The sequence below is a fragment of the Heteronotia binoei genome, chromosome 10 (genome assembly GCF_032191835.1).
Source record: "Heteronotia binoei isolate CCM8104 ecotype False Entrance Well chromosome 10, APGP_CSIRO_Hbin_v1, whole genome shotgun sequence".
Classification (NCBI taxonomy): Eukaryota; Metazoa; Chordata; class Lepidosauria; order Squamata; family Gekkonidae; genus Heteronotia; species Heteronotia binoei.
The window spans coordinates 47,999,031-48,143,209 of record NC_083232.1 but is presented as its reverse complement, the minus strand read 5'-3'; the positions used below and the strand labels follow the sequence as shown (position 1 = coordinate 48,143,209).

At 43.1% G+C, this 144,179-nt stretch overlaps 2 protein-coding genes across 3 annotated transcripts; both read right to left on the bottom strand.

Moving 5' to 3' along the window:
* Window positions 1-35,730: 35,730 nt before the first annotated feature.
* Window positions 35,731-38,473, bottom strand: ARL4A (ADP ribosylation factor like GTPase 4A). Its single transcript, XM_060248581.1, has one exon. It carries the CDS (start codon window positions 38,171-38,173, stop codon window positions 37,571-37,573), a length of 603 nt encoding a protein of 200 aa, XP_060104564.1. The 5' UTR covers window positions 38,174-38,473; the 3' UTR covers window positions 35,731-37,570.
* A 12,713-nt stretch (window positions 38,474-51,186) lies between these two features.
* On the bottom strand, window positions 51,187-139,640 carry SCIN (scinderin). Of its 2 annotated transcripts, none has more exons than XM_060248579.1 (16): window positions 139,378-139,640; window positions 126,269-126,423; window positions 124,599-124,760; window positions 104,167-104,316; window positions 77,722-77,814; window positions 73,657-73,789; window positions 72,806-72,894; window positions 71,780-71,995; window positions 70,499-70,620; window positions 69,973-70,063; window positions 66,341-66,514; window positions 65,418-65,595; window positions 65,032-65,153; window positions 56,278-56,355; window positions 55,054-55,114; window positions 51,187-51,517 (listed from the first exon to the last, which is right to left on the bottom strand). In XM_060248579.1, the coding sequence occupies exons 1-16, from the start codon at window positions 139,568-139,570 to the stop codon at window positions 51,384-51,386; spliced, it is 2,151 nt and encodes a 716-aa protein (XP_060104562.1). In that variant the 5' UTR covers window positions 139,571-139,640; the 3' UTR covers window positions 51,187-51,383. The 2 variants fall into 2 exon arrangements, with proteins under 2 accessions (XP_060104562.1, XP_060104563.1); XM_060248580.1 differs by having other exon boundaries at window positions 66,341-66,511.
* Between the last annotated feature and the right edge of the window lie 4,539 nt (window positions 139,641-144,179).

Sequence of the window (144,179 nt, the reverse complement as noted above, 5' to 3'; positions counted from 1 at the left end):
GACTCGAGAACAATGTGCAGTAGGATCCAAATCCCTGCTGCCCTGCTCCAATCACGGGCCCCCTGCTGGTTTGAATGGTCCAATAGGATGCTAGCGCGGGAACCTGAAATGTATATATGGTTGGCCCTGTTGGCCTAATAGTCAGTCTTTGAGTGCAGCCCTATATGATGCTGTATTGAATAAAGAGCTACAGTGGCAGTTAAACAAAACGAGATAGCAAGCTAAACATGTGGCAAGTGGAAGAAGCAGAAGTGTTCTGCCTTAGTCTCATAGATTTTTAAAGGCACAGTGGCTCCTTCAACTAACTATAGGCAACCCAGGCTTCTGTGTGGCCATGGCCCTTATCAATGGCATTCAGCAATTTCAGATACTACCACTGCAGATGGAGTCTTCCAGTTAGAGTTTTCAGAGTTCTGCATAAATTCCATCACTTCATTAAGTAGCATCTTGCTATAATTTATTAGACACCAAAACAATGCATCATTCACTCCACCTCAAAAAATGGAGCTGTATAAGAGCCAGAAATGAATCCTTCCTAGCACAATACAGGCACGTGACATCCACAGGCTCCAAAAAAATTGCTGCACCTCCTCCTATGAGCAATTTAGCGAATTCCTGATGGCAATGCAATTACTACAGCTATACTCCTTGTACAGCATAACTCTTTGGTAAAAGCACAGAAAAGTAGCTTTTATAGAATTTGGGGTCTGTGTAAATATTTGTGGCTGCACATGTGCACCTGTGTACACACACACACATACACAAAGCTCCTTTCCTCAATCTACACTCACAACAACCCCATAAGGTGGGTTAAGGTGCTAGAAGGTGAATGGTCCAAGGTCACCAAGTGAGTTGCACAGTAGAACGGGGAGCTGAAGCCAGGGTTTCCCAGATCTCAGTCCAACATTTTCCCCAGTGTTACAATGGCATCCAGCTGGGGTTTCATTGGGAGAGTCAAACAGCCTTGATTACAATATTGGGACCTATGTGTGGCTAGTGTGGGTGTTAGCTAAGTGCTGGAATAGCTAGACCTTTGCACTAAACTTTCTTTGGTTAATTACTGGGAGTTCCTGATTGATGGTCTGAGGGCTAGGTAAGGGAGAGGCTTGGTTTCTCCTTGAAGCTGATATTGTTTTCGGTAAGCATACTGAGATGAACGTGGGGTGGTGCCCAGTCCTGTCCTCTGCTGCTCTCAGCCTTTGCCTTGGAGATGACCTGAAACCACATTTCCTAAGCCACATGTGATTTGCACAGAGGAGCTGTACTCAGAATCAAGGTAGTATTAGAAAGAGAAAGCATTCCTCCCAACCATTCAAACTGAGGCTTGGTGACAACAATCTCTAGTTTGGGGCAGTAATTTGATTAGCTCATATTTGGATATATTACAAATTGAGAATCATTTAAAATGTTTGATCACTTTTGTCTGAAAAAAAATCTCTCTCAGATGCATAAAAGAAACAGGTCTAAACACTGTGTTCCAAATTGGGCCCTGGAGTGTGGAACAAAACATCCAGACTGTGGGATCTTGGGGTGGAGTGGGTGACAATTCCACAGACTTAAGGAAAATGAGACCATATTCAGTAATCCCAGTAGCCATATGGGGGGTCACCAGCTGTCACAAAGCAGGAAGAGCCTTCTACTGGCTGTCACCACTCTGGGAAGGGTCTGTATGGGAGGGCCCAGAACACTCACCCAACCCCAGTACCTTCCCTATTAGCAAGTACCTTTTAACTAGGGTTGCCAATCCCCAGGTGGGGGCAGGGGATCCCCCGGTTTGGAGGCCCTCCCCCTGCTTCAGGGTCATCAGAAAGTGGGGGGAGGGGAGGCAAATGTCTGCTGGGAACTCTATTATTCCCTATGGAGATTTATTCCCATAGAAAATCATGGAGAATTGATCGGTGGCTCCACCCCCAAAGTCCCCAGATATTTCTTGAATTGAATTTGGCAACCCTACTTTTAACCATGACTGAAGAGACGTGAGGACCCAGGCAGTTTAACAACAAGTTTATTATAAGTGCTCTAGAACAGGAAGTGAATAGTAAAACATTTAGTGCAATAGTGAATAAAGAAACTGTAAAGGTTGGTGCAAGGAAATAAAAGCCCTGATGCATCTAACTAGACATTCCCTTTCTGTTATTCCAAATGGACTCCCCCCTCCTTGGTGTGGAAACTCTCTGGCTGCAGCCTTTCCAGAGGGAACCACCCTGCCTATGGCTTGGCCAATTTATGCTTTCCTCCTAGATCCCATCTCTCTGGGAAAGTTTTCCCTCCAAAACGGCTTTCACGCAATCAGAGGGACAGAAGGGATCATGGGAGATGTAGGCCTTGTAGCTACTCCTACACAGGCTTCTCCAGAGCCTGTAGGCCTTACTAGGCCCTAGGGCTGCCAAGCCCCTGGTCCGGGCGGGGGTTCCCCCACCCAGGAGGTTCCCAATCCGCCAGCTCACATTGGGCCAGTGGGGGGAACCTCCCCCTACATCACTGGCATGATGACGTCACCCAGAAGTAACGTCATTGCGCCAGCATGCAGCAGCCGATCTAGGCATTTCCAGGAATAGGTACCATAGAGTCTCCCCTCCCAAATGGCTGAAGCTTCTGGGGAAATGATAGAGTTTTCCCAGAAGCGCCTAGAGCGGCTGCACACAACATTGCCAGCATGATGATGTCACTTCCGGGTGATGTCATTGCGTCATGCGCATGTGAAAGTCTCTCATTCCGGCACTGAGGGGACTTGGCAACCCCGAGAATCATGACACCAGCCAACCACAACAATATTGCTGAGCCTTCCAAGCCTTGGTTTCTGCCAGACAAATCTAAGGTAGGAATGAAAAAGGTAAAGGGAAGGAAGGAAGCAGGGAATAGGAGAAGATAAACTGCAGCTGGAGGAAGCACAGAAAAGATACCTGGTAGATGGGTAGGCTTGCCTGTCCCCAGGTCTGGCGGTGGATCCCCAAGTTTTTCAGGTTCCTCCTTGCTGCTAGCCAGGTGGCCAGGAGGGAAGTCTCGCCCCAACAACCACAATGTGCCTTTAGATCTCAGGCAGGTTCAGAAGCTTGCAGCTGCTTCTGTTTTGGAAGAGGTGTATATCCCTTTAAATCTCAGAAAGACTGTTGATGCAGGGATGGGAGGCAAACAGGAAGAGCCTCCTGCATGACAGAGAAGAAACCAGAGAGCCCAATCCCTCTGTTTGTTTTGCATTCCTTTCAGAAGCTGTGTAGTAAAAGGGATAGTAAAGAGTTAACTGGAACCTGAGTATGGGATAGAAGAAAAACTAGACCTCTCTCTCTGTAAATTGGTTGAAATACAGCAGATTGTTACATGCAGCAACTCTGGTGAGTAAAGCTATCTATCTACCATTGCACCAGGGAGATCATAAAAGTGTGGGCATGCAAACTGCTTAGTTTGGCTGCTTTGTGAGTGTGTGTGAGTTCACTTTTATTTTAGTGGAAGTGCAGTTGTTGTGGAACCATCTGAATGCAAAAAAGAGAAGGCAACGAAGATTGTATTCAGAGGAACTGCACTGCTGTATTTTTGTTTGTTTTAGGGAATGGGAAAGTCTCCTGGCTCCACCCGCAAAGTCCCCAGATATTTCCTGATTTTTCTGCTGTGTTTTCCACTGGAAGTTGTTCTAGAGGAGCTGTTATTTCCAAATTCTGTATCAATCAAAGCAATCCAATTAAAAGATGCAGGAAACCAACTGATCCTTAGAGATCTAGGAAAATTGTGTCCACAACTCTGGGAGCAAAAAGATCAATCAGCCCACACTTTACAATGGGAAAGATGGTGAGAGGAAGGAAGGGCTGGATACTGAACTAGAAGGAAAGCCAGGCATCTTTACACGATTTTGTTGTTTGATTTCCTTCTATAGTCTCAGCTAGTTGAGTAGTCCTGAGGGGTTACTTGTACTGTAGTTTAAAAGGCTCTGGGTTAGGCTGTTTTGCAAGAAAGGTGCATGTTCTCTGCAAGTGCTCTGATTATGGTATAATTACACTATGGAATTGCAACTTCAGTATTCCAAGATCTTTTTGGTATTCTTGAAAGTATATGCACACACACAGACAGTGCAGCTTGTAACGGGCAAAGCAATATGGTTGATTTGATCACATCGAGAAACTAATGGGCACACAAACTGACAGAGAACAGGCATTGAAATGGCTGGTATTTCAGGACTTTGGCCATAGCTTCCTTTTAGCATAACAAATTGAAGCAAGCTGTCCAAACATTCCCAATTGCCTCTTAGTTGTCTTGGTCTTCTATTGTCCTGGTTGCATATTGATTGGTACAGCCTCCTAGCTGTGCACATTCCACCACCACCCTGAAAAAGACTTCTTCCCTATGAGAATTTTTCCTCTGATGAAACACAGTATGTCCCCATGTTTCTGGGGATCTTTCACAAAATACCATGCTCTTTCCAAGGACAATTTGTGGGGCTTCCTAGCAGTGTTCCCTCTAAGCTGAGTTAGTGTGAGCTAGCTCACAGATTTTTAGCCTCCAGCTCACATTTTTGTCTTAGCTCAGGAAAAATGGTCCCAGAGCAATCCAATTTATGCAGTAGCTCACAACTTTTATAGCAGTAGCTCACAAAGTAGAATTTTTGCTCACAAGACTGCAGCTTAGAGGGAACATTGCTTCTTAGAACTTTCCTTTTCAAACTTTGTTTGCTCTGATTTTAAAGTAGAGAAGGCATGGCAAATGCAGACAGAGCCTTTATGTAAAAGATCTGACTTCAACCAAACTGTGAAGAGAGTGGAGTCATTAATGGTGTCATTAAGCTCTGGTATCCCCTTCTTTAGCCCTTTAACTTTTCTCCCCCTGAGCCACAGCTCAGCTGTGTGTTGCAGCTCAACTGTTTGCTGGGGTGTTGCACTGCCATCCTACTTGCTGTTTCCCAGCAGTAGTGACTTTTCTTCTCCCTGTATGAAACTTCCCCACATTACTAACATGGGATATTTTGCATTCAAGTAGTTGATTAATAAAGCAGCCATTCTCCTTCAGAAGTATAGATCTTTAAAATTCATACACTATTAGTTATAGGGGATATAAATCTTTCTTGTCTTCTGTTAAAGCAACAAAGGCAGAGACACATTTGGGGTTAAACATTCAGAAGAAGCTAATAGCTGTCAGACATGATACAGGTCATGAAGTCATTCACCTCTCTGGCTCCCAGTTGTCTATACAATTTCTTCTTCACCTTCATGTACTTCAAGAAAGCTGTGATGCAAGATTCATAAAAGAGCACTATATATACCATGTGTGTGTGTGTGTGTATATATATATGTGTGTATATATATATGCCCTTTCAACAATAATTGAAGTCATTGCTTGTCCTGTGGAAAACATAACCACCAGTAATAGCAAATCTGTATAAGTTGATTGATGAACGTGTTAAATTCTCATTAAAGAAGTATTAATGAGGAGCTGGTTTTAAAATAGTGATGACTTCCATGGCAGCGAAATGCTATTACAGTCACATTAGATAGTCTGACTAGCACAGTCTGAGGGTGAACCACTGGAGTGGGCAACTAGCAGGGCAAGAATATTTGTCAGATATTTTTCCCCTCATGAGACTCATGACTCTAAATGTTAACATTTGTTAACAAGAAACATTAATCAGTCATTAAAAATAAGGGTAAAAACCTTACACTGCTGGCAGGGGCTACCTGTCCAGAGGCAGAGCAGATGGCAGATGCATTTTCATTCAATACCCATCACTGCCATTGACCAGATCCAAGCTGAGCAGCCCTTCTAAGGCCACCAGTCTGGGTTTGGTTTGCTTTTGAGCCTTTTTGACATCTGTTTGCCCCTGATGGAAATATCTTTGCCACCTGTAACTGTGAACCATGAAGCTGGAATTGGAATCCATAGACCAGTTGCTTCTTTGTACATATTAAATGTTCTTTTTTAAAATCATAGCTGGTTGGGGTGGTGGTTTGTAAAAATATGGCATCCAGCAGGGCACATGAACTAGTAGAGTGTTTTAATGCAGTCCTCTACCCCTACCGTACATCCATCCAGTCCATTTTCTCTTCCACTTCCACATTTCCCTTGATGCCAGTGCCAAGATCCCAGTGTGATGCCAGAGATATCTCCTCTTTCCCCAATTGATTAGGGAAGCAGAAGAGCAGTGGAGTGTGCTAAACTCCCAGAAGCTGCAACCTTCTCTAATTCAACTGTGCCCTTCAGAACCTAACATAAAGTGAGTATGGTCAAGCCAGTTGGATTGATGGGCTTTCCACGGGTCTATTAGCCTAGGTATTTCCCCAGTGTACCTGATGCTAAGCACCAGGAATGTATCAGCTTCCTAATATACAAAGGATGCTTGTTGTTATGATGGGGAGCAGAATCAAGCAGATCTGGGACTTCTTGTTTTTAGAAGCATATCATCATTCCATTTACAGACTCTTGTTTGCCCTGGGCTATTCAATTCAAGTGCCCCTGATAAACAAGAAGGGAAACTAAATTACATTCTTTTCAGGGGGAAAAAACCTGTTGTTTTACTTTAAATTATATAATGTCATGGTGTATGAACATTTTTCCTTCTTACACAACAGATAGACAGGATTTAAACCACAGAAAGAAAAGCTGGTAGGCAAGATTTTGAAAAAAAACAACTTTAATCGCTCTTTTAAAAAAATCACGGGCATATTGGCTGTCTTCAGAAAAATGTAGAGGATTAAGACAGGAGTTGGTAATAAACAGAGACATGTTGGTACATATTTCAGCTTATGTTGTCACTGGAGCCTGAAAGAGTAATGGCAAAATTCATTTAAGCCCTGAAACAATGAATCCTAACATAGAGACAGCAATTACCATGTTAAAGGTTACCTGTAAAAAACAAAACAAATGCTCTTCTGTGCTTTCCTGTTCTCTGTGGCATGCATGTGTGCATCTATATATAAAACAAGTATGAGAGGGTTTGGGATGAAATAGTCTAGAAACTGATCTTTCACTTAGCCTTTGGCACTTCATATTCAGACTGTGGATAGTTTAAAACAGGTGAAGAAGGAACACAAAGGCACTGGTGATACTGAAACAATGTAGCAAATTGAAAAATAAGGAACAGGGGAAGTATTAACAGTCTCCAACCTAATTTAAGAGAAGAAGATTATATTGGATTTATATCCTGTCCTATAGCCCCAATAACCATTTCCTTCCTCTGAATTTATTTTTCTTAGCTGTGGCACCAGAATCCAACACATTCAGCATTTTATCATTAACTAGGCACAAGGCCTGTTGTGAGGGAAAATACAACAGGCTCTAGAAAGAGACTCTGGGCAAGTGCCCCCCCCCCCCCGTTTGCTGCCTTTTCAGCCACCCAAGTGAAGGCATTCACTCTCCTCCCCTTGGTGTTTTCCAACCCCACCCCCAAATTCAACCCCCCTGGAACTACCACCCCCAACCACCTCTTCCTCTCAACTACCCCCACTCTCTTGGCACGCCACTACTCCTCTCACCCATGATATTCACTCACCCTCCACCCTTGCTGTCTTCCCCCCACCCCCAGCCCTTGGCCTTCACTCACCTCCCCACCCTTGCTATCCTCCCACCCACCCTACAGCTGAAACAGATGCCAGCTTCCCACTCCCCAGCGTGTGTGTGTGCGCGCCCCCCTTTCTGTGGTGGCTCAAAGCCCTGAAACAGGCCCAGAATGGAGAGAAGAAAGAATAAGTATGGGGGGGGGGTGCAGGGAAGTATGACAATGGTCACAGATGCTGAAGGTCAGCATTCCTTTTGTTTGCAGTGTCATATTCATATTCCTGTCATATTCATCCTTGTGGTATTTAGCATCAGCATGGGCTTATGGTGTGATCTGTATTTTGTGGCCTGGCATGGTTGTGTTATGGTATACCATAGAGTATGTGCCTGAAGGTATCTGTTTTCTGTAGAGGAACTGATCTGACTTCAGCTTTCCATCTCTTCCCTCCCTGCAGTCTCTATCTAGGAAAAATAGAGTCTTTCTCTGCAGTGGGGACTAAAGCAGCTTACATCATTCTCCTCTCCCCCTTTTGATCTGTGCAACAACCCCGTGAGGTAGGTTAGGCTGAAAGTCTATGACTGGTCCAAAATCTCCCAGTCAGTTTCCACAACAGGAACCTGGGCCTGGCAGACCCTGCTCTGAAGCAGTAACTGGTACGTCACAATGCCTGTCATAGAGGGGCTACTACTGAACAGTTGCACTCAGCCAGGCCTATGGTAGCTAACTGCTTGGTGGAGTCTGAAGGTCTCCTGTTATCACAACTGAACTCTGGACAACAGAGCTCTCTCCCTCTGGAGAAAATAACTGCTTTGGAGGATGGCATTCTATTTACCTGAGGCTTCTCCCTTTACTGACAGACGCAACCTTGGTTGCGTAGCAACAGCCTCTGGCTAGCAGCTTCCCAGTGGGCCAATCCTCATCTGTCCTGGGGCAAGACTGAGGGGAGGAGGGGCAGGAAAGTGTCAGCTGCTATGGCCTTTGAGGATATGTTCCTGGAGGGGCCAGGCCTTGCCACCTAGTCGCATTACAGTGGCAGTGGCTCCTCCCTGGCTATTTTGGTGGCCTTCAGAGGCTGCATGTGCTAGGAGGCCATCTGTGTGGGCTGTTGATGGGGCAGCAGAGGTCTGTTGCCAGCGGCAGTTGCAACACCTTTTGTGAGGCCACAGTAGAGTAGCAGCCCTTTCTGAGGCTAGTTGACAGAGAGAAGCATTGGAAATGTGTCCTTTGGCAGTTTGTTCAACATTCCCGGCCTGCAGTAAGAGGGGGCAGGAGAGTCAGCCGATGGGAGGTTAGAGACACTGACTGAGCAGTGATGGGCCAGTGGTTTATAGAGTGCGTGGAATGTACCCCTAAGCCAATGAGAGAGCTCCATTTGGCCACCACAACAGAGCTTTTATATATAAAGGATAGTCAGCTCCAGCTAGTTTTTCTATTTGATTTTACCTATTTTTCCTGTGCATGATTTCCAGCACAGCTTTTTTGGGGAAGTGGCTAAAGGCGACCATTTCTCTTTTACATCAGAGAAAAGCTGATTTGATATAACCCAATAGGTTCATTTAAATATTCACACCCCACTTTCCCTCTGTAACTTAAGGCAGTGTAGTCGTTTGTACAAAATGTTTTTGGTGTAAGCTTGCGTGTAAGGTGTTTAATAACACGATGGTCCCAAACCAAACTAGGGTCCTCTATGGTTGGGAAATGAGTTCCCTTGCTAATGATGTCTGTCTCAGTCAAAGTCAGGTTGAGGGAACTAATATACTACATGTTACCATCTGTAATGCTCAGTTTGACCTTGAGTGCTTTAGAAAGACTTCCAGGATTTCAGCATCTGCCCAATCCTCATCATCATACATTTTTTGATATTCACTTAGGTATCCCTCTATCGAGTCCCTGAATAGTTCTCAGAAACATTGGCATTGTGTGGGGTTGCCACTTCTTTTACAAATATTGAAGATCTTCCCATTATATCTTTCATGTGACTTTCAGTCTGTGCCATAGGTCCTTCCAAGCTTATCAGGATTCCTTAATAGAAAAGTCTTCCCACAGAGGGACTGTTACGAAGCACAGGCTCCTCTGATGTGGGGCAATAATGATTACAAGCCTCCCCCAGAATCCTTAGCAGCAAGTAGGGTTCCATAGTTGATACTAAGAGGCTCAGCAGTAGACAAGACAACATGGAAACAGTTGTCTGAGAAGTGAAAGTTAGAAATCTACTTCCCTGTAGGGCATAGGTTTAAAACTCACAGTCCAAGTCCTTAAGCAAAACCCTCCGAAGCTGAGTGCTCTGCCTGTTTCACACTTTTGCAAAAGGGAGACAGACAACACTGGACTCTTACTGACAGTTTAAACTTTATCTGGTCCAAATCCAGTGTATTGTATTGTGATATTCCTCAGAGAAAAATCACTTTTGAAATATGATTTGAATGGTTTTCAACTTTTGTAAATTGGATCTAGAGACTTAAGAACCATAGTCAGGAGAGGGCAGTGATGCAGGAGGTGGCATCAAGCATGGCCTGTGTCTGCCATTGCCTGCCATGCCAGCACCGCTGCTTCTCAGGGGCTGCCTTTAGAGCTCATCTTAGAGTGGACCTTGCCCAGGCAGCATGGGAGGAGATGGCAAGTATCACATACTCCTATCATCATGCCATGGCCCTGTGCTCCTGCTGCCCATGCCCATGGTATTTTGCAAGCTGCACCTGTGCTACCCCAGCTAGCTCTAGGGCTAAAAGCTTTCCTTCACCAGAGGCTAGACACAGCCACTTCCATAGCTATCTCGAGTATGCATCACTTGAAGGCAGTCCTGTTTTGCTAAATTCGTTATCATTGTGATCCTTCAGCCCACACAATTGGTATCTCTGCTCCTGGAATGCCTGTATGTTTTTACTTGGAGAACCAACCAAACTGAAAAGGAAAAGAGTCATAAAGGGGGAGGGGGGATTCTTCTGTTTAAGAGAACATGAACTTGATAATAACTCCATACTGGATTATCATAACTACAGCATTGCAGAAAGTATACTGCATAATTAAATGAGATTAAAGAGATTGGCTGTTCCTTTCCTGTGACAGACACTAGAGCTTCTCTCTTTTTATGGAAAAAGGAACCTGAATGGCCATCAGAGTTTATACTAGAAAGGATTAAATTCTAAATGGAAAATATAGGTGCACACAGTATGGCATGGCCTTACCATTATTACTACATAAACTACAGAAATGCATAGGGTGTTCTGTGGTTTTCTGTTTAGATTTTGCAGAAGTCCTTCCTCTTCCCTTCTCTTCACTGTTTAGTGAGAAAAGCGCCAAACAATAATATAAACACTTATTTGACTGCCAAGATTTCTATGTGATTTTTCTTGCCTCTTTTCCTGGGACTGTGAATACGCCACAGATCTGTGATCACACAAGAATGACAATTTGTGCTGAATACAAAACTAAAGCTGATATTTCCAGGTCTCCATTTTTATTTTTAAATCAAGTTTCTAGACCCCACAACTGTTAAAAGAGACTCAAAAGTATATATCTATTTCACTTTAGGCAATTCACTCAAATGGCCATACAACACTGCAAGGGAGAATCAGAAAATAATTTGCCTCTGAAGAGTCCTCCTTCTTCAAAAATCTAAAGACTGGTTGCTGGTGTAAACAAGTTTAGAACAGGGATGTCGAACTCATCTGTTATGTGGGACGGATCTGACATAATGGGACTTTGTAGGGCTGAGCCACGGATGTCATAAAATGTAATGCTTGGTAGTGGAGATATCCTATAGATATAAAAGCCAAGCTGTACTGGTGACAACTCAACTACCCTCCCTTTGACTGAGTTGTGTGTCACTCAATCCCTCCAGCCCCAAGACAGACGACTGGACCGCTGGGGAAGCGGCATTTTCTCTCAGTGGCTGTTGCTAGGCAATCATACTATTCTGAGCTTGGTTCTATCAGTAAAAGGCAGGGGGAGGAGATCCTTTCCAGTCCTATTTTGGCCTTTGAGGGAGAACTCATTGAGGCTAGTCCTGACAGGGTTGCCAGCTCCAGGAAGCCAGAGTTTGGGGAGGGGAGAGGCCTCAGCTGAATATAATGACATAGAGTATACCCTCCAAAGCATTTTTTCCCAAGGGAGAGAGATCAGTTGTCTGGAGTTCAACTGTGATACCAGGAGATCTTCAGGATTCACCTGGAGGCTGGCCACCCTAGGCCTGGCAGCACTCTCTGGGTGACTTGATGCTACCTGACTCGCATGACTTAACTACGCCTGGCTGCTTGCTACTCTTCAGGAGCAGCCCCCCCCCTTGAAAACCAGTCTGACATAGCAGTTAGCATTTCAGAGCAAGGTCTGCCAGACCCAGGTTCTTGCTCTGGGTGACTTTGGACCAGTCACAGACTTCAACCTAACCTACCTCATAGGATTGTTGTGCAGGTCAAAAGGGGAAAGGAGAATGATGTAAACTGCTTTGGTCCTCATTGCAAAAAAAGACTGTACTTTTCCTAGGTAAAAGCTGCAGGGAGGGGGGATGAGATGGAAAGCTGAAGTCAGAGGGGCAGATACAGGTAGATGGATGGTTGGCTGGGAAGGAGATAGGATTGCCAACTCCAGGTTGGGAAATTCCTGAAGATATGAGGGGTGGAGCCTGGAGAGGGAGGGGTTTGAGTGGGATCTTGGGTACAATGTCATAAACTCCACCCTCCAAACCAGCCATTTCCTCCTGGGAAACCATTGTTGCCAATCTCCAGGTGATGACTGGAGATCATTCAGAATTACAACTGCTCTCCAGATGACAGAGATCACTTCCTCATAGAGAAAATGGTGGACTCTGTGTCATTATACCCTGCTGAGGTTGCCTTCCTCCTGCTTTGATCCCCACTGTGGAGGAAAAACTACTTTTCCTAGATAGAGGCTGCAGGGAGTGGGGAGGAGATGGAAAGCTGAAGTCAGATCACTTCCCCTATAGAAAATGGCTGCCCTGAAGCAAATACTCTATGGTATACCATAACACAACCATGCCAGGCCGCAAAATACAGATCACACCACAAGCCCACACTGATGCTAAAAGCTGCAAGGCCAAATACAATAGGAAAAGGTGGCAACAATGCCCTGCAGATGAAAAGAACACTGTGCTTCAGTATCCACATGACTTTCGTCATGGTATGACGCCACAGCAAACTGATGTTGAGTTGCCAAAGCTGGGGCATTGCCCACAGCCTCCTCCTAGAGCCCTCTGTATTTATTCCCACCAACAGGCCTTATTCTTTGTAAACTTTATAAAGGATGCAGACAAACACAATTAAAGATTTTTTTTAAACTTAAAATACAAACACACTTAAAACTCTTGTGATATTTCCTTTAAAATAGAAATGTGGGGGAATAGTGTGATTTGACAATGCAATTTTTAAAAATAAAACAAAAAACACAAGGCTCACAGCAGAAACTAAAACTATAAAATGCTCTGAGCCCAGGAAAACATGAAATGGCTCGGCATTGCAAGTTCCTCTCCTCCCCCCATCCCAGGGTCTACTCAAATTAGCAATGGCTTTCTAGTGTCCCCCTTTGGCTGTGGGTTAGAGTACTCAGTAGGCACAAGTTCCCAGGTCCATTCAGCAGAGACAAACCGGCTCAAAGCATCAAGGCTTTATTTGCAAGACCACTCCAGCAAGCAACAGCTTCAAATGACCATACAAATGCTGGAAAGTGAAATGAACTCCACTCCATTGAAATACATTGCAGCACAAAGTTGTAAGGAAAACACAAAATGGATTTTCCATTAAGGTCTCTGGGCCCAAACAGACTACTCCCAGAGTAGTCTATCTGGGTGCCAAAAGCTTAATGAAAAATCCATTCCACATTTTCTTTGAAGCTTTGCAAGTCCAGAACAGCTTCCTGTTGAAGCCAGCAAAGACAAGGCAGAAGGAGCCAGGAACTTCAGCATTGGAGCTGCAAAAGGTGAGGACAGGACAGGGAGAGGGAGAGAAAAGAGCTGTGGGCCTGATTAAAGCCCTGGGTGGGCTGGGTTTGGCATGTGGGATGCACTTTTGACTTCTCTGGTTTAGAACATAAAAACCAATGGATGGCAAGTGATTACGGCTGCCAGCACTGCCTTGGTAAATGCCAGATTTTGAGGACAGTGTCTGGGAAGGGTGGAATTTAGGAAGGATATAACATCAGTTATGGACAACACCCAAGAAATTTCTCCTAATTTCTGTTGTAGAGACTATAGACAGATGGGTAAATTCCTTAGAACATCATTTTCCAGCAATGTTTTCTTCCATGCCTCAATTTTCTTAGGGCAGGTGATGGGAATGGGGTTTACCTGCTGTGAGTAGGCAAATTACAAGTCTAAAAGTGATACCCAACAAAGCAGTGTTACCATTTCTGCATTTTGAAACAATTCTCACAGCAATATGGATGGCTCTTGTCCAAATAGCATATGCCTCATTGGCATCTTCTTATTACTATAGCCTTGACAGATGGGAATTTTATATGACAGGGACCACCGTTTTCCAGGCAGGAGTCCGCATACCCCAGGGGCCAAACCACCACCTTGTCATGAATACAAAGTCACCACTGACCAAATTTCTTCCCTCCCTCTAAACTTTAAATAAATAAGATGTGTGATGTAACTTAAAAGTGCTTTTAGCGTTCCCTTGCCCCTGTGAGAGTGAAATAAGAGTAAGCACAAGCTAAGCAACATCATGTCAAACATCTTATTTAGCTTTTAATATCTAGGGAATAATGGAAAAGATGTAGGTCATGCATCCATAACAAATGCATAGTTTGGGTTTTACCAGTACCTTGGTTGCCATCGTTTGCTTGTGAGGGTGATGAGAACTTAAGTACAGAAAGTACAAATACTTCATAAAATCTCTTCCTCTATATGAACAAAGGCTGGAGAGTAGGAGAGTAGTTCTGCATGGTTACAGAGAACATCCCCCCCACACTGAATATATTAAAAATGAACCGGGGCAACTCAGTCATCAAACTGTCACATTTTACTTACCTCTGCCACCAGGTCTACCCCATATAACATTGGCACAAATGTGCAACAAACCAATGAGCTCATCAAAGTACCAGGTCTCATCCATTCACAACATGCCGTATAATCAGAATCTGTCAGATAGGAAATTGATAGTTCCTCTTAACTCTTGTTCTCAAACTCTGCCCACTGCCCACAACATTTTAATCTGTTCCCCAAGGAACGGATATGTTGCATAACAGAACACATTGCTCATGAACAGGCAAGATTTTGGCCAGATAATCTGAATTGTGATGCATTTCTCCAGAAGCAGATACAAAGATAATGCTGATGAGAGGAATGTTCCTCTCTGATAAAATGTAGTTTTAAAAGACTCCATAATTTTAATGAAACAACATTTTTAGTTATACACTTTTAAAAAAAACTACAGGCTTTTAAAAAAAAATTTAAAGAGAGACTGACATCGGCTGAATGTTGTATGACTTTGAGCCAATATAAACTATGGTTCTTTGATACAGAGAAATGTCTGTTTGATGGAATTTTGAACCCCATACAAAGCATATTTCATGTAGGGTTCTCAGTGTTAAATATTTCTTAAACTTGTTTACACAAATGTATCAGGACAGACAGATAACTAGCTAATCATCACTAAATTTATACATAGCAAAGCTTCAAGGACAAGACCTGAGAATCCTAGTGCAATATCATTCAACGTGTTGTTGACAGAGAAAGAGAGCTAGCGTGCACACCAGTGTGGTATATTAGCGTGTTAACTAGGATCTGGGACACCCAAGTTTGAATCCCCACTCTGCCATGGAAGTTAGCTAGTGACATCCCACTCCAAATTTAAAAAGTGTGTGTGTGTTTTAAACTGTAGCTGAAGAATGAATACACTGGAGGAAAAAGAATGGTCTGTAAGGCAGGCACATAATCTGAAGTCAAGCTTAAAGGCATACTGCTCAAAAAATATGCAGTAAGATGTGGGTGCCTACTAAGCCCTAATTGGTACAAACCCACCCATTCAGCATAACCGACCTCGTAGGGTTACAGTGAGGATAATATGGAAGAGAGGAAAATAAAGTAAGTTACTTTGGATCCCCACTGCGGAGTTATGTTAACAAACATTACCATTCTGCTGGGAAGCATTTGTTTTTCTTCTGGCCCATTTTCCAGATCAAAAATGCCCCCCAATCTGCTTTAAACCCTCATAAGAAGAAAAAAAACAGATGAGTACATACAAGTACCCATCTTTATTCCCTACACCACAGCAGCTAGGGTGGCCAGACCGTCCCGGTCTCCCGGGACTTTCCCGGTTCTGGCCCCCAATTCCCGGCTCCCGGGCTGGGTATACCGGGACCATTAAGAGGTCCCGGTTTAGCCAGCCAGAGAGCCGGGGGCCGCGCGCCCGGGCGGGGAAGGCGGCGAGTGAGGGAGGGAGCGACCCTGCGCGTGCGCAGATCGCTCTGCGCACGCGCAGGGACGCTCCCTCCCTCCCTCGCCGCTTTCCCCGCCCGCGCACAGGGCCCGGCGGTGGCGGCGGAGGCCTGGAGGGCGTCGGAAAGGCCCGCGGGGGTCGCTGGAGGCCCTCCAGCGACCCCCGCGGGCCTTCCCGAGGCTTCCCGGGCCTCGCAACCCCCACCCCCCGTCCTCCTCCGCCCGGGAGGGCGTCGGAAAGGCCCGCGGGGGTCGCTGGAGGCCCTCCAGCGACCCCCGCGGGCCTTTCCGACGCTTCCCCGGGGCTCTCAACCCCCACCCCCCGTCCTCCTCCCCCGGGAGGGCGTCGGAAAGGCCCGCGGGGGTCGCTGGAGGGCCTCCAGCGACCCCCGCGGGCCTTTCCGACGCTTCCCCGGGGCTCTCAACCCCCACCCCCTGTCCTCCTCCCCCGGGAGGGCGTCGGAAAGGCCCGCGGGGGTCGCTGGAGGCCCTCCAGCGACCCCCGCGGGCCTTTCCGACGCTTCCCCGGGGCTCTCAACCCCCACCCCCCGGCCTCCTCCCCCGGGAGGGCGTCGGAAAGGCCCGCGGGGGTCGCTGGAGGGCCTCCAGCGACCCCCGCGGGCCTTTCCGACGCTTCCCCGGGGCTCTCAACCCCCACCCCCCGGCCTCCTCCGCCCGGGAGGGCGTCGGAAAGGCCCGCGGGGGTCGCTGGAGGGCCTCCAGCGACCCCCGCGGGCCTTTCCGACGCTTCCCCGGGGCTCTCAACCCCCACCCCCCGTCCTCCTCCCCCGGGAGGGCGTCGGAAAGGCCCGCGGGGGTCGCTGGAGGGCCTCCAGCGACCCCCGCGGGCCTTTCCGACGCTTCCCCGGGGCTCTCAACCCCCACCCCCCGTCCTCCTCCCCCGGGAGGGCGTCGGAAAGGCCCGCGGGGGTCGCTGGAGGGCCTCCAGCGACCCCCGCGGGCCTTTCCGACGCTTCCCCGGGGCTCTCAACCCCCACCCCCCGTCCTCCTCCCCCGGGAGGGCGTCGGAAAGGCCCGCGGGGGTCGCTGGAGGGCCTCCAGCGACCCCCGCGGGCCTTTCCGACGCTTCCCCGGGGCTCTCAACCCCCACCCCCCGTCCTCCTCCCCCGGGAGGGCGTCGGAAAGGCCCGCGGGGGTCGCTGGAGGCCCTCCAGCGACCCCCGCGGGCCTTTCCGACGCTTCCCCGGCCTCTACCACCCCCCCGTGCTGGCGGAGGCCCGGGAGGGCATCGGAAAGGCCTCTCCGCCGCCGCCGGACTCGCCGCCGCTGCCGCCGCCGCTGGACTCGCCGCCGCCGTAGGTAAGGGGGCCGAAAGCGGGGGGGGCTGGCGGTTGGGGGTTTGCCTTCCTTCCTTTCTTCCCTCCCTCCTTCCTTCCTTTCTTCCTTCCTTCCCTCCTTCCTTCCTTCCTTCCTTCCTTCCCTCCTTCCTTTCTTTCTTCCCTTCTTCCCTCCCTCCCTTTCTCCCTCCCTCCCTCCCTCCCTCCCTCCCTTCCTTCCTTCCTTCCTTCCTTCCTTCCTTCCTTCCTTCCTTCCTTCCTTCCTTCCTTCCTTCCTTCCTTCCTTATGTTCTTATGTGACACAGAGTGTTGGACTGGATGGGCCACTGGCCTGATCCAACAGGGCTTCTCTTATGTTCTTATGTGACGCAGAGTGTTGGACTGGATGGGCCACTGGCCTGATCCAACAGGGCTTCTCTTATGTTCTTAAGTGTGACACAGAGTGTTGGACTGGATGGGCCACTGGCCTGATCCAACAGGGCTTCTCTTATGTTCTTAAGTGTGACGCAGAGTGTTGGACTGGATGGGCCACTGGCCTGATCCAACAGGGCTTCTCTTATGTTCTTAAGTGTGACACAGAGTGTTGGACTGGATGGGCCACTGGCCTGATCCAACAGGGCTTCTCTTATGTTCTTATGTGACGCAGAGTGTTGGACTGGATGGGCCACTGGCCTGATCCAACAGGGCTTCTCTTATGTGACAATACTGACTTTGGTGGACCCAAGCACTGATTCAGTGTAAGGGAGCTTTGTGTTTGTGTCTTCTAGTGCAATTTTGTTCTCAGATCCTGTATTTACTTCATCAGTATATGGGATAAGGCACTTTCTCAACTGTGCTGCATAATGCAGCCTATTTATTTTGTCCTGTTGGCTCTGTTGGCTCTATCTGCGCCACCTTCATCACTTTCGGGGTGTGGATCCCCCAGTGGAGTGGTCTCCCGACTCCCTCCGCCGGCTGTTTCTGATAGCCCTGCGCCCCCTCTTTCATTTGATATGTGTCCCGTGCGGGTGCCACCCTCCCGCCGGGAGATGCCGCAAAATGAGCCCCCTTGAGGCTTATGGCGGCAGGGCTCGGGGGAAGCGAGCTAGACTGCTGTTCTTTTGAGGGGTTATAGAGTGTTTCGAGCCCGTCCCTGTGGCATCGGTCCCATCATTGTGGGGCCCAGGGGGCCGGCGCAGCGGCACGCTGAAGCAGCCTGTCGGTCACTTCCAGGTTCCTGTCCTGCATCTTGACTGGTGTTATTAGTGACAGGCTGCTTCGGCGTGCCGCTGCGCCGGCCCCCTGGGTCCCACAACGATGGGACCGATGCCACAGGGACGGGCTCGAAACACTCTATAACCCCTCAAAAGAACAGCAGTCTAGCTCGCTTCCCCCGAGCCCTGCCGCCATAAGCCTCAAGGGGGCTCATTTTGCGGCATCTCCCGGCGGGAGGGTGGCACCCGCACGGGACACATATCAAATGAAAGAGGGGGCGCAGGGCTATCAGAAACAGTCAGCGGAGGGAGTCGGGAGACCACCCCACTGGGGGATCCACACCCCGAAAGTGATGAAGGTGGCGCAGATAGAGCCAACAGAGCCAACAGGACAAAATAAATAGGCTGCATTATGCAGCACAGTTGAGAAAGTGCCTTATCCCATATGCTGATGAAGTATATACAGGATTTGAGAACAAAATTGTTTCCGGCGGTGATATTTGGGGGATTTTTGGGGACGTCACAGGAAGTGCTGTGAAGTCACTTCCTGTTTCCGGCAGGTGACGCGGGGGAAATGATGTCACAGGAAGTGATGCCACTTCCTGTTTCCGGTGGTGGCATGACGTCACCGGAAGTGACGTCACCGGAAGTGACGTCACTTCCTGTTTCCGGCGGCACCACCACCCCCCAGTGTCCCTGGCTGGCCTTCAGACATTATGGTCACCCTAACAGCAGCTCATGACAATCATGTGAAGTAGGTTGAATATTATTAAGAAAGCTAGGTCAAGCCAGGGAAATAAACTGAGATAGACTGCTCCCACCATTACAGTCCCAGTCTGCACTCTTTCTCAACCACACTAAACATGACAGAATATCGTGAACCGGCTTTTTACCTATCATTAGGCAGAACTGCAGTGAAGTATTTTTGGATACATAAATCTTAGCAACAGGCCAGCGTCATGACTCAAAAAAAAAAAAATTGCTTCCCAGCTGTGAAAACTAATGAGGTGTTACTCCTCAGTAATCAAACCAGTGACCTTCTATTATGAGAATTCTGCTTTTTTGAAGACAATTTTTAAAGCCAAACAATCTTTCTCAGATTTACTTTATCATACCAACTGTCCCCTGAATATACTGTGCGAGCACTTCCCTCAAAAGATTATCATCTCATCCCATGTTTTTTCTAGAATAGACCTGGCACATTTACTTGTCTTGATATACATCGATCACAGTAGTAATAATCACATTATTCATAATTTCTCTCCACAGAAACAACCCTAATTAGAGCAATATTTTGGAAAAGCCATTACATGCAATGCTACTGTGGGAAACTCCAGCATTTTCTACAGGAGATACATCAGATGTAGACAGGGTGGCCAGACTATGGCTCAGGAGCCACACGCGGCTCTTTCACACATATTGCATGGCTCTCAAAGCCCCCACAACCCCATCAGCCAGTTTGGAGAATGCATTTCTCTCTTTAAATCACTTCACCAAGCCAAGGCAGCCAACTGTTTGGAGAATGCATTTAAAGTTGCTTGCTTTCCACCTCTCCCTCCCTCATCTGTTTGCCTGCCTGCCTTCTGTCTTGCAGCTCTCAAACATCTGATGTTTATGTTTAAGCAAGTTTGGCCACTCCTGGATGTAGATGTACATACAAATGTATCATTAAACACATGTACACATGTATTTAAGATAATTGTGTTTTAAAAGATGTTTAAAGCTATTTGTCTCACAGCATGCTCTGAAAACAAAGGAAGGGTCCTTTTTGGCAAGCTGGTTAGTCCCTGGATGAGGGACACCTACAAGTTTACTGCTGTGGAAGATGTCTGCAACATCAACAGTTTCAACAGCAATCATATTTTCATCCTACCTTTCCATTTGAATTCTACCTAAAATCCCATGGGCAGAAGTGGAACTGGAATTCACCAATCAACACCTCCCCCTTTCTGGCAGACCTCCCCTCCCCTTCCATTATTCCTGGAGATAGGGTGGCCAGACCGTCCCGGTCTCCCGGGACATTCCCGGTTCTGGCCACCCAATCCCGGCTCCCGGGCTGCCTATACCGGGACCATTAAAGGTCCCGGTTTAGCCAGCCCCGGAGGCGGTGGGCCGCGGGCGCCGGCGGGGAAGGCGGCGAGTGAGGGAGGGAGCGTCCCTGCGCCTGCGCAGGGACCCTGCGCACACGCAGGGACGCTCCCTCCCTCACTCGCCGCCTTCCCCGCCCGCGCGCGGGGCCCGGCGGCGGTGGCGGAGGCCTCCCCGCGGCCTCCGCTGGTCCCTGGAGGCCCTCCAGAGTCTCTGGAGGGCCTCCAGGGACCAGCGGAGGCCGCGGGGACGCCGCGGAGCACCCGGCGCTGGTCCCGGAAGGCCTTCCAGAGCCTCTGGAAGGCCTTCCGGGGCCAGCGCCGGCCAGCGAAGGCCTCCCCGCGGCCTCCGCTGGTCCCTGGAGGCCCTCCAGAGTCTCTGGAGGGCCTCCAGGGACCAGCGGAGGCCGCAGGGACGCCGCGGAGCACCCGGTGCTGGTCCCGGAAGGCCTTCCAGAGCCTCTGGAAGGCCTTCCGGGGCCAGCGCCGGCCAGCGAAGGCCTCCCCGCGGCCTCCACAAAATGAGCCCCCTTGAGGCTTATGGCGGCAGGGCTCGGGGGAAGCGAGCTAGACTGCTGTTCTTTTGAGGGGTTATAGAGTGTTTCGAGCCCGTCCCTGTGGCATCGGTCCCATCGTTGTAGGGCCCAGGGGGCCGGCGCAGCGGCCTGCTGAAGCAGCCTGTCGGTCACTTCCGGGTTCCTGTCCTGCATCTCGACCTGTGTTATTAGTGACAGGCTGCTTCGGCGGGCCGCTGCGCCGGCCCCCTGGGTCCCACAACGATGGGACCGATGCCACAGGGACGGGCTCGAAACACTCTATAACCCCTCAAAAGAACAGCAGTCTAGCTCGCTTCCCCCGAGCCCTGCCGCCATAAGCCTCAAGGGGGCTCATTTTGCGGCATCTCCCGGCGGGAGGGGGGCACCCGCACGGGACACATATCAAATGAAAGAGGGGGCGCAGGGCTATCAGAAACAGCCGGCGGAGGGAGTCGGGAGACCACCCCACTGGGGGATCCACACCCCGAAAGTGATGAAGGTGGCGCAGATAGAGCCAACAGAGCAAACAGGACAAAATAAATAGGCTGCATTATGCAGCACAGTTGAGAAAGTGCCTTATCCCATATACTGATGAAGTATATACAGGATTTGAGAACAAAATTGTTTCCGGCGGTGATATTTGGGGGATTTTTGGGGACGTCACAGGAAGTGCTGTGAAGTCACTTCCTGTTTCCGGCAGTGGCATTTGGGGGAAATGATGTCATTTGGGGGAAGTGATGTCAGAGGAAGTGATGTCACTTCCCGTTTCCGGCAGGTGACGCGGGGGAAATGATGTCACAGGAAGTGGTGTCACTTCCTGCTTCCGGCGGTGGCATGACGTCACCGGAAGTGACGTCACTTCCTGTTTCCGGCGGCGCGCACACGCTTCGCGCGCGCACACCCCTACCTTCCCCCCCCCCCAGGTGTCCCTGGCTGGCCTTCAGACATTATGGTCACCCTACCTGGAGATCCCCCACAGAGTGACGCATTTAGGAGGATGGTATTTTTGGTTGCTGTAGAAAGGAGGCAAGTCATGCTTTGCGGATGAAAATCCTTCTGTCTGTGGTAATTTTACAACACTGTAAGTAGGTTAGTCTGAAAGATAAGTGAGTGACTCAAGGCCACCAAATGAGGAGAGGAGAGGAGGGGAGAGGAGAGAAGAGGGGGGGGAGGGGGGAGAGGAGAGAAGATAAGAGGGTGGTAGGTGTCGAAACATCATGTTTCTGTGAGGTATCCAGAAGTTCTAATTTAGAGTAAAATTCCCATTAACAAAAATAGAAGGCTCCCTTTTGTCTGCTACTTCGTGCAAATTCACCCAATTAGACTAGTAATGAGGACCAGAACTCCTTCCACTTAAAATATAAGGATGCAGTTTATTTACAAGACAGAATAAAACATAGAGGTGTACAGACAAACAAGAAACACAGAAACAAAAAAACCTTACTAACTATCCTAGCCAATACTTGCTACATCTAGCAGCTTCTCAAGGTTGCTTGCAGTTTCTCTCTCAGAAACTGCAAGTCAGGACAGTGGAAGCACTGAGGCAATTGCAGAAACTTCTCTGAAGAGTTCCAACCAGCTTTCTCCTCACAAGGTTTTCTGCAGAGCATCAAGCTTCTTACAGCCCTCTGGTTACCAGGTGGTTGCTTCGGTTGAGTTTAGCCAACTGCAATGCCCCAGACACAAGAGTATCTTCTGCAGGGGCAGTGCATGGGAGTAAGCAGGGTAGGCAACGCCTAGAGCACCACTCTACCAGGGTTGCTGCTGGGTGCCCCCTTACTCCCCCTTCCCATGTGGCATGATCTTGCCAGCCAGCAGGCAAGCCGAGAGCCCCAGGCGGCGCTACCGCACCGCCACTTTTCTTCACAGGGCAAATGTTGCCTGTGCTTGTCGGAGGCTTCCAAGGAAGCCTCCAAAGAGAGCCCCATTTTACTACTGCCTGCTGCTTTCAGGTTGAAAGAGGCTGGGCAGCAGCAGTCAGAGCTCATGAGTGCAATGGGAAAGTGCTGCCCGCCCAGTCACTTTCAAACTGAAAGCAGTGGGCAGCAGTAAAATGGGGCACTCTTTGGAGGCTTCTTTTGAAGCCTCTGACAAGCACAGACGTTTGCCCTGTGAAGAAAAGTGGCGGTGCGGTAGCACTTGTGTGTGCCGCCCTGGGCTCTCGGCTTGCCTGCTGGCTGGTTCGATGATGTCATCACTGGTGTGTGAAGAGCGCACAGGGGGGCATGCCTAGGGTGGCGGAACCCCTAGTGCCAGCACTGATCTTCTGCTTCTCTTCTTGAGTTTTGATATTTTACTAATCCAGTTATATCCTTGATTGGCTGTCAAAGTGCTAGAATTGTGCAAACAATCATTGGTACAAAACAACCAATTTAGCTGGGCCCATCTATATCTTCTGTCAAATACCTGTCAAACTAGATGGCCTCCTGTCAGTTAGAACTGACAGTTCACAAGTGTTTACTATTTTACAAGTCTTTACCATTAAGAACATGGTCTCTAGGCTTACGGCAACCCACACAGTTAGAACTTGGGTATTGTCATTTTCCAGGTAATGATGCAGACAAACACTTGTACACATGGTTGATGAAACACTCAATTTGATAGGAGGCTTCTGCAACTTGTGGATGGGGCACCATGGCAGTCTAGTCTGTCCTCCCAACCCAATCCTGTATCTATGACAAAGTCATAAAAAAACTAAGCAATGCCCAACTGGCATTACATCAAAGAAGCCTCTCTTGCTCCATAGTAAAGCCTCTTCAAAGAAACTTCCTTATTCTTTCATGTAATTCCGGAAGCAGTTGAGTATTTCCTGAATTGCCTGAAGTTAGGAGCCCACTGCTGGCTGCCTGCTTCATTCATTACATCATGTTTCCCACGCTCTGACCTTACTTCCCACGGAGCTGACTGAGATAAACAGCTGTTGCTTCAAATACTACTCTAATCTCTGCACTGCTGATGGTAAGTAATGATTTTGAAATTAAAGAAATTGCAAAGGTGGCTTTTTCCCAACTATTCACACAGGGGTAGGGTTCCCAAGTCTGACTCAAGAAATATCTGGAGATTTTAGGGGTGGAGCCAGAAGCAAGGTTGTGACAAGCACAATTGAACTCTGAAGGGAGTTCTGGCAATTTCATTTAAAGTGACTGTACATTGTTTAAATGCCCTCCTTCCATTTGAAACATCTCATAGAAATGGACTCCCTGGTCCAACTGTTTTGAAACTTGGTGTTTTGAGTAGTGGCACTGGATTCTATGCTGAACATCTACCTCAAAAAGCAGCCCTCCCAGAGCCCCAGATACCCATGGATCAATTCTCCATTATACCCTATTTTTATTTTAATATTATCCTTTGTTATCCTAATTTTCTGTGTGTATATCTTTTCAAGTTCGAGACTGCAGGGTTGCCAGTTTGTTGAAACTGAATCTACTTGAAAGAGAAGTGGATGAGTAAGACTGAGAAGTAGGACTTAACTGACCACAACGTTTTGCAAGCCAGAACTAATTGGTGAATTGAACTCAGACTGCCTGTTGCTTTTCCTGTTTACTGCTACATGCATATTTTATCTTCATTGGTTTTGTTGCATTGTTCTGTATGGGGAAGTAATGCATTGTATTCTATATTTCAACTGCTGTTACCTGCCCTGAGCCTACTTGCAGGAAGGGTGGGATAATAATTATAAAGAAATTTCAAAAATTCTCTGTGTATGCAAATGTTACTATGGTTGATTTTATAAAATAATTTTAGAATTTCAAGCTTCAAAGTGTCTTTTTTACAACATCTTTGTTTACCCTGTGTGCAATATGTCACTTCATCTTTTAGTCCACTTCTTGAAGGTAGATATCCAGGGGGACACTGAGTAATTTTTTTTCTGAAAAGGGGGCGCTAAGCCAAATAAGTTTGGGAACCTCTGGTTTAGACATATCTCCTATCAATACCACAGAACACTGCTCTTGTAAAACTCTTGTCTTTGTGTGCAACTGCAAAAGGTGTAGAGGCAAGAAGAGCGGAGGGAAATGGTCAAGCCTAATTAATGAAGTGAAATGTGGCCAAATGAATTTTTACAAGCTGACATGAGTTGGAATAGGACTGAACTCACCACACAGCTGATGTGGACAAATATACAGGTTCTCCAATTCTAAGACACTCAAGTTGACACTGCTAAAAGCCTCCAGGATAGCTAGAAGGAAACATAGCCCAACACCATTTTATTTAACAATAAACCAACGTGTTATTTTAAAAAGAACACTACTCCCAAGTTTTTTTGTTTGTCTACATTCCAATGGTAAGTGTTGAATTAAATGATCCCTTTTGACGAGAATCTAAAAGCATAAGGCCAACAGGCCAGGTATGTAATTCCAGGGCTTTTAAGCTATTATGGCTCTGAAACAGGAACACAACAGAAATGCTGACAACCATAATTTTGAGTCAAACTAATAGCACAGTCTTAAAGTTACATTCATAGAGTTGGAAGGAACCTCCAGGGTCATCTAGACCAACTCCCTATACAATGCAGGAAATTCACAAGTACCTCCCCCTACACAGACAGACACACATGGTGATGCCTGTTCCAAACCCAGAAGATGGCAAAAAGAAAAAACATCTCCATGATCTCTGGCAAAACTGGCCTGGAAAAAATTGCTGCCTGACCCCAAACAGCATTTCTCTGGTCATGTAAGAAGGGAGCATAAGAACTAAGCACTAATGCAACCTTTCCTGCCCTCCTTCTCATGATCTACCTAAGTCCACAGAATCAACATTGCTGTCAGATGGCCATCTAGCCTCTGTTCCAGGAGCTTTGCATGGTGTACAAGACCACAAATATGCTCTGCTTCAGTACTTCAACCCAGTGAGCTCTTTATAGGCACAGATGGTATAGGCCCATACTTTAACGAACACATGAAACTACCTCATACTGATCAGAGCACAAGTCCATCAAGGTCAATATAGTCTACTCAGCCTGGCAGTGGCTTTCCAGGGTCTAAGTTAAAGGTCTTTCACATCACCTACCACTGTATCCTTTTAATGAGAGATCCCAAAGATTGAACCCAGAACCTTCTGTCATAGTCCCTCCCCTAACAATGTCTATAAATTTTAAGTGTTACATGTAATGAAATTATGAACTATAAGCCTCCTAAAAAGCAGCAGTTCACTTTTATAAACAACTTGGCATACTGTTGGTGCCAAACAGGCATGTAGTCATAGTGCAATGCAGAGTTCCATCCTTGAATCCCAGTTTCTATACTGGAGTTAATGTCAATTCTTGGGCCTACTTAAGTCAATAATGTAGAAACATTTCAGATATGAGGTATTTCTGCAATACAAAGTGTTCTGTTGGTTTATTTTTAAACCTTCGGAGCAGGATCCTAGAAATTTAATTTTTTTCACTACATCTTCCTTTGGTGGAGCAAGACTCTCCCCAGGTCCTCCGTGAAAGACTTTCTGGGATGATCTTTCCCCAATGAATGAAACTGTGTCTGAAGGGATTCATGGGGTTCAGTCCTGTTTTTCTTTAGCTCTAGATGTTGTATGTTTTCGCTGTCTGGCATGGAGGGGGAGGGGAATAAATTTTATTTTTAAAAAACAATAAAGATGAAGTTTCGTAAGTATCCACACAATGCAAGAGACCCTGTTTATGAAATAGGATGCTCTGTTACCTTCAGAATATTTGTGCACAATAGATGTGATGCAATACAAAAGGGATACAGATATGCTAGCATGTATTCTGAATCCTCTTAGTATAGTCTCCTCATAGATCTTCTTTAATGTGTATAAATGAAGGTGTGGGGGAATACGAGAATTGAAGGGAATTATAGGTCTAGCAAGTTGTGGATGTGCCACTCTGAATTATATTTAAAGAAATTCTCCATGTTAAATTAGAAGGTAAAATAAATACTAGGCTGAACCAACCTTTGGAAGAGCAGCAGCACATAACTGGGAAAATGTGCTCACCATCCCTATAAGCTACAGTTCTGGCTGCAGGTTGCCAGCCTCCAGGTGGAGCCTGGAGATTTCCCACTTTTACAACTGATCTCCAGCTAGCAGAGATCAGCTCCCCTTGAGAAAATGGCTGCTTTGAAGGGTGGACTCTATGACATTGTACCACACTGTGGCCCCTCCCCTCCCCAAACCCCACCCTCTCTCAGATCCACCCCCAAAATCTCCAGGTATTTTCCAACCCAGATCTGGCAACTCTTTTCTGGCTGCCTACACAGCATTGATGGGGTAGGGGAGAGAATGATCTCTGAGCTAATATGGGGGGCAAGAATGACTGCTCCAACTACTTGGAAGAGGACTGGGAGGTTTTCAAAGACCATCAGGAATGTACATGCGTGCTGGCAGAATGCAAAACATAATTACTGTGAACAACACTGAAGGCAAAAAGCATTATGAAATTCATGCACAGCACCCTTTCCTCAATACTGAATAATCACAACTAGTTTTCTCACATTAAGGAAAACGAAGGGCAACTGAGTGCACTTGTCAGGGAGCCTCAGGTTTCACCACCTGTCTAAAAGTCTTCTGTGTTGTACTATGCACCTCTCTCCACCCCCATTACGGACACACTAAACTATATGGGCTTGTCTTTTAGCCAGCAAAATAACTATTTTATGTCACCTATCCTATAACATTGTATGGGTTCACAAAGCTAAAGTGCCAATATGACCCACTCAGCATGATAACAGACCTTGCCACTCTAAATCCCTTTGGTAAGAACATAAATGCTGAGCCAGCTTCTCCCCCCAGCCCAAGCACCTAATCTGTGAAAGGCTGTAGTGGTAATCTACTTGACAGAGCTGTTGTAAGTAGGAATAATACTCCGGGTAGATAACCTCTCTTTAGTCTGGTGCTTTCTAAGCTAGCACTGTGTGATTTCTATACCTTGCTGTGCCGCACAGGCTACAATAATGGAGCCCAGACCTAAGAGCTCTTTAACATCATAGTAATGCTGCAGAATTCCTCCTTGCCCAGCAAAACTCAGTCATATTGGTATCAAGAAACTATTCTTGGAAACACATTTTGAGGTTTCCAGACACAACATACCGCTTGTGAGTCTACAGCAAGACCATGTGCAGTTACATGGATTATCTGCCCCAGTTCCTGCCATTATAATGGGAAAGTAATCAGGATTTTTGTGAGAACTCAGCACCACACGAAGCCACCCTGAGGCTTCCCATGGTCCAACCATCATTCTGCATTATCATCTAGCAACAGCTACATCCTGTGCAGACAGCTTTGTTACCAAGCAGCTAAGTCAAAGGAAGACCTACGAAGCCTCAGATGTTAAAAAATACTTCCTATTCTTGCACTGGATACAAGACCCCTTCCCTCCTTTAACACACACACACACAAACCCTTATAACCTACATTTTGAAGTAAAAACACCCCTTGTCAGTATAATTATTAGCCTGTTGAAAATGGGATTTATTCATAATATTCTCTCCAGCTTGGCTCCACTCCCATTCAAAAAACTCAGTGATCCTTCCTCAGTCATCTGGTATCTAACAAAGGGAACTTTGACTCACAAAAAACTTATACCTGGAAAATCTTTCAGAGAAGTGGATGAATAAAGCCTGTCCCTGTCCTCCCAACTGCTGGTATTCCAAGGTCTCCCATCCTAGTACTTGCCAAAGTCAATCCTGTTTAGCTTCTGAGATCTAATGAGATTGGGCTTGCCTGGGCTATCCAGGGCAGGGCTACTTTGAAAATCTTGTTGGTCTCTAGGGTGCTACTGGACCCAAGTCTACCTGTTCCTCAGTAAAGGTGGCCTTACTGCAGGCAAGCACATGGGAGAAAGCAGCAGACACTTTCAGGGAACAGCAGCCACTTCATACAGGGAAGCATCATCCAGATGGACAGAGTCTTGGTGTACGTGTAATTCATGGCACTTGCATAAAAAGCATCTCAATGAGCTAGTGTGGTGCATTGGTTAGTCTGACCCAGGATCAAATGCCCACCCTGCCATTAACCTCACTGAATAACTTGGGTGAGTTGCTCTGTCTTGACCTAATCTACCTCAGAGAGCAGTTGTGAGGACAAAGGAGGAAGACAGACATGCACACAGCCCTAAGTGTAGACCATTATGCCCCCTGCCACACAAGAGGCTTTTGCTGTAGGGTCTTGGTGTCTGACGTATTCGGCAGAAATCAGACTTGTGGAAAGTGGATACTTTTCATTTCTTCCCTCCCCTGCGTTGATGAAGCTCTCCTGTTTTTTATGACAATCCATGAACTCCCAAATCAAGGATATTCTACTAGGCATATGCAGATGCTGGTGATCCTCTAAAGCTCAGTAAGTCTCCAGTCACTAATCTCCATCTGCAACAGCTAAACACAGAAAGGGATGAAGGAACAGAGATAATTGCAGGTCATAATACATGGTTAGGGACTGCATTCAGCCTAGTGCAACCTGGATGGTGATACACAGAGCATGCTGGGGGGGGGGGAGCTTCCAGTACAGCACTAAAGAAATGATACCTAAGGGACTGATTCTGCCTGTACAAGCCAGCCCATGAGCCAAGAATAGCTATCTGTTGCACTTGTTCTACATGTCTGCATTAACTAAGATGAGAGACTGGCCAGTATCAGAGACAGGACTTTCTCAGCTGCAGCCCCCAGGCTGTAGAATTACCTACTCAAAGGCTGTCCAGCCCTCTTCCCTCTTAAGTTGTCTGAAAATGCATTTTATCTTGGAGAGTGTTTGGTGTTTTATCCCTTGAGCACTTTTAATTTGTGGACATTAAAAGAAGCAATACATTTTTACTGCTGCTTTCATTCCTACTGTGTGTACTACTGCACTGTACTATGTGTTTTAAAATCTAATTTATAAATCTTAATCTTTTGTGAGCCACATTACATGCCATTTTGGCAGAAAGGTACAATATAAATTTTCATAATAAAGGCACCAGTCAATTTGCAATTTTTAATTGATCTGGTTCCTCTGCCTTTAAGAGCAGCCTGACAGACACACCAATAAGGAATGGAACCTTTTCCCACTGCTTTACCTGCCTGCCAGGAAAACCTTCTAATCAGAGCCAAATAGAGCCTAATTCATAAGAACATAAGAGAAGCCATGTTAGATCAGGCCAATGGCCCATCCAGTCCAACACTCTGTGTCACACAGTGGCAAAAAAATTTATATATATACCGGTATACACACAAACACACACTGTGGCTAATAGCCACTGATGGACCTCAGCTCCATATTTTTATCTAAACCCCTCTTGAAGGTGGCTATGGTTGTGGCCGCCACCACCTCCTGTGGTAGTGAATTCCACATGTTTGGGTGAAGAAGTACTTCCTTTTATCCATTTTAACCTGTCTGCTCAGCAATTTCATTGAATGCCCACGAGTTCTTGTATTGTGAGAAAGGGAGAAAAGTACTTATTTCTCTACTTTCTCCATCCCATGCATTATCTTGTAAACCTCTATCATGTCACCCCGCAGTCGATGTTTCTCCAAGCTAAAGAGTCCGAAGCGTTTCAACCTTTCTTCATAGGGAAAGTGTTCCAGCCCTTTAATCATTTTAGTTGCCCTTTTCTGGACTTTCTCCAATGCTATAGCCAATGCTACCAGAACTGCACACAGTACTCCAAATGAGACCGCACCATTGATTTATACAGGGGCATTATGATACTGGCTGATTTGTTTTCAATTCCCAGCATGGCGTTGAGCCTGGGAGGCTCAGGAGACGGCGAAATTGGGTTCATTGGAAAGGGCAAGCTTCACTCTATTAAACCTGATGGTCCAAATTTAATTTGGTGAGATAAAAATTCTCGATCTTTTTTACATGTCAGAGCCGAAGCAAATTCGTACTAGGTCTGGTTCGATGGAGAAAATGCAAGCCCAATTAGATGCAATGGAAGCCAGGATAATGAAGGGGGTGAAAGAAATGATAACTGCCTCTAAAAAAAAATAAAAGATATTGAGTACTCAAAAAAAGAATTAAAAAGAGATAGAAAATCTCAGAAATGAGACTGTAGTAATAACAAAAAAATTACAGGAGGTGGAAGAGAGAGTGAAAACACATGATTCCACCTTATTAAAATTACAAGAAAAGGTGATAATACATGGCTGCAAGTTGATGGAGACACAGATTCATCTGAGAGGTGTACCAGAAGATGAAGAATCTGATTTGAAATTCAGGACCCTTTCACACTAGGAGCAAAAGGGAAGAACCCAGCTGGTAGACCGCATGGTTGGGTGCATGACAAAATATGCATAGCAAAAAGAGAATCAACATACTGGACTTCTTTCATTTTGCGACTTTATTTATTGGATTTATATCCCACCCTCCCTGCTGAAGTAGGCTCAGGGCGGCTATATACGAACACAGCTACACCTCAAAAAGTAGGCATGAAGACCACTTGCAACAGCAATATTACTTTTTGTTTAAAATGCATACCTTCTACCACTGTGATGCAATTAGTCAAGTGAAGTGGACAGCTGCATTCCATAGGGACCTAAAGCTATTTTAGTAGAGCATCATGTGAACAGCAACTTAGAAATGTGTGTTGGGCTTGTACTAAGAGCAAAAACACCAAACCATTTTTGTGCAATACTTTTGGAGATACCTTTCCTGCATGTGAGAAGAGAACCCTGCCCTGCCAGACAAAGTTAACATTTGACACAGTCATGTGACGAGATGGTGTGAAAATGCCAGGAGAGGAGGTGATTTGCAGCTGGGTTTCCTAGGGCTAACATTGGTGGTGCTCATCTGATATTAGCAACAGCAAGATATTTTTAGAAAGCAGCCCTATTGTATGCAAGCCTAAAATTCTCTATCTTCCCATTGCTTTTCAGATAAGCTAGTTATGAAGGAACAGGATTCTTGCTGGCAAGCTTGCCTAGAAGAGAAGTTACAAAGGTTCCCTCCTGAACAGTCCTAATATAGAGCTACTTTTTGCTTCAAACACAGAGGAAAAGTCTGGTAAATAAACACCATTTTAACTACTTAATGTTATAGAAAAATGTTAACACTGAGATGGGAGTGCTTATGACAAAAAACAAAGAATGAAGAGTTTGAATAAGTTTGAAGAGCTTATGTGCACTAATGTGATAGGGAAAATGTGCACTAATACCACAATGTGATAGGTCAGGTACTAGCAAAAAAGGCATCTTGTATAAGATGCTGATATTATCAAAAAGTCATACTTGATGGCAATAACTTTTTGTTAAGTGGGGTGACATAGCAGAAACAGCAGGATGAATTGCCACTGTGCGTCTGAGAGGTCATGGTGGTAGTTGTCTAAATGGGGTGCAAGGTGTGTATTATACAATTCATAATGTTGTGGTCAGAAATAAGACCAGGTGGAGGATGAACAAAGCCTGGGTACATTATAATACTTACATACCTTGCAGCAAAATATGTTCACTCATAAATTATTTTCCCTTCATGGTGGTCTCTTAACTTTCTTAGAAAATACAGATTCTAAAATACAAATTTGGCAGTTAGTACAGGTTTTTTTTTAAATTTCTTTTTCTGTTTCCTTTCCTGGTGCGGACTTTTCTCCCTAAAAATACAATTCTTAGTATTAACTTGCATTGTTTTTATGCAGCTGGTGGACATATAATCACATCAACAAAAGTCTAGACAAATAGCTCCATTTGCCCCTGTTGTACAGTTATGTTGCTGTGGGTTTCCTAGAATTGGGTTGCATCTTTTTAGCTGGTGAAGCATACCCTCTGTGGTTGAAGTGATGTTAACAAGATCAGCCTTTTCTCCTTCTTTCCCTCTTTCTGTTTTCCACATGTTCATCCTCCACCTGGTCTTATTTCTGACCACAACATTATGAATTGTATAATACACACCTTGCACCCCATTTAGACAACTACCACCATGACCTCTCAGACGCACAGTGGCAATTCATCCTGCTGTTTCTGCTATGTCACCCCACTTAACAAAAAGTTATTGCCATCAAGTATGACTTTTTGATAATATCAGCATCTTATACAAGATGCCTTTTTTGCTAGTACCTGACCTATCACATTGTGGTATTAGTGCACATTTTCCCATGCCTCACTTGTTAAGTTCTTGACTATTAAATGAAAACCAAAGGTTGGAAGGACCTTTCTAGTCAAATTACCCTTCTGAGTGCTTATTACAGAGCATAACCTCAGATTTATCTCTGGCATACTGCCCTCACTATAAAGAATACACTATACATTTTCCTATTCAATATGTTTTTCCACTGCATTGATGCAGCCTGTGAGCCATCCCAAAATGTATCCTCCATACACTACTTTTAATAAGATAGACATCACCCTAATGAGGATTAAGCAACTGAAAAATAAGCAGTTATAATAAGATTTTTGCCCAGATCCCATGCATCAGACTTGTGTCCTCAAACGTGCAAAACGTATTCTGCATACGTGCAAACCCACTACTGAACCTGACTGTCCCCAACTGTATTTGAGGTTAGGTAACATACCGTACTTTCAGGTTGATCTGTGTACATTCCATGTTGGCTTTAGCTATTTCTGTTCAGCCACAATTTATACATTTGGTATGTTAACATATATTACAGGAATGCAGCTTTTTAAAGCCATATAAACTGTTGAAAAGCTAACAATAAGAATTACCCACAGAAATTTATAAATGCAGATTAGCCAGTGAAAATGAATACAAAAGGACTGAATGTTTAAACATCTGAAACTATACTGAAATTAAATACCTGCAGCTAAGTGAAATATCAGGAAATAGGAAAAAAATTTGTACAGTAAGCATTGTTCAACAGTGCAATCAGCTACCTAGGGAGAGCTCCCCCTCATTGGCAGTCTTTAATCAGTGGCTGGACAAACACTTGCCATGGGTGCTCTAAAGCTAATCCTGCATTGAGCAGGTTGGACTAGATTACCTGTATGGCCCCTTCCAACTCTGTGATTGTATGATTCTATCAGATGCTTGCACGAGTATACTCACTGCCATCATAGCCTTTTCTCACAATTAGGTGTCTATGACTCTACATATCAACTACTGCTCTCAGGAAAATTGTTCAGGTATTTCCAGTGAAACACTGACTACCAATTTCCCTAGGTAATATCTACATGCTTGAGTTTCCTGAACACCCATCCCATACTAGGGTAAGACATCAGGAAGAAATTCTGCAGCTGTATACCCAGTGGATTCAAAGTTTGTTCTGCTGCTTCAGACCAGCATGGCTACCCACCTGAAAGCAGCTGTAACCTTCATTACTGATGCTTTCATGAGTTTGAAAAACAGAGGATATTCTAATTCTAAATGTCCCAACTTCACTCTCACACTGTGGAGCTATGTTAAATATCTAGAGTATGCACATCTGTGTGTATTACTTCTTACACTTGTGCTAGAACTATAGTTCTGATCATAAAGTCTTTGTGGATCAGAATATGCATACTAATACAAACTCAATTAAAATACAACTATATAATAGGCACGAGACTATCAAGAGATATGTGTATTAAATTGTACTGAGCTCTTGAAAAGGTGGGCAAGCCAAGTGAAGTGAATAATATACTGCTATCTAAAAGCAGACAGAAAATTCACCACTCTCTTCACTCCTAATGTCTCAGGACTACAACTCAGGAACCACAGCTGATAAAGAATCACCTGTGACCCACAAAGTTAACTCTTTCAATCTACATTAAGATCTTCCAGGGAAGGAAAGGAGAGATTTTCTCCATGTATTAATTATTTCTCAGCTGAGTTTTCTTTCTCTTCACAGCCGTTTTACTGAAAGGATTCTACCAGCCTGACCTTTGGGTGAGTGGACTTAACTAGGAAGCAACTGCCTTCTGCTACCTACTTCTCTAAATAGCAATGGAAAGCTACATTATTTCCCATAATCTCCAAGGCCAATTTTTTTTTTGGGGGGGGGGGGATTAAGTGAATACAGACTACCAAACAACTTCCCTAAAATGTCTTACTGCTTTAAAAGACTCAACTGTGCTAAAACAAACTCTGAAATGGAGCACTAAGCATGGAAAGTGAGTACACAGCAGGCTGTTGGCTCTAGATCAGCTACATTCACGTCTTCCAACACCACAGCAGAATTCCACTGCTTTAATAAACTACCTAGATGTTCAAAAATTCATTTTTATTATGCGGCCTGTGTTTTAAGAGCCTTTACTTTTATAAAGAGTGAAAACATCCCTTGAAATGCTTCCACAGGCACAAGCACATTTCAAAGAAAAACAGTAAGAATCTAATTGTCAAAATTAAAACCACTTAAGTACACAGGACAAATCTAGAAGTACCTGGGGCAAATATAAATACTTCCCATTTATCAACAAGAGAATGTTTAAATAGTCCAGCAGAAATTATGCATGGAAGAACACTACCATCTGTGATAGCATCACAGTCCCAACTAAGTATCACTGTCTCTTATCTTACATTTAACTCTTATAAGACAAGAGTGCACAGTTAATGCCATCTATTATCAATGGCAATGCATCCAATGGAGCATACAACCTTATTTACTCACTAATACTTACTGTGCTAGAACAACATATTCTACAAAGGATATACCAGTAGTAACTGCCTACAGTTTGCATTTGACTGTGTGCTTCAGGCCTCAGAATGCAAAAGTAGTTATAAAGAATGTAACTTAACTAGGACAACCAAGATACAGAGAAGTATCATCTTGCTTGTTACAGCACTGGATGAAACACTCACAAATGTGAGGCATTTAAATTAAATACTCACAGCCACCAACACAGAAGGTAAACAAAAGTAACTTGAACCATAAACAGATTCCTGTCAAACATACAGCAAGTTGCCATTAAGTCTTTAATGAGATACCTGTGATTTATAACATTGTCACGTTTACAAATCTCACATGAAAAAGGGTTCAGTTTCATGCAGACAATTCTGATAAAAAGCAGGATGTGCACATAGTAAAATGATCTATCCACTTGTTTGATGACACATTTGGAATTGGGTTTGAGGTTTAAAGAAGTTATCCACATTTCTATAAATATAGACATTAAGTGACTTTCAATGTCACTAGTGCAGGTACATATAACCAACATACAAAAGCTCCATTGGAAGCTACTTCAATTCTTTCAAAAAGGACCAGGATTTCATATTTTAAAAAAGCTGTCACTTTCAGTATTTGAAAACACTAAAGTGCATTTTTGGTTACCTTCTAAGCAGTTTCTGGCTATAAAATTTGATTTTATACAAGTATCAATAAGTTTTATTTACTGACATTCAGAGCTGTAGTTACTCTCTCTAACTGAGAACCCAGTAACTTTTATTGGTTGTGCCAAGAGAAGGAAGTCTTGTTCCTATGTCACAGTTCTTTCATTTTACAGTGGAAGTATTCTAATAACTTTTCACAGCACCAGTAGAGTAAGAGAGGCTTTGCTTTAGCCCTTTAGCCTGCTACCTAAATTGCCTAAAGAATTCTTTAAAAAACCTATACCAGTAAGAAAAAGAGCCCCTTTCTAATCATATACTGTCCCACCCAGTTAACACTGTTTGCATGACTGTAAACAAGCTTAAAATATAATTAGAGCAGACACAGGTCATCTTTAAACTTTGTTATTTTTCCACAGTGTCCAAGTGTTTCAAGTGTATAAAGCTTCAATACATTCCTAAAAGTACTGCAAGAATATTAAAAAGAAATCTGGCAGTACTGGGAACATGGAAATTGCATGTGTTCTACTAAATTTAGCTTTGTTTTCAATTAATTATGATCAAATTTTATTGCCATCAATTTCATTTAAAGGTAATATTGCACTGTAAGAATTCTGAAACCCAAGTCCCTTATGGTAGCAATTCAGTTTTGCCTTTAATTGTTCAAGGTTTTCTTGGACAGCATACTTTTCCTCCTACAACAATCAAGTATGGTTCAAACCCAGAGTAGCACTGCATAACAAATCAATGCACGGCTATTTTTTTTAAAAAAAAAAACAAAAATAACCCTACACACCAAGACATGCTATATTATCAGGAAACTCATCCATGCTCTTACATATTCCCAACTTTTCCATCTATTAAGCTTCTGATAACATGACCACCACAATATCGATAGTTCAAATCATCAGAGTGCAAAGTGATATTTTAAGAGGACCAGTTTAAAAAGCATACCATACAGCCAACCTTTCATATAAGAACCCTCCACATTCACAGCCTCCTTAAATAATGGTTTCCTAGCTCCACGTTATGTTAAAGGATACTATTTTAAAGCTGCATATCTTCATCTATTACACTCCATTTATACAAGCAGTAGTTTGAAAACACCTAATGCCTTAAATGCAAATCCCTTGCAAAGGCACTCTCAAGCATATGACTACACCACCAAGCAGAACACTCTTCATTGTTTTATTTGGCCATTAAGATATCCAGGTCACATTTACCCACCCATCTGTTTCCTGATCGTTTTGTACTATGTAACAGGGGAGTTTTGTTTTTGTTTCTTTTTTAAAAAAACGTAGTAGTAGTGCTGAAGAACTTGAGGGGGAACCAGTGGCCTGTGTCTCCAAAGCTTCCCATCAGGCTAACTGTTAAATAGTTCCTCTGTACAGGATCCAGACAAGCAGGCCAGGCGCTGGAAACTGTTTTAGTGAAATGCTGACAAGGAGCTACTCTCACAGCCCCAGTAGCTCATCTCTTTTTCTTCTGCTGCCTCAGCATCTTCCTTCGCTTAATTATCATATCGTGCAGCTTCTCCAGTCCTTCTTTGAGCCCGTCCCCAATGATAGCGCAGGTGGGCTGCAGGTGCCAGGGAGTGGAGGTGTTCAGCTCGCTTGTGGCCAGCATTTTTTCCATCTCGGAGAGCGTCAGCGAGTGTCTCAAGTCCTGCTTGTTGGCCACGATGAGCACGGGCACCCCTTGGTTCTCCGAGATCCGCGTGATTTTGTGCAGTTCCGTTTTGGCTTCCTCCATCCTCTCCACGTCCACCGAGTCCACCACGAAGACGATACCGTCCGTGCAGCGCGTGTAGGACTTCCAGAGGGGGCGCAGCTTCTCCTGGCCCCCCACGTCCCAGAAGTGGAAAGTGACCGTCTTGCCGTTGCCCAGCGTCACCTTGATCTTCTCCGTGTTGAAGCCTTTGGTGGGGACGGTGTTGACGAACTCGTTGAACTGCAGCCGGTAGAGGACCGTCGTCTTGCCGGCGCAGTCCAGCCCCAGGATCACGATGTGGAAGCACTGGAAGGCAGGAAGGCTGGAAAGAATCGGCGTCTGCTCCGACAGCCCATTCCCCATCTCAGGGGAGGAGCCCGAGGCGAGCAGGGGGCACCAGACGCCCGCCTGCCGCCGCTGCCTCAAGCCGCCCGCTCGCTGCCGCTGCTCGCCGCCGGCCTCACACTCCTACTCACGAGCCCCTCCTGACAACGAGACAAGCGCAGGGTCAGACGCAGAGGACCGGCGGGGGAGGGGAGAACCTCGCGGAGAAGTGGCGCCGCTACCGCCCTTCACACAGCCACCTCGCCTGCAAGCCCCGAAAACGCCGCAGCGCGAAACGCTAGCCTCTGGCCCCGCCGCGCCTCCTCGCTCACCACCTAACCCCACGCTCCCCCGCCTCTTTCACACAACGGCGCCTCCCATTGGACGGCGAGAGCTGCGGTGGGCGGGGCACAGGCAAGCAAAGAGAAGAGCGAGAAGAGGGCGGGCCTACGCCGAGTAGCCCGCGCTCCCTATTGGCCCCACAAGCCGCCACTCGACGGCAGCTGGCCGCCTAAACCCCGTCGCCATTGGTTATCGCTGAGCTGCTGGAAGGCGGGAGGAAGAAAACCTTACTCTAGTCTGTTCCTCTCTCCCCCACCCCATGTAGAACCTGTTCACTTTAACCCGCAAAGGATGTCGGGTCCTGTCGTTTGACCACTCTTCCTCCAGCAGCACAGGCCCAGTCCCTTACCTGACAGGACACAACCAGAACGCTGTCAGTCTCCGTCCAGCGCCCCCTAGCAGCAGCCTCTACTCTCAAGACAACACGTAGTCGGTTGGGGGTTTCTATTCACTTCTTCCACGCCCTCCTGCCCACCTCCCACCTGTAGCCATGGGAACGATACCTAGAAACATCTGTTCAAGCACCGTTTCTTTCCCCAAAGGCCCCTCCCACTGGGAAAGAAAGAAGCGCGCAGCAATCAAACGACCCTACTACGGAAAGTTCGTCTGAGTTGTAACGCTTCAACAAGAATCTCCGTTACGCCTCCTACATGCAGGCAGAACGTCATAATACCGGGAAATCCTTCCTATTGGCCCGCTTTGCGCACACGTATCCTAGCAACCCAATTTAAATCAATCCAATTTAAATGACGCCCGCAAGGGCCCTCGGGCTCAGAGGCTGGCGTTGAGCAACCGCCCCGCTCTGCCCTCACGAGGTTGCAACGTGGCTTAGTAGTCACGCCTACCTCGCGAGCTCCACAGCCTCAGATCGTATTCCACGCGCTCTCCCCAGGCAGTATATCAAGTCGTGTGGGTTGCTGGGCGCGTGTCAGTCAGTTCAACTGAAACCCTTGCTTTGGCCACGCCCCCTTTTATAAAACGTCAGCAGTCGTTTTTCCGTGTTTTGTGTCGTATGCCTGCGTAGTTTTTCCTCATGCTTTCATCTGAAATAGTCCACTTAACATTCGATGGAGACGGAAAAACTGAGGGGCCACGATGGGAAGTTTCGAGACGGTCACGTCCAAAGAGGCAATATTGAACAGCTGAAGAGTTTACATCGTTGTCAAGGCTTGCCCTGTTGAATTTCCTCGTAGTAATTTTTTTATTTTTTTGGTAAATGTATCTCCCGGTTTTCTGTTATGCATTATACTCCGAGTGTTTTATTTCAAGAACAAGACAAAGCGTAACAGGAGATTTGAAACCAGCATAAAGCAGGTTTAAAAGGGGGAGGGGGAGGAGGAGAAACAGCAGCCAGCTTCTTTTAAAAGCGCAGGATTCCTTTAAAAAAAAACTCCTTGCTGACATACAGGATACAACCCCTGGGATTTATGTTTGGTTGCTGGTTTAATTGCAGCTGCCCAATGAAGGATTTCCAAGCAGAAGAGGGAAAGATTTCCCTTCATCCACTTTAACTTGGAGGAATGTGCAAAAAAGAATGATAGCATTGCCCATTGGAAACAATGGGAGAGCCTTGAAGGCCCATTAGAGATAATGGGAGCCAATAATGCCAGTTAACTTGGATGGGCTCAATTGAAATAGAATTAGTGCTTTGGGAACTGAATGACAGGCCCCCTCCTCCCCAAGTGGAATGATGGCCCCAGGGAGTAGCTAACATGTTCTGGGACTAGAATGAAAGTCCTCAGGGTGGAATGGGGGCACTTGGGAGTAGCAGAAGTGTTCTGTCACTGGAATGGTGCTGCTGCCAAGCAGAATGGCAGCCACTGGGAGTATTGGAAGTGTTCTAGGACTAGAATGACAACCCTCAGAGTAGAATGACAGCTCCTGGGAGTAGCAGATGTGTTCTGGGACAGAAATGACAGGTTGCAGGGTGGAATGACAGCCACTGGAAGTAGTAAAAGTGTTCTAGGGCTGTAATGACAGCCCCAGAGTGCAATAACAGCCACTGGGAGTAGCAGATGTAGTTTGGGACTGGAATGGCAGCCCCAGGCAGGGCTAGCACAACCTCGTAGGCTACGTAGGCAGCCACCTAAGACCAATGTTCCCTCTAAGCTGCAGAGTCCTGACCAAAAATTCTACTTTGTGAGCTACTGGCATTAAAGTTGTGAGCTACTGCATAAATTATTGTGCTCTGCAGTTATCCTTCCTGAGCTAAGACAAAAATGTGTGAGCTGGAGGCTAAAAATCTGTGAGCTAGCTCACGCTAACTCAGCTTAGCGGGAACACTGCCTAAGATGTCCCCTGACCACAGGGGAAGGCAGTGGGTGCCCTGCCACCCCGGTTTTCCTTTCCCACTGCTGCCATGCTTGCCCTTGCTGCCATCTGTCTCTCTGCCACCCTTGTCCACTTCGCCATTCATCCTGGTGGCCTGCAGGCAGAGGGCAGCAGGGAAGGGGCTGAGTGGGGACCGTCTACAAGCGCATGCACCACCCCACCCCTGCTCAGCCTTTCTGGGTCTGTGCTTGTGCTGTAGCATCTTGTCATCGCTTTCAATTTTTTAAAAATACTTAATCTTTTCTCATTTAACTGATCATCCAAGAACCTGTGATTGCAAGATTCCGTTTCTAAAACCGCCCAAGTAACTTCTTAGCTTTGTTAGACTTTGGACTTGTGAGTCACTTCACTGCGCAACATAGACACTCCTGAGAATTAGGTGTGCTTCCAACCTGTGTTGGATGAGGCAAAACAAACAATCCAGGACATCCTTGCAGCTGCAAGAGTTCAGTGTATATGACTCAAACATGGTTTGGGAGCTGACATATTGCTTTCTTTTTTAGACATTTGTTGTTTAATTGATACTGGTACAAGTATTTTTACATGAATAATAATGTCATTCTCAACTGAGTTCAACAGTCTGCAGGTCTTAATAAAATGCTTTTAGCTATACCTTGAAACCGGGTTTGCAGTGTTTTTATCTCCCACAGTGAGTGCAGCTCCTCCCTGTTTTTGTTCAGCTTTTAAACAGCAAACTGTAGAACATTGGTGTGAAGATCATGTAAGTGGAGAAGCAGCCTGGCCATCCTAGACTTGGTGACTCTACAACAAGTGGATCACCAAGTGATGTTACAAGAAAAATGTGATGCTGTTGTGACATCTAGCACAGGGGATGGGGCAGTTGGGTCTCAGCTATGAGATGAAAGGGGTACTTGAACTCTGGTAGGAAGAGTCCAGGTGGAGGCAGGGGATTCCCTGGTTTAGACGCCCTCCCCCCACTTCAGGGTTATCAGAAAGTGGGGGGGAGGGAAATGTCTGCTGGGCACTCCATTATACCCTATGGAGATCAGTGCCCATAGGGTATAATGGAGAATTGATCTGTGAGTATCAGGAGCTCTGTTGGGGGTGCTTTTTTGAGGTAGCGGCACCAAATTTTAAGCATAGCATCTGGTGCCTCTTCTCAAAACACCCCCTAATTTTCAAAAAGATTGGACCAGGGGAATCTAATTCTATGAGTACAAAAAGAAGGTGCCCCTATCATTTAGTATTTCCAAATGGAGGGAAGGCGTTTAAAAGGCATGTGGTCCTTTTAAATGTGATGGCCAGTACTCCCTTTGGAGTTCAATCATGCTTGTTACAATCTTGTTCCTGGTTCCACCCCCCAATTCCCCAGATATTTCTTGAGTCGGATCTGGCAACTCTAGCCCCAGCTTGCCACCAACAGTAGCAGCAGATGACCAGAAAACGATTACAGGGACCTAAGGGGCATTTGTAAGTCTGACTCAAGAAATAGGTCCAACTCAAGAAATAACGACATACAGACCCATGCCTCTTATCAATTGCATTTAAAATAACGATAATAAGAGCAGAAGTTGGTTGATTACCAGAAATAGTTGATGCTCTTCCGAATGTCAAGCTCTTCAAAAGTGCAAAAGGACTTTCAGACTGTCATAAAAGAAAACTATGAATATAAAAGTTTAATTTACAATTTAATCAATTTAGAATCAAATATTTCCTAGAATGAACCCATTTGGATTTTAGTATTTTTAAAGCCTTTTTTCATGGCAAAATTTTGTGCTTGGTCTACAAGGTTTTACGGATGATCAAATTTACATTTGCATCATCTGCACAATGTCTGTTGAATGCTTCTGTGATCATTCACATATTTCCTGAATTGTTTTGTTTTGATTTTGAAAGTATTGCAAGTAGAAATCTAATTTACTCTTCAGGAAGAACAATACTTGAATGGAAGAAGACGGAAGAGCTTAATATTGTGGTTAAACGGATTTCTCTTGATGAGATTAATTGATTAACATTGCAATCCAGTCTCCAATTTAAACCAACTGGCTGCTGATGGGATTGCTCCCAAATCCCTCTTCAGTGGCAGCACTCAGAGGTCTTCTGGAATAATGAGTCTATAGTGGCATACTCCAGAATACTTTTGCCAGCTGAACTGATAGAAATTCAAAGGATCAGGCAGTGGGTCATGTGAAAGACCTCTACCAGAGACCTTGGAGAGGAATGCCCCAAATGAATATATAATCCAGAGTTTTGTTATGCTATTCCTTTTGTTCTTTTTTCTTTTCTGTCTGTGTGCTGATTCAGTATAAGGCACTTTGTATGCTCAAATGCTGTACTAAAGTCTGCAGAGTAAAATATATGCATTAAATAAATTGTGTGTGTATTTGTTTCAATGATAAGCAAGGGATACATTTTTTCTGAATGAGTAGGGAGCCCTCAGCAACAGCATGGTCTTGTTGCTCTTTTGGCTGGTGTCTCCAGAGAATTGATATGCTGTCTTTCAAATATGACTGCAATCCCAGGGACTATTCTAATCTACCCCCTATGATTCTTTGGCTTTCCTGGGCAATAGGAATACATTTCCTTATTTCAAGTGCTTTGAGTATGGCACTGAGAGGTCTTATGTCACTTCTGTTCTTGGTCACTATGGACAACAATACCCTTCCTATATTCAGGCCCATAACTTCTGGTTTAACAATAAATTTAGCATTTTTTCCAGTTCCTGTCACATAGTCTGTTCAAATTTGTGCTGTCACTTCACATTCATCCACCAAGCTAACGTTGCATCGTTGCATCGCTAACGTTTTTATCGCCCTGTAAATTAGCTAGGTTCTGGCCTCTGGCCAAGATTAGCCCAATCTCACCAGAAGCTAAGCCCTGGCAGTGCTTGGATGGGAAACCACCAAGGAAAGTTAAGGTTTGTCATTGTTTGATTCCCCTCAAAACCCTATGGGGTTGCCATAAGTCTGCTTCTACCACAAAGACAGCTGGAGAGAGCAGCAATCAGTCCATTCTCGCAAGAGGCTGAGAAGCAGGGAGGCTATTTTCTCTGTTATTTCTGCTGCTTGCTGTCAAACCAGATCCAAAAGAGTAACACTTTTGTTTTACATTTTTTAGCTTCAAAGGTAGAAATATAGTGATATATAAAGATCGCTTTTAGATATTTTAATTTTTTTTAAATGTGCTTTTTTAATGGAAGATGATGTTTTGAGTCCTCAAAGTAAGACCTCTGGCAGTCAAACAGGGTCAGGGCAATTAAACTCCATAGCAACATTTCCTCAGTGTCTCTAATTACCATTAAAAACACTGGTAATTAGGGAGTAAGAATAATAGTACCATCAACGGGCCAACATTCAGTCAAATAAAAGTCCAGTGGCACTTTAAAGTAACAACATTTATTTCAACAGTAGACTTTAAGGTGCCACTAGAGTTTTATTTTGCTGTAACAGACTGAACTGGCTACCCATGCAATTAAGATTGAGTTATAGTAGACAAACATGAGTTGATCACTCATTATTCAGTTCTTCAGAACAGGAAGCCAGATGCAGGCCCAGCAGCAGACCCACAGTTACAAAGGATAAGGAAGATATGAGGGTTTTTTAATGTATAAGGATTAGAGCTGCGGAAATGTAGTATTAAAGATTATTATTGTGACTGATTACAGAGTACTTGTAGAATTGTGGCAACTTTGGAGATTATTAATAGTATTCTGCTAAATTTCTCCAGTTATTATAAATTCAATCCCTTCTCCCTGGGACCAAGTCTGTAGTCTAAGAATGTAGCAAGAAGAGACTGACGTGCACACAAAAAAGAAGTGAAGGATGGAAAAGGCCAATTAGAGTAACAAACATTATGAGCTGTCCTCTTTTCCTGCCACCTGCCTAAAAATTGTATCAGTATTTACCAGTCATTGGAAGACTTGATACCGCTTTTGTCTCTTTGTCGTTGAATCTGAAAGCCCAGCAGGAACTCATTTGCATATTAGGCCACAGACTTCTGATGTCACCATTGTTTTGCACAGAGATTTTTTGTAGGAAAAGCCCAGCAGGAACTTATTTGCATCAGGCCACACCCCCTGACACCAAGCCAGCAGGAACTGCGGTCCTGTGCGCTTCTGCTCAAAAAAAGCCCTGATTATAGGATAGCTTTAGAGGTGCTCTTTGGGTAATTCAGCCACAATACTGACAGAGAAGAATTTTCTTTTGCTGTTGAAACTACAGTGTGTGCTTCAGATAAATTAATCTGATCTTATGTCTTCAACAAAAAAAAGAGGGGATGCTTTCACACAGCAACAGTTCTCTGGCTGTTATTGCTGCTGTGAATGCAAAGGCATTCACAGTGGCTACAGATCACCTATGTGGCAGCTTTCTCTGCACCTTCCCTGTTTTGCTCCCCTTTGTTGTTCAGTTGCACAGTCAAGTCTGACTCTTTGCAACCCCATGGACAAAGTCACACCAGGCCCTCCTGTCTTCCACCATCCTCCAAAGTCTGCTCAAATTCGTGTTAGTTATACTAGTAACGCTGTCCAGCCATATCATCTTTTGCCATCCCCTTCTTCTTTTGCCTTCTGTCTATCCCAGCATCAGGATCTTTTTCAGTGAGTGCTCCCTTCTCATTTGGTGGCCAAAGTATTTGAGCTTCAGCTTCAGCATCTGACCTTCCAGGGAACAGTCAGGGTTGATTTCCCTTAGGACTGACTGATTTGATCTTCTTGCAGTCCAAGGGACTCTCAAGATTCTTCTCCAGCACCACATCTCAAAAGCATCTATTCTTCTGCACTTGGCCTTCCTTATGGTCCAGCTCTCACAGCCATACATTACTACTGGGAATACCATCGCTTTGACTATACAGACTTTTGTTGGCAGGGTGATGTTTCTACTATTTATTCTACCTTTATTACACAAAAAGATCCCATACACATGTCAAAACTAACCCATGTGATATCCCTTAGGACTGACTGATTTGATCTTCTTGCAGTCCAAGGGACTCTCAAGATTCTTCTCCAGCACCACAGCTCAAAGGCATCTATTATTCTAGTCAGAATAATAGAAAGAAAGGTAAGGAATGAATTAAGGTATTTGGGTAAGGTTGGAAGAGGAAGGAAATAGAGATAATAGTATAAGAGAAAGAATAGCGCTATGGAGCTAAGCTCAAATAGTTGCTCTCCCTCCCGAGGCAGGAAAGTAACTGAAGAGATGGGTGTTCCAGTATCACAGGAAGAGGAAGAAGAAAATATTCTGTTTCCTGCCTCCCTGGCACAGTGGTGGGAAATGCTCAAGATGTCCTTCTGTCCTCAGAGCAGAATGACCCCTCACGGTAAGTACCACTGGTCGTTCTTCTGCACTTGGCCTTCCTCGTGGTCCAGCTCTCACAGTCATACATTACTAGTGGGAATACCATAGCTTTGACTATATGGACTTTTGTTGGCAGAGTGATGTCTTTGCTTTTTATTATACTGCCTAGGTTCGCCGTAGCTGTCCTCTCAAGGAGCATACTCTTCATTTCATAGCTACAGTCACCATCTGCAGTGATCTTGGATCCCAGGAATGTGAAGTCTGTCACTACTATAGCCACCATTCCCCCACACCTCCAATAGATGGGCATTGAGGAATCTTTCTCCTTAATTTGTAATTGGCAAGTTGCTATAGTGATACCACAGTTACCAATTAAGGACACTCCCACCCAAAAGGGAGGATGGCAAATAACAGGGACTGCAGCGGGGGATATGATGGTGATATGGGTGTAACCAGGAAATAATGTACACTTCCTCATCCACATAGCATCTCCCTCCCCCCCCCCTCCTTTGACTGCAATCTTTTTTTAAACAAGGTTGTAGTAAAGCAGGTTTAGGCACGACCACAGGATTAAAGCATTAAGCAGGAAATCCCATTTTGTGTGTGCCATTAAAACTGTCATTTTAAATAGTTCTTAAATGTTAATTGTGTGTATTACTAGATTAATGACTGTTCTTTCCATGACAGATTTATTTGGTGCACACTTTAATAATATTTGCTTGTGATATTTTATCAATGGTATAATTGCAATCAGCTTAATACTAAATCCAGAGACTTTTAACATTATAAATTTCTAATAAAGTAATTAACATTAAAAGAATTGCGTGCACAGATTGATGCATTGTAGCAAAAGGGCATTTATTAAATTGGAAACATGTCTACGATTTCCCTTGGTGATGGAAAAGAATTCCACAGGACTCTGCTTTTAAGAAGGAACTGATGTTAATGCTTTTAAGTTACAGCTGCTGTTGATGTCAGCATCAGTAAATGCAGAGAACAATTTTAGTTGCTTAGTGATGAAAAAAATATAGCAATATGTTTGATTTGCCTTTTACTGATTGCATTTTATAAGGAAATGGCTAATCAGATCTTTCATTCTTGTGTCAGAACCAACAGGAATATACTTTGTTATATGATCTCTAACATAAAATCTCTGAAAATCCATTATGAGGAAATGAGACGCATACATTTGTTTGTTCTACAATCCAGAAACAAGCTTTAAAAAGCTGAAAATCAACAAGCTTCAAAAAAATCTCTCTGGACATTCAAAACCTTTCTGCCTATGAGGTGCAATGTTATATAGTACATATTACAACTAACATGATCATGAATCCTAAAATTATGTGCTTTACTCATTGTAAGCCACCTTGAGTTCTGCATGGTAGAAAGGCAGCTAATAAATGCTTTAAATAAAGAAATACATACTCAGGGCGCAGTTCTAAGGCCTGCCTTTAAACAGCCTAGAATGGAGACCAAGCCCTATGTTGGTGTGTGAGATAGTGCCCAGGTGTACTGCAATTGGGCTGGTATAACTCTAGCTCGAGTGTGCAAACAGGTGATTCAGGGGTAGGGTGGGACTTAGGGCCAAATTAGATGTAACAGTGTCATGTCTGCCATGTGGACATCACCACCATTTTAAAGCCTAAAATGGGTGATTTTAAAATGGCAGGATAAAGTGGCTTTGCCCCTTCCCTAGCACCTTTTCAAGTGCTGACCCAACCATGGCTGTTTTGGCACTTTCAAAGGCATGGAGGGAGGGAAATGAGTCTTTTGTCCTATCACACTGTGGGCCTGGTCCCTCCCAGCATTTTTAAATAGCCCATTTTAGGATTTAAAATGGCATCCGCATGGCAGACATGAGGATGCTGTCATGTCTAATTTGTCCCTCAGTTGCCTTTCTAATCCAATCACGTCTCTAGCACTGGCACATTATGCCATCAATGGTTCTGGCATATCTTTAAAAGTCCTATACAATGCATGGAGAGTGAAAAATATGTTTCCCTACAGACCTCTCCTTCTTCCAAGTTCTCTTCAATACTGACTAGAACTGCCACCAACCTCTCCCTTCTTAGCACTATATAAACCCCAGCCAGGATATCCATAGCTCAAATGACAGAGCATGCAGCATGGGACCATACATGTCTAGCTTCCTGCTAAAAACATTTAGAACCTACAGGGTTTTGGTGATGGGAACCTCACAGGTTATGTTATACAAACAGGCAAGGAGCTGAAGAAACATAGCACATAGCTGACACTGCTTGGCTTAGATGCATCGCCTGTTCTTTACTGGAGGATGGAGACATCAAGGGAAGCCTCCAGTCCTTCAGCTGGAGGCGCTAAGATGATGCACCCACACAGGTAAGCAAGGGATGAGGAACTCATCTCTGCAAGTGTGACTGCTACACTTGTTGCTCCCTGCCCCCCACAAATGATTACTCTAAGCTCTATGGTACTTATTTGAGCAATGAATCATCCCTGGCTATGTACTGCCACTAAACAAGACTGGCTGCTGCCCTGGAACATTTTTTTATTTCTGTTCATGTATTCAGTTCTCTCCTGTGTCATAGCTCTGGGAGCAGTTGCTTGACGCATCTGCAGATATCAGTTCAGCAGGTATCTTTTACTTCTCTGCTTTCCCTACCAGGTTATGAACTTTGATGACATTACCACATTTATAACACATTTTGGTCTCAATTGGCAGACTAAGCTGGGGAAGAGCAGAGCAGTTGATCTATTATGATATTTCCATCTCACTTTTCTTTTCTGAAGAAAAGCAGCAGCTAACAAATACAAATTGGTAAAAGCAGGCCAATGGAAGGAGCCTTGCTGTTTCTTCCTCCCTTACTTTCAATCAGAATGACTGACCGCTGATATAGTCTTACTCCCCAAGACATGAAATGTGAGTTGAGTTGGGGATTTCCCCAACTCAACTCACATTCCACATCTGACCTAGACTCACCTTTAAAATAGCTGGGTGCTGATGGAAATCAGCTGCAAAGCACAGCATGGCAGTAAGAGGGGATTTGGCCTTCCCTCCTGCATGGCATTTGACAGCAAAATTTGGTAGGGAGGGGCTGTTTGTCCTACTACTGGTTCCACGTCTACCCAAAGAGCCCCTCCAGCATTTTTTGTTGCTAGGGTTGTCAAGTCCCCTCGTCATTCCGGCAGAGGGATTTGGGGGGTGTTCCCGGATGTCCCTAATGTGACGACATCACCCCAGAAGTGATATTATCACATCAGGGACATTGCACGATGACACTCTGGTTTTAGGGCAAAACCCTATGGTAGATGGTTTCAAACTATAGAATTTTGCCCTCAAACCAGAGCATCACTGTACAATGCCCCTAACGTGATGACATCACTTCCAGATAAAATAATTGTGTTGAGGATGTCACACAGCGTCATCACTGCTTAGGGGTGTGCTTTCCCCCGCCAGCCAGCTGGCTGGTGACAGGTAAAAGCCCTAAAAACTAGGAGAACCCCCACAAGGACCTGGGGATTGTCAATCTTATTTGCTGCCCAAAGCAGCAAGCGATGGAAGGGAGGTAAGCTAATGAGCCTCCTGCCATCACACTGTGCTCCACAGATGATTTTACCCCCCTACACACACGCAACCCACTATTTTGAATGTGAGTCTAGGTCAGACCTTAATATACTGTAAAATGCTACCCTGAGAGAGGAGGCTGATAGATGATGCCATCTTGTGGTCTCTACAAACCTTATGATACTAGGAGAGAAGAAACCAATCTAAAGTAGTAGTATGGAATTTTTGGCACAGGAAGGAAATATACAAATGTGTGAAAAACCATAGATTTTGGCACAGAAGGAAAGGGGTAAAGTTTCAGCAACAGAAGAGTGGTGGACAGGTTAAGATAATGGAGAATCATGGATGGTTTATCAAGGCTGTTTCAGTCATTTAGGTATTCTGGGACAGCACTGCATCCTCTTCCAGGTCTACACCCATCAACCACAAACAGAGGCTAGATGACCATCTGACAGCGATGCAGATCCTGTGAATTTAGGGGGAGGTATTTGTGAATTTCCTGCATTGTGTAGGGGGTTGGACTAGATGACCCTGGTTCCAACTCTATGGTTCTATGAATTCTACCTTGAATTCCACATAGCCTTTCCTTTTTCTAGGACTCATGCAAAAGGCATAAATAGCCTTCCACTTGTCTCTTCTCCTGGTCATTCTGCTGGAGCTGTGGATATTTGGTTCTACATGAAGATCTGGCATTAGGAAAATGATCACCTTGTCCACTGGATGGAGCCAGTATTTTAGGCAAGACCATATAACACAAGTTGCTGAATCTAAACAAAAACGCATCTCGGTGTGTTTCTCCTGTTTCTTGCTGGGCCAAGGCTCTGTTTCCAATACACCATGACCACAGTAAAGGCCGGTATTCCTGATCTGGCTAACCGGATTTCATCACAAGCTAATTAGGGTTGGCCCTGGTTAGTATCTGAACGGGAGACCTCCAAGGACGATCAGGGTCATGACATAGAGGCATGCAATGGCAAACCACCTCTGAATGTTTCCTGCCTTGAAAACCCCACGGGGTCACCATGAGTCAGCTATGATTTGACAGCACTTTCCATCACCACTATAAAGTTAAACTGAGGTATTTCTACATCCTTAACAGAAGAGACCTGAAAGAACAAAAAAATGGTTCATAGTTCTCAGTAGCTGTAAAGCTGAAATGTGGTATACAATAGATCTTTGAAAAATAAGGTAAACTGTGTTTTTACATCAGTCTTCCTAATAAAGGCCACTACACAAGCTACAGATGGACATTCCATTGTTTCTTCTCAAACGTGGAAATCTGCAGGAGCAGTAAGAAGCACAGGACTTCTCCATTCACTTCAATAATCAATTACTCTGTGGAAGGGGGATTCCCAGTAGCATATAGGAACAAGTATCTATGCTTATAGAAAGCAAAATTTATTTAGTACTGTGTGTGTGTAAGAGGGAAAGGGGAGGGAATGCAGCATGGTATAGCCTGATCTTGTCAGATTTCAAAAGCTAAGCAGGGTCAGTACTTGGAACAAAGACCACCAAGGAAGGCTCTGCAGAGGAGGCAACAACAAATCAACTCTGCTTCTCACTTGCCTTGACAGCCCCTGCTGGGCTCGCCATAAGCCAGCTGTGACCTGATAGCACTTTACTCACACAAGAGAGAAATATTTTACACACACACACTGGAATATGGACCATAATAACAACTGCATAAATATTGATATATAAGCACATGCTGAAAACTGCTGAAGAGCTGTTGAGCTTTGATAACTTCTGTGGCTGCACCCATCTTTGCATGACCTGTTCAGTTTTGCCATTTGTTGTGATCCCAGGCCAAGAACCAGCCTGTGAATGTTGGTGGTTCATATCCTTGTTTCACTATTACAATTGGAGTGCCCTTATCTCGTCCAGAAGGATCGGTATCGATGTAACGTTTAGCTAAAACAAATTAATATGCAAGATATTACTTTGCATCATAGAAAAGTATTAACAGACTTCATGTTATAACTCAGTCAGACATTCCTAACCCCACATCTTCTTTCTGCTCTTGGTAATCCCCATCTCCTGTCTACACAGCTGTGCCTTTTCATCCACAAAGCCCCACCTCTGGCATGCTTCTTGGTCATACTAAAGAATGACAATTTGGGTAAGTGGATTTTATAGAGAGATTTATTAACATTTTAACAACTGAGCATTGATTAACTTTTTTGATTTAAGTATCCTTCAGCTGTACAATTTCAGCAACAGTCACACCACTGATATATAAAGACAGTTGCCTCATCGCAGCTAAGGATAATTTCTCTAGAGCATTTTCTGCAGGAGGACAGGCTTGGATGGTTTCCCTGTCGCTAGCACTGACAGTACAGGGGCTTCCACATGGCAAGTTTCCCTGCCCCAATCTCTCAGTAGCAGCAATCCTCCAAAGGGATCTGTCGAGGTTGGGCGAGTAGGCATCAACGTGGCAAATGAGGTTCAAAGTGGCCAAGTGCAAAGTAATGCACATTGGAGCCAAAATTCTAACTATAAATAAAAGTTGATGGGGTATGAACTGGAGGAGACTAACCAAGAGAGAGAGCTTGGGGTGTGGTAGATAACTCACTGAAAATGCCGAGACAGTGTGCAACTGCAATAAAAAAGGCCGATACCATGCTGGGAATTATTAGGAAGGGAACTGAAAATAAATCTGCCAGTATCATAATGCCCCCATATAAATCAATGGTGCGGCCTCATTTGTGTGCTGTGCTGTGTACAATTCTGGTCACCGCACCTCAAAAAAATATAATATAGCATTGGAAAAAGTGCAGAAAAGGGCAACATGAATGATTAAAGGGTTGAAACACTTTACCTATGAAAGGTTAAAACGTGGGGCTCTTTAGCTTGGAGAAACATCAACAGGGGTGACAAGATAGAGGTTTACAAGATTATTCATGGGATAGAGAAGGTAGAGAAAGAAGTACTTTTCTCCCTTTCTCTCAATACGAGAATGCATGGACATTCAATGAAATTGCTGAGCAGTCGGATTAGAACTGATAAAAGGAAGTACTTCTTCACCGAAAGGGTGATTAACACATGGAATTCACTGCCACAGGATGTGGTGGCGGCTACAAGCATAGACAGCTTCAAGAGGGGATATGGAGCAGAGGCCCATCGGTGGCTATTAACCACAGCATATTATTGAAACTCTCTGTCTGAGGCAGTGATGTTCTGTATTCTTGGTGCTTGAGGGGGGGCACAGTGGCCCCACTAGCACTTGGTTTTTTAGGCCACTGTGTGACACAGAGTGTTGGACTGGATGGGCCATTGGCCTGATCCAACATGGCTTCTCTTATGTTCTCCCCTCCTGCCAAATCAATGGGGCTTTTCAATTTTTTTAAAAAAATCTGTAGTTAAATATCATCATAACATTATAGCAATCTGTGTGAATTCCAAGATTTCTTTTTAAAGTCTCTCCTTTTGTTAGAGAGCTATATCTTTTCCCTTGTATCCCTGCAACAAAAAAACCAGCTAGAGATTTGCTTCTAAAAATAAAATGGAAGTTGGAAATGCAGAAAACCCGATGTGTTGGATGCTGTAACAAAATAGCTGTCATGTAGGTCCAACCTGAAAAATCCAAAGTTATCTAGTCACATGGCAGCTGTCCATACTTTCCCAAAACTTTGGAGCGAAGTAGGTTTGAGAAAGAGTGGGAAAATGCCAGGGAAACACCCAGGAAGTGCACAATATATCACAATGCTGTAGGGAAGTAGGAAAAAAAACACTTCCTGACAGCACTGAACCCAGGGCATATAACCATAAGGAAGAAGTTAAGGTGTCACAAGAAAAGATCTGGCAAGACACATGCATATGAGGAAACCCCATGTGGACAGAGAAATCATTATTAGGATACAAAAGTAATGTAAAAATAGACTTCAGTATCAACTTAATCTCCTGTGGAAACTGTAGTTAGTCTGGTGCAGCATTTTATAAGACTGTTTTCATTCACTGGAATGCTTTGGCATCTATCACAATTCCAGTTTGGATAATTTGAGCATTTCTCAGACTGCAGTTACAGGACCCAGGGTCCATGAGCCTTTTGTAACAAGCACAGGCCAAGCCCCTCTTCACACCCAGTAGGCTAACATGAAAATAAATCTCTCTTGGTTTTCTTGACATGAAGACAGTGACACAAGGAAGGGGATGGAATCAGCCTCTCCATTTTTCAAAGAGTGGGAGCTTGTACAGCTGTCAATCACCTGCAGTCACCTGGTTTTCAGATCATCTCAGAGCCCTTGTCAGAAAACACAGATTGGGATCCACTAGCTCTGAACAAGGAACTCTAATTGGCTGAATTCCAAGGTGGTGTAATCCAAATACTGTCATTATAGTTGCATTTGTCATAAAATTGAGATTTCCCCCCCACTGTTTTGCAATGCAAAAACATTTCACCAAAGGCACAGCAAGACACCTCTCTGCATTCAAGACAATAATAGCCAATTGTGATTTTCAGCTGAATACTAGAGCTTCAGGTTGCGTGTGACACTGGTGTTTTTCTATTTCTCTATGTAGATCTGAATGCATTCAACTATTTACCCTGGTTAGAAGTTACAGATTAGTAAGGATGTTTCTGGCTGACCCTGGCATAAAAGAACCTTCCAATCTATGGTTGAGACTGTGCAGAACTTGTGCCAGAACCTTCTGAGCTGTGGCCCTGTAGGAATCATTGTGAAACCTGCACTGAAGGCCATGTACAGGCAAAACACATATTTACTTAAACCTTTTATAGTGAAGCTGATATAGTTCTTCTTGTATTGTTCTGAATACATCAGACCATTGAAACCCATTCAAAAGCTCAGGAGTTAATTATGACAATCTGACAAGCCCGCCTCAGGTTCTTCTGACCACCGTTCCTCAATGCTGCACCCATCCTGTGCTTCAGGAAAGTAAGACCATTGCCTGGTGAGGGTTGAAGTTGGAAGTTGACTCCCACCTTGAAACAGCCACTGTGTGTGTGTTTGGTGAGAGTGACACAGAGGGCACCACAGGGTAATTATGTGGCTGTTTTGGTTGATAGTACCTGCAGATGGCCCTGACCTGGATAGCTCAGCCTAGCTCAATCTCATCAGATCTTGAAAGCTAGGCAGGGCTGATCATGGATGAGAAGTCCAGGGTTGCTATGCAGAGGCAGGAAATGGTACACCACCTCTGAAGATCTCTTGCCTTGAAAACCCTACAGGGTTAGCATAAGTTGGTTGCAACTTGACAGCACTTTCCAACACTATCAACTGCAGAGGAGGCTCTCCACAAGCTATGGACTAAGTACCACTGCAGTAGAGAATGAAAGACTCCATGTGGCATGTGCAGCTTGCTATGCACTTTGAGAAGGAACCCTTCAGCACATGATGGGCACCAATCAAGGTCTGTGAATTTTCTGAAAGCAAAATGGGGAAGAGGGAGTCTTCAGCTTGCTAAAGTTTGAGAGTTATTTGATTCCTTACCTGATTTAACTGACTCGGTACGTTCAGTTTCATTGGCATCTTTACCAATCCACACAAATACCTAAAGCATGACAAAAAGATACAGACACTGGTAATGGTGCAAAGCTGAAGCAACCCTGCAGAAAAACAAGTGGCCTACGGTCAAACATTTGGCTGATAAACTCAATCTAAGGTTCCCAGGTTCAACTCAGGAAATATCTGCATGTCCTGTTTATTATGCCGAGCTAAAGACCATTGGTCAAAGAAGCTAACAAATAAAGAAAAGGAAATATCTGTGGACTTTGGGGATGGAGCCAGGAGCAAGGTTGTGACAACATGACTGTATTCCAAAGGGAGTTCTGGCCATCACATTTAAAGGGACCATGCTCCTTTAAAATGCCTTCTCTTCATTGGAAATAATGGAGGTTGGGGGCACCTTCTTTTGGGACTCATGGAATTAGACCAATCTTTTTGAAACTTGGAGGTTTTTTTAAAGGAGAAACCATCACTTCCTTTAGGGGCTATACCTTTGCTTCCCTCCATCCTTCCCACCTTCAACTTGTGGTGCCATATGGGCTGACACAGGGAGACAGTTTCCAGCCTAGCCTTTTGCATGCTGTATGGATTTTCTGCTTTCAAATAATTGTTTTAATGCAAGTGTCTACAAAATGTGCTGCATCTTGAGATAACCTCACATGAGTTTAAAAAGAGCTCCCTTCACATGCCCAGAAAAAGGGCAGAGATCAGTACTATGCCTGAAGGATACTTAAAATAGTGAAAAGTCCTACTGGTCTCTGAGTGTCTCCAAAGGTCAACATGAAGTTAAGGATGAACTCAACTCTCTGAGTCAGTGGAGTGACAGGCTTCAGAGGAAAACACTAATTTTTTACTGGTTACTAAGGCTGGCCAATATTGGCATTGAAAAATGCTCTTCCTCCTCCCCACTGGTTACATTTGGATGTGATGTAGCAGACTCATTCTGCTGAGTGTGTAAATTGGGCTTCGTAAGCAATGTTCCCTCTAAGCTGAGTTAGCATGAGCTAGCTCACAGATTTTTAGCCTCCAGCTCACACATTTTTGTCTTAGCTCAGGAAGGATGACCCCAGAGCACACTAATTTATGCAGTAGCTCACAACTTTAATGCCAGTAGCTCACAAAGTAGAATTTTTGCTCACAAGTCTCTGCACCTTAGAGGGAACATTGCTCGTAAGTATCACAGAACTGCATTCATAAAATATGTCTTACCTGATCCCAAGTATCCAACAGCATGACATCATCTTCTGCTAAATCATCCTGAGTGAATTCTCCAGGAACCTCCTCAATCTAGAACAGACAATGAAAGCACTGCTGTATTGTATATTCCCCTAAACAAAATACCATAAACTAGTCTAAAATACTCCCTGATTTTATGAATGAACTTATTTATGAACAATATTTTTCTTTTGTGTGTGTGTGTGTTTACCTATTTTATTTTTCTTAATGTCTGTATCTAAGCCATGTGTCTGGTTGAAAATAAAATTTATTTCTTTTTTTATATAAAATAATTTTATTTGGTAACATATGGTAACAAATTATATTTCTTGCATCATTAATAACTTATTTTATCTATCCCATATATTACTTTCTACCCAACCCTCCCCCATTACTTGACCCCCGCCGGTGTTATTTACTTAAAATACTAATATTTAAAGGTACCCTTAACTAAAAAACCCAAAAATTAATATTCTTCTTTTTTTCTAAAACTTAATCATTATCAAAAATTGTCCAATGTCCTTTTATTTTTGACTCTTTTTCTACATATCTTCTGAACTTTTTCCACTCCATCTTAAAAACTTCTACATCATAGTCTCTTAAAATTCTTGTTAATTTGTCCATTTCACTCCATGTCATAACTTTTACAATCCAATCCCATTTCTCTGGTATTTTTTCTTGCTTCCACAACTGCACATATAATGTCCTGGCAGCTTATAGTTCTATCTTCTTTTGGAAATTTTTCCATTTGTAATCCCAACAGAAAAGTCTCTGCAATTTTCTTAAATTCATATCCCAAGATCTTAGAGATTTCTTGTTGAATCATCTGCCAATACTTTTTTGCTCTTTCACAAGTTCACCACATATGGTAGAAAGAACCTTTATGTTTTTTACATTTCCAACATCTATCTGGCATCTTGTTGTTCATCTTTGCCATTTTTTTAGGCGTCATATACCATCTATACATCATTTTGAAACAGTTCTCTTTAATACTATGACACGTTGAAAGCTTCATAGAATTCTTCCACAAGTATTCCCAAGTTTCCATCTGTATTTCTTTATTTACATTAATTGCCCATTTAATCATTTGAGATTTCACTACTTCATCCTCCTTAGACCATTTTAAAAGTAATTTATATATTTTTGAAATTAATTTTTCATTATCCCCAAGCAGAACCTTTTCCATTTCTGCTTGTTCTTTTCTTATTCCTTCAGTTTTGATATCATTATCCACCAAACTCTTAATTTGTTGCATTTGGAACCAATCATATTTATTATTCATCTCTTCAGCAGTTTTCAATTCTATTTTGCCACTTTGTATTTTTAATAATTGATTATATGACAAACACTTTTCTTCACCTATCTCAGCCGTTATCTTTATTACTTCAGCTGGCACTATCCATAACGGTCTTCTCTCATTTCCATATTTCTTATATTTCATCCATGTATTTAGCAAATTATTTCTTATATAATGGTGAGAGAAAAACCATCCATCTTCCGTTTTTCCATAATACAAATACATGTGCCAGCCAAATTTATTTCCGTGACCTTCCAACGCTAAGAATTTTTTGTTTAACAGCATTATCCATTCTTTTATCCACACTAAACAAATTGCTGCCTGATATAATTTTAAGTTCAGTAATTGAAATCCACCTCTCTCTTTCGCATCTGTCAAAATTTTCATTTTAATCCTTGGTTTCTTCCCAGCCCACACGAATTCTGACATTTTTCTTCGCCATTTATCAAATTGTTTACTGTCTTTCGCAATAGGAATAGTTTGAGACAAATACATTATTCTTGGTAGAATATTCGTTTTAATTGCAGCTATTCTACTCAGCAATGACAAATTAAGTTTATTCCATTTTAACATATCTTCATCCATTTTACGGCATAGCTTCTCATAGTTATTTTTAAACAAATCAATATTCTTCCTTGTTATCTCCACACCCAAATATTTTACCTTGGAGGTAACTTCACAGCCCGTCAGTCTCTACAAGGTCTGTTGCTTGTTTGTTTGCATATTTTTACATAAAAACTTTGATTTTTCTTTGTTAATACAAAGTCCCGCTAACTCCCCATATTCTTGTATTTTAGCTAACAACAAAAGTGTAACTTGTATGGGATTTTCATTTATAAACATTATATCATCTGCAAATGCTCTGTATTTGTAAGTAAATCCTTTTATTTTTAATCCTTCTATTTCTTAATCTTCTTGAATCTGCATCAGTAATATTTCAAGAGTCATTATAAACAACAATAGGGAAAGCCTTGTCTTGTACCTTAGCTAATTATCATATCTTCTGTGAGATCTGCGTTTATACATAGCCTTGCACGTTGTTCAGTATATATTGCTTTTATCATTCTTATAAAGCTTTCTCCTAGCTCCATTTTCTCCATTACTGCAAACATAAAATCCCAGTTTAAATTGTCAAATGCCTTCTCTGCATCCGCAAAGAATAATGCTACTTCCTTTTCTGGATGTCTTTCATAATATTCTACAATATTTACAACAGTTCTAATATTGTCTCTTATTTGCCTTTTGGGAAGAAACCCCGTTTGATCTTCCTTTATAAAATTTATCAAATGTTGTTTAAGCCGTTCTGCCACGATTCTTGTATATATTTTATAGTCATTATTTAATAGCAAAATTGCTCTGTAATTTTTTACATTTGTGACATCTCTATCTTCCTTTGGAATCAACGAAATAACAGCTTCCTTCCATGTGTTTGCTATTTTCCCTTTTATTCTTATCATGTTCATCAACTTCTGCAATTTCGATATTAACTCCTCTTTAAAGGTTTTAAAATATTTAGCTGTATATCCATCTGGCCCAGGTGCCTTTCCCTTTTTCATTGCATTAATTGCTGCTTTAATTTCTATTTTTTCAATTGGATCATTCAAAACTTTTTGCATATTTTCTGTTAAGGGTTCTATTTTTATCTTTTGTAAATACTCATCCATCTTTTCTTTATTTTAACACCTTTAAACAACTTAGCATAATACTTAAAATATTCTCTTTTTATTTCCTCTTGGTTAGCCACCTCCCTTCCATCTACCACAATTTTATTAATAATTTTATTTTCTCTCTTTTACTTCAGTTGCCAAGCCAAATATTTTCCAAGTTTATTTGCTCCCTCAAAAGATTTCTGCTGCAATCTTTTCAAATTCTATTCCAATTCTTTATTTAACAAATGTCTCATTTGCGTTTGTAGTATTGTAATTTCCCTTATAATTTTCTTTTTCCCTGGCCTTTTTCTCAACTCCCCTTCTTTTTTCTTTATTTCATTTTGAATGTCCAACAATTGTTTTTCTTTTGCTCTCTTATCTTTATTATTCAAAGTAATCAATATTCCTCTCATCACTGCTTTATAGGCATCCCAGACTGTCTGAAATTTTATATCATCTTTGTCATTCATTTGCAAGAAAGCTTTAGTTTCATTTTCTAGGGATATCACTATTTCTTTATTCTGCAGCAAATCTTCATTCAATCTCCATCTTCTCAACCTCTTAGACAATTTTGTAATCCACATTATTGGGTTATGGTCAGCACCAATTTTAGGTAAAATCTCTGTTTTCCTTGTTATAAAGAACTAAATCTTTAGTGCCCCACAACATGTCAATTCTAGAAAAAGTTTTATGTCTTGCTAAAAAAAAGGTGTAGTCCCGCACTTTAGGGTTAAATTTCCTCCATATATCCTCCAAATTTTCTTGATTGACCAATTCAAAAAAAGACTGGCAATTTTCCTTCTTTATTATTATTTTTCCCCCACACCTATCCAGTGTATTCTTAATTGTTCCATTAAAGTCCCCCATTATCAAAACTTGGTCATAGGTCAGTTCATCAAATTGTTTCATAATGTCTTTTAAAAAAGCATACTTTGCACCATTAGGTGCATACAGTCCCAATAACAACTTTTTTTGCATTTAATATTATTTCTACTGCTACAAATCTTCCATCTTTATCTTTAAACACTAATTTTGGCTCCAATTCTTGTTTAATATAAAAAATCACTCCCCTTTTCTTCTGTTCAAGATAAAATTCTAGTCCCAATTGTTTATTCCATAAAAATTTGTAATCCTTTTGTTTAATATGCACTTCTTGTAAACAAACTATATTACAATTTTGCTTTTTAATCCAATGAAATTGTCCTTTTTTGTGGTGAATTTAGTCCATTTACATTCCAAGACAATAATTTGTAATCCATCATGGTGCAAATTCTTTATGTTCTTCATGAAATCTATGCAGTTCCTGTGCATTTGTAATTGTGATTCTTTTCCCTTGAAGTTCAAAGCTCAAACCTTCTGGTATTATCCATCTAAACCTCATTTCATTGTCCCATAATTTTTCTGTCAGTTTTTTATATATTCGTCTATCATTTATCACTTGCCTTGGCAACTCCTTCATAATTCTTACTCTGCTGCCTCCCACTATCAATGTCTTTTCAAAGTTTTTGTTCATGATCTTCCCCACCATTTCTTTTGTCATATATCTTATGACAACGTCTCTTGGTAAATTATTTTTTTTGGCATAGAGTGAGTTCACTCTATACATATAATCATACATATTTTTAGTCACTTCAGGATCTTCCTCTAAAAATTCTGCAATTATTTTTATTATATATTCTTTCAAGTCACCATCTTCCTTTTCAGGTACTCCTCTCAGACGTATCTGAGTCTCCATCAATTTGCAGTCATGGATTGTCACTTTTTCTTGTATTTTCAACAAGATGGAGGTATGTGCTTTCATTCTCCGTTCTACCTCCTGCACTTTCTTAGATGTTTCCTATGTCACCTTTCTGAGATCTTCCATATCTTTTTTAATCTCTTCTATAATTTCTTTTTTAGATGCAGTTATAATCTCTTTCATGCCTTCTGGCCTCCATTGCCTCTAATTGATCCTGCATTTTTTCCAATGAAGCAACCTTTGCACGGGTTTGCTTGTGTTCTGACATTTAAACACACCGAAAATTTTGATCTCACCAATTTCAAATTTTACTATTAAGTTCAAAAGATTAGAACTTGCTTTTTACAACAAGCCTAATTTCGTCATCCTCAGAGCTTCCCAGACTGAGATATTAATTTTTAAAGTTTTAAATCCTTCAAAATAGCGGTCGCGACTTTTTGCTTCTCTCTAAAAAAAAATTTCTTTTAAAGGCTTCTAAAGTCCATTATAAACAATATGTCCAATAGTATTTATCTTCTTAGCACCACCTCAATTATTTCCAACAAGTTTTAATGTCCCGAACACTTTAAAAATATTATTTTCATTCTAACCTCCTTGCAATGGCCGCCAATGTTTCTCTATAGTATTATAGTCCTAGAGTAGGGTTTTCATCTGTTACTTCCTGCTTTACTTGCCACCAAATCTTGTTTTCGCTGGTAAAGAGATCTCACGATACTTGACGTACTTCCTGTGTTGATTGTATATGCTGCAGGTCTGTGATGATGGTGCTCTTTTTTCAAAACCGCAAGTAGACTAAGCAATAAATTCCTTCCCACTTTTTAGCACTGTCCTTTATTTATTTATTTATTTATTTATTTATTTATTTAATGACTTCTATCCCACCCTTCCCAACAAGTGGCTCAGGGCGGCTTACAATCACAGAAATCGAACATAAATAGACGTTAAACATAGAGCATTTAAATTAAACATTAAACCATTTAAAACATAGAACCATTTAAACAATTAAAATATTTAAAACATTGGGGGCAGCAACATCCAGTATAACTACGCTCAGTTTCTTGTATCAGCTAGTCATAGGCCAGCCGGAAGAGGGTTGTCTTACAGGCCCTGCGGAACTGGGCGAGGTCCCGCAGGGCCCTCACCTCTTCCGGCAGCTGGTTCCACCAGGAGGGGGCCATAATAGAGAAGGCCCGGTCCCTTGTCGATTTTAAGCGGGCTTCCTTTGGCCCGGGGATATCTAGGAGATTTTGAGTTCCCGATCTCAGTACTCTCTGGGGAACATGCGGGGAGAGACGGTCCTTCAGTCCAAATTCCAAATTTCACCTCTTCCTCCCTTCTTCTTCCAAGCTTTCCAGATTTCCATTTCCCACCTTCTGAATTTATTCTGTTTAACTGTAAATAGTCCCGGAATGAAAGATAGTAATCTGTACCTTTGCCCCCCCAGTCAGAATGAAGAGACAGACACAAAGTGTTGGGTATAAAACCGGGCCACTTTATTAAATAATTAATCAACCTATAACTGGCAGGGATGGGACCTGAACGGGACAAGCCACCCTGCCCCCAGCACAAGCCCGCCGTATTCGGGTTGTAGCTGAGCGGCCAGGCTCCCAGCCATTCTCCACCTGGGCTAGCATCAATCCCCCATGGAAAGATCCGCCCAGGTGAGGCTCTCCGTGATCTGCATTCCCCGCACTGAGCCGTGTAGCCCATCTGCGGTTCATACAGACCACCCGCACCAATGGTGCTAGGCCATAGGTGCTCCCCTGAAAACACTGTGGCCAAAACCTCCTCCAGTTTGAGAAGCTCTGGGCGGAGCCGGGGCTTATATAGCCCCTACGTCACGCCCAGAAACAGACCCGGATGTCCCGGGCCAAGCGTTCTGTTGCTTCCTCCTTCCGAGGGGGCAAAGACGGCCCCCAGCCTGAACGCCGGCGATGCCGGCTTGGCTGGGAAGGGCCGGACCTTTCTGCCAATTATCCAGATCCATACCGGTCTTGTGTAGCTTTAGATGTTTAGCAATGTCCAAGAAGGTTAGGATTCTGTCGCGCTTATGTCAAATAAATGACTCTGAGAACTTCTGCAGATGATTAAAATGCAACTCTTCTCCGGAGACCCCTCAAAGCCTCAAAGGAGCTCCCCCCCCCGGGACTCCCTTTTAGCCAAGGTAAATCTCCTCAAAGTTTTCTGTGCATATCTTGGACTAATCTCTGACTGAGAAAAGTAGGCAGTAGGCGTTAATTTGCCTTCCACTACCCCGAACAGAAGTTCCAGCTTGCTCCCGTTATGAGAAGCAGCTCAGCTCAGCATTTTCCTCCCCCAGAAGTCAAAAATAAAATTTATTTCTAAAGAAAATTGTATATACACGAAATATGGGATATGATATATATTTCTGTATGTAATTTCAATCTCTTCTGTCTCTTGGTTGGAATCCTGGCCAGTCTTGCTAGGATACTGTAATTTCTGTGATTTTTTTTACATATTTCTAAATGTCAATATGTAAATGCCATATTTCTAAATGTCAATTTCCACTTGGCCAGACAGAATCCAAGATGCTCATGGGGTGCATTCAGATATCACATGTAACCATGATACAACATAAGAACATAAGAGAAGCCATGTTGGATCAAGCCAATGGGCCATCCAGTCCAACACTCTGTGTCACACAGTGGCCAAAAAACCCAGGTGCTAGCAGGAGGTCCATCAGTGGGGCCTAGAGATGATAAAAGGGGGAGGAGACTGCATGAATCTGGATAGTAGCTAGGCTCATACACACTCCTGGTTCCTACCTCTCATCTCTTCCCACACCAAAAATTCTGGGTAAATACCAACTAATATAGCCAAGTGAACCCTCACAGCTAACTAAAAGCCCAACACAGGATTTAATCCCAGTTTGGAATCCCAATTAAAGAGGCTGGGGGGAATTAACTCCAGTTAACCCCATAAGAAACTAAGCCTAGATTTGTGGACATTTTTCCTCAACCTTAGTTACATATGATGTATTAACACAGTCATGGTGGCATTATACTTGCCCATCCACAGCACATAATTATCTCCCGTGTGACTCAACTGTCAGGAACCTCATTGCTGAGACCCTGAATATGAAGCTAGTCCCTATTTTTAAGCAATATACAAACTGCACATTCTCTGCAGAAGCAGTTCAGAAAGTATTTAATCAGAGAATGAAATGCAGCAAATCTGTTAAACTAACTAGACACCCAGTAATATTACAAAAGTCCCAATTAGCAGATTTTGTTCATAGGCAGCAACAGCACAGAACACTGAGTTTCTGTAAATCAGGGCAGATGTGTGTGGGAATATCTATCAGCACCTGCTAGTTCACTAATGAATAAGCTGCCATCCTTTGATAACCTATAAAGCTATTAATAGTGCCATCTCAAGCACACTTTCCTGGGACGGTCCTGAATAGGATTCTGAGTAGACCTGCTGATGATTGCTTTTTAATTGGAAAATAAAACAGTCACTTAATACGTATTTATTCTCTTCCCTTAAGTCAGATGTGACTTGCCAACACTTTTTATCAGCATATGGCCTTCCTTCTCAGCGGGGCCCCAAATCCATTTATGTGATTCTCTTACCCTCCATTTTTCTCTCTCACAACAATCCTGTGAAGTAGGTTAGGCTGAGAGTGCAGGATTGGTGCAAGGTCACCCATGATAGAATTTAAAGTCAACTAGATTTCGCTCTGTTAAAATAAATCCTCCCATGTTCTATAGTCAGTGTTCTTAACAGGCTCTCATGTTTCCAACTCTATTAAATTAGTGCAGGACTTTGCAATCTGAATGAATAATATGCTGTTAAGTCACACCTGACTCATGGGGACCTCATCCACAGGATGTTCAAGGCAAGAGATGGTTTCCAGCCATGAAATAAACAAGACAAAAAGTAACTAAGGCAGCAATTCTAAGCCAAGCTACTCAGGAGTAAGTCCCATATTTTTTAAATAACATCATTCAAGACTCAGATCATAGCAGAATGTATCAACATATGCAAAATCACCAGAATCAAATATATTCAAAATATAGCAGAGAGTATCTTAGACATACAATAAACCTGCCAGTCTTATTCGAACACCCATAGAGACGAGGTGGGTGGTCTTCTGATTCAGTCAGCAACTGGGCAGATGTCTGGTATTCTTTCTTTCCACCAAGAGCATTCCAGAACTCCCCTGGAATATACAAAACACAGCATATACTTGATGAATGTCATGTATTGAGGGAGTAGGCACTGACTTCCTCCTCCCATCAGTCCTCATTTCCCCTTGCTGTTGACATTTACCACCCTATCAGGCTGCCCCTTACTGAAGACAGGCAGAGAGAGAGAGAGAGAGAGAGACCACTCAAGCCATTGCCAGTCCTGAACCATTCTCTCCAAGCAGGAGACAGCACCTTTCTTCATTGCCAAAGAGAGTTCTGATTTCATGGATACCAACCTGGCTCCTGACCTTCTTCAATTCTAGAGGTTTGACATCTCAGGACGTTGGCTACATACTGGGCTCCTTTTTCTTCTTCTTTGCTTGCTCCTTTACCAACCCAGGTATATCCAGAATTTTGGGGCAGTTTTAAAACAAAGACATCATTGGAATTCAATGAAGTCGCACTGACATCAACCTGTGGCGAGAACAGGATGGGATTCAATCTTTTGATCTGGGCACCTCACTTTTTTTTTTTAACATGGTGGCAAAAGCTAGTGCTGCCCAAGTAAACTTCACTGGTGTTGCATGCTATTGGAAATTTTTAAAAAGATTCCATGACTTACAGAACAGAATTTTACAGATAAACAGACCACAGAACAAAAGTTTGTTTCTTAGGTAAGGCCTCCAATTTAATCATATAAGATATAAACAGTAATACAGAAGGAATGCAAGATTTACCATAATGAGTCTCAGTGGAACAAGGAAATCGGACATTGAACCAATATCCATGTATGAAACTCATATACAAAAGTTAAGTGATTTTTATGCCTGGCCTGCTAATATTTTTTCTACCAAGAAAGAGAGCATAAGCCTCCCAGCAGCAACAAACCACTGTTAGCTACACTAAGGTTTTATTTTATTTCCTCATTCTGAACTGTTCTCATAAAATGTACACATATTTGTAATGTTTTTTGTATGTCCATGAACTGGCATTATATCTATATAACAGAAATGATGTACATTATACAGATAAATACAATTTTAATAACATACAATAGGCATACATAATAAAAACAATTCTACAAAAAGAACAGCAAAAAGCAAAGAGCTAAATCCACCAACGTAAACAGAAGCAGATATAAAATACACAAAACCAATAAATGTTTGCTTGTCATCAGTGCTATTCCTTGGAGGATATATTAGTGGATGTGAAATGTTACCTCTGCAATCCTGGTGATGGAAGCTAGATTTCTGCGGATCTGGAACAAGCGTGTTGGAGGAGCAGTCACTTGACTACCTTTCTTGGATGTCCCGTTCTTATAAACAATGAGTGACTTGTCTTTGAATAAACTCAGCAAGTGCAAAGGTTCCTTGCCTTGGGAGACTCGAATCTGCTGAAACAAAACACCCCAGATACAACTGTAAAAGTCTCATGAGAGGCCACCAACTCCCCTGGCCTCAGCGTGACCACAGAAAAAGGATGGTTCATGGGGTTAAAGGCTTGGAAAAAAATGCAAGAGTGTTGCCTTGAATAATTTAAAAGTGCATGGCCATGCAGTCATGGCACTTGAAAGCTGTGAGTGCCTGTCTTGCACACTACCACAAATGCAACATGCTTATTGCCAACATGGGTTTGGTTTGAAGAATGCACTGAAATACACCTGAAAGCAAGCTCTCCTGTCATATCCTGTCATATATCTTCCTCAGTGTGGGCAAACAAAAGGAATATAAAGCTGTCTGGGAATGGAAATGTACAAACTATACTAATTTATAACCAGAGCTGACATTTAAGAATTAAAGTAAGATGGGCTCTTTAAAAGGAAATGACAAAAAGCAGAGCTGATCTGTAGAATTTACTGCCACAAGAATGTGTGGCATCCAGAAATTTTTAGTTTTAAAAGGATAAGAGACCAACTCATGGTAGAGGGAGATAAAAATGCCTATTCACCCTCACATTCACAATATCTTGCCACTTAAAAACTCCAGTGCTGTCAGTTAATAACAAGAAACTTACTGCCTGTGTCAATGCACCCTTCTGAAGCATTAAAGCAATCAAAAGCCAGAAATGCCATGAGAAACATTTGGGTTGGATCCAGGCAGCCTTTTTGCTCCATGTCACCCAGTGTTCTTTCCTACAGCCTTCATTCCACATGGTGAGAGGCCCATGCAGGTCCCATGATCTTAATTATAGCCTTTTGGGTGGTCAAGGAGGTCCCTCTTCTCCCCTTTTCAACAGTGGAAAATCCTATTAAATCCAACCCTATGTCTTTCCTAGTGCTTGATTTCCAGCACATATAGAATCACCAGAGTCAAAAGCAAAAATGGTACTAACTAAAGTCTGAATTTAGACTGAAGAACTTTCCTTTCCCTCCTACATGAACAGTAGTGCACTTCTGGATTTGCAAAAAAAAAAAAAAAAGATAAACAGACAGAAATGGAGGGCAGAAGAAAGAAAAGAATGTGAACTCAGCTAGCTTTTTAAAAAGACTATACAATGGTGGAGCTGGGAAACACATGAGGGAAGGGATAACAGCAAATAAGGAAAAGAAAGCAACTGCTGCTGGGTCTACATGAACAGAAGAATGAATTGATAACATGGACTGTGCCACTTCAAAGTATTGGGGAAAAGAAAATACACCTTCTGAGTATTCCCTTATCAACCTTTGCCCTATGGAAGCAGAAAACTAGCACATCAGGTATAAAGGTGCCAGCCCACTTCTGCCTGCTTTGCTGTTTTTCTGTTTCCAGGGACCATTTAAGCCAGGAGAGCATTCCAAAATGTGACCCTCCACCTGCAGTCTGAAGAGGCACAGGTCATACTACCCCCTCATTAGATTCCCCTGCATGTGTGAACCAGGTCATTTCAATTTTACAGGAACCCTCCACACTGCAGAGTCTCTTATCTGCATCTATAGAGCATTATTGCAATACACTGCTGTCATCATTTTGAAGAGCAAAAAAACATCAACATCTTTGGAGATTCAGAGTCTAATCCAGTGGTGTCAAACTCATTTGTTATGAGGGCTGGATCTGACATAAATGAGACCTTGTTGGGCTGGGCCATGTTGGGTTGGGCCAGGCCATGTGTGTACCTATTTAAGATTAGGTAGTAGAGATAAACTTTATAAAGAACACCAACACAATTTTTATATATATATATATATATATATATATATATATATATATATATATATATATATATATATATATATATATATATATATATATATATATATATATATATATATATATATATATATATGAAAAACTTAAAAACATGCTTAAAATATTAGTACTCATTGGTCTTAAAGGTGCTTTCTTTGTATTTCTCCCATGGGATCCAGGGAACAGGGCAAAGGAAGCTCTGGCTCTTTCCTCCCTTCCCCAGGGGAGAAGCCTCAGCCAATAGAAGGAAGAGAGGCTTGACTCAGTAGCTCTGCTGTGTGATTGAGAGAGCCTGGAAAAACAAGCTCTGCCTCCCCCCTCTTCCTCCCCAAGGGAGAGCCTTAGCCAATGGAGAAAATAGAGGTTTTGCTCTGTAGCTCCTGTGCAGTTGAGCAAGCCTTTCAAAGTAAGCTGTTATGCAGAAGGAAGCAGGATATAGGGAGAAGGAAGCAGATGACAGCCAGTTGCTCAGGAGCCTGACAGGAGTGCTCTGGGGGGCCCCGGATGGCATGTTTGACACCCCTGGTCTAATCCTTTTTCAAGCAAGACAGAAGCAGGGCCCTCTGCTCTTCATCTGACTTTCTTTCAGGTGACTTAACTGAGACTCACCTTGTCTGACCACTAAATATACAGGTGCAATCAGATAAGGAGATGGCCAAAGGAACCCACTATGAATTGTGTGTATGAGAGATTGGCGATTCTGGGCAGGTGCTGCCAGTTTTCAAAGTAAATATGCACGGAAAGCACGTGCGCAACCATTTGCAAAGACGTCAATAGTTAAAATCACATCTCTTAAGACTCCTTTTCATTGTCAAGTAGGCTGCAGTGCCATCTTGTGATAGAAAAGATGAGTGCACCTTCAGTGTGTTAGAATGATCTTACTAGGTTTGGCAATCTGGTGTGTCCCAAGGATTCGCAAATCCTTTCAGTGTATCCCTTTCTATCGAGACAGCAGTTATGCAAGCCTTCTTTAAGTATAACAAACAGCAGGGTTGTTCTTAGCCAAGGAATAAGCAGCTCTAAATAAAAAGCTAAATCACAATTAAATAAACCAAAACATCCAGTTAAAGAAAATGTACTTGAATAGTAAACTGGGCAGGGGGAAGCATCTGTTGAATATTGCTAGAAATATAAATGTCAGACACTTGGGGCATTTACCTGAGTCAAATTATCACTTGCTTCCTCCCCTACATATTCTTAAACCTGTAATCTTTTGCCAACAATGTTATTCTATTTCTGCTCAGCATTTAATAGGGCTCTGGTGGAATGAACCAATCCAGAAACAGCTGATACCCCTTTGCTAGGATTCAGTCACAACAAAGATCCAGCCTTCCCTGCACTTTCTTCTCCAAGACGGTTGCCTTTGTACTAAAGGCCTATTATCTCAGTTCCAAGGCCTTCTAATTTCTCCTTTGGGGAGGGGGGGGGGAAGGAATTACAGAACTTGAGTCCTCTCTTTCCAGACTAGCTACTTCCTTCTCCTAGGCATTCCTTGGAATAGGAACATGAGCACAGAAGCATGCACATTCACTAGTATGGTAGGTAATACTGGTAGAAGAAATCACTGAACAATCTAATTTTTTACTCTCCCAAAATATACAGAGGATTTAGCAAACTTGTAGACTGGATGAACTCTCAAGCTGCTTCATGTTTGTGTAGTCAACATTTTCATCAGAAAGGCACCAACCTGGACAGCCCGCCCCATAAGCGATCGATCGAGCTGAACAGTCAAGAATGCTGAAGCTGTCAGCTCATCTTTAGTTGAATTTGCCCCTTGCCTATGGATGGAGAGAACACAAATCTGCATTAGGGTTTCATAAAGCTTCGCCCTGACTCTACAGGAAAGTACACATGAAACGCTGCAGAGAAGAACTAGTTGGGAGAAAGTGTAGTTGTTTTCCACCAAAACTACAACTTTTTATCCCTAATGAGTAGCTGATCTCATCCTGAAGGTTCAGGGATGCTATCAACATGTTAGAAATACATAGCTGGGGCCAACGGTAGTACAAGAGATATAGAACAGAGAAGAGCCAAGGAGATCCTGGATGGTGAGAAAAGAGCTCTGCAATCTTCTCTTCTGCTCCTGACACTGCCAAGATCTCCTCAAAAACTCTCCTGAGGCCTGCATTGCAGGATGTGGGCTTTCAGGGTTGTAAATGGAGTCACACTGGAGTAAAGCAAGTGAAGGTCAGCACCACTTCAACTGAACATACCATGTATAGATGATCTGTCCTTTGGGATAGGTGTACAGTATGATATAGCAATCACCGCCATAAAACTGCCCATAGGTCTCAGGTTCTATGGGGATTCTGCCACTGCTTTCAACCCGCCAAATCTAGGACAGAAGAAAATATAAGAATCCATATTTTCCAAATGGATCTGTTTATACATTGACAAATACTGAAAGGGCAGCTAGTCTGTCACAGCAAAAACAATAAGTCTTAATGCACCTCAAAGATTAGTGACTGGGCCCCGCCAGCTTCCTCAGGGGCACCAGAGGCAGAAGGGGCTCTGTTGGATAAATGAAAAGGCTGGGGATTGTGGACCTGCATGGACAAAAAAGCTGCACACAATGGAGGATGATTGGCAGGAGTATCCATCTTGCTGTGACTACTTTTTAATGAAACCTGGGAATTCAACAAACTCTACTACACATATTTTTATAATGTTATATTGATATAACAATATTCAGTTGCTGAGAAAATAAAACAAAAAAACCCTGATGGCAGGGGAAGGCAACAGTTGCTGTGAAGAAAATGGCTGCTGCATGGGTGGGACTGGGAAAATTACAGAGATAACACTAGGAATCGCCAGAAAATCTATCGTGTTAAAACAACTTTATTTGGTAACATATGGTAACAAATTATATTTCTTGAATCATTAATAACTTCTTTTATCTATCCCATATATTACTTTCTACCCACCCCTCCCCCCGTTACTTGACCCCCGTTGGTGTTATTTACTTAAAATACTAATATTTAAAGGTACCCTTAACTAATAAAAGCAAAAATTAATATTCTTCTTTCTTCTAAGAATCTACACGGCAGAGTGGAGATCTGAACCTGGGTTTCCCAGATCCTAATCTGACACTTTAAGAAGAAGAAGATATTGGATTTATATCCCGCCCTCCACTCCGAAGAGTCTCAGAGCGGCTCACAATCTCCTTTACCTTCCTCCCCCACAACAGACACCCTGTGAGGTGGGTGGGGCTGGAGAGGGCTCTCACAGCAGCTGCCCTTTCAAGGACAACTTCTGCCAGAGCTATGGCTGACCCAAGGCCATGCCAGCAGGTGCAAGTGGAGGAGTGGGGAATCAAACCCAGTTCTCCAGATAAGAGTCTGCACACTTAACCACTACACCAAACTGGCTCTCTACTACTAACTGCTACAACAAGCTGGGAACAAGACTCGAATGTTGCAAGACTACCAATATAAAGCAAATTTATTTTAAAAACAACAAGCTGGGTAGAATGAAAGCAAGAAAAACACACATACCTCGACTTTTCCTGAGCCATCATCCACCATGTTGTGCTGGGCTGCCATCTGTGGAGATTCATGTAACTTGGTAGCATCAAACTCAATCTGTTCAATTCTTGCAACTCTCTCTGTGACATACACTTTCCCAAAGCCATTACTTTGATCTTTATCCTTCCAGTCTCGAAAGAATTGTTTGAAGAGTGGAGTTTCACCTCCTTCTGGAAGAACTTGAATCTGAAATCAAAGACAACATAAGCAGAAGGTAGGAAAGTGTAAAGCTGTCTGAGTCCTTAAAGTAAAAATCTGATCTACAAGAAAGAGAAGCAGCTACTAGCTGGTCCAGTCTCTGAATATTCCAGCATATAAAAGAAACAAATCAGGCCTACTGCTGATGCTTCTACCTAAACACAGTTCAGGATGGTGGCATTTGGAAAGAGAGTTGTAAACTATGAGAAAGTCCGTCTGGTGAGACTAATGTATATAAACAGTGAAGACGGATATTTTAAGTAGCTGACATACAAATACTAGCTATGCTCTCCCTTTTTGAGCTTATTTGTGAAATTTCCCTTTTCCATAAAGAATTGAGAAAATAGTAAGTTGTCAAAGGTCACCTTTTGAATTCAGGATTGGGCTGAGATTTCACCTGGGGCTTCCTAGCTTACACCCATAGGACAATGTCAGTCACAATACAGTAGGAGAGCTCCCTGAATGTCCTTCAGCCACAGGGTTTGCTTGACTTTCAAATAAAACAACAGTCCTTGATGACCTCACAGGGGAAAGCCATTAGTATGGTACACAGCCAACTTAGGTTACCCACATATATAACCATTCCCTCCCGCACCCAGAGCTCATGTCTGGAAAGGAATGTTTGGCTTGAACAAAGCGAGGATGCTTCCAGAGAAACTCTGATACTCCCTACATATTACATACACCTTCTCCCTTAGCCAATCTCCTCAGTAACTGGCTATGGGTAGCTGTGTCACTAACTTCAGAACTACTTGAATTAAACTGAAAATTCACCCCTCTCTCCTCTCATAGGCATACCTGGGTGTTGGCAGGATAATTCATTTGCTGTATGAATTCCTCAGCAGATTTCATGGCTGCTTTTCTCTCATTTGGATTAGCATCCTTACCTTGTTAAAATAAAAGAGCAGCGAGGGTTACAGTAGTGGAAAATCAGGCAGACTTCCAGACTTGTAATTTTTAAGAAATCTTGACAAACACGGGACTTTGTGTTGTATTCTGGGACTCAGCTCAGCAGTTTGCAGACTGAGAAGGCTTCACACCAGAGTTTCAAAAACTATGTTAAAAACCTGGGATTTTCAGGGATCTTGACAATGGTGTCTGCTTTGATCAAAGGAATGTGTAATAATAGCTTGAATTTAATCCAGCTAGTTCCCTATATTGGATGGTTAAGGATGGTTAAAGCAGTCGCCTTATTTACCTGTTCACACATTTTTATCCCATTCTTTTCCCATGAACCTGAGGGCATTATCATTCTCCTCTACCCCATTTCATCCTCATAGCAGTAGGTCTGACTGATGGAAAGAAAGTGGCCCAGCATCGTTCAGTGAGCTTTATGGCACAAAGAAAATCTGGGCAGGGGTTTTCCCATCCTAGCATGACACCTTCAACACACTGGCCCTGATCCAATGACTTGTTCTGGGTACAGGAACTGAAATATCTATACAAAGTTCTCCTGCTTGTAACAACTTCCCCACTTACTGGGAATTAATCACAGTACAGGATGATTCAAAAGCCTAGGTTGAGTCCACCAGTGAATGGAACAGAGACCTTACAGGTGTTCCACGTAGGATTTTGGCTCTGGACATAGAAACTGTTATTGATTTTTTCCCTAAATCTAAAAAGGAGAATCAAAGAGATTTCTTACCTACCTTTCCATACAAATATCTTTCTTGCTACACCATGATCCAGTATAAAACACTCTTCAGACAAAAGCATTGCCCTTGAGAAGGGGTTTTCTTCTGACACAGCTGACACCTTCATCAACCCACTTGCATCTGAAACCTGACAATACAAGAAGCTCATGTTTACACCAGCTCAAAAATCCAGATCCAGTATTTAAGTAACCTTGTTTGAATTGTCCTATTGTTATGCCCATATAGCCAACCTCTGATCTTAGAGAAGGCACGTTTACAGAAAATCAGCTATTCAACGACTACTGAATTGTTAATGGCAGATGGACTACTTGTGTTGAACATTCAGTATTACAAGTGCTTTTTAAGCCAATTTACATGATAGGAGATGTTAAAAAGGCAGAAACTTGGCAACTGGTTTCTCTAGATTTTCTTGTAATAAACCATATCATTTTAGGCCACAAATTTCTTTTCTCATTATAATAACATCCTTTGAGGTATATGGGACCCTCATTCTCCTTTTCCTCCTGAAGTACGTATTTTTTGAGACATCACCTCAAAATAGAAAAGGACTAAAAGATTTGTGTCACCAGGGCTTTTTTTAAAAAAAAAAGAGGTGCCAGAACTCTCAAGAGGGAAATGAAAGAGAAACACACGGGTACTCCTCATGAACTTTTAAACATTTTTTTTGAAATTTTGTTCCCACAAAGAGGTTCTAGAACTCTATTCTGCCACATTGTCCCAGGAAAAAAAACCTTGGGTGTCACTGAACTCTGAATATCAATAAAGGTATGGAACAGGTGGGCTTTTTTTGTAACAGGAAAGCACAGGAACACAGATCCAGCTGGCTTGGCATCAGGGGTGTGGCCTAATATGCAAATAAGTTCATGCTGGGCTTTTTCTACAAAAAAAGCCCTGAGAACAGGTATCCTGATGTGAATTTACTGTAAATGGTGTTTTCCTTGGCAGACAATGGGAGGAAAATGGGAGTGAATACTCAGAATAATAAGAAGGAAAAAAGGAATGTGGGAGTTTTGTAGAAGGCCCAAGGGCAGAACTCAATGAGACAGGGGAGATCCAAACATGATTGGGTCTTTTGAGGAGTTTTTAAACCTAAGAAATGGGATGGGAAAAGAATTTGGATCACAGCTGCAGTGCAGGATGAGGGAGAAGTGGTTAACCTTTCCCTTCAAGCTGTTATAGCCTTTTCCCACATCAGAACTAATCTTAGTTTGTGAGAACCACATTTCTATGAGGAATATTATACAAGATGAAAGGGTTCACCATCTCATTCACCACCCCACAGTGCAGTCCTGATCACAGCCTTTTAAACCTTAAAAATACACTGGAAGAGCCAGTCACAGACCACTGATATTATATCCAGTTGCTCCCTCAGAGAGGCAAAAAGAAAGGGAATCTCCTGATAGTAATTTAATATAATTGTTTGATGTTATCAGCATCTGACAGTTCAGAACAAGAACTTACAAAACACCACTAACTAAACACATTGTTTCATAAGAACATAAGAGCCCTGCTGGATCAGACCAATAGTCCATCTAGTCCAACATCCTATCTCACCCAGTGGCCAACCAGTTCCTCTGGATGGCCATCAATAGAGCACAGAGGCCTTCCCTTGATGTTGCCTCCTCACTCTGGGACTCAGAGGCTTAGTGCCTCTGAATGTGGAGGTTTCCCTCAGCCACCATGGCTAGTAGCCATTGATAGATTTATCCTCTCAATGACTCTAATGCCCTTGAAAAGCTGCTTATTCCTATGGCCATCTCTACATCCTGTGGCAGAAAATTCCAGATTTTAATCACTCCCTGCGTAAACTAATAGTTTTCAGTTGAATGACATTGCATTGTTTTAGCTTTATTATGAATTTTGAGTCCTGCTTCAGACCAACATGACTGCCTACCTGGATTAAGCTTTCTTATGTCTGAGCATGCGCATCTTGATGTGTCTGAGGATACAATGTGAACTCCTTTTAAAACTGTTGCTATCACTCACAAATATACAATACACTAAGGCCGTTTTCCCACTGACCTTACTCCGGAGCGACGTCCCTCTTCACCGCACAGCGTCTGCGCGGATTTCCCACCAACTGCTGCGCACAACTGGGAAGAGCTGCGGCTTTTGCGTCGCAGATGTAAACTGGTTTTTAGCGGTTTACATCTGCGACGCAAAAGCCGCGGCACTTCCTGGTTGTGCGCAGCAGTTGGTGGGAAATCCGCGCAGACGCTGCGCGGTGAAGAGGGACGTCGCTCCGGAGTAAGGTCAGTGGGAAAATGACCTAAGACTTTGCTATTCCTACCACAGTTACTTTGGGAAAGTACACAATACATCCCACTTATTACCAAAAGAGGGAGCTGTGCTATTATGCTTCATGACTATGCTGGCTTCTTTTCTCATGGTATAAAAGACTGATCTTTTTTCAGTTCTCACCAGTGTCAGATCTAGTAAAAACTAAATCAAGACATGGCAAAACTAAAACCAAGTAAATGAAACTTTTCAAATGGACTGTCTCCATTTAACTGAGATAAACAACCCCACACAAAAAAAGTACCATCTGCAGCAGAAAAAAAAACCCCATTGATTCGAAAAGAAGTTACATGGGGCATTTATATAAAAATGGCCTGACATCATCATATCATAGATTAGCTTAAACTGCACAGATCAAGTAGCACTACTGATCACATCTGATCTAATGTTTAGGGTACAAAGCAGAGCTTTCAAGCTGTATTCTGCCTCACAGATTCTGTGATGCTTAGTATGGCTTTGCGCCAGCCTTTGCAAATACAATGTCATCCAAGGGATGGTGGGATCCCCTGAATTCTACTCTATTATTTCATGGCTACATTAGGCCTTTGGGTTTGGTTTGTTGGAAAATGTAATGTCTGATATACAAAAAAGAAGACGACCCTGCTGGGGGGGGGGGGGTAGCAAGATGACAATTAGATAGGATAGTGAGGTCAGCACCTTCTCTCCTGTTATGTGTCATTCCTTGCAGATTGCTACTCTTAGAGCAATCCCCCCCCTTCTTCTCAGAAGTGCCACAATTAGTCTTATCCTCTCTCTCAGCTAGAGGTGTAGTCAGGAACCTATCTCTGTCTCTCCTCTTTCCAATCAAGCATGTTAATTCCTAAATAAACCTTTATTGGTTTATTTATTGAGAGAGCCAGTTTGGTGTAGTGGTTAAGTGCGTGGACTCTTATCTGGGAGAAACGGGTTTGATTCCCCACTCCTCCACCTGCAGTTGCTGGAATGGCCTTGGGTCAGCCATAGCTCTGGCAGAGGTTGTCTTTGAAAGGGCAGCTGTGAGAGCCCTCTCAGCCCCACCCACCTCACAGGGTGCCTGTTGTGGGGGGAGAAGATAAAGGAGATTGTAAGCTGTTCTGAGTCTCTGATTCAGAGAGAAGGGCAGGGTATAAGTCTGCAAATCTTCTTCTTCTTCTTGACTCTTTAATCAGGTTGTGCACTATTGCTGTGCTACTTACTCTGCCGACAGGGTTCAGTTATCTTCCATTTTAGAAGCCGAACTTCAGAAAGAAGGCAGAAGATTTTTGAGCAAGAAAAATGCTTATACCTTTGCAATTTATAGACATTTTATTTTAAAAAATGAAATAAATGTCCTCCCTGAAATACAAGTATTTATTTATTGCTTTCCCACAAAACAACAGTGCTGCTGTTCAATGTAGAAATGAGGTTATTAAATATTGTCCTTCAAAACTTTCCCCATGAATGCCAGAAAATACACAAATCTTTAGACATTTTTAACATCTGCCCTGATGTTGCCAAACAATGAAATTGTGCTCTTTGGCAACATAACAGCAAAAAAGAATACTAGCAAATTATTCCTTTATGTGCCCCCAAAGTATTTTAAATCTAAATTTTTTGTTTTTATGTTGGACAGGAGTACGGCTGAACATTTGGACTCTGCATCGCTATTGCAATTAAAAGATGACTGATCTACACTAGCATCAGACCAATCCCAAGCATCACTATGCAACTCTGCTTAGGATGACACTGTTCATATATTACCTATAACACAGCCCTGGAAAAAGACAAGGATTCCATTCTTACCATGTACAGTTTAGCAGTTCTCCTGTTGGTGATATCAGCGGCTTCATCATCATTTTCATCACCTTCCTGAAGTTCTGGCTTGCGTCCTAGAACCTTAACATATAGACAGCTATGTTATAGGAGGTTGTACTGTAAGGGGAACACAACTCTTAATAAAGCTACTTTGATTTCACTGGTTCAGATCTCACCCCAGCCCTGAATGGACTTGTCCCTCCTTGTCTCTATTCCTACCTGCAAGAAGGGAAGAACAATAATGACATAATAATGCATATCCTGCTAGATGTATTAGGCATTGCTAAGGGCAGCAATGAACTAAGGGTGCAGAATTGCCCCCCCCCCCTTAAAATGTTACTTTTCTGGAGTGTTGCTCTGGAAGCTCTGCAGCTCCTGATGCTCTCAGCCCACCTGGCCCCCCACGCCCTCCTCCCCCCTCAACAGCATGACTCAGTGCTCTTCAGGGGCCTGTCACAGTCAGTGCTGTCAGGGACGCAAGCTCACATATGTGTGTGTTTGAGCCAGGGGTTCGGGGTGGAGGGAAGGCCATAGGTGCCTGTCTCCCCTTGGCAGCACAGCTCCAGCACCTTTCATGGCCAGGCAATCTGGCTGCCTAGGTCAGTGCTGTCAGGAGGGAGGCATGGGGTACATGTGTGACCCAGGGGATGGGCTGGGGGGCAGCATCAGTCCCGTCTTTGTCTGGCTCAGAGTGGCAGCCAGGGGTCACAAGTGCTTCCTTGGCCTTGCACGCAGGGGCTGCTGCTGCAGACAGGAAAGGGGCTGCCTGTTTGAGGTAAGTTGGGGATGGGGGGAAGGAACACGCTTCTCCATCTACTGTTCTTTTTTTCCTGAAAAAAGTATCTCATTGCAAAAGCCAAATGCGCCCCCCCCCAACCCGGTCCCTCCTTCCATTGAGTGATCACAATTCACTGAGTAATCACAGCCATGCACCCACCCAGGGTTATTCCTGACAATGGCTGGTTTTAGAAATGAACTGCATTTTTCAAGGTAATAAGTATCACATCCCCAGAACATCCCTCATTTTACTTTTAGAAACACTGACTTGCCTTGACAGTTCTACTAGACGGCAGAAGCTGCATGATTACTACATTGGGGCTGGCTGGAAGCAGCATCTTTGTCTGGAAAGTGTGGGTTTCAAAAGGTATAAAATATAAAAAAATATACATTCTGTAGTTTTATTTTCTTATCAGTACAGTTCTCTAATGTTGCACTTTTATAAGCCTGTTGGCTTTATGGACTTAGAAGAGTGTGACTCGGAGGGAGGGGGGGTGGCCGGGGGACTGGGCTCCAGTGGCTTCCCCATTCATCAGTGGAGCAGGGGTCTTGGTGAGAGGACCAGGCCCACTGAAAGGGGAGGGAAGGAGGAGGAAGGGGAACAGTGCGGGGAGGGAATTAGTTAACCTTGCCTAGGGTGCCAAACAGTCTACGTCCAGCCCTGTTTGTTAGATTCTATTTTTAGGCTGCCCTTCCCTGCAAGCAGGGCTCACGGTAGCCTACAACAGAAAGACAAATACAATAAATAATAGAAGTCAACATTAAAAGTCCTTATAAACAACAGTTATGAACTCCTACTGTATCCAAGACAGCAGATAAAAAAAATTTCCTTGTGGTTCCAATGCAGGGGAAGAAGATACAATGGACTGACAGTTTCTTGCCCAAAGGGCCTCAAAAAAACTCATTCTGTTGCAGATCTTACAGTAGATGCACTCCACAACTGTACTCCTTTTCCACTATTAACATCTTTGGACAGCTTTATAAATCTGTATTCCGGCAGAAACACTGCATAATGTCATACTTCATCTGATTTCTGTTTTAAAGCTTCCATTTTAAGGAAAATGAGGCGTGGTTGCACAGTACAGCCATTGATTCGAACATATCCGCCCAGGTAAATTTGGCTGGTGGAAAGCTCCTGAGGCCTAGCTTCAAGAACAGAGCAAAATGGTAACTGGCTACGACTAGCTGCTGCATAGATGAGACATCTTTCACTGACTCCACACAGGCCAGAGAAAGACCTGTTTAATTTAGCTTAATGTCTAACCAGTGAAATGTTTAAGTAAGATAAATACAATATAATATCATCTGTCCAGAGCAGATATGCATAGAGCAGAGGGTCCCTTGTTGACAATGCAAATATTTGAAAATGGTTGTGCAAAGATAATTGTACAGAACACCTTCAAACTGCAGGCATTTATGCAAATTTTGGCTCAGCAAGGCAAGTATATTCTAAATTCTGTAGAAAGCTATACTAGGTTAAACTTCAAATATGATTTCACTTCTCCTCATACATCAGGAATTGCCAATAGTTTGCTATGTACACATGACCCCTGTCACTCAACACCAGACAGACAGGCTATATAGATAGATTAGTTCCAATGCCAGAGAAAGTTCCTGACATTATGACATCCAAGAAATGGGCTAGTAAAACACATTTTCCACTATTTATTTACTTTATATTCATATCTCACCCATTCCGTACAGACTCAAGGCAGCTAATAGCAAAAAATAGACAGTAAACAAAGCACTATTAAAACAATAAAACAATCAGATAAATAACAATGATGCTACTTCAGGCAGATCATATAATATTTTCTTTCTCATGCACAAAGATCCTGGGCAGTTAGTAATAAAAGCGCTATGGATCCAGATGTAGTGGCAGCCCTCTCCCATTAGATGTCATATGCCATCCGAAACAGTTCAGTCTTGCAGGCCCTGCAGAACTGTGATCAATCCCGCAGGGCCCTGATGGCTTCTAGAAGGGTGTTCCAAAGTACTGGGGCCGCAACCGAGAAGGCTCTTGCTCTGGTGGAGTTGACCCTAGCCTCCTTTAGCCCAGGGACAGCCAAAAGATTTTGAGAACTTGATCACAGTGCTCTCTGGGGAACATGTGGGGGCAAGGCGGTCCCGCAGATAGGTAGATCCTAGGCCATATAGGGCTTTGAAGGTTAATACCAGGACCTTGAAACGGATTCGGCACGCAACAGGCAGCCAGTGCAGCGCTCTAAGGACAGGCTGAATGTGCTCCTGATGCGGAAGTCCCATTAGAAGCCTGGCTGCAGCATTCTGCACCAGCTGCAGCTTCTGAATCTGAGTCAAGGGCAGTCCCACGTAGAGAGCGTTACAGTAAACAATTCTTGAGGTGACCGAGGCATGGATCACCATTGCTAAGTCGCTGCACTCAAGGTAGGGGACCAACTGTGTGTTCACCGAAGAAGAAAAAAAGCAGCTCTAGCAGTGGCTGCTACTTGGGCCTCCATAGTTAAGGAGAACTCCAGGAGCACTCCCAAGCTCTTAACCCTCGACACTGGTGTCAATGGTGCCCCATCAAAGGCTGGTAGAGGAATCACCTTCCCAGGCCACTGAAACTTAGATAGAGAACATCCGTTTTCGTTGGATGTATCACTTCAGATATAAATTTTTGGTATATGGAATCAGGGCTGGATTTATGGCCAGGCAATCTGGACTGCTGTCAACTGTCTATTAGCAGCTGAAATGAACAAGGCAAACAGTTCATCTTCACTTGTGAAAGCTGAAAAATTTATTTGGGTGACCAGTGTTGTGTTGTTAGCTTGTTCTAATTTGTGGGAAATCGACAACATTGGTGCCACTGCCCACTCAGTAAATAGTTTGCATATGAGTGATGCTGCTATCATTCAATACCATAAAACTATGAAATTAGTAAGTATTAAACACCAGCATGTTCATTTGACAGTGCTACATCATGTATTCGAATTATGCATGAAAATCACAAAATGTACCAAGAATGCAATAAAAATTAAAGTACTGGAAGCCAAACAAATGGAGGGCAGGGGTGCTGAAAGCCACCATGGGCCCCCAGTCAAAGATCCCCCCCTCAATCACTCTGATAGAAACCAAATATCATAATAAAAGAATTCACTTTGGTTCCTGTTACCATGGATCTATAGTAATAAAAAAATCAGCATGTCTGTCCATTTATGGCAGGCAAAACATATCAGAGAGTACAGCCAGGAAACTCAAAATTGTCCACCAGCTTCAGGATGAATGTGGGTGTTATGAGGCAAAAATTGAAAGGCATGGGAATATCCTAGCCCTAGTTATCTCCATACAATTCCTTCATGATACCTGCAGCGGAAGCTCAGGGTCTCTGTGACAGGCATTACTCATCCGAAAATAATGCTACATATTTGAATAATGGTCACCAATCCCAGAATGATGATGGAAGCAGTGCCAAACGTGAAGGTAATTAGAACACTTTGAAGTTCAAAGTGTTCTAATTACCTTCATGTTTGGCACTGCTTCCATCATGTCAAACTCATTTGTTATGAGGGGTGTCAAACTCATTTGTTATGAGGGCCAGATCTGACATAAATGAGACCTTGTTGGGCTGGGCCATGTAGGGTTGGGCCGACCCATGTCAGGCCACGTCATGTGTGTACCTATTTAAGATTAGTTAGCAGAGACAAATTTTATAAAGAACACAAATATATATATATATATATATATATATATATATATATATATATATATATATATATATATATATATATATATATATATATATATATATATATATATATATATATATAAACTTAAAGCATGCTTAAAATGTTAGCACTCATTGATCTTAAAGATGTTTTCTTTGTATTTCTCCCATGGGATCCAGGGAACTGGACAAAGGAAGCTCTGGCTTTTTCCTTCCTTTCCCAGGGGACTGAGGGGGGGAGTCTCAGTCAGTAGAGGAAGAGAGGCTTGGCTCAGTAGCTCCCCTGTGCAATTAACAAGGTGTACTACTACTATCACATTATTAAGTACCCTTTTCTGACCAAGCAGGTTAAGGACTTGAGACCAAGTTCTGAAAATAAAGGGGGAAGGCATAGAAAAATTAGATGGAGGGAGAGAGAAATTAACAAGAAATGTAAAAGAAGGAGCGAAATTAAGGAAAAGGAATGGAAAGGTTATTTTTACCTTGCTGCAACACACTAACTATTGTTTTGCAAGTTCCGGCTAAGCTGGAAGCAAGGAAGGGAAGACAGAAAAGCTAGACTGTGAGAGCAATGACCTTGTTAACAGGCTTTAGGTTGACAACTACTGTAGCAGATATCATCCTGCTGTCTTGTCTTGCTCCTGTGCTGGCTTGGCATGATCTGTTAGGCAAGTTTGTTTCAGACCTTTTCCACAGTACAGTGTTATCTCATTTTAGCCACGAGCTTTGAAGCTTTGAATTTGCTTCACTTGCTCTGCACTAGGGGTCCTTCCTAATTCTTTCTCCAGCATCCAACCTGCTGATTGAGTTCAACAATCAATTCAAATTGGGGCAAAGCTGCCTCCCATCACAACACATTCAAGATGTGACCTATTTTCCCTCCCCACCGCCATTTGGGGTCATCAACCATACGTGCTAACTCTGCCTACCATCCTCTGTCTCATTTAGAAGTTGTATATTTTTGCTGCAATTTCCCCATCATTTATTTAGATTGTGCCTCTATGTGTGTGTGCACGCGTGGGTGTGCACATCTTCCAGTATTTGATGGCTAGTAACTAGATTTTTTGCAGTTAACAAAATAGGGTGCAGCCTACAAATGCTTATACTAAAAATAAACTTAGAAAATGATCTCAAGGATAGTACAAGACTTGCTCCTGTACCTCTCAGGAATTTTAGCTTTTTCTTAAAAGAAAAATAAATTTCTAGATGTCACAGTTCTGGAGATCAGTTTGTAAATTTAGTATCCTTCATTAGAAAGGCTTAGAAGCCTCCCAGCAAATACAGAGTAAGATGAAATCTTTTTTAACCTCAGTCATTTTTAGAACCATTGTATAGTTTTTGTTGGCCGTAAAACAGCACCAATAGTGAATGATGAAGATATTCTTTTCTTAACATTTTTTTTTAATCTTAGCTATACTTCTGAGATCAAGTTTTCAAATGTTTAGATGTCCCAAACAAATTCCAGTTTGTCCACAACAAGAACAACCCTGGTTTATTCTTGGGCATGCTCACTCCCCTCCTCTCCGTCCACAGGGCTGAAATTGAAGACATCCTGGTTTAGGAAGGCCTTGATCACATGACAATTTGTCCTGATATCTGAAGGCAGATGATTTCACAATTTGAAGGTTGTTTTCTGTCCACAAAGTGCAATCCTTAGCTACAGTTTAATCCAAGTGGAAGGGGAAGGAATATGCAAGCTCAAAAATAAACCAGGCTCATTGTCATCACAAGCATACCAGATAGGGTTGCCAAGTCCAATTCAAGAAATATCTGGGGACTTTGGGGGTGGAGCCAGGAGACTTTGGGGGTGGAGCCAGGAGACATTGGGGTGGAGCCAGCAGCAAGGGTGTGATAAGCATATCTGAACTCCAAAGGAAGTTCTTGCCATCATATTTAAAGGAACTGCATACCTTTTAAATGCCTTCCCTCCTTTGGAAATAATGAAAGATAGGGGCACCTTCTTTTGGGGTCGTAAAATTGGACCCCCTGGTCCAATCATTTTGAAACTTGGAGGGTATTTTGGGAAGAGGCACTGGATGCTATGATACAAATTTGGTGCCTCTATCTCAAAAAACAGCCCCCCAGAGCCCTGATACCCACAGATCAATTATCCATTATTCTATGGGAATCGATCTTCATAGGGAATAATGGAGTGGCCAGCAGACATTTCCCCCCCCTTCTGCTTTCTGATGACCCTGAAGTGGGGGAAGGGCCTCCAAATCAGGGGATCCCCTGTCCCTACCTGGGGATTGGCAACCCTAAGCTCAGAAGGCAAGTTCACCCAGTAACACTGCTTACAACAGCAACCTTAATTCAGCATGCCTACTTCAAAGAGCACTCCCAAATCAGCGTGCACAAGGTTGGGGCAGCTCTCTTCAGCAGGAAACTGCGATCTTTCTTGTGCCTAGTAGGGAGTAAGCTCAGCTGAAACACTGGGATTTGCTTCCAAGTAAATGTGCAAAAAGAAGATTATGAAGAAGTGAGATGACGGAAGCCTGTGGAATGCAAAGCAGCTGCAAATTGATCCCAGCAGATTCAAACACCGGGATTGGGAAGTGAAAGAGGAGCCAGAAAGCCGGCGGGGGGGGGGGGCGGCAATCCTACAAGGGCTAGGCAGTATGCAGTTAACTTAACACTCCCCCCCTGCCCCGCTCCAGGAGGCCCTTTTACCTTTGTGTGCGTGACTGCAACCAAAGTTCCCTTCAGAAGATCAGACAAAGGGGGCTTTGAATCTTGAAAGCTGTTTATAACCCTAAAAATCTTGGTGGTCTCTTAAGGTGTTCCTGGACTCGGCTTGGCTCTTCTCGTGCAGAGGAACTGAGCTCTCCACCTTAAGCAACTGCTCACAACGGAATCGCTCCCAGACGCCATACCCCCCACCCCACCCTGCTTCAGATTTTTGGAAAGCGGGAGAGAAGGGGGCTAAACCTGGGGCCCCCCGCCAGGGCGGGAGGTTTGGGAAGCCTAATACCAGACTTCTTTTGTAACATTTGAATACAACTTGAAATTGATGAAACTGGCTTTTGAGGGCTATAACAGGTGTTTCTGGTTCATTTCCGGGGACTCGACTGATAACCTATATTGTAAAGTCTAATGCTATCTTTTTTATGGGACTAGTATCACTGAGTTCAAGCATGTAACAGCTGGAGTGCTGTTGCTCTCCAAGTTCTGTGTCAATCTTCAAATGACATCCTAGTAAGTTGCATTTTCTTGTCTGTTTATCTTCCCATCACCTCCAACTTGTGGAGCCAAGAATAAAGCATTCTTTCCCCATTCTTTGTGTGCTGAGTTAATAAAGTCTTATGTGATATACAGTTTGTATGCTGAGTGAGAAAAGATTGTTTCCAAAGATCCTGTTCCTACTCTGAAGCTAGCTGAAAACTGAGCCCTGCTGTAAGTAAGTGATTAACACCAGTCTACTTAAGCTCATATCATTTAATTGGCTCCTCATGCATTCAAAAGAGATCATTAACTTACAATCCAGCTGCGGAGTGAATGACAGAGTTCATTTTTAGTGATAAGAGTCCATCTGTATGACTGGTGAAAAAGAGATAATCCTGTCCATCTCATTGCTGCTGTTGATTTCAAACAAAGTGACAGAAAAGGCTAATAAAGGAGTTTGGCAGGTTTGCTAGCTACCCAGAAGGGAACCAAAGTACAAGGAAGGCTGTCTCAGAACATCTGACTTAAGGGGTTAATAGACTACAACTCCCATAATGGCAAATAACTTATTTTCTTGCACTAATATAAACTGCTTGTTATGCTGTACTATACACCCTGCTGGGGCAGCATAGATCCTTTTTACTTTTCTGAGATATAATTGTACAAAAGATTTGCACCAATTTCTCACTAGTGTTGCTCTGCCCTTAGGCTTCTGTTTTCCCTGGCGCAAGAGATCAATTTCCCACCAGTTGCTCTGTGGGCACATTTTGAGGCACAGCTCCCTCCAATTCCCTCACTGTCCTTTTAGGATTAAGAAATCGTGAGGAGAACTGGAGGGAGACACGCCTCAAAATGTGCCTGCAGAGCAACTTGTGGGAAATCGATTGCTTGCACTGGGGAAAAGCAAAAGCCTGGGGGCAGAGCAACACTAGAGAAATCAGTGTTGGAATCTATTTGCTCATAGTTTGAAATGTGTTTGATGCTTATGTCTAAACATTATAAACATGGATAATAAACCAAATGAAAATCTATGGATGAGTGCATTCAGCTATCTTTAGGGTTGCCAGGATGGATTGACCTGGGGGAGGGACTTTCCAGGAATTGGGGGGGGGGGGGAGTGTGTGATGTGTGTGATGTGATGACATCACGCAGAAGTGCCATCAACACATCAGTGACATTGTGCAGCAATGCTCTGGTATTTGGGGCAAAACTCTGTAGTTACCATAGAGCAGGGGTGGCCAAACTGTGGCTCAGGATCCACATGTGGCTCTTTCATGCATATTATGTGGCTCTTGAAGCCCCCACTGCCCCATTGGCCGGCTTGGAGAAGGTATTTCTCTCTTTAAATCACTTTGCCAAGCCAAACCAGCTGGCAGCTTAGAAAATGCATTTAAAGTTAAAATTGCTTGCCTTTCCATCGTCCTTCCCCCCATCTATTTGCCTTCCTGCCTTCCTTATGGCTCTCAAATATCTGACCTTCATGTCTTGCGGCTCTCAAACATCTGACATTTATTTTATGAGGCTCTTACGTTAAGCAAGTCTGGCCACCCCTGCCATAGAGTTTTGCCTAAAATACCAGAGCATTGCCTTGTGGCATCACTGATGTGATGGCACTTCCATGTTATTTCACTACATCACATTTGGGGGTGGGATTTTGCCCCAAAATCAGAAGAAGTCCAAAAATCAGGGGATTCCCCCACCACCCAACTGGGGAATGACATCCCTAGGCCCATCTTTGCGTGCTGACTTCTGGCCATTCAACCCCAACATCGGAAAAATATATTTATATGGCATATATCATATGATTGCTATAAACGTGCAACAGGGGGCCAGAGAGTGGCAGGACAGCACTGTCACTAACAGCAAGTGATGCTGTATCTAGAAGAATTGTCCAGTATGCCCACTTACATAATCTTGTATTTACCTGAGCTTTGCTTGTATTTCAAGTTCTGAATGTGTAATCATTATAAACAAGCAAGGACGTTTCCTTTCCTGTTATGAAAAATACACTGTTGATCCTAGCAACAACCAGCTTTTGCTTCTAGGAAAGCCTGGATCCTTAGTTATGCTTAGCAGTCATGGGCATATAGGCAAAGACACAAGGGCTGGATACTGGAAAAGGAAGGAAAAGTTTTGTATGTCTGTTCTAGCCTATGCGCAGGTGAGGGGGGCACTGATGGAAATGAAGCCTCACTTCAAAGGTTTTAAAGCCTGACAAAAGAGGCTGCTATAAATAAGAAAAGTTCATGTAACATTCATGATTGTTTATTTTAGTTTATTGAAACATAAGTGATTTGTGTGGTGGGTGATTTGTTTCTAGTTAACGCTGGCTGGGCACTTTCAAATGATTCTTAATGCCCTAACCTGGATGGCCCAGGAGCTATGGGATTGTCCATATCTCAGAAGCCAAACAGGGTCAGTGCTGGTTACTGTTTGGATTGGAGACCACCAAGGAGGTCCAGGGTTGCTATGCAGAGGCAGGCAATGGCAAACCACCTCTGAACCTCTCTTGCCTTGAAAACCCCATGGGGTTCAGCATAAGTCAGATGCGACTTGATGGCACTTTCCACCACCAATATTTTTAAAACACCGCAACTTTCCTGGTGAACAGAGTTAAGCAAAGTTATCCATTAACTATGCAGTGTACCCTGTAAAATGTCCTAAAATAGTAAAAATACCAAGTTATAAAATTACAGTGTGTATTCTACATGATCTCTTTGATTGTAATTAACTTATTTTAATGGTTAACCAGTAAACCACTGCTTAAGAAATATGTGAAATACCAACAGGAAAGGATTTAAATAAACACTTTTCCGTGATTTAAATTAAACACACCATGGTCATCAGGGTCAGGCCATTAATTCCACGCAGGCCCTTCTATACCTCATAAACCCAGAACAAAATCCACATAGTACTTTTTTATTAGGACCAACCAAATGATACAAAAAGTTCTCAAAAGCTTGTATACTGTTAGGTGTCATTCGGTTGGTCCATTCATGGAAGGAGTTTTAAAGTGGTGGAGTTTAAAAGTGGTATTACACGTAATGTTGCCAGGTTTCCAGTTCTGAACGAGAAAGTCCAGTATTCTCCCTTTCTGTTCCTTAAATAAACTGTGAAAATACTGGAACTATAAATGTCCAGTAGTTTCTAATTAAGTAACCCTGAAAATCACTGCAGCCAAGCTCCATGTGCTCTTTCTTTCCTCTGTGGCTTAATAAGGCACCACTCCCCAGTTCTCTTGTTTTCCATCATAGTTTTAAAAGGCACTGAAATCACCACTCAGCAGCGCTATTTTTCTAGCAGGAGCTCTTCTGCATATTAGGCCACACTCCACTGATGTAGCCAATCCTCCAAGAGCTTACAGGGCCTACTGTAAGCTCCAGGAGGATTGGCTACATCAGGGGGCGTGGCCTAATATGCTAGAAAGGAGAACACGGCATCCATGCAGGATGATCCTGGAGAAATCCTGTTGGCTTGGCTGAAGAAAGCTGGAAAGAAAAAGACTTTTGTGGCCAACCAATCAACAGCAACAGCAAGCCTTTATTGGCATAAAACAGATTTAGCAGTAAAATAGCAATATAAATAATATAAAATCCTAGATTATAGAGTACATAGGAAGCTAATATACATAAAATAAGTAAAACATATATGAGTCGAGTTTAGCCAAATTAAATAATTAAAACAAATAAAATGTGGTCATTCCAGAACCATTCTCTGTTGTATTTCCATGGCCTGTTGAAGAAATCTAGCAACCGTTAAAGTTACCTCAGAGCAAGTGTCATTTAAAAGTTTGTGGACTTTGTCTGAATCAGCACAGCCCAACATATCTGCTAAAATATCTTTCAGGTATATACAACCAATCAACTTTCTGTGTTGGTTCCAGTTGACTGTAAGGGTACCTGATTGGCATACTCAAGCACTTATGCTCTTACCTTGTCCTTCAGGCAAGTGACTTGGCATTCAACAAAATGTGTTCTTATTTTGAAATACCTGGTGGAGCCTGTATCCCATTTTTTTAAGAAAAGGCTTTATTTGTTAAATCCCTCCAAGGGGCTCAGAGTAGCACACACGGATTTTCCTCCCCCTCAAATCCTCACAAAATGAACTGAGAGTGAGTAGCCCAAGTGCTGTTTATGGTTAAACTGAGAAAATTAAGGACCTACAGCTTATGCCTGATTAATCAGGCCTTGGTCAAATTCCCATGCTGCCTTGACACAATCCATGATCAAAAAAGCCACATTTCAGGATATGTGTTACAGGAATCTAGCTTTATTTCATTTCCTTAAATGTGGCTTTTTCTATTATGACTTGTGTTGTGTTGGTTAAGCATAGTTTGGCTCAGACATTTAAACACTTCACCATGCTTAACCAACACAACACAAGTCATGATAGAAAAAGCCACATTTAAGGAAATGTTTTACAAGGTTCAAGCATTGTTTTGCCTTGACTTGGATAGCCTAGGCTCACCTGATCTCAGAAGTTAAGCATGGTCAGCTCTGGTCAACATTTGTACAGGAGACCTGCAAGGAAATCAAGGGTTGTAATGCAGACACAGGAAATAGCAAACGACCTCTGAATGTCTCTTGTCTCAAAAATCCTATGGGTTACCAGAAGTCAGTTGCCACTTGATTTAAAAAAAAAAAAATTGTTTTCAAGCCCATTCTTACACAGCAATCTGAACACAGCATTTGCTGGTTTCTGACTGATGACATATACAAAATTCAGTGCAACATGGCTTTTGGCAGACTGCTGTTAGTGCTGGAGAAAGTACTCAAGCAGAAGTCTGTAAAATCCAGACTGCATTCATACATCAGTGTGTAGTATCTATGGGTCGGATACAGCTTCTGCTCAGCCTTGCTCCATTTCCCTCCTTCTTACAACCCCCATCACACTTTGCTTTTGTTCATGCAGGTCTTGAAATCCCTAGCATGACTTTTTTGGTGGACTGAGGGGATCCCCTTCTTCCTTTTTCACAAGCACCATGACTGGAAGTCAAGAAAGGCTTCCTTGGAACTGTGGCTGGCATGGGTACAGCAGATAATGCGAATGGAACCTCATTTACATAAGTACATCTTCACAGAAGTTATTCTCATTGTCATGACTACGCTCTCCCAACAAAACATGACCTTGCCCATGAGATTTTTCCAAGTTGTTCCTTCTTTGTTAACCATAGGATTGAAATAAATATTTTTAGCAAGCAGGCTGAAAGCCACAAGACAATAAGTTTCATATTTGAGACTGACTGTTGACTCAGCATAACAAGAAAATGGAAAGGGATCATGGGCAGATTAGTTTAAAGCTCCTTGAAACTATTTGCATAAAACAGGCAAGGAAATTGTGTGTAAAGAAACTATTTACATTAGGGAGAACAGCTGTACATTCTGCAGGGTATCAACAAGAATAAAGACTGTGAAAGTCCTATGAACACGTCCATACACTTGAGCAACATAGCACTATGCAAACATGTCCATACAATTGAGTGACATAGCACTATTCAAAAACTGTAAAGACCAAGTTCATCACTTTCACTGATGTAAATTTGTAAAAATGGCAGGAGACCTTCACTGGCACCGTCATGAATACAGAATCTTATTCTAGTATACTTTCAAGAAGACAAAAGCTGTACTCTTGTGAAATATTTGCTGCTATCTTACTATGAGCAGCCTGGCTGCACATTTCAAGGTTATTGTGAGTATAAAAATTATACAGTGCATCTGAATTGCTGTTGGATTTCTAATGGATATGGCCCTTGCCCCATGCACAAGAACCTGGAAAGCAAAATATTAAGCCATGCTAAAGCCTTTATATATCAGTGCTTTATGAGAGTCTCTTGGAAGGCCACTGCCCTACTTGGCAACTAATGAAGCTGTTTACAAAACATGAGACACCGGGTTGGATCCAGCCAGCTTTTTTGTTCAATCTCACCCAGTTTCTCTTTTTACTACATCTCCCATCCCACGTGGCTGTTGTCCAATCAGATCCCATGATCCCCAGCATAGTCTTTTTGGTGGTCAAAGGGGATTCCTCTTTATTGGGTGAACCCATTTCACTCTTGGCAACTGCAATTTACTGCACAGGTGATTACAATAGCCTCACTTGCTGCTGGCAACCATTCAACTGGTTAGAGAGATGGCAGTAGAGATCCAATCCTGGTGGCCACATTTATTTATCTATAATATTTTTAGCTACTTCTCAGTAAAAAAAATGTAGTGTCACACAAAATCAATTAAAACATTTTAAAAACCCAGGAAAATAAAAATAAGCAATTAAAAACACTTCCCACAGCTACTTCCACAGCCATAATCCTCTTGCTAGAAAGAGAGCCAGTTTGGTGTAGTGTAGGGGTGGCCAATGGTAGCTCTCCAGATGTTTATTGCCTACAACTCCCATCATCCCCAGCCAGCTACCCATCTTGAGCTATGAGAATTGGATTACAATGTAATGTTCTAACCTTGTGAGTAGTTAGCAGCACCAAAGAAGACCTCACAACATGGATGAGTAGGTTTAATGTGCAAATTTAGTGCTCTGTAATTTCATGGAAAGCTCTCCCCCCACCCCCACCCCCAAAAGCCCTAGTAATTACTTTCAAAAACAGATTAAGCACCTACTAAGAGAATGTCTCAGCTTGCCGAAGAAATTACAGACCATTTCTAACCATTAATTTAAGAGTTTCTCCAGAAACATAACATTAACGTCATCCTTTGCAATAATTGTCATTTGAGACAATATTAGGCAAGTAACTTAAACTCATATTTAGACCTCGGAAGAAGTACTGCACTCTCACACTGCAGGCAACCAACTCAGAAAATAACAACCTGTACACATCAAAACAAAAGCCATATCTCGCCCTGTCATAATTTAGTACAGTGATACTTGCCAGTCATCGTGGTTTAAATTAATTTCCCAAGGTATCTGTATCTGGAGACAGAGGCTCCCTGTCCACATGCTTACCTCCATCTGAGGAGTCCAGCAAGCCTGCTATGGTGGTGCTGGACTCCTTTGCCACCACCATCAACTGCACTCACCTAGACAACTTTCCCTGGCTACCATCAGATGAGCTGGGATGGGAAGGTGAGACCATTCCAGATACTCCCTTTCAAGGCCTGCCTGGGGACAGTCAAGGAGGAAAAAGGCCAAGTCTTGTCCTCAAAGCAGAAGGCAGACAGAGGATGGGAAGAAAGGGAGCCAGGGTGGTGGAATACCTCCTCCTCTCTATTGCTGAAATATTGTTCACAGGCATGCATGCTGGAAAGGAGGCTTCAGGGGGGGAAAGTCTGCATCAGGAAGGGGAAACTGGCAGAAATTACATCTCCCATTAGAGGTAAATTTAGTCTGGATCCAATCCTGCATCTTCCACTTCATGTGTTGAGGCCTTGCAGCAGGATCAGGTAGGGACAACTGCTCTCTCCCATGTGCCTTCAGTATACATATGAATGTATGGACATATGAAGCTGCCTTATACTGAATTATACCCTCAGTTCATCAAAGTCAGAATTGTCTGCTCAGACTGGCAGTGGCTCTCAAGCTGAGGTTTTTCACACCTATTTGCCTGGACTCTTTTTAGTTGGAACTTCTGAAAAGGGCCATGTGAAATGCTGGAGTAGAATTAAGCCAGATTCGCATGGGCCACTTGTAGCATATTTCTTCCCTTTTCTCCCATTTATTTTGCACATATAAAGAACAGAAAGGCAGTTCCAAAAGCACTTGCAATGGTCAGCTTCTGAATGAATTGATGGCCACATAGCAAAGTCAACTGGCAAGCACTTTTCAACTTTCCTGTTCTTTATGATTTGGTCTTAAGCATGCAATATATTGTATCAGCACAGTGAAAGATGGGAGCTGCTGGATTCTAGTTCTGTGTGGATTTTCCTTATTCAAACCATCATGTCAAAAATTCAATTTTCAGTTTACTTTTCAGAGACACTAATCAGAAAGCCTGCCATAAACGTAAGCCTAAAGTAAGGATGTAAATATTGACTGTAGATCAACTAAATTATTATCATATTGGAAAGACTCAAATGAACCAAACAATTAAACAGAAGTCAATACCCCCATTGTGCCAGACACTATGTAATCAGAAAGTGTGAGAAGCAGATCCAAGGACTCTCCAGTATTGTTCAAAGATGGGGTGGATTATTTTCAGTTTATCAGATCTATGAATCTGAGACTAGCAGCCAACCCACAAGTTTAAACAGTGCAAGCTGATAACTGCATAGTATTGCACTGCTAGTCAAATACCTTACTTTCTGACTACTGGTTTTGGTTCCCTGCATCAGTGATCTATCTGCTTGCTTGTCTGTCTGTCTATCTATCTAGGATTTCCAAGGGGAGGAAATAATCCTAATTTGCAGAAAAATCAAAATACTCTCACTTATATGCACTGAAAACCTTCCTATGGGGTGTTCAGTATCCATCTTCTGCATAACTACAGTACTGTAAAAAACTGGTTAGGAACTGTTCCTGGGCCAATTGTCAAAAACTATAGATGAGACAAGATTAATTTCCCTAGATTGCCTAGAAGACAGCTAAAATTTCTTTCCTCCAGGTTAGAGGAGGCCAGGGCCGCAGATGGTGTTACCTATATCCAGGCTAAGAAGGTGACACCTATATCCAGCCCAGGGAGCTGTGAGCATGATCTACAACCACAAGCAGATGAAATGGGCAAAAGGAAAGCCTAGAGTTCAGCAGAGAGAAATAAGTGGTTCGTATGGACCAGGGAGTGATAAAGGTTGGGCTCCCAATATTTATTTCAAGTCCAGCCAATTCAGATAATTCATTCTGCCTTCCAATCATAGGAACCAATGGTGCCAATCACTATTTCCTTTTGTGTCTGAAAACAGCTCATATAACCATGGCTCTAAAATGAGGGAGACAGTGGCCTCAGGTGGCAGGTTTGGCAGGGCTTCAGTCTGAACCACAATTACCACCCCCCTATTCCTGCTCTTTCCCCCAATCCTGGAACTGAAGTAGCCCACATTGCTTGCTTCCTTGTATTTTAATTTAGAGCGCTGAGTGTATTTAACACTAATTATCTCATTTGGATCTGTACAACAACCCTTCAGAATAGGTGACTGTTATCACCTCCATGTTGCAGAGTGAGGTGGCAGCTAGCAGAATATAGATTGACTAAAGCCATCCAATGACTTTGTGGCAGGATTTGAACTGGAGACTTGGTACACAGGCTGCTCACAGCTATAAAGGTAAAGATAATCCCCTGTGCAAGCACCAGTCATTTCTGACTCTGAGGTAATGTTGTTTTCACAACGTTTTCATGGCAGACTTTTTACAGGCTGGTTTGCAATAATGCTACAGCAATTCAATGAAGACAAAGCATGAGTTGAAACATAGTTCATTGATTTTCAGCATAACATTTGCATACAGACAGACAGGCAACCTGGGCACAGCCAAGGAAGAAAGACAGACAACCTGGGCACAGCCAAAGAAGACAGACAGACAACCTGGGCACAGCCAAAGAAGACAGACAGACAACCTGGGCACAGCCAAACATTACTCCTTCCTTGGCTTTTGATTCTTGAAGAAAAGATATGCTGTCTTCCAGAAGAGCAATTTGTTTACAGCTATATTAAAGGTAAAGGTATTCCCCTGTGCAAGCACCAGTCATTTCTGACTCGGGTGATGTCGCATCACAATGTTTTCATGGCAGACTTTTTATGGGGTGGTTTGCCATTGCCTTCCCCAGTCATCCACACTTTCCCCCCCAGCAAGCTGGGTACTCATTTTACCAGCCTAGGAAGTATGGAAGGCTGAGTCAACCTTGAGCCAGTTACCTGAACCCAGCTTCTGCCGGGATCAAACTCAGGTTGTGAGCAGAGTTTGGACTGCAGTACTGCAGCTTACCATTCTGTGCCATGGGGCTACTACAGCAATATTACCATGCTGTAAACAATTATGAAATCTGTGGGAAGAGAGAGGAAGTCCAACTGTTGCTCTGACATTATCTGCTCAAATACAACCTAAGAGATATTTATCCTGAAATGTTGTCAAGCAAAATACTAAACAATTTCCCCAGAGCTAATCATTAAGCAGTATAAATTTAAGAATGAAACCAGTGACAATTCTTATGCTGAACAGTATGCGGGAAGCAAACACAGTAATGACTTTGTACTTTAATAAAAGCACCGCTTCCAAATATGTAGCAAGATGCATTCATTCTTTTCTTAGCCGTCGTCCTCAGAGATGCTTAGAGATATCCACACTTAAGGTCTATGAAAACTGCAAGGTATTACATAGCAGAAACATATGTGATGTTGATGAAGGGCATGTGTTTGCTTCTTGATAATTTTGTGCTGCCCCAGAGATGATGGATGGGTCAACCACAAGGAGATGCTGAAGGTGAGAGAGAGTAGCAAGGCAAAACAGCCAGCTGCTCTCCTCTGACTCTGTTTTCTCTGCAGCCAATGGGACTTCATACTTCATTTGAAGTAAACTGGAGGCTGCAACAAATCAACCCACAGCATGATGTGAATCTCACTTCTTTCAAAGAAAGGCACAGACTGCAAATACACCGTTATCTAAGTGCAGGGCTGAAATGATGGCATTGTGTATAGTCCACTTCTAAGGGATACATTAATAGGAGCCTGACGTGAAGCTTTAGTTAACTCCTTGCCAATCCACATCACTGGTTTTCATCTTATCAGTACGTTAATAAAGGAATGTGCTGCCTAACCTTTAGAACTGGATGGAGTCAATAAGGAAGTTCTTTCTAACTTTGAAAGAATGCCAACATGTACAAAACCCATTACAGTTTGTTTGAAGCATAAGGAGCTATGTTCCAAGATGAAATGGGGGGAGGGGAGGAATCAGTATTTTTAAATGTAATACTGCTTACCACAAAATAAAATCCTGCCTAGGATCACGGGGTGGGAGGGAGAGTTACTGCAGGGTTTCTTCTGTCCTTTTGGGACATTCTCCCCTCCCCAAACCCCCCCCCCCTCAAAAAGTGGATTGAATTGCAGTGTTCTACTCATAGATTTTAAAACTCTGTAGCTGTAATATGGAGTGCATTAATTTGGATAGATTAAACAAGCAAGAAAAAAAGAACGCTGGGGCCAGCCTTGAGTAGAAACTCCTAGAAACAATGTAATAGTCCATCATCAAGGTCAAAACACCAAACAAAATTGCCCTCTGAAATAAAAATGTCTTGAACAAAACTACCTTATATACATTTCTAAATGCAGAAAGCTAATGTACTTTTCATACCCACTCTGGATCTACCACAGAAAAAGTCCATGACCTAGTTTTTGCTAGAGAGGCAATGCTAAGTGAGAGCACCACCCAAAAAAACCCAAAACTGAGTTATATTTATTTATGTATTATATTTATTAAAGCATTTACGGTATATTTCATTATATCTCTTGGTTCAAGGTGTCGTATGAAATAACAGTTAAAATATCCCCACCGAAAACTAAAGACAAAATAACAAACCCAAATCTCTCCCCACTTCCCCCCTTGCCTGTTATTCAATCCCCCTCAAAAGCTCTGGCAAGAAAGTATTTCGTTGCCTCCTGAAGATCACCAAGGTGGGGGCCTCCTCACCTCATCAGGGAGCCCATGCAACAGAGGTGGAGCCACAATGGAAAAGGCCCGGGCTCTGGTTGATGCCAGATGGGCCACCCTAAGTGGTGGGATAGCCAACAGATAGTTGCCTGGTGACCATAATTGGAGCACAAGGGCATATGGAAGAAGACTGTCCTTGAAATATGTGTGTCCTAGGCTGCAAAGGGTTTTAAAAGAGACAGACTGGCAGCCAATGAAACTGTTTCAAAATGGGCAACATATGTCCCTGATGGCTAGTGGTGGACAGCAGTTAGTCTGCCACATTCTGGACCAGTTGTAGTTTCCTGGTTGTCTTCAAGAGCAACCCCATGTAGAGTGTGTTACAGTTACCCAACTGCATGGTTATGGAAACATGAATCAGCATGGCAAGATTAGCTGAGTCCAGGTGACAAGAAAGTTGGTGAATCAGATGCAGCTGATAGAAGATGCTCCTGGCCACCATATCAACCTGCTTTTCAAACTGCAAGGCAAGGCCCATGAGCATCCCAGGCTCTTAACCTGCTCTGAAAATGCCAATGCTACTTCATCTAGGACAACAGAATTCAGTCACTCTAGTATTATCAGCCTTCCCAACCAACTTTACCTGTCTTTTTGGACTCAGCTTCAGTTTATCCTTCCTTAGCCTCTTGACCACAGGCTCAAAGCAACAGTTCAGAACCAAGATAGATGCATCTGGAGGCTTGAGTAATGAAATATAGAGCTGGGCATCAACTGCATATTAGTGACACCCAACAACAAAGAGCATGGGTGAGGGAATGGAACCCCATGCCACCCCAAGCCAATTCATTCTACCCCTCTCGTAAAACTACTCAAGGGCTATCCTCTTAATACCTACTCCATATTGAAGCCTGTAGATAAGAATGGAGTGGTCAGCTGTATCAAGGGCTGCTGAGAGATTCAACAGGGATGTTTTTCCCCATCCAACTTTAAACGAAAATCTACCAGTGCAACTAAAGCAGCTCAGTACCAAACAAAGCCCTGAAACCACACTGAAATGGATCAAGGGCAGATGAGTTATTCAGAAAACTCTGGAGCTGCACTGCTACCACACACTCTATCACAGGGGTCCCCAACATGGTTATTCTGTGGTTGGTTCCACTTCCTGTGACAGCCATTTTGTGGATGCGCTCACCAAGCTGTGTCAGAATTCCAAAAGTGCCCATGTAATGATTTAAAGTTTTAAGTGTATGTTTCTTTAAATGTTTGGTAAGTTTCAGATGAGAAAGAGAAGGTGAAAGAGGGGGATGAGTGAGTGAGGTAATTGGTTGATGACTGAGAGTATGGGTGAAGAATTAAAAAGTGTGGAGAAAGAGTGACAGCAGCAGTTAGACAACAGGAAAAGTTCAGTCAAGAGACTGAAAGAGAAGTCTTCTGATAGAATCCAACAGAGTGCCATTAAAAGCATTAGGAAAGAAAATAGTAATACTTATAGAGGACATACTAGGGAGTAGAAAGAGGCAAATTCTAATATTATAAAAGTATTACAAGAGAGAAAGAAGCAGAAAGAACCCTGAGTTAAAAGAAAGAGAAAGGAAGATTTAATAGACAGCAGTGATTGTGAAGAGAAAAAGTGTAACACCTTAGTCAGAAGTTATTAACATATACCATTTAATTTACCGAAGAGATAAGTTGCTAAACATCCTGAAACCAATATGCTTCTTGTACAAATAAAGTTTTATTTTGTTTTATGTTAACTCAGACTTGTATGTTATTAAAATACAAGAGTCTCATCCTTAGGACCACATAGTCCAATGAAGGGACCTTAGAACTTGAGCGAAATACTATGGGAAAAGTTAAATAATAAGAAACCAGCAGTATCTAAAACTGCAAAGAGTTTTTGTTCAGCTAAAATTACATGCACTGCTCAACTATGGCATTATTATTCTTCCCTCCTGCTTCAGGCATCAATGACTCATGCATGGCTTACATGCCTGAAGACACAACATCTGCAATACTTTGTTGTTTCTGCAAGTATTAGCCACAGTTGGCCTGACAAAAACAGAGGTGCAAATGTCAGCAATAATGATGCTATCATGCACACTCCATTAGCACTTTATTAGGTAGATAATGTGAAGGGAAATCTGCCAAAACCAAAATGAATATTCCAAACTGATACGAACAAGCTGACTTCCTTTAGATATTCAAAAGTCCTGTTATGCTTATTTAGTTATTTTCCTCTTTCCTATTATATATAGAGAAAGTAATTTAAAAAGCAATTAATTATTAACAACATACCCCACTGGAATGTGTAACAACTTCATTGCTATTCAAACTAGTAGCTAATAATGTGACCTGCATCCAGACCCCACCTAGTGGTTTTTTCCCTACAGTAAAAAAAAAAATCACACACACACACAATTTTAATAAGCAACAAACCTTGTCCTATTCCATTTCCAAACAATTACATAGCTGGCTAAACGAGAAATATTCTTTTTCTTTCTAAAAATATCTGTAATAGAGGACTGTGAAGGGTTAACAGCCTTGAGTGACAGGCTGTTCCAAGATGACTGGTTAGCATCATCTGAGGAGAGAAAGACTTCTGAATCGGTTGCTGTGGAGATTCAGTCTGATTTCAACCCTAGCGGAGAAGAGTCAAGTGCTGACAGTTTTGGAATTCAACCTTGACTTGAGGGCACAGAAAGGAGAACTGGGAAAAGTTGGCAATGACGAGTAGGTAGTTAGACAGAGACCCCTATTCATGCCAACAAAAGGGGATAGATCTTCTAGAGACAGAAGGAATTTCTGGGTGTTTCTACCCCCTCCTGTCTAGGCAGTGAACTAATTTATGTTTAGCTGCAGAGACTAATGGACCCAACTGGACTTCGGAATACTCTGAGGGATCCAATGCCTTCCAGCCCCTCATTAGAAGAGCTGGTAGGGGAATGGAATTCCCATCTCTCTGAAGTCATTGGTGAGGTTGCTCCCAGACATCCTTTATGCTCCCATTGTAGATTATCCCCCTGGTACACTGTAGAACAGGGGGATGAAACAGGTGCTTAGATGACTTGAGTGAGTTTAGTGGCATACTCACAATGAAGCTACAAGAGCATCTTATAGGATGCTTATGAAATCCTATGAGATGGCAGTGAAGGCTGTGAAGAGGGATTTCTTCTCAGCCTCCATCACATCTGCTACCTCTCACCCAGCACAATTGTTTAGGGTAATTAGGTCTTTGATATCCCTCACTGAGAGGTATCAAAATAGATAAAGAAATTTGGCCATTAGCTCTGAGGCATTTGTGAGCTTTTTTTGCAGGCAAAGTCTTGTTGCTCCACCATGGCCTACCTGCCAGTGTTGACACAGTATGCGAACTGGAGGGCCCCTTGGCCATCTTTATATTCAGTTTTTGATTCCTTCAGCCTGCTCTCCTCTGCTGAGAGGATCCTGGGTGCTGTTAGGCCAACCACATGCCTCCTAGATATGTGTTTCTCATGGCTGCCTAAAGTCTCTGATGGACATTGTCAATCTATCCCTGGAGGCAGGGGTCAATCTGGAGGGTCTTAACAAGGCTGTGGTTGTAGTCCTTGAAAAAAAACTATCCTTGGTCCTTCAGATCCTGACAATTACCACCCAGTTTCAAATTTATAATTTCCAGGCAAGCTAACTGCAAGAGCAGTAGCCAAGCAAATGAACCAGGCAAGTACTACTCTTCTCTAAAGCCCTTTCTTAGCTCGCCTGCTTTGCCCCTTGCTCTCCCTTAAATTCCTCCCTCTATGGAGTCCTGTTACTAACTTAGCCCTCTTCTTCCAACCCTATTGTCTTGGTCCAGTCCCCAACCTACCTTCAAAAAGTTCCTCTCACTTTCCATCCTGCTTCTACTCTGTCTTCAAGTAAGCTCTCAGGGTTTCCTTGTTCAAAAGCATCCCCATTACCTCTTTCTTTCTCCTTTGCCATCCTTACTAGGTAAAGGAGATTGTGAGCCGCTCTGAGGCTCTTCGGAGTGGAGGGTGGGATATAAATCCACTATCTTCTTCTTATACTAAAACTTTGGGTTTTAGTTTGTATAGAAGCAATTTCCTGTTTCTATTTTTCTATCCTTTAGCAACTCACTCTCTTCCAGATCTTCTAGCCTCTGCGAGTCCCAGCTAAGTACCAATCTCAAAATTTTTACTCTTTCCTGATCCTAGATGCCCTCCTTTCTTCTCTTTTGTCCCCTATTTCATTTTATCCTATTTCTTGGGTACATTTCATGTGCAAACACACACAAGGAGGACATCAGAAAATCTTCCTCCATAAAGCAAACTAAGTAAGTGTTTGTTAGACTGATTCCAAATGAGTATTTTGCTGCTTATAAGATGCACAGTTAAGTTGTGAACTACAAGTAAAGTTATTATTTTTCAATCTTTCTACCTATCCTTTGTAGTCAATACAGTGGAATCTTTGACTACAGAACTGCCTCCTCTTCCTTTGTAAAGTTCTTCAGGTCAGCATGCTTGTTTATCTAGAGACTTAAAGATCCCATTTTATTGTTCAGTCGCATAGTCGAGTCCGACTCTTTGCGACCCCATGGACAAAGTCACACCAGGCCTTCCTGTCTTCCACCATCCTCCGAAGTCTGCTCAAATTCGTGTTTGTTACATCAGTAACACTGTCCAGCCATCTCATCTTTTGCCGTCCCCTTCTTCTTTTGCCTTCTGTCTTTCCCAGCATCAGGATTTTTTCCAGTGAGTGCTCCCTTCTCATTTGGTGGCCAAAGTATTTGAGCTTCAGCTTCAGCATCTGACCTTCCAGGGAACAGTCAGGGTTGATTTCCCTTAGGACTGACTGATTTGATCTTCTTGCAGTCCAAGGGACTCTCAAGATTCTTCTCCAGCACCACATCTCAAAAGCATCTATTCTTCTGCACTTGGCCTTCCTTATGGTCCAGCTCTCACAGCCATACATTACTACTGGGAATACCATCGCTTTGACTATACAGACTTTTGTTGGCAGGGTGATGTTTCTACTTTTTATTCTACTTTTATTACACAAAAAGATCCCATACACATGTCAAAACTAACCCATGTGAACATGCTTCATTTGTGTGCCCTTTAATTAACAGTAAGAAATCTATTCAAAATATGCATCTTAAAATGAATGGATCAGAGGGGAAAACAGCTGACTCTGATGCTTGATTTACTGGCAGTTGGCCCTTGAAGAAGATGACAAAGTGGCCACACAGACACTGAAGTAAGGTTTTGGGACCAGCTAGGGCTCTCAGTTACAGCTCATCTTTAGTTGCTCACTTCTTTGGTCATGACCAGGAAATTGGTGATCACCCTAGCTCTTTTTTAAGACCCACCAGAAGCCATGGGCTAGGTGAAACAGATATATCTTAAGGTGAAACAGATATATCTTAATGTCCCATTATTGGGGAGGCTGGCCTGATCTCACCAGGTCTTGGAAACTAAGAAGAGTCAGCCCTGGTTAGTTCTTGGATGGAAGACTACCAAGGAAGACCAAGGTTGCAATACAGAAGCAGGTAATGCCAAACCACTTCTGTTTGTTTCTTGAATTGAAAGGCCTATGGGGTGGCCATAAGTCAGCTGTGACTGGACTTCACTTTCCATCACCATTAGGAAGAGCTGGCTGAAACTGCCATGGCCTGCAAATCTTGAAAGTCCAAAGAAGCATCAGGCCAGAGGAAAGGAGTAAGACGAACTGGACCCAGGGTCTACCATGTCAAGAGTGCCTCCTGACATTTCAGCCAAACTATTACTTTTGCTCCCTGCTAAGTCAGCTCCTGAAGAGCTCCATGGCGCAGTGTTAAAGCTGCAGTACTGCAGTCCTAAGCTCTGCTCATGACCTGAGTTTGATCCCCGGCGTAACCTGGGTTTTCAGGTAGCCAGCTCGAGGTTGACTCAGCCTTTCATCCTTCCAAGGTCAATAAAACAAGTACCCGGCTTACTGAGGGGGAAATGTAAATGACTAGGGAAGGCAATGGCAAACCAACCTGTAAAAAGGCTGCCGTGAAAACGTTGTGAAAGCAACATCACCCAGAGTCAGAAACGACTGGTGCTTGCACAGGGGACCTTTCCTTTCCTAGCCAGTTCCTATCTTTGTGTAACACCCAGAGCCCTTTTTCAGTCTGATCTCAGAGACAGTCAAGGCCATCTTTGCTTGATTATTTGGGCCCCTCAAGAGGCCTGGGAACGGAACAATGGAGGGAGGCACAGCTTGCTTTGTACCTTGGGTTTGAATGTGTAAAGGTTTATGCACTTAGTATAAGTAGAGGGCATTTGCCTGCCAATGTTAGTTTTCAGAAGACTCATCTTGCCCTGAACCTGTCAGTATTTCAATAAAATCGATTCTTCTAATGGCCTGGTGTTGATCACTGAACTGTTGGGGACTTGACATTCCATTGAAGACTTTAAATTACAATCCCACTCTGCCTCATGGCCCTTGTGGGGCCTGACTCCCTGAGAACTCCCACTGCTATCTGGGGAAGTTACTGTTTGTACAGGACAGAAATAAAGAAGGAATACTGACATGCATACTATGTCTTTTGTTTGATTATAGATCTCCAAGAATTTGATATATCTTTGTCTGCTCAGGATGTCACTAAAGTGAAACAGATATATCTTCATTGACTCAGCTGTCACATTGCTTGGCAGGCAGTTGATGTTCTAGGACTCCAACAACTATGCCTCCCTGAAACAACACCCTCTGTGTTACAATCGCACAGCCTCTCTGACTCATCCCTTAGCTGATAAGCTGAAAGATCACTCAGATGATCCCGAACACCTCAGCCTGTGAATGTGCTCCACTCCAGGGAAATCCCAACAACACCTCTGACAAGGTTATCTTGACTGTCATCCCATGGCATTTGTGTAAAGATACTTTTGCCTTAAGTAACAGGAGACACATGTAAATACAGTCTCAGCTGATTTGTTGCAGGTTATAGCATTCCTTTGTTATAGGATTCCTGTTATAAGAAGACAGCAAACACCCACAAATAATCCTTGCATTGTTGTTTGGTGCAGGTGCTGAGAATTTTCCCTAGCCCCACTCTCAGGCTGTCAGTTTCCTGGGAAAAGAAACAGTATGACTGTAGTGGAAACATGCCTCAAGAACCTGATATACTGCTCACATTGCCAACACTTTCTGTTCCAATATTTCTTCACCTATGCAAAAGACAGGCCCTATCCTGTCATTCCCATGAGCTCCACAGCCAAAGTGTGAGGTAGTATGGTTGCCAAACTACCCAGTTCAGCTAATCACTGCTTAAATAGTAAGTAAATACACAATACCTTGATAAGCTCTTTCGGCTCACTTCCTTCGTCCACAACAATCAACTGGGCTCTTCCATTCCGTTCATTGTCTCGAATGCCTATAGCCACCTGAGTAGCTTTCAGGCGCTCATATTTATTGCATGTAGAGCCACACCACTGGTAGATTTCCTGGAACAAAATACAGATATTTTCAGTCAGCAAAATTAATACAGCACAATGATGGCAGCATCTCTACACAGGACAAGAACTGCTCTAAAGTTTGCTATAAAGGGGTCTGACTGCACAACAGTGGCAGCATCTCTGCAGAGTTTTTCTGAATGTGTAGAAATGGATGGAATAAGGAGTTAGATTACCCTATTTTGCCAAAGCAATGGGATACAGCCTGAAGTCTATATCTACTCTCTCTCTGTCTAATTATTGGCATTATAACCGACAGGACATGTCCCTTAAGCAGATGCTTTGGGCATATCCAGTCACTTGATTTTTTTCTTGGAGGAAATTATTACTCATATCATTTCAGTTCATTGATTTTTGAGGATTCTTATGTACTTTCAAACTATCTGCTCATCTCTTGGAGGCTAACCAGTGGTCAACGAAAATGGACCCTCCATGCCCTTATTATAGCTAAAAGATTCATATTACTGGAAAGATAAAAGTCTACCTCTGGTAAATCAGTGGACAGAGGACCTTCGAACTCTATCAGCACTTGAATACATGGCATATAGATGGCAATACAATGGTAACGGTTTTCATAATAATGTGCAGAGAATTCTTGGGTCTTAGTTGAAGCAGAAGTGAATAAAAGAAACAGATTTTCTTCATTCTTCTTCTACATAAAAATAACTCAAATGTTACTACTCTACAAAGGAGTTTTTGATCTAACTTTTGTGCTCATGGTAGGTTAGAATTGTTAAAAGTAATCCCTCTGATTTCAAAATTGTAGCCAGACATTCCAATCCAATGATTTTTTAAAAACACAGTAATGCATATAGTGAACCATTATAAACCATTAAGATGTATCTAGAATGCAAAAGGTTCCCATCCCGTGGAACATAATTTCTTCTGCGTATGGATTTACTCCAACTACTTAGAATGAATGGAGTATCCCATGCCCAGAATCTTGGGATTATGTTGAATGACTGTGTGTTAAATCACTTTTGAACTAATATTTCATTCTCCCATCTAATCATTTCACCCATCATTGAAGCAAGCTGATCAAGAAAGTAAGCGCTACTGAATAAAATGTGATTTCTCAGTAGACCTACTTAGGATTGCTCCATTAAAGTTGCAGTATACAAACATTTACAGAGCACTCATGGCAAACAACAGCCATGAGGATGACAGACAAAACTCTAGATTGGATCCAAATATTCCTTTCCACTGAGCCTTCTTCCACCTGAAGCAAACTGCCCCCCTTGAGTAAGCTTTTCTTACATCAGAGGGAAGTTTTCTCCAGCAGAGGAAGATTCTCAGTTAGAAGAGGAACTCTGGATCCAACCCATTGTTTGGAAAACTATCTCAAGTTAGGAAAATCATACACCCCTCAATTCAAAATCTGGATGGGGGAATGAATTCCCCATTTGTATATGTTAAGGAATAAAGTTCACCAGCTCTTCACTGGATCTAAAGAATCACAAATGGTGTTCCACACATGTAATGGGGCTTTCCTTTCCATTGCAGCTCCAAGCACTCCTCCCAAGTAACTGCTGGGCATCAGGAAAACTTCAAGAACAGCAGCCAATGTGGTGGGGGCTGCAGCTAAGGAGGAATCAGCAAAAATCAGCAAAAAACCCCCAGAAAAATCAGAAGTGCACTGAGTATTTGGGATCTAAACCAATATTTACCAATGGCTGCTCTTACACAAGACATTCCATACATTTGCATGTAAGTAAAATGGTGAAAAAGAAAGATCTATGAAATAGTACCTAAACACATTCATCCTAGCCCACTGCTCTCAATCCTGGGCAAGTTAGCTGAACCTGACTTGCAAATGCCTGCTGTGGAGGTGCAGGCAAGCCATTGCCAGCAATAAGGCAACACCTATGCATCGCTATGCCTAATTTCACAGAAATGGCATTGTCTTAAGCTTTAAATCCATTGGATCAGCAGTTTACAGCTTTTTGCTGCTACTGTGGTTCTGTCACATTCTCAGGGTGCAGGCAGGCAGGAGTCCAAAGCCAGTCCAAGGTCAAAGTCCAGGAAGTCAAGCAGGAGCCAAGTCACCAATGCAGAATCACAAACCGGAATCAGAAGTCAATGTCCAAAAGCCAAAAGGTCAGGGTGCCAAGGAAATCAAGCAGGTCAGGATCAGGGATCAGGAAGGAGTGTGGATGCAAGCCAGAGAATAGACTTGTTGCCTCCACAAGGTTACCAGGTTCTGGGTGGGAGCTATATGGGAGTCTCAATCAGCCTGCTCCCTTGGTGGAAGTGACTCTGCTAGAACTCAGGGCTGAGAGATCTGAAGCATCAGCGTGCCTCATATCTTCACTCTGAAAGTTCTTTCCGGAGCCTGCTTCGAACTCTTGAGATGGGAGGAGGTTGATCGTCAACAGCTGACACTGGTGCCTGGAGAGTGATTGATGGGCCAGCTGCTGTTTGTTCAGCTGAGGAACTGGCTGGCAACTCTTCCAGGTCTGTTAACCCTTCCAGCTCCTCCTCGTCAGGGTTCATGACAGGTTCTCAAGACTAGGGCCAAGAGACCGAGGAAGCTGACGGCTACTTTGTAAGTGTATGACAAAAAAATACATTTTATAATATACTATATTTTGTTCCCTATGACACAAATGACAGAATGTTCTGGGGTAGCTTTACAGGGTGAGTTTCCTTGTGCTGATAAGATACTGTAGATCTGTAACGGTTTTCAAATATCTGCTTACTTGCAAATACAAAGATGAAACAGGCATTCCAACCAAACCTAAGTCGTGAAAAGATGATGACCTAAGCAATAGCAAATAAAAAAGGAACATACAAGACTAGGAAAGGCTTTGGAAATGTTTTTCAAAGAAAGTGAAGTGATCTTGAGACTGATCCCCCCCCCCAAAAAAAATCACCCTTCATTTCCCTCAAGATTATTAATATGCCCAGAGATATTTATTATGCATCATCAGGGATGTCGAACTCATTTGTTACAAGGTCTAGACAAACTGCATATTTTATCCACTATTTTTCCATGATGAGTTTAGAATGGGAAAAATCTTATTCATTGGTTACCACTGGTGCTTATGCTCTGAATGTCTACATTAAGAAAACATACCAATTTTATTATTACTGCAATAGCATATCATGGTGGCTTCAGCCATATTGACTTGCATCCTATACAATTAAAATAATTTTGTGGATTTGACTTTTTGTGCCACCCTAAACAGAACACCTCTCTAAATACACTGAATTCAATTGATTCAGAAATACTGGAACAACTGCAGAGAAACTAGTTCTATGATAATACTAGACCTTGTAGTCAATAATTAATTGCCTTTGCCAAGGAGAAGAGAACTGGAGAAATCTGGTCTGATTTCTTAGAGATCTTTGGCTAAATGTCAGCTGGTGTTTGCTGCTTTCTTTCTACTGCTGCATTATCTCAGCTTGATACCTTTACTATTTAGCAAGTTTGTATGCTCTTCATAACTTCTGCAGCTCACTTCTGACTTTTCTGTTTGCTTTTCTTATTTCATTCTGCTTTACCACATTCCTTCTCAAGCAAGTGCGGTTCTAACAGTTTAGCATCTTTTCGGAAGTGGTGGGTCTGAATTGCAAATATTTGTTATTATGGAATCCAGAAGATCAGTTGTATATAAGATGTTTCTTTTTGCAGCCTCTGTCAATAATAAGAATGGATATTTGAGATCATACAATGATACCCAAGCCTCAGTACTTTTCATTAAAATATAAATTTAAAATCTCTACTTGTATACAGTATGCATAGCAAGATAAAGAAACATGAGAAATATGAGAAGCAATTTTAACAGACCAGCATTCTTCATTCTGGAGAGAATTCAGGAAACATGCATTAAACAATAAATAATAGCTGGGGTCAGGTTATGCTTTACTATTCATAAATATAATAAAAACATATTCTAGTTTAACCAGTTCAGGTGCTCAAAATAGCTCAGTATTATGATACATCGTCTTCAAGAATTTACTAATGAAAAATAGTTCTCTCTGCACAATGAAAACTTTGTCTTCAGTCAGTGTCTTCTCCTGCCTAAACACAAATCAAACCAACTTTCTGTAAAAAAATTTTTTGGCATATAAAAAAGAAAGGGGGAAGAGTACAATGAAAGTAAAGAACAATTGATTGTCCATCTCTAACTGAATCTTCTGTGTATACAGAGCTCTGTTCTCAGCCTACATGTATCAAGGGCTCCATTCAGGGGTCATTTTGTAGAAAAAATAGGTGCAGGAGTTCAGTAGCATATCTCATTTGCATATGCCCCGGGATCTGTGTGCAGCAGAGAGAGAATTCCCCACTGCATGCAGACCCTGGCTGGAGGTTCAGGAGCTGTGCTCCTGTGAGCTTCTGCTGAATTCAAGCCCTGGCTCCATCCATGTGGTCCATGGGGCTCTCCCAACTAAGTCAAACCTCCAAGCCTAGGCATTTTGAAACCACGACCAGTCAACCACATGAATTCCTCCAATACCCCAGCTTAGAAACTGAAGCCATCATTCCAGAAAAGGTAACAAACAAAGTGACAAAACAGTATATTACAGACCAAAATCAACACCACTGTGTATATAAACAATAAAGAATTTATAAACCTGAGGAGTCTTTTCTTATTTTACAGATTTCCTGTACTGTGTATAAGGTATCTTTGTAAAATAAGAAAATGGTGTTGATTTTGATCATTCCAGAATGAGCTATGGCTATTTTGACAGAGTATCTCATGAACTTAAGTAACTGAAAAGCTATAACAGAAGAGTCTGGAGGAACAAAAGACTGAAAGAAGCACAGTTCGTATGCTCACTGCCAGATACCAAGCTTCAGAGCAATGAATGCATTATGAGCACAGATCCCTAAAGCTACATATAATGTTTCCAGTCAGAAACTGATTAGAGTATGAAAGGCAAACCCACACCTATATTTAGACCCATAAAGCATAAATAGCAGGTTAGACCTTTGATTTCAATTTCAGCAAGTAGGGGGCACACAAGGAACTCATAGGGGAGATGAAATTGCAACCCCTAATTTTCTCCCCTCCATGGGACAGACATATTCAGGATTAAACATTTGATGGGGTTACCAAAATTATAGAACATGTGCATATAAATAGGACAGCTATTAATCTGCCTAATATGAGCCACTCTGCAGCCTAAATGCAATTCTTGTAGTTTTAAAATGCTAAAACCAAAGAATCTCAAATCATAAACTTTCAGAGAAGTAGCTTTTTATGATGTCCCAAAGGGGAACTTTAACAAATCACTGTTTCTGTGTTGTCTACCAAGCAGGATTCCTGGTGTATGAAAATACTGTTAAACATTCAAGTTCAGAAATTACAGCAAACTGTGGTTAGGTCAAATACTTCTTAACCAGACAATGTTCAGTGTCAGCTGTAAATGTGGAGGGAGGGAGGGAGGGAGGGGAGAAATATACAAACCTGACAATAAACCAAGCTCAATCTGGTATGCAGTATCTGAATACAGAGTTGTTCTCTCTCAAAATTCAATGATATAGAAAGTTTACTCCATTTTATAGCATAGTCATAGCCGTCCTGACTATGAAAGTATCCACCTTTGTGCCATATCTGTATCAGGTCAAAGGGCTCAGCTGCATACAGAAACATTGCTTTAAATGCAGAGGTTTTTCTACAAGACTTTCCTGCTTGGCAGTTTTACAGTTGTGCAAGCTGGAAACCCACAATGACTTGTAAGGATCACTTCATTTTCCCCTATATCCTTTCCCTCTTTTTTTCTTTTTCTGGTAGCCTGTATATCATCTTCCCTTTCTGTAATGTACTGAGAACTGAGACGGTTTGAAGGCAACATAGTTTATTCTGTAGCACATTACAAGAGAGGGAACACGCGGGCCAGGCCCCGCTTATATACAGTACCTGGAACAGCCCCCTCATCCGACCAGGCCAATCCTGGTTGGTCAAACTTCCCACCACAGATCTTGAGGGGCGGGGCGACAGGTGAGCTCCATCCAGGGACCCAGGGGGTTGCCTTCAATAGCGATCGCCATGCGGCCAGGTCACTTATGTTCAATACATAACACTCCTCCCCCCTAGCTCAGGACACATAGTCCCGCAAGTACGCGGGGGCCGTGCGCTCCCAGGTAGACCGCCTTGGGATGGCTGGTGGCGTCATTATCCTGTCCTCCATTTTATTCTCACAATAAGCCTGTGAAACAGATTAAGAACATGACCTGCTCACCCAGCAAGCTTCCATGGCAAGGTGGAGATGTGAACATGGATCTCCCAGACCACAGTCTAACAATCTAACCACTACAACACACTAGCTGTGAGCTTTCCACCCTTCCTTCCCCCAGTAAGCTCTTTCTGGGAAAAGTCTGGCAAAAACTGTAGTAGTGAATAACTCAAGTGTGGTGGCCACTTCTAGGCCCAACCAAGTTCTACAAGCTGTATGGAGGCTAGGGCTGCCAAGTTTCTGTGGGGGGCAGGAGATCCCCAGCTAGGCGGGCTCCAACTGGCAGGGAGGAGTCCACCAGGAGATCCCCATCCCCAAAAGAGTCCTATCACCACGTGGTGTGTGCAGCGCCCAGAAGTAATGTATTGTGCTGGGCATGTTGCGTGGGGACACTCTAGGAATTAGTGGGAAACCCTGGTTTCACATGGGGATGCTCTAGTAATTTGAGGGGAAACTCTAAATTACTAGAGCATCCCCATGTGAAACCATAGAGTTTCCCACAAATTCCTAGAGCATCCCCATACAACATGCCTGGCACAATACATCACTTCTGGGTGATATCATCATGCCATGGGGAACTTGGCAACCCTAATGAAGGCTGCCACTGGGCCCAGGTAAGTTGTGTGGCATCATGTTGTGCAGTAGCCACTACTGTACTCAGATTTGTGCAAATTACACAGTAACAAGTTGCCTGGTGGTTACTACTAGGCCTGCCTCTGATAAGTCCTCCTTCCAAGACAGGATGAAGTGGAGCAGGGGTGGCCTGGGAGGCCAAAACACCCCTGGACACACACACCCTTTTACAGACAGAAACCAAGGCTTGAACTTTAGCAATACTGTTGTGGTTGCCTAGCAACCCCACAACAGCTACTGAGGGCATTAGTTTCTTAAAACTAAAAGTACTGCTTCTATAATTTGGAAGTGATTTAACCCCCACGTTTATGTGTGTTTGTCTTGGGCCAGACAAGCTCAGCAGAGCAAAGGGACTCCTCTGAGGAAGAGGGGAGGGTCAGCATACCCAACCCAAGTTCACAGCCAGTGGCAGAGGTACTGCAGGAGGAGGCAGTCTCTGAGGGGCCAGATACAGATCTCAGCCAGGAACCACTACACTGGTCCCTCAGCTTCCCAGTCCTAGGCTAGCAACAGAGAGTCAATTGCCAGTCAGTTCACCCTCCCCGCCCACCATCACCAAAGCCTCAGGAATGTTACTGGAAGCAGATTAAGAGAAACCTTCAAGCCAAAAGGTGCCTGTGCCCTTCCAGCAGTTCAACACCAACCCAGTTTCAACAATGAGGATGAGTGCTTGCAGGAGCAAGACTTAGGCAGGCAGCAGGTGCATGATGCAATACAGGTTGTTAGCAGCATTGAGCTTAAAAGCAACAGAAAAGAAGTAGATGTGTGGAGGCAACTTGTCTGTTAGTGGCTGATCTTGTTGCCTGTATTTTGGATAGATTTCTTTGTCTCTGACCTTGGCCTGTATTGTAGAAACCTTGCTCTTGGATCCCCCTTTGAACTTGAAGCTGAGTGCTGCCTAACCTGTGCCTGAGCCTCAGAGCTGTATTTTGACTAACCCTGACCTCTGGGTGTTTACTGTGTCAGTAGCCAAGTAGTGTTTAAGATTTCAGAATGTTCTGCAAACCTAGGACATTTTCCAAGTTAGTATAGAGATCTGTCTTGTCTATGACTCTAATCTCTGCATTACGTATCCAGTCTCTGTATTTAAGTACCCATAGACCAACCATGTAGAGAATTAGATATATTATGTTTATTATAGCTCAAAGCTATGCATGGTTGATTAGAAGTAACTCAACAAGTTCCATAGGGGTTATTATCAAATATGTATGCACAGGCTTGTAGTCATAATCTGATTTCAACTAACCTGTTTCTTTCTTCCTTCCTTAAATTTTATTAGCATATTCATTAGCTGGAAAACTAATAGTTGCTTGTACCTGACCCACCTGGAATATGTCACTACTAGACCAAAGATTTTCCTCTGAATAAGGAAATATTCTGGTTGACTAGAAGTGTAGAACTGGGGTTTGTTAAATGACTAGTTCATGGGGCATAAACTGTTTGTGTTTCTTGAACCCTGCCCAGTCTGGGTACAAAAAATCATAGGTAATTCAGAAACCTTTTTGTCATTATGTCGCTTTCAGGTTTTAGGCTGTCCTTTAGCATTTCACACCTCTTTAAATTGGAATTCTATTTTACGAGCAAGAAACCACAAGGACTTTCAGGAAGCATCTCACTTTCCTCTCCACTATTTCTTCATTTTCTTCCTTGAAAGCCCCCATAACCTCTCCATTTCCTGCCTCCTTCTTCACATCCATTGGCAATCTAATTTATCTCCTCCACATCTTCTGTTTTCCACCTACCCTATTCTTGGCACTCTCTGCCTGGGAAAACTGTGGCCCAGTTGCATGGTGTCTGTTGCCAAGGCAAGACCAATTGCACAGTGGGGAACCTGCAAGGGCTTTTGCCGGGGGGGGGGCGGCATTTTACCCTTCTCACTTTCTACACACTACTTTCTCTTTCTCTCCATCAGAAACCCCCATATAATCACCCTTCTCTTCTTCCCACCCACTAGCCTAACCTTTACCCGCTTTACTAGTTTCAGTTATATTTATTCCATTCATAACCAACCTTTCACCAAAATGGGATCTCAAAGCAGCCCCGTGGCACAGAGCGGTAAAGCTGCAGTACTGCAGTCCAAACTCTCTGCAAACAACCTGAGTTCAATCCCGGTGGAAGTTGGGTTCAGGTAGCTGGCTCAAGGTTGACTCAGCCTTACCCAGCTTGCTGAGGGAGAAGTGTAGATGATTGGGGAAGGCAATGGCAAAAAAGTCTGCCATGAAAACATCATGATGTGATGTCACCCCAGAGTCAGAAACAACTGGTGCTTGCACAGGGGACTACCTTTACCTTTAAAGCAGTTTACATAACTTTCCTTGTCTCCATGATATCCTCAGAAAAGCCCTGTGTGCAGGACCAGACTGGGAGTGAAAAACCCTGGAAAAGGGCCCCACCCTGGCCTGGCCCCCAAAGGACAGAAAGAGAGTAGAGAGAGCCTGCTTGACCCTCCATCCCAAAGAGGCAACCTGCCTAACCAATGATCAGGTTCAGCTTTCCTAGCCTCAGGCAGACTGAGCATTCCCTCCCTTGTCTCGGCCAAACTGGTTCGACACCTCCCTCATGTAGCTCGGTTGTGACATCTGGGCACCTTCCTCACCTCATATGTGGCTCAGCGGGGTACCACCATCTGTCTTGCTGAACTTAGGGCTCAGCCTAGCTGGGTGCTGCTGTCTGCCTGGCTTGGCCAGACACTGCCATTTTATTCTCCTTCCATGGTGCTGGAACAGGCATTGCTGTCTACATCACCTTGCGCAGGCCTCAGCTGAGCCAGGCACTATCACTCGCATCCCCTCATGTGGCTGAGCCAGTCGTTGCTGCCTCCCTCATCTCATTTTGCCTAGGGCTGGGCTAGGCTCTATCTCCCTAGCCTCACCTAAGAAGAGGAGGAGAAATTGGATTTACACCCCACTACCTGAAGGAGTCTCATAGTGGCTTACAATCTCCTTTTTCTTCCTCTCCCCACAACAGACACCCTGTGAGGTAAGTGAAGCTTTAATTTTTAATTTAATTTTTCAATTTATACCCTGCCGTATCCCGCAAGCAGGCTCAGGGCGGCTTACAACATTAAAACAACATTAAAATTAATCACTTTAAAACATCATCACCACAAAAGCTGAGAGAGTTCTAACAGAAACTGCTCAAGAGGAACAGCTCTGCAAGAACTTGTAACTGACTCAGGGTCACATCAGCAGGCGTATGCTGAGCACCACCTCTTCCATCTTGCATGAGGCTTGAGCTGGCCATGCTCAGCTCATCTGCCACAGGGCTGACCATGTCCAGGTGTGGGGCGAGGCCATCTGCCCACTGGGAGGCATTCTTAATGTTCTTAATGGTCAATCTGCCCCTGCCTGTGAGGTAAGTTCGGCTGAGAAATGTGTAACTGGCCCAATATCATGCAGTGAGTTTACATGGTAGAATGGCAAATTGAGGTCCTGTTTAGAAACTCTAACCACTGGCTTTTGTGGGGTGGCTGCTGCTGCATTCTATCAAGTTGTCCAGTGGTTGTTCCAGCCCTCCCTCAAAGGTCAAAACAGCCCTGGATAGGGGCCCTCCCCTCCCTTTGTCTGTCAGAAAAACCTGGGATGCTTTCATAACTGTTGCGGTTGCCTAGCAATGGTCTCTGAGGGAAGCTGTCACTTAAAGCTACAGCTTCTCCTTTTATAATTTTGTTGTTTTTTTAAAAAAAATGTTTGTTTTAGATTTAAGATTCTTCTGCAACATGAGGTGTCCTTCAGGTTTGTAGAAAGATCTGTTTGGTCCATTCATGGGTCCAGTCTGTGGATTAAGTATCCTCAGATTTGGCCAACTTAGCTATTAGAATTTTTTCCCTATTGGCTAAACTTTACATTGGTCGTTTTCGCACTTAGCGTTTGCTCCCCTTATTCCGCGGCGCAATTATGTCTGGATCATTTTTCTCGTTTTCGCACTAGTGACTCTTTGCGGAGTCGCCTTCCCTGAAGCCCCGGCTCAAATCGTTTTCCCACTGGCATCGACTTGAGTTCGATGCCCTGTCAATCATTTTTTTTTAAAGCGCAAGTCTGGTTGCGTAAGGACGTAACAACGTAACAAGAGCGTCACGTGTGCCGCTTCTGCTTATGGATTGGCTGCAGCTGTAGCATCCTCCACAGCCCTTTATGTGTTAACAGAAGCATTCACAGTGGAGAATCTGGATGTCAACTTCCCGCCACTGATGGTGATTGGCGGGTGCTCAGCGCGCTCTGAGGAGTCGTCTGGGTGTCCCCAGCCGCCTCCGCTGGCTGCGTGGACTAACGCTATTTCGTTATAATGAAATGGTTGCGCCATAATGAAATGGTTATGGCGACACACTACACGTTGTTCAAACTGGAGAAAGCTTTTACATTTAAGCCTCCCAGCACTAGTGTGTGTGTGTGTGGCAGGTTCTTCCCTTCCCAGCCTCGCTCCCTCCCGGGTGGCGAAGCTGGGATTTCCTCCGCGCTCTGCCCTTTCCCCGGCTGGCGCTTGCAGCTGCAACAGCGACCTAACGAACTAACGAAATGGTTGCGCCATAATGAAATGGTTGCGTTATAACGAAATGGTTATGGCGATACACTACACGTTGTTCAAACTGGAGAACGCTTTTACATTTAAGCCTCCCAGCACTAGTGTGTGTGTGTGTGGCAGGTTCTTCCCTTCCCAGCCTCGCTCCCTCCCGGGTGGTGAAGCTGGGATTTCCTCCACGCTCTTTCCCCTCCCCGGCTGGCGCTTGCAACGGGGACCTGACTGATTCCTGTCGCCAGAGCTCCCCCCCCGCCCCATTCTCTCCTTCCCCTTCTGTGGCGCGTGTGAAGAGCGAGCTCGCGTCTATTTTCTAACCGAGCGGAATGTAGCCAGGGAGAAGAATGCAGGACTCCAACTTCCCATTTTATACATGGCGATTTTGTGCAGGTCCAGAAATCCTGGTGACACAGCTGAGGGAGGCATTGCCTTTTTAAAACACACACACATGAACGCTTTGGCCCGCGCCGGCACTAGATTTCCCCCCCCCCCAACAATGTATAATGTAGTTGCGAGATAACGCAACAGCGAAATAACGCAACTAAAGTCAATAATAATTAAAAAAAATTCTAACGAAACCAATTAAAGTGGCAATTGAGGCTATTCCAGGAGGGGGGGGGGGTTCTATTTGTTAATTTCGAAATATCGCTATTACACAAGAAAGATGAAGTTTTTTTTAAAAAATGGCCGTGCGGGCACTTTTGGGAAGCGCCGCGAACGGCTGATGATTGGCCAAGGGGGTGGGAGGACGGAAAGGGAGAGGGTGACGCCCACAAAGCAGTCGATCCGGCGTGGATGGATTTCCCACAGCAAACTCCGAGGAGTGGATCCGGTGTGGATCCGGAGGTTTTCAAAAACTCCGGAAGGAGGTGGATCTAGATACTGCGGCGTGAAACCCCTGCAGCGCCGGAGCAAACCGCAGCGCCGGAGCAACAGGTGCGAAAACCAGGAAAAGATCCGGAGGTAAATGGGGTGCTACGCCGGAGTAAACGCTAGTGCGAAAACAGCCATTCTGTTTTATTCTTTTAAAAGATTTAACAAACCCTGGGTTTTGTTTCTGGCTTACCCCAAAGTTCTTGCACCTGCAAAAATCCTTTAGTAGACATATATTACATATATAGAGAGAGAACCATTAGAAAATCACATCACTCAGTCAAGATAGATTCAGATGGATAGCTGTGTTGGTCTGAAGCAACAGAACAAAGTTTGAGTCCAGTGTGACCAACAAAGTTTAATTCTGGGTATAAGCTTTCATGTGCATACACACTTCTCATAGCTTATGTTAAATACTGGGTTCAAGATGCATAGCAGTAAAACAGCTCTGTTTTAACTAGTGAAATCAAGACTGAACTCAGGGCAACCAGCCCTGCTTAAGTAACCTGCAAAACCCCCACCCAGTTCCCAATTACACACAACTATTGGTAGAATAGCCAAGCCATTAGTCCCCATTGGCCACCACCCAGAGTCCAGGCAGCTACTGTTATGGAGCCTCAAGCTCAGCAAGTCTCTGGGAGAACATCCTTGAATATTCTCGATTTAATCCACATCTGTTTATGAAAGATTATACCCGGAATTCAACTTTGTTGTTCTTAAAAGTGCCACTGGACTCAAACTTTCTATAGCTTAATCAAGAAAGCTTTATGAAATATTACTAAGATGCAACACAGAACTTAGGGAACAGCAATGAGCCTAAGCAAGGGGCCAGTGAGAAATCTGGTTAGCCTATTATAATCACTTATGAGAGCTGAAAGGCACCCCAGAGCAATTTTGAGAGAGAGACAAGCATGTGGGTCATAAGAAGCAACTTCTGGATTTGTTAGAAGGAAAATGAGAACATAAAAGAAATGAAGAATTTAAACAGGAATTTTTTAATGACTTAGTTTAAAGAATTAATTCTACTTCAGAAAATGTTTGCTTCTGCTGCAGCTAATAAAACCCCTTTCATGGTTGGATTCAAAAAGGAGTGGGAAAAGGCAAAAGAAAATAAAGGGTAAAGTACACAGCAACAAGTGCACAGAGATAGTCAAATGAAAACAAATAGTTGCAATAACTAAGCTAAACGCATGTTACCTTACCTACACTGTAGCAAGTTCCTCAGAGCATAGCATGTACAGAGTTCTTTATGATAACAAGAAGTCAAAGGAGTCCTTAACACCTACTCAACCTCCCCCACTTTCCATCAAAGACTGAAAACTGAAGACAAATGTCTTCAAGCAGATGTCCAGATATTTAAGCTAGAGTTGGAGATAAGTCAGCCTCCTTTCTAAGACCGAAAGCAGATTTCTCCAGACCTATACAAATCCCCATCACTGATGTCAGAAGCTACTTTTACCAATCAGAGCTGCATACAATACAGTCTCACTACCATCAAGCACCTGGTGATGACTCTGAACTTCCATGACAAATAGATGGTCTGGTCCAAACTGGATCATCCTTTGTGCAAATGGGATTAAGGCTGCCAGGATGGAAGTGAATAACTAATTCTAATGGAATCCAGAAGTCTAAGATCCCAGATGTTCTAGGTGGTACTCTTAAACCTTAGCAAGTTTTACGACTTCAGTCACACAAGCATCATGATTTCATAGAACGTATGCTTCAGTGACAAGATATAAAACAAGTTCTGCCTGTGAATGCTTCCCCCTATTATGACTCCAAAATATATCAACCACATTAATAACCTGTATCACTGCAGTCCTTAAATTCCGCAGGAGGACAGTATAGAAGCAATAAAAGAGCATATAGCCTTACGGAACACAAACTGGGCACAAATGCTTTAGGAAATAATTAAAATGGTGAGTTTAGCAAACCTTTAGCAAACCCACAGTAGCGCTGCTAAAGGCAGATATTCTGCTTTATTCTCATAATAGCTTTTACTGCTCACAAATAAACATACAAAAAAGCTAATAAAAATCCAGGGTACTTTGCCAAACTACTAAAGAGTTGTTTTGATTGTATCTGAAGCATATTTGCCTTTTAAAAAGTGCATTAACACTGCTACCATAAGAGAATTATTGTATTTCATTATTAAACAGAACAATTTCCATGCAAACACTAGCCAGGTAGGAACTCCAAGCTATGACATCTGTATGTGCAAACTGGTTAACTGCCAAAAATGTGACATACAGTGCAATCCTGAGCAAACTTACCCCTTTCTTAAACCCACTGATTGCAACACTTATAGAAGGTTATAACTCTGCTTAGGATGGTACCATTAGATGACTTCATGTTTTGCCTAGGTTATACTGTAGAGACAGCCTCTGCCGCTATCCAGAGATTTGTAGGGAAAGACTTGCATTCCAGGTGCCTTTGTTCTCATCCACCAACACCTGAATTCATGAGCAGATGTTACTTAAGACAAAAAGAAATCTTCAAAGCAATCTTGAAAATAGCGGTAGAGTACAACGAAGGGGATGGACAGTACTATCTAAAGAAGAAAAGAAAAAGCTCTCACATGGATGTGCAAAAGACTTCTTTCCCTTTCTCAGTGGTGGGATTTATTAACAGCAAAGTCTAGTTCTCTTCTGGTTGCTTGTTCATGGGAGCTTGCCTGTTCAAGTCAGCACCAGCCTTGTTTCAATACATATCTGAGCTAAGCTTAGTGTAGCTGTGTTCATCAGAAAATCATAATCCCTGCCTCAGTCCAACAGAGTTCTACTTAATGACTGTGGGATCCCTTTCAGATCTGCAAACTTGCTGATGTTAAACTCTGTTGCCTGAGTGTGTAATGTTATTAGTTAGATAGTTCTGTGTTTCTAGATAGCACCAATACTGAAATACACAGCTCTTCAACTTCAAAAGCACAAAGGGACACTGACGGCTCTCCCACTGTTGCTTACATAAAGTAAAATTTACCTGAAGCAGAAGACCTTCAAATTTTTTTTTAAAAAATAACAAAAGTATGAAATCCAAGCTACACATGTAGCTACACCAGTTCCCTTTAATAGCTTCTCTTTTTCCAAAATACATAACTCTGAAGAACACTCTGTTCAAGATGAAATTTTCCATAGCTTTCATGTGTTATTGAGACATCCATTCCATGAAGGCCTGGACCAAAATAATCTACAGTCTATAAATGGCACATCTTTTCTTGGCAAGTTCTATTTTCTTCCCCATCCATTATTGGAAATTCAAATAATTCATACTAAAGTAACCAGATCACAATGTTAGGAAAGGAGGTGGCTTCAATACCTCTGCTGCCTAATTCAGAGTAAGTGAGAGGAAGACAAGGTCTCCTATGGGTGATACCACTGCAATAAGACCACCCAGGAAGTTTCAACTCTCTCTTCCCATTCACTCTTACTATCACATGGTGGTAGGTGGTAGCTGCCACTTCTTGGCCATTCTGATGGTTTACATACTACTAAGAAGATAGAAAAGCACACCACACTAGAAATATCAGCAATACATTGCTTTGAGGGTTAGGTGGGTGGTTTTTTTTGAGGGGGGGACGCTTCACTCTATGCTGGCATTTATCACCTACAAGCAGCTGCATCAACTTACCCTAAATATTTCCCTACAGTAGTATCATCAGTAAAGTCAATTATCCAAAATAGCATCAGCTCCCATGTATCATGGCATCAAAGAAGTGGACTACATAGTATTAACATTCTTTTCCTCCTGTTATAAGAAGCCTATCAGATTTTAATGATGAAACTCTACCCTCTCTAAAATTACAATTCCTGAACTCCACCTCAATCCATTCCTTCCTTTAAAATCAGTGAATGCAATGTTTTTCCACTTGCATCTTAACCAACAAATGCAAGGCCATAACTAAACAAGTTAATTATAGATATGAATGGGTACTCTTGCAGCCACCCAGGGTTTCCTTTGGCATATTGTTTTCTCAGAGCTCTGTAGTACATTCATTTAACCCAGACTTTTTAGCTCTAGACAAGCAAGAGGAGTCATACAGATAATCTGGGCCCAGCAGTAGGAAAGCTATAAAACAAAGAAGGCAATTTTAAAAGTTTTCAGAGCTCAGAAGGATGCAGCTAATCTAAATATCTGATTTTCATGTTAAAAAATTAGTGTGTTGTTTTTCTCCACATGAGGAGTATATATTTATTATGGATATATTGTTCTTATTCTACCATATTCTTAGAAAAAAGCAGGTCCTTGAAAGACATTGAAAATCAGCATAAAACTCATGAGATCTGGAAACCAATTAATTCAGGTGATTTTTCTTACATGCAAATAGAGGAGGAAGAGGAGACGGTTGGCAGTAGGGATGGACGTGAACCAGGAAAATAGAAAGGGTTCCATTTAAATGGCTTTCCTAGGTGGCATGTGCACCTGGAAGTGAATGCATGCAGGCAACTGTTGTATGTGTGGAGGCAGGGGTAATACTAAAGGTCAGCTGGAATACTTGTGCAATGTCGCCTATATGTCTGTGCCCAGGTTTTTGCTAACTCTTCCTAAAAATGCCAAACTCTGCCGTTCTCGTTCAAATTTTCAAATTTTCCCCTTTGAAACAACATGCTGAGAAATAGCACTGATTCTTGATGGCATCATAATGCCACTGGGAAAAAGGCAACCATGGCAGCTGTTGATACACTGCTTCTAAGTAACAGGAAATTGTAATACACAAAAAGGCCCAACTGAAGTATTAGTGGAAATTCCATACATACCACATAAAATTCCGAGTTTCTATTCCAAAATAATAGAAAAAAATAAAAAATCATTTCCTGGAAAAATATGGGAATGCAAATTGTGAAACAGAGGAAGAATGGGAGAACTACGGGCTGTTACTGACAGAATGACTGTTGTAGCTGAGTATGCAAATCATGTACCACAACTCACTGGTGTATAGGCTTCCCAAACCCCCCGCCCTGCCGGGGGACCCCTGAATTAGCAGCCTCCTCCCCCACTCTCCAAAAATCCAGAAGTGAGGGGTGGGGGGAATGGCACCGTGTCTCTTTCCCTGCCTCCCTTGCAGGCTTCAGGCTCCTCCCTTCCTCCGGGTCACAAAGACCTGCCCACCGCCGGCCTGCTATTCGCTCCAGTCCGGCCTCCCTTTGCAAGGTGCATGCTGGGACTGGTAGTCCTTGCGTCCTCTCCGGCTGCCGCGTGGCATCTCCTCGGGGAGTCTGGCCGGCGGTGGGGGGGGGAGCTCCGCCCCCAGAGGACCATGTGCGTTTCTACCTCTGGAGGCTTCAGTTGCTGATTGAAAGGCTTCCTCTTGGGATGGTGTGTCTGTGTTACTTTGAAGAAGTTGGCAGCAACTCGTGAGTAGAGAGGCCAATCCCCCTTCAGAGTCACCAGAAATGGGGGGGGGGGGAGTCTGCTGAGCACTTCATTATTCTCTATGTGGAGATCGATTCTCATAGGGTATAATGGGGAATTGATCTGGAGGTTTCGGGGGCTCTGGGGGAGCTGTTTTTTGAGGTAGAGGCACCAAATTTTCAGTATAGTATCTGGTGACTCTCCCCAAAGTATCCCCCAAGTTTCAGAATGATTGGACCATGGGGTCCAATTCTATGAGCCCCAAAAGAAGGTGCCCCTATCCTTCATTATTTCCTATGGAAGGAAGACATTTTAAAAGGTGTGCGGTCCCTTTAAATGTGATGGCCAGAACTCCCTTGGAGTTCAATTATGCTTGTCACACCCTTGTTCCTGGCTCCGCCCTGATGTCTCCTGGCTCCACCCCTAAAGTCCCCAGATATTTCTTGAATTGGACTTGGCAACCCTACTGGTGTGACATCAAACCCACTAGTACACAGGCATCTCCAGTTTGTGGGTACAGATTTCACTGGTTTGTGGGTATAGTACGACATCTATTTTACATGTCTTAGTTCCCAGTTTCAGTCCTCAGCACTTCTAGTTAGAAGGGTCTGACAGAAAGTAATGTGAAGCTCTAACTCATATAGTAAGCGTATCATACTCATTATGTCAATTGTGTCTAAAACAACTCTATACACAAGGGCAGTGTTACTAACAATAAAAAAGGTAAAGGCAGCCCCTGTGCAAGCACCAGTCATTTCCAACTCTGGGGTGACATCACATCACAACATTTTCACAGCAGAATTTTACGGGGTGGCTTGCCATTGCCTTCCCCAGTCATCTACACTTTCCCCCCAGCAAGCTGGGTACTCATTGTACTGATCTCAGAAGGATGGAAGGCTGAGTCAACCTTGAGCCGGCTACCTGAACCCAGCTTCCACAAGGATTGAACTCAAGTCGTGAGCAGGGCTTGGACTGCAATACAGCACCAATTAATCAACAGAACATGGGCCAGCAAAGGAAAAAGGAAAGAAAAGGTCCCATTTGCAGGCACCAGTCGTTTCGACTCTGGGGTGACGTTGCTTTCAGAACGTTTTCACCTACTTTAGTATATTGTATTTATTCTTTATGAACATCTTGTGAACTTTGGATAGGGCAAAATGGAAATATTTTAAACAAACATTACAAATTGGGGTTCTTTGACTGAGAACAACAAGCATGCTAAAAATCACAGTTTAGACCTGGTATTGTTATTTCGTACCTCATGCTCCTAACATGTTTATTACACTAGACGTAATCTTTAGATTAGTACATTCAAGTGTTCAAACTTAGCAACTGAGATATATAAATCTTATAAAATAAGATCTATGCATTTGAAATTTAAAACAGAAAGCTGAGATTCCTATATATCGGAATCATAATTCGTATCCCCCAGCTTGTCTACCTCAGATTTAGAACCATACCCCATAATACCTTTTTTGACAACATGAAGGTAAATTTTGCATTTAAAGCACCCCATAAACATGCTGTGAGGTACAAATTACATTTGGGGGGGGGGGCGTGTCTACACACAACAGACTGCTGAGCTCCCAACTGTGTATCAAAAGTACCCAAATAGCTATTTACTCTGCCTGTAAATATGTAACAAAATATTCCTCCCCAATGTTCCCTTTCTCCCCAACATTGAAATTACTTTTCTTGTTGGCAGAAACAATGTATACAGAATCTCTTAAAGTTATAACATTGTTTATATATTAAAAATAAAGCCTATTTAATCTTATTAAATTAAAAAAATAAAGCCTATAGCATTTTCATGTTTCCCTGAAATTTGTAATGAATGGGAAAATGGATATTCCTCATTCTTGAAATTCTTACTTCTACAAAACAGTTTCTACAAAACAGTTTAATTTCCGCATTTTGCAGTTTGCTTCAGACTGCCTCAACAGTTTGTCTTGCATGGGTACTTATGATTCACTCTCACCCTGTTTCTTGTGGGTGATTCTGGGCACAGCACATGCTTCTGTAATCTCTGTTCCCTTTTGCAAAAGGTATGGTGAGGTTTTCATAATTTCAAGCACTCAGCTCAGGTCCCATGGTAACAGCTGATAATGAATAGTACTGCTCTAAGCAGGACCTCTTTCATGGTGGTAACTAATTTTGTAATTACTTGAGGAAATTGTGAAATAGAGGAAGAAGTGAACCCAAATAGAGGAAGCAGTAAGCCTAATTTTGTGGAAGTCTTTCTTCCTGAATTACTTTATTTAATGATATCATTTCAGCTGTCCCACCAGAAATAAATCAACAAACAGATGTAATTGTTACCTTTTTGGGTACCATTTAAAAAAACCAACTAGGTGATGCTGCATCCATTTCAAAGACTCAAGAGTTCTAAGAAATAGAAATTTTTAATGTCTTTTTACTCAGTGCTTCAGTGCATATAGCAAAATGGCCACCACCAATGCTTGTGCCATTTCTTTCTTTCAGAAGAAATGGCGATTGTGCATATCAGAGGATTGCATATAATACATTTTTCCACATGCACAACCACAGTACAAGGAATGCAACAATTTGAAAGGGCTATAGTCTGGGCACAATGAGTTAGCATGTAGGAGGAGGAAAAATGTGCAGAATATCCATCTTAGGGTGTTCAGCATACAAATTTTGTGGATATTTGGGAGATATCTGGTTTTGTTTTTGGAAAACTTAATCCTATGACAACTTACTGTTCCAAGGTCAACAATGAAGCAGTCTCCTTTGTTGAAGCTTGCCCAGCTGAGAGGGACTTCAGTGGCCCTCACCACTCTCCGGCCCTTGATGTGCAGAAGTCTTCGTGCACTTAGGTCATTTGTGATTACGTGTTTGAAACCAGAGGCAACACCACCTGCCTAAGTGAATTAAAAAAATGTTAACCAACCAAAGTTTCTGGTTCTGTCTTGTCATACAGCTGAGGGTCTGGACCTCAATTGTTTTACACAGGGCTCAGTTCAAACATCATGCCAAATAACCATTTGTGCTAACCATAATTTAGCACCTAAAACCATGGTTTGAGGCTCCAACATACATCAGGCAAACCATGGTTCAGAACTGCTTCCACTTTCCATCTTCTCAGCATTCAGCATTAAAAAAGTCAATCTTATCTCCATGGTACAGGGACCTCCAGAGGTGTATGGCATGTTTCCCAAACTTATCACATGAAGAAACTTGTAAACATTATAGTTCTGCTACCTCTTCTGTGGTAACCCTTTTTGCAAAACGACACGGAATGGGAAAAAAATCTACCAATCTCACAACTGTCCTTACATCACAAAGCTAAACTGGAATTGCAAGGAAGATGTCATCTCGAGACAGGTATTTCATAACAAACCCAGAAGGAATGTCTGATGATTTAATGAGAATGGAAATAAGGCGAAAGTGAGATGTTATCTCTGGAAATGGATGGCTACAGTCCTATGGTTGCCAAGATAATGGAAATGCAAAAGCTAAGACAAGGGGAACCCGCAAGAGAAAACTGTCCTTCCTGCCTGCCCCTCCCCCCTCAAAAAAATAAAGATGGGACATTGGTTTCCAATTGGTATCCAGAGTTCCTTTTCCCTTTTTCTAATAGTAAAAAATTAAAGACAGCAGAAGGTGACACTGTTCACAGTTCAAGGTCCTGGTTTCAACCTTTAAAGCCCTGTATGGTTTCAGACCAACATACCTGAAGGACCACTTAATCCCTTACAAACCCACCCAACCACCTAATCCATTGTGAACCTGCCCAACCATTACAATCAGCTTTGGAGGCCCTAGTTCAGGTGTTTTGACTGAGGATTTTTTATGATGTTTTTCCATGAAGCAGATTTCATCATTCCCATTCATTCAGTAAAGATTGTACATGAAATGTTCTTAGCAGATTGCACCAACTGCATGTTCAACTCCATGGCCACCCAGCACAAGATATATGTGGAAGCAAGTCACTAAGCTAGGCTCCTCCTTGCCCACAGTTCCTGGAACACTGTTAATAAAGGGTCACCATGGCACAGAACAATACTATGCAAACTTACTCCAGTCCAATCTCATCAAAATCAATGGATTTAGACAGCAGTAGCTCTTCATAGGCTTGTACTGTCAATGAATAACAATTCCAATTCCTAATTAAATGTGGTCATGTGGTGCAGATGTCCTATGGCAAGTAGGATAGCCCCTATATGGCTCCACTTAACTGGGGTAGAAAAATGTCACTGCAAGTTCCTCAAGTCTGGGCTAAAACAGCATTAAGTTGAACACTGCCAGAGCTTCTGCTGTAATGCTGTGTTTGTTTTCACCCTTCATTTTGACTTCTCAGAAATACAATAGTTTTGTAAAAAAATATATTATTTTTGTAGAAATTCCCCATGTGTGCACTATGACGTACCTTATACTTGATGCCATCCTTGAAATAACCAACAAACTGTGTAGACTCATACCCTTGGATTTCTCTGTGCTGTACAGGCTTTCCTCCAAGGTAATCATCCATCTGAACTGTGAAGATTGCTGCTGCTGTGCTTTCATCCTGACTGCATTCTTTTCCTACAACAAGATGAAATTATTCCATTTACAGCAGGGTAGGGCACTTATTGAGTATCTTCCCGAGAAACTCTGGGAGTTTGGCAAAGGGGCAGAGGAGAAACTATGACAGCACCCACACACAATGTCTTTGGATCCTAGCCCACCATTTTCTGGAAGGCTATTTTGAGATGGGCGTGAGGGCAGGAGGTCACAGTGGCTTGCCCCCATCAACTCCAGCTCTAGAAATGCCTGGAGAATCAGAGGTGGAACTTGAGCAGGGAAGAGCTTAGGGTAGGAAGGTGATGTGATTGAGTCCCCACCCTCCAAAGCTGTCATTCCCTCTAGGGAAATTGATCCCAATAGTCTGGAGATCATGTGTAAATCCAGCAGAACTCCAGGCCTCAACTATAGGTTGGCAGTATTCTCCAGTACTGTTTTTGTATCTAGGTCAGAAACAATAGTAGACAAATTTCAATCAAGATGAATTAAATCAACAATTTAAATCAGCAAGAAATTAGCTTTTCCGTTGGATTCTCATAGTTTCTGAACAATGAGCCATACTAATCAGTTAGTCTAACCACTAAAACATGTTAATCTGCTACAAAATAGAGCATGCATGGTCTTTATGAGGGTGTATTTCTCTTGCTGCTTTTGATTTCAGTTTTCCTCTATTGCATTTGATTTCATTGTTCCTCTGTTGCATAATTTCCCTTGTTTACGCCAATTCCACCCACACACAACAAAAATACAGGAATCTTTTTCCCCACAGTCACTGTGTGCACACCAAACACACACATGGGGAGAGCGATTAGCAACTCCTGCCTGGGAAATACCTGATTTAGGGGATGGAGCCTGCAGGAAGTGGGGTCTGGGGAGGGGAGGGACCTTAGTTGGGTAGAATACCATACATCCCACCCTCCAAAGCAGCCATTTTCTCCAGGGGAACTAATCTCTATTGCCTGACAGTCATGACGCCAGGAGATCACCAGCTCCCACCTGAAGGTTGGAAACCCTAGAGAGGAGCAAGGCAATGACCATTCTACTGCCTGTGAAAAACTGTAAAGTCCAGTTTATACATTCAAGAACTGTACATACATAGAGGACAGCAAAAAAGCAGCCCCCATGCTCACATAGAGAATCCATTGCATATGAATTGTACATGTACACAGGACTTTGCTGCAGGCATTCAGCTATGCATTGTGTATGTCTGGTGATGAGGCCAACAAGCACAGTCCTGCTTCTCTATGCATACATGATACATGAACAGGACCTATAAACAGAATGTACAAACTGTACGTGCATAAACACTGAATACATTATCAGAGGCCCTGCCAAGAGTCTCAGATTGTATGTACAAGCCAATCTATACATATATGAATATATTCTGTTTACAGAAGTTTATGTAACATGTGAAGGTGAGGGCAGGGCCCAGGGCCCAGGGCCACAATCTCACTCTCAATCCCACTGCTGGGTGCACAAAACAAGACAAAGTAACTAGCAATCCAAAACTTTTGTTTGTTGTAGTCAACATTATCATTACATAACACTGCATGTGTATCTGTCTCTTGGTAGTTAATCACTGGTAAGAACAGTACATTTCCATAAAACATAAAGGAAATTCCTTGTTTACCAAGACCAAATATTCCTAACCTGACAACTGATTAAATGGCTGGGCACGGATAGTTAAAGAGCACATTATTTGTGACCATCTAGGTGATACAGCAATACAAGATAATCCTCCTAGTTACACAAAGAATGGGCTCCCATGCCTGTGATGACCTGAAACTGGTTAACCCCCAGTATTCAGCTCACAATATCAAAATGGCATAGACCCTACTGTGTCATATCTAGAATACATGACCTTGAAAATAATATTTCCTATGTCCTTTATTTTTAAACAAAAGCAGCCTTTAACACTACACATTTAACAGAGGGGCACTGACTCAGTGTCAAGTATTCCATTATTCCATACAGTATTCTATTCTAAATTTACCCAATGTGTTTTAAAAAAAATATTTTGCCAATCGAGATAAAGAAATCCATTTTTATGTAATAGATTTTTATCCCCAGTTCCCCACAGCTGGGAACTCAGGGCCCACATAACACTTCTTAGTAAGAGGAATATGGCCCATGACCTTCAGTAGCTGACCCCTGCTTTGGCATTTTGCCAGGTTAAGAAGAAAGTTGCTCAGAAGAACTGGTGGGCCTTGCTCATCTTTGCTCCAAAATCCTTATTCAGGAAGCCTTTCAGTTTCCATCACTCTGAAACACCACAACTGACTCCATTCATCCAACTGTGCTTGTTTGCTAAAGAAACAGACAGACAAGCCCTATTAAAAAAATGAGTTCAGAAGGATATGCACATTACTTTCAGTGGTGTAAGTAAAGGTAACAGAGGGTGGGCAGATCATTTCAGCCCACAACCAATAATTATGATGGCAAAATTATATTCTCTCACATTTTTTGGCTTTGAAAAAACTCACAACTAATAGTGAGATCCTAAGGAAAGGTACACTCTTAGTCCAGGAGTGTGCAGTTAGATTCCAGTTGAATTGAATGCTATAACATTCTTGAGATCAACATTCTCATGAGAATGAAAAGTTATCATCCCTAATCTTGATCACAGAGGATTTAGCGATGCTGTCGTTGCAATATAATCTTTTATCACAGCAGAAGTATCATTTTCTGCAGCCAAAACAGTTATCTTCAGTGCCTGTACTGTACTTTGTGTTTTAAGAGATGCTGTATGATTTGAGAATTTCTAACTGTGAGGGCTAAAAACAAAGAACAAAAGTCAGTTTTACAAAATCAAGAATTTTATGTAACCCCAAGGAAACAGAAAATAGCAGTTAGAACTTCAAATGAGCAATTTCCCTGTCACTCATAGATAAGTGGGGTGTAAGCACAAAACCAAGATGAAAAAACCTTACAGCTCTCAGCACTCTATGCTAAAATACATCTGCAACAGATCATAGGAGATAAGCAACCCAAGCCAGAAGAGAGGGTGGCAGTTCATTAACACAATATGTTAAATTCCTAAAGTTGCCAATAGCCTGCAGTGCTTTCGGCACAAATTTTTTAACAAATCATACACTCATTACACATTTGAGCATCTGCCTCAGCTCCTGGCATTCAGATGTACAAGAACATAAGAATAGTCCTGCTGGATCAAACCAGTGGTCCATCTAGTCCAGCATTTTGTCTCACACAGTTGCCAACCAGTTCCTATGGCAGTCCAGCAACAAGGCATACAGGCCAAGACCTCCTGATGCTGCCTCCTAGCACTTGCATTCAAAGGTTTACTGCCTCTGAATGTGGAGGTTCTCAAGTTCTGATGGCTAGTAGTCACTGATAGACCTGTCCTCCATGAATTTGTCTAATCCCCTCTTAAAGTTGCCTGTGCCTGTGGCCACTGCTACATCCTCTGGCAGCAAATTCTACATTTTACACATCACTCTCTGTGTAAAGAAGTATTCTCTTTTGTCTGTCCTGAATCTACTGCTCATCAGCTTCACTGGATGCCCTCAAGTTCTAGTATTTCAGGAGAGAGAGAAAAAGTTATCTTTGTCATTTCTGTCTACCCAGCACATAACATTATAAACCTGTATCATGTTCCCTCTTAATAGTCTCTTTTCTAAATGGAAAAGTCCCAGACTCTTCAACCTTTCCTCATAGGGAGGGTGCTCCAGCTTCCTAATCATCTTGGTTGCCTTCCTCTGTACTTTTTCCAGCTCTTTGATGTCCTTTTTGAGATATGGTAACCAGAACTGCACACAATATTCCAAATGAAGCAGCACCATAGATCTATATGCAAGCACAATGTCACGAGCTGGGACCAGGCCAGGCAAAGTCCAGGAGCAGTCCAAGGTCTGTAGCTGGTGAGCAAAGAGGATTCAAAGCACCAAAACCAAATCACAGTCCAGGTAACGCAGGTCAGAGGTTCAGAAGCCAAAGTCAGGGAGTCCAGAAGTCAAAGCCAACGTCAAGGGGTCCAGAAGCCAAAGTCAGAAGCCGAAGTAGACGCTAGAACGTCAGGTAAGTGACTAGTTGCTTCCACAAAGCCTTCTCCCAAAGCCCACAGCTATATAGCCCTCTGCTGTCTGTTGCCCATTTGGACTAATTGCTGACTCAGAGGGCAGCCAGGATCCTGCTGAAACTGAAGCATCCTCACTCCTAGAGGGGCCAGGATCCTTTTAGAACTCAGGGCTCAGGGAGCGTCTTGCTCGTGAGCATGCCGCCCTCCTCCGATCCCTGAGGTCCTGACGAAGGCAGTCACGCACACGAGCCACCCGAGAGAGCGAGGCAGGGGGGCTTGGATCTTCTCCAGTAGGAGGCAGGGGCACTGGTGCAGGTGGCAGGGGCACAGTTTCTTCTGCAGGGTCCCCAGCACCCATGACACACTATGATATTGGCTTTTTGATTCTGAATCCCTTTCCTTTTTCACTGCTGTGGCACACTGGGTTGACACTTCTATTGAGCTATCTACTACAACCCCAAGATCTCTTTCCCTCTCAGTCTCAGTAAGTTCAGACCCAATTAATATATACTTGAAGGTGGAAATTTGTGCTCCACAGAAATTTGTTCTTATCAACACTCAACTGCATTTGCTGCATTATTACCTATTTATCCAATTTGTGGAGATCATCCTAGAGTTTTTCACATTTACCTTGGTTTTCACCATCCTGAATAATTTTGTGTTCCCTGCAAACTTGGTCAATACACTACCCATCCTTAGTTTCAGATCATTTATGAACAAATTGAATAGTACCAGCTCTAGTGTTGATCCTTGTGGGACCCACAGCTTACTTCTGTCCAATGTGAGAACTGTCCATTTATTCCTACTCTTTCCCCCATTGTTTAACCAATTTTTAATCCAGAAGAGAACCTGTCATCCTGTCCCATGACTACTAAGTTTTCTCAGGAGTCTTTGGTGAGGTATCTTGTCAAAAACTTTTTTGAAAGTCCACATATATAATGTCTACTATTTCACTGTTTTCTATATTCTTATTCACTTTCTTAAAGAGCTCCAAAAGGTTGGTGAAGCAGGACTTCCCTTGAAGAAGCCACGCTGATTTTCCCTCAGCAGGCTTTGTTCCTCTGTGTGCCTAATGATTCTGTATTTCACCGCAGCTTCTTCTAATTTCCTTGGGACAGATGTTAGGCTAACTGGTCTATAATTTCCTGGTCATCTCTGGACCCCTTTTTAAAAAGCAGTGTAACATTTGATACTTTCCAGTCTACTGCTAGCTACAGTGGCTGAATTTAATGATAATTACATACACAGGCTGGTGATCAACAATTTCACATTTGAGGACATAAAGACCTACCAGCTTTTAATTTCCCTAATAGATCTATAACTTTATCTCTCATTATCTAAACTTGGCTCAGTTCTTCAGACTCTATTCCTGAAAATAGTCGCTGTGGTATGGGTATGTGCCCCACACTTTCCACAGTGAACACAGATGCAAAAAATTGAGCTTCTTTGCCAACTCCCCATCTTCCTTTATCAAACCACAACTGTTTCTTTGGCTGTTTTTCTGCTCTGGATATATTTAATTAAATGTTTACTGTTTGTCCTGATGCATTTATCAATATGCTCCTCACATTCTCTTTTTGCATATCTAATTGTTTATTTATGTTTCTTTTGGTCCCTTCTGTTCAATTCATTGGGGCAGACCTTCCACTCTTGCATTGTTAACCATGCAGGTATTATTTTAACACTCGGTAGTGCCTTCCCTAACGTGGGCAATTTAATCTATCTCAGCCTTTCCTTTTATTTGTTAGCTTCTTTGGCCAATGGTCTTAAGCCCAAGATAAAACAAGACAGTAAATAGAAAACAAATTACAAATAATTTAAAACCAAAATAGACTAACAAGAGGGAAACCAATAATCATAATCATAAAACACAATTAAATAATCTGAAAGACTACCTAATATTAATATAAAATTCCGTAAGACTCTTTAACATTATAAAACTTTATAATATAAAATTAGCAGCACAACCGGGCCTTCATTTTAGAGAGAGCACCGTTGACAAATATTTTGCCACCAAATGAGTTATTTCAGGGTCTACATCTGCCAGCAGTAGGGTTGCCACCCAAGATTCCACAGGAAGTCGATCTCAGTTTCAATAGTATAGTTTTAAATAGCTTCCAAGCATCCCCGAGGGATTTGACTCTCTTGAGTTTCCCTTTCACCTTTCTTTTAACTATTTCCCTCATTTTTGTAAAGTTCTGTCTTTCAAAATCAAATATTATAGTTTTGGACTTTTAAAGTAAGTTTTCACTGACATAAATGCTGCGTTAATAGCCTTGTGGTACTGTTCCCAATGAATGTAATAACATCTACAGTTCTCACCAGGTCTTGAGCCCTGCTCAGAATCAAGTCCAAGATCACTACCTTTCTCATTGACTCTGGAACCAAATGTTCCAGTGCTCAGTTATTTATGATATCTAGGAATCTCATTTTTACAGCATGACTTCATCATGTTTACCCAGTAAACATAAAAGTAGTTGAAATCTCCCAGTATCACAACATTATCTGCTTTAGTCACCTCCCTTATTTCCTTCTCCATTTCAAGATCCATATCAAGGGTGTGATCAAGTAGATGACAGGACACCCCCACTTTAAAACAACCCTTTAAAAGGTAGTCCCCTGTACAAGCACCATTCGTTTCCGACTCTGGGGTGACGTCGCATCACAATGTTTTCATGACAGACTTTTTACAGAGTGGTTTGCCATTGCCTTCCCTCATTATCTACACTTTCCCCCAGCAAGCTGGGTACTCATTTCACCAACATTGAAAGGATGGAAGGCTGAGTCAACCTTGAGCCGGCTACTTGAACCCAGCTTCCGCCAGGATCGAACTCAGGTCATGAGCAGAGAGCCTCGACTGCAGTACTGCAACTTTACCACTCTGCACCATGGGGCTGCTTAGGGGCCAGTATTTCTACCTATATTGCTTCTGTTGGGGAGTTCATTCTCCTAATATTTTCTAACTTGTTTGATTTTATGTCCTCTTTAATGTACAATGCAACACCTTCCTCAACCCATCCCTCCCTGTCCTGCCTACAGAGCTTCTACCCAAGGGTGACTGTATTCCATAGATTTCCCCAATTCCACCATGTTTCTGAGATACCCATGAGGAATAAGACTACCTAGATGAAAAGCAAAAAAACTGGGTTTTCTCCACAGGACAATATAATTTTTGGCTACGTATATTCTGAACTCCAGGCACCAATGTTTGAAGTACACCTAAGTGCACCACAGCACCAACAATCACACAACCTGGTTTGGACTCTGAGACTCTTATTTCCTCACTAAAGAAACAGGGTGAGGATCTCCCTGCCAGTTAGTGCTCTCATTCACTTCACTCCATCTTACACAGGCTCTGTATCAGAATAACTTCCAATGGTATTGGAGCAAAAATGATAGGGAGAAATGTAAGTTTGGTTAAGAATGGCAGTTTTGGCTTCTTCTTTTTAGCAATGGCACACAAAGTGCTACCATGCCAGGGCATGGGTTGGAAGGCACATGATGCAGCAACTTCGTTGATGCTGTGGAGATGCTGGTCTGGTCAGTGAATGGGAGATTTGTAAAACCCAGTGGTTTGAGTTTCAGGTTTGTGCTTCAAATTCCCACTCAGCCATGAAACCCACTGGCCATGAAAATCATTAGGCTGGTTAGCCTAACCTTTTTACAGTGTGGTTGCGAGAACCAAATAGAGAAATATGTTGTCGAAGGCTTTCACGACCAGAGTTCATTAGTTCTAGATTTTCCGGGTTGTATGGCCGTGGTCTTGGCACAGTAGTAGTAGTATCTGAAGGAAGACTGGGATAGAAATTGTTAGATTAGAAGGACCTCACGAATTTGCTGCCTTGGGTTCTATATCCTAGTCTCAGACTAGGAAACCAAATTTCAAATCTGCACTTTGCCCAGGAACCTTTTTGAGTGACCTTGGGTTGGTCTCGCACTTTCAGCCTGATCTACCTCACAGGGTCATTGTATTGATAAAATGGAGGAGGTGAGACTAAGGTAAATGACTTCCGGGGAAGGAAAATGCCGAGCTGAGCTGTCTCTCATAACGGGAGCAGGCTGAAACTTTTGTTCGGGGTAGTGGAGGGCAAATTAATGCCTACTGCCTACTTTTCTCAGTGAGAGAAAGGTCCAAGACTTGCATGGAAACTTTGATAAGAGATTTACCTTGGCTGAAAAGGAGCCCTGGAGGGGACCTCCGCTCCATATTTTTATATAACCCCTTCTTGAAGCTGTCTATGCTTGTAGCCGCCACCACCTCCTGTGGCAGTGAATTCCACACGTTAATCACCCTTTGGGTGAAGAAGTACTTCCTTTTATCCGTTTTAACCTGACTGCTCAGCAATTTCATTGAATGCCCATGAGTTCTTGTATTGTGAGAAAGGGAGAAAAGTACTTCTTTCTCTACTTTCTCCATCCCTACTTTCTCTACTCTCTCCATCTTGTAAATCTCTATCATGTCACCCCGCAGTCAACGTTTCTCCAAGCTAAAGAGCCCCAAGCATTTTAACCTTTCTTCATAGGGAAAGTGTTCCAACCCTTTAATCATTCTGGTTGCCCTTTTCTGGACTTTTTCCAATGCTATAATATCCTTTTTGAGGTGTGGTAACCAGAATTGCACACAGTATTCCAAATGAGACCGCCCCATCGATTTATACAGGGGCATTATGATACTGGCTGATTTGTTTTCAATTCCCTTCCTAATAATTTCCAGCATGGTGTTGGCCTTTTTTATTGCAATCACACACTGTCTTGACATTTTCAGTGAGTTATCCACCACGACCCCAAGATCTCTCTCTTGGTCGGTCTCTGCCAGTTCACACCCCATCAACTTGTATTTGTAGCTGGCATACTTGGCCCCAATGTGCATTACTTTGCACTTGGCCACATTGAACCTCATCTGCCACGTTGACGCCCACTCACTCAGCCGCAACAGATCCCTCTGGAGTGCCTCACAATCCTCTCTGGTTCTCACCACCCTGAACAATTTAGTGTCATCTGCAAACTTGGCCACTTCACTGCTCACTCCCAACTCCAAATCATTTACGAACAAGTTAAAGAGCATGGGACCCAGTACTGAGCCCTGAGGCACCCCACTGCTTACTGTCCTCCACTGCAAAGACTGCCCATTTATACTCACTCTCTGCTTCCTATTAATTAGCCAGTTTTTGATCCACAAGAGGACCTGTCCTTTTATTCCATGACTCTTGAGCTTTCTAAGGAGCCTTTGATGAGGAACTTTATCAAAAGCTTTCTGGAAGTCAAGGTAAACAACATCTATTGGGTCTCCTTTGTCCACATGTTTGTTCACCCCCTCAAAGAAATGTAACAGGTTAGTGAGGCAAGATCTTCCATTACAGAACCCATGCTGATTCTTCCTTAATAACCCGTGTTCATCAATGTGCCTACTCATTCTGTCCTTGATAATGGTTTCTACCAACTTTCCCGGTATTGAAGTCAGACTGACTGGCCTGTAATTTCTCAGATCTCCTTTGGAACCCTTTTAAAAGATGGAGGTGACATTTGCTACCTTCCAGTCCTCAGGAACGGAGGCAGATATCAATGAAAGATTACATATTTTTGTCAGAAGATCCACAAGTTCAACTTTGAGTTCTTTCAGAACTCTCGGATGTATGCCATCCGGACCTGGTGACTTATTAGTTTTTAATTTGTCTATCAGTTGTAGGACATCCTCTTTTGTCACCTCAATCTGACTCAGGTCTTTCAACACCCCTTCCAAAATTAGTGGTTCTGGAGCGGGCAAACACTTCTCATCTTCCACAGTGAAGACGGAGGCAAAAAATGCATTCAGCTTCTCAGCCATTTCCCTATCCTCCTTCAGTAATCCTTTGACCCCTTGGTCATCCAAGGGCTCCACTGCCTCCCTGGCTGGTTTCCTGCTTCTAATATATTTGAAGAAATTTTATTGTTGGTCTTTATGTTTTTTGCAATATGCTCCTCATAGTCCCTTTTTGCCTGCCTGTTCACAGTCTTGCATTTGATTTGCCAAAGCCTGTGTTCCCTTTTATTAATCTCACTTGGACTGGTTTTCCACCGCTTAAAGGAGTCCTTCTTACCTTTTACAGCTTCCATTACTTTGTTTGTTAACCATGCAGGCCTTTTCTTATACCTGTTTGTGCCTTTCCTAACTTGTGGTATATATTTTATCTGAGTTTCTAGGATTGTAGTTTTAAATAGCCCCCAAGCTTCCCCAAGGGTTTGGACTGTATTTACTTTTCCTTTCAGTTTCCTCTTCACATGCCTCCTCATCTCAGAGAATTTACCCCTTTTAAAGTTAAACGTGGTTGTGCTGGTCTTTTGGGGGAACTCTCTATTTATACAAATGGTGAAATCAGTAACATTATGGTCACTGCTCCCAAGCAGTGCGATCACTTTTACATTTCTCACCAAGTCTTGGGCATTACTTAGGACCAAATCCAGGATCGCCCCACCCCTAGTAGGTTCTGAGACCATCTGCTCCATAGCACAGTCATTGAGAGCATCAAGAAACTCAAATCTCTTTCAATCAAAACACATATTGACTCAATCAATCTGCAAGCAGTTAAAATCACCTATTATGACACAGTTTTTACGTTTAGCCACTATCTTTAATCCTTTCATCATATTATAATTGTCCTCTATCTTTTGATTTGCTGGGCGATAACTAACTCCCATAGTTAAATTTCCTTTTGGGCCCTCTATTTCAACCCAAAGCATTTCTAGAAGGGAATCTAATTCTCTGACTTCAGTTTTACTGGACCGTATACCCTCTCTGAAATACAGAGCCACCCTATCTCCAACCCTTCCCTCCCTATCCTTCTGATATAACTCATATCCAGGAATCACCGTGTCCCACTGATTCTCCTCATTCCACCAAGTTTCTGAAATTCCCACAATGTCTATGTTTTCTCCCAACACGAAACATTCCAACTCACCAATTTTACTTCGAACACTTCTAACATTTGCATACAAACATCTATAATTTCCCAGGCAAGCTAGGCCCGCAACCTTCCACCTGCCGCCTCAAGACTTTGGCAGACAGTCCATACTGTTTGTCACCATTTCAGCGGACAACTCTGATCCATTACCCAGTAAAAAAGTAACAGCTAGAAGAAGAAGATGAAGAAGATACTGGATTTATATCCCCCCACTCCGAAGAGTCTCAGAGCGGCTCACAATCTCCTTTACCTTCTTCCCCCACAACAGACACCCTGTGAGGTGGGTGGGGCTGGAGAGGGCTCTCACAGCAGCTGCCCTTTCAAGGACAACCTCTGCCAGAGCTATGGCTGACCCAAGGCCATGCTAGCAGGTGCAAGTGAAGGAGTGGGGAATCAAACCTGGTTCTCCCAGATAAGAGTCCGCACACTTAACCACTACACCAAACTGGCTAACCCTTCATCTCTTTGAGATGAGTCTTCCTGAACCAGAGACATTTCATCTCCTGTCGGCTTTCCCCCAAGATTTAGTTTAAAAACTGCTCTTCCACCTTTTTGATTTTAAGTGCCAGCAGCATGGTTTCATCTGGGGACAAGTGGAGACCGTCTCTTTTGTACAGCTCCCGCTTGTTCCAGAAAGCATCCCAGTACCTAACAAACTTAAACCCTTCCTCCTTACACCATCGTCTCAGCCACACATTGAGACTTCTAATTTTTGCCTGTCTCTCCTGCCTTGCACGTGGAACAGGTAGCACTTCTGAGAAGGCTACGTTGGAGGTCCTGGCCTTAAGTCTCCCGCCTAGCAGCCTAAATTTTTCCTCCAGGACCTCACGACTGCATTTCCCCACATCATTGGTGCCAACATGCACCACGACCACTGGCTCCTCCCCAGCCCTATCAGCCTACCTACTACACGTGTATTGTCCGCTACCTTTGCACCAGGCAGGCAAGTCACCATACGGTCAGTACACGGTTTTGCCACCCAGCTGTCTACTTGCCTAAGGATCGAATCACCAACTACCAAGACCCCTCCTCTCTCCATGCCCAGGGATGGTTCATTGGTGCGAAGGGATTCCCGCTCACCAACTGAAGAAGAGGTCCCTTCTGAGGGCGCATTCCCCTTATCCTCAGCACGGTGCCCTGTTCCCTCTTGACCCTCATGCTCCCTGGCAGCAACAGGGCTGCCACGTTCAGAGCGGGGCTCATCTAATATGCCCCCGAGAGTCTTCCCCGAGTGCTTAACTGACTGTCTCTGCTTCTCCAGGTCAGTCACCTCAGCCTCAAGGGTACAAACTCGTTCCCTGAGGACCAGGAGCTCCTTGCATCGAGCACACACCCAAGACTTCTGTCCTATAGGCAGATAGTCATACATGTGACACTCAGTGCAAAACACTGGAAAGCCCCCACCCCCCCTGCAGGCATTATACCTTCATGATAGCTTTTTAAAAAAAAAATAGAAGGCGGGCTGCAACAGATTTCTTCTGTTTACAAAACAGGTGAGGGGTGGGGTTTGAGACAGTTCTTATTTCCACCGCAAGCGAAATTAAGCCTGTCTCTTTTCTATTATGGCTCTATCCTGATGTCTTTGATTCGACCCTGGGAGGGATTGATGTAATCGAAATACGTTGATTGGGTAATAATTGCACCACTCCTTTCTAATTACAAACTCGGAGGGTTTGAGCAGCAGTGTTAAAAACTTCACACCCGCCACACGTTCCATGAGCAGAAAGTGTGCCAATCCACAACCTGACCCCTGAGATGAATCCAGTCTGTCTGCCTTATTCCTCGATCCCCTGGATGGGATTCTTTCTCCACGCTTTGCTTTTCCAAATTCACTTTAACAGCATGACCAAAAAGCAGACGACGAGCACCTGGAGTTCCGTCTGAGGGACTCCCACCACACGACTGCACCGTTAGGACACGTCAATCTCCGCACCAGCGGTCGCCGGCCCCAACATCCCAACTCTCCTGCCCTGAGTCCACCCCACCCCACGCCCCCCCTACCTAGCCAGTAGTGCAGATTGTAGAAAGTGGCGTTGCTCTTCTTGACGGTGTGCAGCACCAAGTAGGCGTCCCCCACATAGAAGTTGCCGTGCAAGGGCGCCGGCACCGGCACCAGATCCAGCTTCTCGATCCGCCAGATTTGCAAGCCAGCCTTCTGGCCGGCGCTGGCGAACTCTTTATGGTACAGCTCCATCGGGGCTTCAGCGCAAGCCACCCGAAGGTGTCAAGGGCTAGAAAGTATGCAAAAAGTCACCAGCCAAATGGAGAGGAGAGGTTCGACCCAGCAAGCCTGACAAACGTTGAGCCGCAGCTATAAAGAAGCAAGTTCCTGAGTTGGCTCCAGCTTTTATGGCGTGGGTTGTGTTCACCTCGAGCACATCGAAAGGGGCGAGGCCTCCCTTTGCCGGCGGGCGGATCTTTCTTGTTTGCCTTCCCCCACGCCCCACACTCGGCTGGCCGAACCGCCCAAGCGCACCTACAGCGGGAGGAAGGCGAGGCGCTGCAAAGCTAGCGTGCGCTGGGCAGGGATGGAATGGGAATACCGCTTGGACGGGCCTCGGATCTTTTCAAAGGGCGTTTGTGTCCAGGAACAGGGAGACTTTTCACCGGCCAGCGAGCCGGAAACCTCTCCTCTCAACCACAGGCTTGTTTGCTCCCGTTTAGGGGCGAGTCATTAGCAGAAAACTTCCAGTCAACGCCTTTCTGGAACAAAAAGGAGCTCTTGTTGAGATCCTGTCTTGAAGGGGGGGGGGCCTTAAATTGAAGTCATTGCCAAGCATGTCTCAAGTAATAATTGAAAAAGAACGTCTCCGAGCATAAGCGTAATGCTGCCTACCACCCTCAGCGATGAGGGGACAGCCGCAGGGCTTTTCCGGAGAGGTCTGAAATGGTAAAATTCTTCTTTTGCAAAGTCGTTAGTCAAGACGAACTCAGCCTTATGCCGGAAGACGCTAACTTAAAAAGAAAAAGCTTTGCTGGATGATGCTGAAAGCGGTAGTGGTGGAAAGGGCCATTAAGTCACGGCAGACTTACCGCGAGCCCTTAGGGTTTTCGAGGCAAGCAGAGGCCTTCAGAGGTGGTTTACCATTGCCTGGTATTTAGCTTGAAATAACGGGTGCTGTCAGCGGTATCAGAATCGAAGCAGGAGACCCAGTTCTTCTTCCCCTCAACAGCCCTAGCAGCAAGTGCTGGGCACCAGGTCGGAGCAAAAGTTCTTCAGAGTCCTCTCCCCGGTTTTTCATGTGTTCCTGCCACTAGCACCGCTATTTGGACAGACAACATCAATGGCTCTCAAAACTATTTAAGGAGATGGCTGTTGGAAATGCTTTGAAAACACTGATTAATAAAGTATTTCCTCTACCCTCTTATTGATATGGGTGCATCACAGGGTTTGTAGTAATAGTTTTGGGGAAATAGGTCCTCCCCAACACATCCCAAGTAGGCTGCTATGCCTACTTTTTGCAGCTGAATATTTATTGTCTATGTGGGAGCGGGAATTCCTCATCCAGGGTGATGTTCAGCTGCTGAACAAAATTCAACTCCAGTGGCACATTTAAGACCAAGTTTCTATTCAAGGTATAAATTTTTGCATGCATGCACACTTCTTGAGATACATTGAAATGGAAGTTACCAGTCCATACATATAGGGTAGAGGAAGTGCACAGCAAATGAGCATACAACATAATGAAGATGTTTAACGGATGCAAGGACCAAACAGGAATAACAAGCTTAGTTTAAAGCCCAGAATTAAATCCAAACCATATAAACCCAGATTTAAAGTCAGAATTAAAACCAAAGAAATGGTGACCATACAAACTAAGCACATTATTCCAGTTTGGTCCTTGCATCTGTTAAACACCTTCATTATGTTGTATGCTCATTTGCTGCTCATCTTCTATATATGTATAGACTGGTAACTTCCATTTCAATGTATCTGAAGAAGTGTGCATGCACACAAAAGCTTATGCCTTGAATAAAACTTTGTTGGTCTTAAATGTGCCACTGGACTTGAATTTGCTTTGTTGCTTCAGACCAACATGGCTACCCACCTGAGTCCAGCTGCTGTAATTCTTGCCTCTGTGCCCCCTCAAGTAGTAGCGAATGGATACAGAATAGGGAAGATGTTCAGAAGGTCCCGTCACCTTTTCCCCAGAAGATCCTGCTACCTCCATTGGTGATGCTGATCTGTTAGGTGTGAGGGGGAGATGTTCCTTTTGTGGTAGGCACTGCCAGTGGGCTGAAGTAAGCATAATGGAAACAAACCCATTAGTGTGTCTGAACCATTCACATTTAAAGTAGGGGAAGTGGATCCGGTTTTATAACACTTGAAGTGCATGAACAAGAGGATCCAAGGTCCACTTCTTTCCTCCTTTATTTAGTGGTGTAGGGGGAGCCAGATATGTCACTTTTGGCAACCAACATGGCCTTTTGTTTTCAGATAAAATGACAGCAATAGAGACCACAAAGCCTGGGACACATGTTTCTCACTCTGACCCTCAGTATCCAGTACAGGCTATGTAAAATCTCAATAGGTAAAGCAATGTGTTCAGAGTAAAGTCAGTTTACACCAGAAAAAGTTCATGAAACTTCATGAAGTGCTCATTTGAAATGAAAGGGGGGGCGTGACTCCAAGTAAAATCATAGACAAATAGCTAATAGGTTATACATCAATACTGACAAGTGGAAGGTGCAAATTTGGTCATGCTGTCTGACTGAGAGCATGAATGTAGCCATATTCTTTCGTTATTAATGAGAGGGTCCAACATTTATGTCAATAACTTTTACATGCACATAATTACATACATAGTCATATGTTTGGAATGTGCAGCTGCTGTTTTGCATAGAGACCTTTTCAATGAATTCGTTAAAGTTATATGTGGATTCCACAAGGACTTGGTATGCAGCCTTGGCCAGGCAGTTTCTCAAACCCTTGGATCAATTGTACACATTTCTCAATTGCAGTCCTGTGATGATTCTGTGATCCTGCTGATCCAGCAAAACAAAATTATATATTTTATCTGTTCTCTAACAAAGGATTTGAAATAAGTAGATGTCTAAACTCAAAGAGGTCGTTTGGTAGTTTCTTTCCCCAAATTGTTATAGAAAATGCTGAACTGTAAGGGGAAAATATTTAGCACCCTAAGTGAATTGTAAAATCTCGTGTGTTTTTTTTTAAAAAAAAATCTGAATAGGAAGAGCTAAATCAAGGACAGCATAACTGCGTTCTGTGATCCTTATTAATCATATACCTTATCATGCTGTTGATGTATAATAAGCATCTTTGTTTCATCATATAACATCTTTTATCTGCATCTACAGTTATTATTACAACTCTCTATTTCATTTCTGTTTTATGATGCCAATATCTTCTGTGATGAAGGCAAAAAAAAACCCTTTAAAAAAACCTCCAAATTGAACTTCGGCACTGGAAGGTGCCACTGGACTCATACTTTGTCCTTCTTCTTCAGATCAACATGGCTACCCACCTGAATGTTGCTCAAGCTGACAATGCTTACCTGTGGGTCAGGGTGCTTTAATTGGTTGAAGAAAGAGATTGTATGTTTTAATCAGTCCCTCCATCACCAATAACAGTATTGTAAACTTCCACTTCCCTACAACAGTTATCTAAAAGGTTTTTACAATAATGTAAATACTAAACAAATACTGGAACAGAGAGGGCTATTAAGCACCTGCAGTCCTTGGCAGAACCTTCCTGCACTAGGGTTGCCAACCTCTGGTGGTGCCTGGAGTTCTCTCAGAGTTATGACTAATGTCCAGGTCAGCTCCCTTGTAGAAAATGATAGCTTTGGAGGTTGGACTATATGGCATCACATCACTGCTGAGCTACCTCCCTTTCCCAAACTCCGCCCTCCTCAGGTTGTGCCCCCAAATCTCCAGGAAATTTGCTGTCTGAAGCTGGCAACCATATCCTACTGAGATGTCTGATCACCCCAGACCACAGCCTGTGGTAGTATGACTTTTTAAAAAATCTTTCATTCTTCACCATTCTGGTTGGTGAGTGTGTGGATTGAGGTTGTGTGAGTTGACTGTGTGGGCTGAGGATACATTTGCCATAGTTTCAATGCATGACCAGCTCTTAAATCAGTCCACATTTACTACACCATTGTGGGCTGATTTAGGAAATATGAGTTGTACTGCAGTCTTTGATAGCATTGGGTGGGGGGGGGACATCACATGACTGCTTTCCTCTGTGACACACTCATCTATCAATCCACATGCTTGCCACATCACTGTGATCACAGCCTTTGTCTCCATTTGTAACTCCACCCACTTCATAGCATACCAAGTAGGATTATGTTTCAATTTTTTCCCCCTGCAGTGATGTTTCTAGTCATTCCTAAACATCAAGATTATAAAAGATTCACACGGTGTTCTAGTTTATTTTTAGTGGTGTATTTAAGCTTTGAAAAGATTTTAATCCTTTAGTTAAGGTGTGTGGATTGGGTGGATTCCCAACTTAAATACTTTTATCTTCTGAATGCATTTTCTGAAATAGGTTATATTCCAAACACAGACTACATAATGCTTACATTTTTAGCTTTTGGAATTCCATTGTAGTCTTCAAACATTCCAAGGCACTTTAAAAAAACTGTTAATGCCCAGCATTTTGAAGGGGGGGGGGTTAAAGTTATCTTGTAAAGATTATGGCTCTGCTAAAACTCCTTTTAACGGTTGCTTATGCATGGTATTGCTCAGGGAAATGCTCTCCCTCTTTCTTTCTTGCCTTTAGCAGGGTATGGTAACAGGGAGCAAAATTTACTGGTTCCAACAAATGTGTTGGT

Coding starts and splice junctions, on each gene's coding strand:
- SCIN (XM_060248579.1), bottom strand. CDS start 139,570: ATGGAGCTGTACCATAAAGAGTTCGCCAGCGCCGGCCAGAAGGCTGGC. Junction 72,895..73,656: donor AAAGATATTTGTATGGAAAG/GTAGGTAAGAAA, acceptor TATTTTAACAAG/GTAAGGATGCTAATCCAAAT. Junction 65,596..66,340: donor CCATCACCAGGATTGCAGAG/GTAACATTTCAC, acceptor TTCTCGCCACAG/GTTGATGTCAGTGCGACTTC.
- ARL4A (XM_060248581.1), bottom strand. CDS start 38,173: ATGGGGAATGGGCTGTCGGAGCAGACGCCGATTCTTTCCAGCCTTCCT.